Source organism: Cricetulus griseus, chromosome X, assembly GCF_003668045.3.
Source record: "Cricetulus griseus strain 17A/GY chromosome X, alternate assembly CriGri-PICRH-1.0, whole genome shotgun sequence".
NCBI lineage: Eukaryota > Metazoa > Chordata > Mammalia > Rodentia > Cricetidae > Cricetulus > Cricetulus griseus.
In genome coordinates, this window is record NC_048604.1 from 90,334,968 (window position 1) to 90,479,146 (window position 144,179).

Consider the following 144,179-nt stretch of genomic DNA (forward strand, 5'->3'; position numbering starts at 1 on the left):
TGAGAATCTGGACTATTTCCACTTGCCCTCTCATTCACCCATGTCTATGGGCTTCATTTCCCTTTCCTAGGGAAATTTATCCCTCATACCTGATCCACTACTCTGTAGCTAACCTCTTTGCTTCTATGTATTGTAACCTTCATAATGAAGACTTAACAGCTAAAATCCACATTAGCAAATAAGCTAATTCATATAATGTTTGTCTGTCAGTATCTGAGTTACCTCATGTTGATTATTTTCTAGTTACATCCATTTACTTAAAATTTCATTTTTAACAGTTTCATGATAAATCATTGTGTAAATGTTCCACATTTTCTTTATTTATTCTTCCATTGACAAATATCTAGGTTGTTTACAATTAATGAATATAAGCAGAAATAAAACAGGCAGCTTTGACTTTACTAGTTTTCCACACTACCACTTAAATGGCCTTAACTTTATCCATCTCTCCTCATATTCTCACCCTTGTCACCCTCTACCCACTACCTCCACAGTCAAAGCTTCCTAAATTATCTACAGGGACACAAAACTGGCAATCTCTTGTCACAAAATGAAGCTTCCAGTACCTGGAGTAGGGAACATCTAATTGAGTTGTTGGCTAAAGTTGAACCATAGGAATCCCCAAACAACTCAGGCTTTTTCCAAGGCTACATGGACTTCCCATAAACTGACAGCAAGGTCCTATAGCTAAAAAACAACATTTACACAACTCATTCAAGATGGAGACTTAAAGCTGGTGCCAATCTGGAGCCTTCTTCCCTATAAGATTGTGTTATTGTTACGGGGAGGTACTCTACACACTATTAAAGGAGCAATGCAAACACCAATCCATTTGTTCTACAATGGTGGCCTGCCTGCAAGATATGTGTATACAGTGATCTCACAAATCCAGTGGGATTAATCATCCATTTTCTGTGTGGTGGTTTGAATTATAATGGCCCCCATGGGATCATAGAATTGAATTCTTAGGCATCAGAGAGTGACATTATTTAAAAGAATCAGAAGTGTGGCCTTGTTGAAGGAAGTGTGTCACTGGGGAGAGATTTAAGGTTTTAAGAGCCCATGATAAGCCCCGAATCTCTCTCTGCTTCTGCCTGTGAATCAGGGTGTAGCTCTTAGCTACTTCTCCACCAACATACCTGCCTGAATGCATTCTGGCATGTCCCTACCATGATGATAATGGACTAAGCATCTGAAACTGTAAGCAAGTCCACAATTAAATGCTTTCTTTTGTAAGTATTGCCTTTGACATGGTGTCTCTTCACAGCAATAGAATAATAGCTAAGACAATCTGATTTGATTTAAGACTCACCCCATGAGATGGAACCCATACCTGGCACTTCTTGGACAAAGAAAAACCTGAAATTATATATCCCAGAGAACTAGGGTAAAACCCAAACCTACCATTCTACTAAAGTAACAGCAATAAAATGACTCCTAATGATGCTTTGCTATACTCATAGATCAGTGCCTTGCTCAACCATCATCAGAGAATCTTTTTCCTGCAACAGATGGGAAAAGGCAGAAACCCATAGACAGACAATATGCAGAGAGTGAGAGAGATTAGAACACTCATCCCTTAATTGGATGCCTCCATCAAATCTATCACTTCAGGACTCAGAGAACCTCATAGACAAGGAGGCAGAAAGAGTGTAAGAGCATTAGGGGATGGAGGGCACCAAGGAAACAAGGCCTTCCCATCTAAACACAAAAGGACAAACATACATATGAACTCAGAGAGAATGAGTGTGTACAGGGCTTGCATGAGTCTGCACCAGGTGGGGTCCTAGAGATGAAAGGACAGATGGACAGGTGACCCACATCACTAACACGGAAATTATTTTCTAGTGGTAACCACTTGCAAAGGACAATCTAGTTTTCTCCAAGGAGGTCTCCCTGGGGTAACAAGCTAGTCTTAAGATAGCCATTTGAGGCTATCTTTGAAGCCCAAACCAGCCTTGAATTCATGATCCTCCTATTTCAGTCTTTTGACTGCTGACATTACATATGTGTGCTAATATGCCTGATTATATTTTTTCTTCTATATTTTTGGTATTCAGGATGGAAGCTAAGCCCTCATGTATATTAGATAAGTTTCATATCAATAAGCTATACACCAAACCCATTTTTTTTTTGAGATATAGTTGCACTAATTCCCAAGGCTAACCTTGAATTTAATAATCTCTTTTCTCTGATTCCTGAATGCTGAGATTGTTTTTATACATATTGTCACAGTTAACCGATATTCTGTCTTCTGACCTACAGAGTAAGGTCCAGGTAAGTCGGAATCACAAAACAAGAACTTGTAAAAAAATATCACAAATAAGTTTAGTTCACAATAGGAGAGTTTGGGAAGTTAAATATGTAAGTGTCAGCATTTGGTGAAAACCTTATTTCTGTATCACAGGTTTGGGAGTACAGACACAGCTTTGGGTAACTATTTCAGCGTTCTGTGGACCTCATTTAATTTTGTAGGTACTTTAATCTACATGGTTTCAGAGAAGAAAAGAATTTCAGCATTGGCCAATACAAAGTAGAGTTGGGGATTTATTTGTGTATTTGTTTGTTTGTTTGTTTATGGTTCTTCAAGACAGCGTTTCTCTGTGTAGCTTTGGAGCCTTTCCTGAAACTAGCTCTTGTAGACTAGGCTGGTCTCAAACTCACAGAGATCACCTGCTTCTGCTTCCCAAGTGCTGGGATTAAAGGCATGTGCTACCACCACGTGGTGGGGATTTATAATTTTAATTTTTTAATTTAAAAGTAATCTTTTCTCATTTTACATACCAATCCCAGTTCCCAGTCCTTCCTCTCCTCCTGCTACCTCCTCCTTCCCCTCACTTTACCTCCCCATTCACTCCTCAGAGAGGGTAAGGCTTTCCATGGGGAGTCAACAAATTCTGGGTCCTTACTTTGATGTAAGGACCCTATATCTAGGCTGCACAAGGTATTCCTCCAAAGAGAGGGGGCTCTAAAAAGCCAGTTCAAGCACTAGGGATAAATCCTGGTCCCACTACTAGTGGCCCCATAGACTGCCCAAGCCACACTACTGTCACCCACATTCAGAGGGCCCAATTTGGTCCTATGCAGTTTCCCCTGCTGTAAGTCCAGAATCTGAGCTCCTACTACCTCAGGTCAGCTGTTTCTGTGGGTGTCAAGTTGGGGATTTATTAAAGATACTTTGAATATTGGTTTTAACTATAGGGTTTAAGAGAAAGATAGGGACTTCAAAAGCATAAAATTTTAAAAATAAGACGTACATATATTGATAAGGATTCTTCAAGCAAGGAGAGTCATTAATTGTTTTAGAACTAGCCATTTATACCATGTTAATGGCTCTGAAGCTGCCTCTCAAAACATTGTGGTTTGTTTTGTTTGTTTCCTTTTCTGTCTCATTTGATAAGTGAGATAGAAAAAATGGCTTTGAAGATGCTTTGTATGGAATTACATTTTGATAAGGCAAATTTGGGAGCCACTAGGGCTGCAAAAGGAGTTTGAATACATGTTTTGTTTTGTTTTCCCACTATAATTAGAGTTTCTGGTGAGATTCCTGTAAAATTGCAAGTTTATACCTGGGAAAAGATAAAGGTTTTAGTGATTGCTAATTATATTGAAATTTTGCTTGTTTGCTGATCATAAGACTTTAACTGTATAAGGGGCATGTTTTGCTTCTTTCTCATAACGACATATGCCATCTGTCATCCTATCCTGCCTCAATGGATGCAGAATGGATGACTTGTGGAGAGCCGGCCCAAAAGTGCCATATTAGATCTCTCTTCATACATCTTATAAAACCATTGAGCTATTCTTGCCAGTTACATGCTTATGAGATCATCTGATTCCAATCATTCCCAATGCCACCTTCCAAGTACCATCAATATAGAAATTCCAGGATTAATTTCCTGTAGGGAGCCGGTTCCTGCATTATCCATTACAATAATGGTGCCTAAAGACACCAAGATGTAAATTACTTCAACAGGCGCTGGGTAATCTCCATTCCTTTGATCTCTGCCTATCCCGTGGCTCATTTGGCCTGAGGAGCTGAAGCCATTCATAGGGTAACACGTCCCAGGCGGCTGCCAGCCTTTATTAGTGGATGGGATTCTTGGCTCGGGGTCTCCGCTCTGGTAAGCTTATGCTCTCCTCTCTCAAGACGCATTAAAGCTTTTCTGCAGAAGGATCCGAGTGTCCTGCGTGTATTTCTTGCTGGCGAGAAAATACAGCACGCGCGGGACATATGGTGCCGAAACCCGGGAACATGTGAACATCTCTGGCACCGCGGAGACCCCTCTAACGGGGCGGATTCAGAACTGCAGGGTGGTAAATTCGGAGAGGTATGTTTTTTCTGGACTTTGGCTTGGGAATGTTGCTATTTTGGGAGGTTAATATAGAGGCTTCTGTGCTTTTACTAGGAGCTATTTTGACTTTTCTCACTGTTGTAGCAATCTTAAAGAAGTCCAGAATTACATATCAGAAACCGAATGTGATGAGAGATGGGGCGCGCCTAACAATAAAATATAAGGAAAAAGGACCTCCCGGGATGTCTACTGACAAGGGAGTGAATAATTTGTTAAGAGAAACAACAACAAATAAGAAAAAAAGGACCTCCTGGGATGTCTACTGACAAGGGAGTGAATAATTTGTTAGATGATTCTGTAAGTTTAAAGCTTTAAATCTTGATAGCTCTGATGACTCTAAAAGCTCAAGAGATAAAGTTTTAGAGGAAACAGCTCAGCTAGATGACTCAAAACCTAGCCTCTGCCCTACAACGAAACTAGAGGCCTTGGAGCTGAGCAGCTCAGACTTTGAGATTTTAGACTCTAGCAAGGAAGCAGAGCTAGAGGAGGAGACAGCATGATACCACCCCAATAGATATCGGCTGCCAAAAGTAAAAGCAAATATGAGGCCATCGCCTGTTAATTCAGCGGGTGTACTTCTATCAGCACCCCCACTATTTGGTACCAACTCCTTTTTACCATCAGAGGAGCGGAGAAAATTACAGATGGCTTTCCCAGTCTTTGATAGGGGAAAAGGCCATGCCTGCTATTCAACACTTCTTAAAGGCCTGGAATGCCTGGGGCTTTAAAGCCTCATAAACATTGACGCTCGGGCCAAGCGTCTCACCTCAAAACCTAAAAGGCCAAAAGAAAATGGTAAAATGGAAAGATATCTTAACTGATCTTTGGAGAGGCCCGGATCCTATTCTCATAAGATCCAGGGGGGCGATATGTGTTTTTCCACAGGATGAAGAAAATCCTCTGTGGATCCCAGAAAGACTCACCCGAAGAGCCCCTTCGGACCTTCAAAAGTCAGAACTCCATCCTCTCCCCGGGAGTTAAGAGCCGCTATTGTTATCCAGATTAACTCCTGTCCTTGGCGGAGAGATTGTATCGCTAAAGGGGTGGGGGTGGGATTGTTTGATGCAGCCATTTGCGGATTGCTGTTACTTCTGGCCGGTCTATGAGAAAGGGGTGGGGGTGGAATTGTTTGATGCAGCCGTTTGCGGATTGGTGTTACTCCTCTGGCTGGTCTGTAAGCTCCAGGGCTCAAACCAAGAGATCGCCCAAGCGCTTATATTTTGGCTAACTATGCTTAAGCAATAGGCCGCCGGCCAGACAGCTCTTGCACACCCGGAGCCTAGGCTCATTGCACAGGGTAGAGTGTCTGGTTTGAGCAGCCCCAATGAGGGATGCTGAGCAAAGGCATCGCACAGAGTTGCCTAATATACAGGCTTCTCTGAGAGGTACGTTGACCTGCATAAGGGTTACCTGCCCCGAGACTCCCTTTCCCAGAAAAATGGCAGAGGACAGGTCGAGAGTACTTCGGGTCAAGCTAACAGCCTGATGGCGACTCTCGTACACAGTCTTAATGTTTGATTTGGGAAGGTTCAACCTCTGCCTCTATCCCTCAACATATGGGTGACCTATTTGCTTGTAAAAATATAAAGCCTTTTCATTAATTAATAAAAAAGGGGGATATGTAGGGAGCCGGTTCCTGCATTATCCATTACAATAATGGTGCCTAAAGACACCAAGATGTAAATTACTTCAACAGGCGCTGGGTAATCTCCATTCCTTTGATCTCTGCCTATCCCGTGGCTCATTTGGCCTGAGGAGCTGAAGCCATTCATAGGGTAACACGTCCCAGGCGGCTGGCCAGCCTTTATAAGGGATGGTTTTCTTGGTTCAGTGTCTCCGCTCTGGTAAGCTTATGCATTAAAGCTTGTCTGCAGAAGGATCCGAGTGTCCTGCGTGTATTTCTTGCTGGCGAGAAAATACAGCACGCGCGGGACAATTTCCCAAAACTTGAATTCTGGAGGCCATACTCAAATTATAAATCATATATATATCTAGCATACCAAGGAGAAACTTACCTGTTTCTGTCAAAATAGTGCTACATGGTTATACAGCTAAGGGACAAAACAAGGCATACTTTCCCTTAGGGGACTGAAGATGTAGGAGCAGTAGCCTACCTGCATGGACATGTAGTAGTGTATCTGGTCACTTAGCTGAAAGTACTGTATTAGGAGCAGTGAGTAGATTTATAACCCAAATGGCAAGGCAGATGGGGTCTTGGTTATAGGGACTGTTCAGGACAACTAGAAATGTTGTATTTGTTTAGCTTCAATGTTTAGCATATACTGTCCTCAAACCAGCCTCTGCTTTAGCCTTCAAGGTGTTAACACTAATGAATGTGTCTCCATGTCCAGCTGAGGTGGACTTGGAAGGGAAGATTCTAAATGTGAAATCACTATTACCTTAACTACTGAATTTTGACAACAATTAAGTTGAGAGGCTAGCGAGTATAGGTCACTGTTAGAATACATGTTTGCTTACTCTTGGTATGAATTCCACCCATAATAAAACAAAATTACTACCTAGCAAGGTCCTCCTTTATCACCATGTCTCTTTGCTGCTAAACTGTTTATGTGCATGAGGACATGTTAGACAAGAGTCTGGAAAGTTATCCACCCATTTTCCATTTTGAGGTTTTCCTTCTAATTATGAATATTTGAAAACACAGATGCATTCTCAGCTGTGGGACTTCAGGTTAATGTAAACAGTCTTCTAGATACGTAGGTAGAAAGAAATATATGCTCATGTGTCCATGCACACAAAGAGACACACACAGTAGAAGAAAGGGGAGTTCAGTGGTAGAGCAAGAGCCTATCATGCACAAAGGTCTGAGGTACATGTTTAGCACTACAAGTAAATAAATGAAATCTAGGAATGGGTTTTTGTTTTGAGCATTAAAGAAGGAAAGCATGTCAATGACCTGTGCAGTAAAAGCTTGTGCTAGAAGTACCAGAGCATTACAGAACATGTGTGATGTGTGATCCTTCCAAAAGAACTGTGCCCATTAATGAGCAGAAGGCCTGACAGTCACCAAACATAATCAGTGGAACAGCTGGGCAAGAAGTTCACCCTAAATCAGAATGAGACCCCAAGAGGTAGCCTTGAGCTATTTCTGCAGACAGAAGGACACACATAGAAGTGGGGCAAAGGGTAGGGGGAGAGGGAGGGAAAAACTCAAATGTGGAAGATGGTTACCCTTGAAATTATCTGGAAACAAGGGAATACCCCTCAATTGGTTATTCAATACACAATGCTCAGCTGTGAAATCCTATACATGAAAGTAATATAAAGACTGTAAAGGTATATTCATGACTACATACACACACACACACACACACACACACACACACACACACACACACACTTTAAAAAAAGGAGGCCATAATTTTGAGAGGGCAAAGGAGTTATATGGGAGGGGATGGAGGGGGAAAGGGAAGGAGAGAAAGCATTAATTACATATAGTTTCAGAAAGCAAAACATGTTAAAATATAAAAGCATCTGGGGACAAATGCCATGTTCCGTGCAGTCAGATAGTATGAAATGTAGTATCCAGTGACAGGTCTGAAATATTGCTCCTGGTACCAGTTGTCTCATGTTCATGGAGAGAGGTTTTGCTGGTGTGAAGATGATGAAATCAAGTTGGCTGCAGTTTACTGCATCTTCACTGTAACTGCTGTTTACAGTGAACAGTAAACAGTATGTCATGCTTTGAGCTGAGAGCTTAACAGACCCTCAGTAAGCCAGCATTCTTCCTGCCAGCCATTGAGGCAGAGGCTGTTGCTGTTCTAGCCTGGAAAACTTGGACTGGATTTGGTGTCTTGCCTGAGCCTCCTTGCCTGCCTGCTCTGGGCTGACATCTGCTGGTTCCCTGTAGGGGAAGCTGTAGCCACGCCTTCTTAGGGGCTGGCTACAAGAGTACCTGAGGGCTTGTGAGGGCGTGGTCAGAGTGAGTAGGGGGACTGCGTTTTCGGTTTCGGTTTCTCTTTGCTGCTTGCTGTACAGACTACCACCGGCTGGCTGGTTCGCTCTGTAAGTAAGGCTTTTCCCTATTAAATACCCTTATATTTCTACCTGACTCCGTACTGGTAATTTCTTACTATAGTTCCCCTTGGGATCAGAGTCTAGAAGTTGGCGTTAGAGTTGCATTCTTATTCTGGTGTGCATACCTGACTTCAGTTTTCATTCAGATTTCATTCACCATGTACTCTCACAATATGTGGGAGTAGGTTCCAAGTTGGCTCAAACACTCCTTGGTCTAGGAACAGTGAATTGTATCAGTAACACTTTCCCAGAGCAGTTCTCAGACCTGTTTCCTAACCATCTTTTTCTAGTTCTTGGGATAGAACCTTGGGCCAAAATCATCCTAGGAAAATACTCTACAGCTAAGCTATGAATACATGCCCCTTGCAACTTAAAATAAAATAAATGGTGGTGTGTGTGTACTCATGTGATGCATGTCTGTGTGAGATTGTGTTTATATTTGAGTGCATTTGTTTGCCTCTCTCTGTGTGTGTAGAGGTTTTGGTTAGACTTCATGTGTACTTCTCTATTATTCACCATCTCAATTTCCAAGACTCTTGCTGAACCAAAGGCTTTCTGCTTTGGCTAGGCTACCTGGGCAGCAAGCTCAGTGCTCTGTCTGTTCCTCACTCCCCAAGTGCTGGTGTTACATTCTCATGTCATCATGCCTGGCTTTTCAGTGGGTGCTGAAAACCTAAACTGTTATGGTGAAAGCTTCTCCTCAGACGCTGGCATCCATATACCCAAAGAGTCTGGGATGTTATGGTGGAAGTTCTACCCATGACCCCTCCCCTAACCCTCTCCAAACCCTGCTGCATCTCAGAAAGCCAGCCAAATGATGACCCCCCCCCGAGATTCTCAAGACCTCTCCCACAGGGTATTTAAACTGCCCCCAGTAAACAGACTTGTGGTCTTCTGGTCTCTCTTTCTTGTATCCTCTCGGGGGTAGGGGTTGGAAGGCTGTCCAGGAGTGTTGTATCCATTAAACATGGGCTTTTCCTAATTTGGTTTGATTTGGTCTGCTTTAGATTGTTGTATTGGCAGAGAGGCTTATCGGGGTGGAGAAACTTTTCACAAACATAGATAGGTCCTTAAGGTGACAGAGCAAGCCCTTTCCTAGCTCCTCTTCCAATTATATTTATTTATATTCCAATTTTCAATAGGATTTTGTGATGGGGAATGTACTGTGCATGTTTATCTTATTGAATGTTAAATAAAATACTGTTTGGCCAATGAGACAGCAAATTAGATGGGACTAGGAGTCAAAGAGGATTCTGGGAAATGTAGTAGATAAGTGGTCATCCAGGCAGGAAGTGACATAGCAAGGAGATTCATATTTAAGAGGAGAAACAGGAAGGGTCTCTTTTCCCCTTGCTCCTCCAGCACCACAATGTGATCCACCTGCAAAGAGAGACACCAATAAGGCGTCCAATAAGATAAGTCTTATAAAATATATAGATTTATGATAATTAAGACTGAGCTAACAGATGAGGAATCCTAGTCATTGGCCAAGCAGCTTTGAACCCAATACAAGTTTCTGTGTATTCATTTGGGCCTATTTTGGGCATGCGGCTGGCATAAAGTGCACATGTGGCAGTGGGGCTCAGCGGCTTTTGGCGGAAAGATTTACTGTAACAATTTTTTTGTATAGTTGAGGCCATAACTCCATCTGAAGCCCAAGGACCTGGGAACTTCCAGTATTCTAAGAAACAAGCCGTATCTGTAGGCACCATGAAAGTGAACGTGAAAGGCCGGAACAGGAGGTCCAAAGACACAAAGAATGTCCCTGTGCCTTCCTCAGAGTGAGAAAAGAGAATGAAAACATTTTACAACCTACAAGCAGCTCACCTGAAGGGAGGGGCCACAGAGCTGAAGTTGGCCCAAGGGGCCCTAAGTAATAACATGACACGGGCCTTTACTCCCAGGCAGAGATAGTCTGAATTTCAGGCCAGCTGGGTTTACTTAGGGAGTTCCAGGAGAGCCAGGGCTACACAGAGAAACCTTATTTCAAAAAAAAAAAATGACAACAAACACCAAAGAACAAAACTAAACAAAAGGCTCATATGGCCTACCCCTTTCCAGGCTCCTCCTGGAACCAATCCTCACTTCTTCCCATTAGCAGTCTGTAACAGTTGTAGTAGTATGTGACAGTTGTGACATCTTGTGGGAGTGAGGATAAAACCAGAAACAAAGATCAGCTACTGGTAAAGGGACCTGTGCCTCTTTTTCTAATCAATCCAAGTTCATCTGACCTTTCTTCAGTGAAATGACTCTGGCCAGTGAAAGACCCCCAGATTGAGGAGCCTCTACACATCGGACAGTTTCCCCCCAGAACTCAATGTCCAGTCCAGTTGATGTAAAAACAAGAGGTAAGTTTATTGTGGGACATTTGCGCAAACGGGCCTCCCAGTCCGACAGACCAAGGAAGCCCCATTCCTCAAAGGCAGGTCTCTTTTATAGGAAGAAATTAGAAGGTTTTGGGGAGGGGAGAGGGTTGGGGTACATAACTGGAGTCACAAGTCCTTTGAAGGTCTCTTATCTTTGGGGCCAGATGGTCTCCTGCCTCACCAGTTGGGGCAACATCCCATGGAATGAACCGGTAATTGCAGTTATCTTTTTGGTTTCTAAGGGGCTCTCTTTTGTCAATTGTTGTTACCTTAACTGGTGGGATAGTCTGCTCTTATCTTCACGACCCCATGGGAGGGTGGCCCTTTGGAAGTTCTTGGTATTTAGTTAGGCTATCTTTCGGCCTTGTAAGGGAGTTATTGCGGCTGGCTAGAAAATTCCAGGGACTCGAGTCATTGTGGCCTTGGTTAGATTTTTAAGTCAGGCCACCCTGCTTTTAGTGTGGGAGTTTTTTTTTAAGCCTTCTTATTTTATTTCTTTGTTAATTTTTAAGTCCTTCAGCCAGCTCAAGTGTAGTAAGCGTGGCTCTGTCAGGCCTTTCACCTCTCCCCAATTCCTTCTGCCTCACTAAAAAACAGTTAGATTATATTCCTTAAGCTAGCCCCCAAACTCTATTCCCTTATTTGACCATTTCCTCCTCCTGAAACTGACGACCAAGGTCCAGCTATCAAAGTATTTAGCAATCAAAAGCCCAATTTGGCTCACCTAATTACCATGGCCAATTAAAATTAAACAACTAATTGACATGACAATTAAAATTAAATACCTCATCCTAACATGGGTTTTCCTATTTTACCTTTATAAACTGCCATTTTTCTATGTGCCATGTCTGTCTCTCCTCTATCTAGAGGCAGTTCTTTGTCCCTCCAGGACAAATACTCCTGCCCCCTTTCCCTTGTTTCTGTCCCCTTCTCCCTCATCCTTATTTCACATGTTTGTTTCCTATTTCTTGCTCCCTGACACTTTGGGGCAAATAAATAATCTTTGTGCTGAGAACTTGGCCTTGCTGGTCCTGAGCCAATATTTTTTTTCTTTCATTCAGGCCACCTTTACCCTCTCACCCAGCCCAGAGATCAACACTACTTTGAGAGATTGGCCAATGATTGCTCTGGCTACTTACTACAGAGAGAGTAGTGTTCCAGACCGATGTCTTCAGGACTGTGAATGGAGCCAGCCTTACAGTCCCAGGTCTGATTCTGAATGGAGGTGTGTGGACTAGGGAAGTTTAATTGCCCAACGATGCTAATGATGAGACCATATCATCTCAGGAGGGCTCCCAGCTGATGCTGAGCAGCCAAGGTTTATTGAGAAGTCCATTTAAATAGTCCTCCAAGAGCAGGGACAACATGAGGAGGCATCTATTATAATGTATATAGCTAACATCAAGTGATTCTATTACCTAATCAACTCTTGGTCACTTAGGCAGTCCTCAGCCCAGGCATCGGCCTACTCCAGGCTTAAGCCACAGAGATGCAAATTAGGAGGCATCTTACCCCGAGGCTATGGTAAACAATAGTAGCCCTACTGGCAATTAACAATACAATGGTGAGCCAGAGCTTTCAGGTGCTCCATGTTTACTGGAGCTAGAGGCTGGGCCCCAAAGTATTCCATAACAGAATTATTTGGTCCCCCACAGAGTAGTATTTTAGGGTTTCAGAGACACAAGGGTCCAAGAGGTGGGTCTCTAGGACTGCTCCAGAGGACCTCAATAAAACTAATTTGGCTGTGTCATTCTAGGTGTCAGACAGCCTTCAATAATGGCTGAGGTAATATCTGTAACAGAGTTAGTATGAATGAGGACCCCTATTGAAAATGTAACTTGGAAATAATTAAGGCTACTTTCCATTACTAGAGGGGGAAAAGTGCTAGGAAAAAAAGAAAGAAACAGAAAAATATCAGTTAAAAACAAAACAAAACAAAACTCTGAAGACCTTTTCATATGTCAGCAAGGATGATGACTACCTTGCCACCTTTGTCCATTGCAAAGGGTACATGCCATTGGTTTTTCAATATATTGAGAAATTTCTAATCATTCAACTCAAGATCAGAGTTCAGTCACCAACTTCTCTTCCATAACCAACTCATAAAGACCACTAAGATACAAAGGTTAGTAAAGTTCTCTTTGCTTTTAATGTTTTATTTTTTTAAATTTCATATAATATATTTTAGTTGTATTTTCCTTCCCCAATGTCTTCCTACATCATTCTTCACCTCCTGACTCATCCAGCTTCCTGGTCTTTCTCTCTCTTAAAAATGAATCAGTCCCACAAAGAAAACATAACATACCATGGAGTTCTAGTTTTCTTGGCCCACTGAAAGACCCTCGGATCGAGGAGTCTCCACAAATTGGACAGTCCCCCCAAAACACTCAATGTCCAGTCCAGCTGATGTAAAAACAAGAGGTAAGTTTATTGTGGGACATTTGCCCAAACAGGCCTCCCAGTCAGACAGACAAAGGAAGCCCTGTTCCTCAAAAGCAGGCTTCTTTTATAGGAGAAAACCATAGGCTTTTAGGGGTTTGGGTACGTGGTGACCGGAGTCACAGGACCTTTGGAGATCTCTTATCTTTGGGGCTGGATGGTCTCCTGACTCAGTGGGATAGTCTGGTCTTATCTTCATGACCCCAGGGCAGGGTGGCCCTCTGGGAATTCTTGGTATTTAGTTAGGTTGTCTTGTGGCCTTGTAAGGGAGTTATTGCTGCCAGCTAGGAAATTCCAGGGACTCGGGTCATTATGACCTTGGTTAGGTTTCTAAATCAGGTCTCCCCATTCTTAGGGTGAGAGGTTTTTTTTTTTTCTAAGTCTATTTATTTTTATTTCTTTGTTAATTCTTAAGTCCTTCACCACTACCACACCTACATCAAACATTGACCAAAAAAAGTGTTCCACGACCTTTCTCACAGGTTAGTTTGATAGAGGCAATTTTCGTATTTAGGTTCTATTTTATCACATGATTCTAGCTTATGTTGAATTGGCAAAAAACTAACCCAACATAATTGGGAAAAGCCCATAATGCCTCAAGCCTACACAAAAAACTTGAGGCAACAAAGTCATGCTGAAAGTATGAGAAATAGTCATACATCAGTAACAGCACACAAATTGTTTACCACACACACACACACACACACACACACACACACACACACACACACACACACACACGCAAGCTTGTTTCACATGTCAATCCCTTCTCCCTCTCCCTCCCCTAACCCCAATCCCTCCTACCCAACCACCAACCTACCCCCCACCCCATCCACTCTCCAATCCCCAGGCAGGGTAGGGCCCTCAATGAGGGCTCCGAAAAGTCCACCACATTATCCTGGGCTGGGCCTAGGCCCTTCCCCATGTGTCCAGGTCAAGAATGCACCCCTTCACGTGGGATGGTCTCTCAAAGTCCCTTCTTACACTAGAGAAAATACTAATCCACCACCAGGGGCCCCCTAAAGTACAGAGGCCTCCTCATTGACATCCATGTTCAGGAGTCTGGATTAGTCCTCTACTGGCCTCCCAGACAGCATATGGGGTAGATGTGCTCCCCCTTTTTCAGGCCAGGTGTTTTTGTGGGTTTCTCCAACCTGGTACCAACCCCTTCGATCTTCATTCCTCCCTCTCTTCAACTAAGTTCCAGAGTTCAGTTCAGTGTGTACCTGTGGATGTCTGTCTCTGCTTCCATCAGAGGGCTCTAGGATGGCATAAAAAGTAGTCATCAATCTCACTGTAGGAGATGGCCACTTAGGTTATCCTCTCCACCATTGCCTAGATTGTCAGTTCGTGTCATCGTTGTAGGTCCCTGGAAATCTCCCTAGTGACAGATCTCTCCTCAGACCTATAATGGCACCCTCTGATATGGTATCTCTCATCCTACTCTCTATTCTTCCCCAACTCAATATTTCTGTGCCACCATTTCCTCTCCTCCACTCTTCTTCTGCTGTCATTCTGGCAGCTCCCTCCCCCCTACCCTCATTTTCCCAATTAGCTCAGGAGTTCCTGCCCCTTCCCATTCCTGGGATCCATTCATTTATCCCTCAGAGTCCTTCATGTTTCCTAGTTTCTTTGGTGAAGAGGATTGTAGGCTGGTAATCCTTTGCTCTATGTCTAAAATTCATATATGAGTGAGTATATACCATGTTTGACTTTTTTTGACTGGGTTACCTCACTCAGGATGGTTTCTTCTAGTTCCATCCATTTGCCTACGAATTTCAAGATTCCATTGCTTTTTTCTACTGAGTAGTACTCCATTGTATAAATGTAACACTTCAGTTGAGGGGCATCTAGGTTGCTTCCAGGTTCTGACTATTACAAACAACGCTGCTATGAACATGGTTGAACATATGTCCTTGTTGTATGAATGTCCATTATTTGGGTATATACCCAAGAGAGGAATGGCTGGATCCTGAGGTAGACTGATTCCCATTTTTCTGAGCAACCGCCATACTGATTTCCAGAGTGGTCTTAAAAGTTCACACTGCCACCAGCAATGGTGGAGTGATCCTTTTTCTCCACATCCTCTCCAGCATAGATTGTCATTGGTATTATTGATTTTAACAATAATGACAGGTGTGAGGTGGTATCTCAGATTTGTTTTGAGTTGCATTTCTCTGATGGACAAGGATTTTGAGCACTTTCTTAAGTGTCTTTCAGCCATTTCAGATTCCTCTGTTGAGAATTATCAATTTAGTTCTGCACCCAACTTTTTAATTTCATTGTTTGGTGTTTTGGTGGCTAGCTTCTTGTCATCATTTTATATTTTTGAAATCAGCCCTCTGTCAGATGTGGGGTCAGTGAAGACCTTTTCCCATTCTGTGTCTGGTCATTTTGTCTTACTGTGTCCTTTGCCTTGCAGAAGCTTCTCAGTTTCAGGAGGTCCCATTTATTAATTGCATACCTCAGTGTCTGTGCTACTGGCCTAATGTTCAGGAAGCAGTCTCCTGTGCCAATTTGTTCAAGATTAACTCCCACTTTCTCTTCTAGAAGATTCAGTGTGGCTGAATTCATGGTGAAATCTTTCATCCATTTGTACTTAAGTTTTGTGCATGGTGACAGATATGGATCTATCTGCAGTCTTCTGCATGTCCAAATCCAATTGTGCCAGCACCATTTGTTGAAGATGCTATCTTTTTTCCATTGTATAGATTTAGCATCTTTGTCAAAAATAAGGTGTTCATAGGTGTGTGGGTTAATATCAGGGTTTTCAATTCCATTCCATTGGTCTATCTGTCTATTTTTTTGCCAATACCAAGCTGTTTTCAGAACTATGGCTCTATAATAGAGCTTGAAGTCAGGGATGGTGATGACTCCAGAAAATCCTTTATTGTAAAGAGCTGTTTTGGCTATCCTGGGATTTTTATTTTTCCATATAAAGTTGAGTATTGTTCTTTCAAGGTCTGTCAAGAACTGTGTTGGGATTTTGATATGGGTTGAGTTGAATCTAGATTACTTTTGGCAAGATTGCCATTTTTACTATGTTGATTCTACCTATCCAAGAGCATGAGAGCTCTTTCCATTTTCTGGAATCTTCCTTAATTTCTTTCTTTAAAGTCTAATAGTTCTTACTGTACAGGTCATTCACTTTTTTGGTTAGTGTTACCCCAAGATATTTTATGTTGCTTGTGAATATTATGAAGGGTAATGTTTCCCTGATTTCTTTCTCATTGGATTTATTGTCTGTATATAGTAGAGCTACTTATTTTTTTAGTTAATTTTGTATCCTGCTTCGTTGCTGAAGGTGTTTATCAGCTTTAGGAGTTCCCTGGTAGAGTTTTTCGGTCACTAATGTAGACTATCATATCATCTGCAAATAGTGAAAGTTTGACTTCTTCCTGTCCAATTTGTATCCCTTTGATCCCATTTTTTGTCTTATTGCTCTAGCTAGAACTTCAAGTACAATATTGAAGAGATATGGAGAGAATGGTCAGCCTTGTCTTATTCCTTATTTTCGAGGAATCACTTTGAGTTTCTCTCCTTTTAGTTTGATGTTTGTTATTGGTTTGGGATATATTGCATTCATCATGTTTAGATATGTTCCTGTTATTCCTGTTCTCTCCAAGATCTTTATCAGGAAGGTATGTTGGATTTTGTCAAAGGCCTTTTCAGCATCTAGTGAGATGATCATGTGGTTTTTCTTTTTTAGTTTGTTTATATGGTGGATTACATTGATGGATTTTTGTATGTTGAATCATCCTTGCATCCCTGGGAAGAAGCCTACTTGATCATGGTGGATGATTTTTCTTATGTGTTCTTGAATTTGATTCGCCAATATTTTGTTGAGTATTTTTGCATTGATAATTATGTGCGATATTGGTCTGTAGTTCTCTTTCTTAGTTGTATCTTTGTGTGGCTTGGTTATTAAACTGATTGTAGCCTCATAAAAAGAGTTTGGCAATGTCCCTTCTGATTCTGTTGTGTGGAACAGTTTGAGGAGTACCGGTATTATCTCTTGTTTGAATTTCTGATAGAATTCTGCAGTGAATCCATGTGGCCCTGGGCTTCTTTTGGTTGGAAGGCTTTTGATGACTGCTTCTATTTCATTAGATGTTATAGGTTTATGTAAACTGCTTATCTGTTCGTTTAATTTTGGTAAGTGATATCTATCCAGAAAACTGTCCATTTCCTTTAGATTTTCGAATTTTGTGGAGGATAGGTTTTCAAAGTATGACCTGAAGATTCTCTGGATTTTCTGTTGTTATATCCCCCTTTTCGTTTCTGATTTTGTTAATTAGCATCTCTCTCTCTCTCTCTCTCTCTGCCTTTTGGTTAGTTTGGATAGAGGTTTGTCTATCTTGTTGATCTTCTCAAAGAACCAACTCTTTGTTTCATTGATTCTTTGTAATGTTTTCCTAGTTTCTACTTAACTGATTTTAGCCATCAGTTTGATTATTTCCTGGTGTCTACTCCTCTGTGGTGAGTTGGCTTCTTTTTGTTCTAAAGCTTTCAGTTTTTCTGTGATTTCTCTAGTGTGGCTTTTCTCTAGTTTCTTCATGTGGGCATTTAGTGCTATGAACTTTCCTTTTGGCACTGTTTTCAGAGTGTCCCATAAGTTTGGGTATGTTTTGTCTACATTCTCATTAAATTCTAGGAAGTCTTTATTTTTTTTTTTTATTTCTTCCTCAACACAGGAATGGTGCAATTGAGTGTTATTCAATTTCTATGAATATTTAGGTTTTCTTCAATTTGTATTGCTGTCAAATTTTAGCTTTAGTGCATGTTGATCTGATAAGATACAGGTGGTTATTTCAATTCTTTTGTATCTGTTGAGGTTTGTTTTGTTGCCAACTAATAGACAAGGTTCCAATGTGGTACTAAGAAGAAGGTATATTCTTTTGTGTTTGGATGGAATGTTCTATAGATATCTTCTAAACCCAGTTGGGTCATAACTTCTGTCAGATCCTTTGTTTTTTGTTAAGTTTCTGTCTGGTGGTCCTGTCTAGTGGTGAAAGGGGGTCTTGAACACTCCTACTGAAAGTGTGTGTGGTTTTATGTGTGATTTGTGCTTTAGCAATGTTTCTTTTACACATGTGACTACCCTCCTATTTGGGGCATAGATTTTCAGGATTGAGACTTCATCTTGATGGACGTTTGCTGTAATTACTATGAAATGTACTTCTTCAACTCTTTTGATTGATTTTAGTTTGAAATCTATTTTATAGATATTGGGATTGCTACACCAGCTTGTTTCCATTTGATTGGAAAAATTTTTCCCAACCTTTTACTCTGACATAACACCTGTATTTGAAGTTGAGGTATGTTTCTTATAAACAGCAGACAGATGGATTCTGTCTTCATATCCATTTTGTTAGCCTATACCTTTTTATGGGTAAGTTAAGACCATTGACATTTAGGGATATTAATATCCATTGTTCGTTGGTTCTTCTTTGTTTTGGATTTATTGGTGGTGGTGTCATTGTGTGTGGATTTTGCCCTCCTGTCTCTTTTCATGTTGTGTTAAATTGGATTATCTATTGACTATGTTTTTGTGAGTGTAGTCATGTTCATTGGGTTGGAGTTTTCTTTCCAGAGCCTTCTGTAGTGCTGGATTTGTGGATATGTATTGTGTAAATCTGTTTTTGCCATGGAATATCTTATTTTCTCCATCTATAATGATTTAAAGTTTTGCTGGGTACAGTAGTCTGGGTTGTTATCCATGCTCCCTTAATGCTTGTAGGATCTCTATCCAAGACCTTCTGGTTTTCAGAGTTTCCATTGAGAGGTCGGGTGTGATTCTGATTGGTTTGCCTTTATATGTTACATGGCCTTTTTCCTTTTCTGCTCTTAATATTTTCTCTTTATTCTGTAGATTTGGTGTTTTGATTATTATGTGTCACGTAGGGGCTTCTTTTTGTTGTCTAGTCTGTTTGTTGTTCTGTAAGCTTCTTGTACTTTCATAGGCATATCTTTCTGTAGGTTGGGGAAGTTTTCTTCTATGATTTTGTTGAATATGTTTTCTGTACCTTTGACCAGTGTTTCTTCACCTTCTTCTACACCTATTATTCTTAGGTTTGGTATTTTCATGGTGTCCCTTATTTCCTGGATATTTTGTGTTAGGGATTTGTTGGACTTGAGATTTTCTTTGGTTGATGAATGTATATCCTCTAGCAAGTCTTCAATAACTGAGATTATCTCTCCCATCTCTTGAATTCTATTAGTTATACTCATATTTTTTTTACTGATCGTTTATCCAGCCTTTCTATTTCCAGCATCGCCTCATTCTGTGTTTTCTTTATTGTTTCTATGTCAGCTTTCATGCCTTCAACTGTATTGAGTGCTTCTTTCACTTGTTTGGTTGTTTTTTCTTGGGTTTCTTTAGATTCTTTAATGGATTTGTTTATTTCTTGAATTTTTTGGTTTGTCTTTTCCTCCATTTCATGCAATTTTTCCTTATTTTTTCTTCTATTTCTTTAAGGGATTTTCCTGTTTCCTCTTTAAAGGTCTCTATCATCTTCCCAAGATAATTTTTGAGGTCCATTTCTTCTTCATCTTTTGTGTCGATCTTTTCAGAGCTTGCTGGAGTGGAGTCCCTAGATTCTGGTGTTGTCATATTGGTCTTTCTGTTGTTGAATGAGATCTTATTCTGTCTTCTTCCCATATATTCCCCTGGACCAACATTTTTATAATCCACTTCTGTGATAATCATCAGAGAAGCTGGGTCATCTGACAGATTATGGCCTGAGTACATTAGGGTAAAAGTGATGTACTTAGAACCCAGAACTATCCTACTGAAGGGTAAGTGTAGGTTTCCAGTGTTATCTGGCCTAAAAGGTAAAGTTAGTGTAAAAAGACTTCCATGTCCATTTATGGCCAATAGATTAAGATGATTTTGTTCCATTTTCCTGGTCTTATGTGTAATACACTACTGAGGTCACTATCTGGGTCAATTGGTTCAGTCTCGACATCTAACTTAATCATCAGTCTTTGCAGTTTTCTGCAGCTATCTGGGCCAGGCTGAGTTAGGAATTTGTCCTCAGGATAACCTTATCCTCCAATGACACTGAGTCCACATTACTGGGCTTCATGATTGCCTCCTTAAGCTTCTGGAAGAACTTCATAGGTTACTGCTACTTTTGGTCAATTTAAGCCTCTAGAAATGGGGATTCATTCTTGCCTGATTTGGGGCTTCTGATAGGTAATAAAGGCTTTCCAGTTTGTGCTTCTAGATTGGTCTTATTTGTTACAAGAGTTCAATAAGGTTACTATTGTGGCAACAGTGTGGTTCACTACATCAGAATTACTGCCATTGGATTCATGGATATCATTATCCATGGTAATTGCCTTCTTTGTAATCTTCTGTTTCTCCACTGAAATTAGGATATGGTCCAAGTAAAGTCATGGAGGGTGTTTATTTGTCAGGAAGCCTCTAAAAATCGGCCTAGAATTTCAGTGCTGTCTCTCAGTTCCTGATTTTCAGTGATGTTCCTCAGTTCCTGAATATCTTTTCTTTCAGATAGATAGAAAATACTTAGGGAAAAGTTGTGGCATTATTTGCTTGTTCTAAACTCCTGCATAGGGTCTTCATGTGTACTTTCCTTTATTTTTATTTTTTACTTTTGATTCTTTGAGACAGTGTTTCTCTGTGTTTCTTTGGGTGTCCTAGAACTCACTCTGTAGATCAGACTGGCCTTGAAACCCCAGAGATTTCCCTGGCTCTGCCTCCAGAGTACTTGGATTAAAGGCATGCCACCATTGCCCAGCTACTCTATTTCTTTTTAAGGATTTTCTCTATCCTTTTCCTTTTCTTTCCTAAGCCTATGTATATTTTTTATAAACATTGTAAATCCTTTAGAAGTTTTTCTTCATCTGAATCAGTTTTTACTGTATATCTCTTTTTCTTACCATGAGGCTTTAATGTGCCAAACAGCATGTCTGGTGGAGATTTTGGTTCCTGGCTCCACTAAGTTATGCTTTCCAACTTTGTGGGGGTATGTTTACAACCATCTCTGGGAGCTGTACTCACTAACTCAACTCTGGTCTATGCCACCATCAAGCAGCTCTTAGCACATTGCCCATAAACCTTCTTTTGTCTGTATGAGTAAAAGTAAAATCTGCCATGCAGCATGCTGTGGGGCTTGGAGACTGCCTCTGTATACTGTGGCAAGAATCTTCCATGTTGTGCTCAAGCCCAAATGCCCCGTAGCATCTCTGCATCATGAGACTTTGAGACTAGGAAGCCTAGTGTGGCTCCATTTTTTTGTGTGTGTTTAGAAACTGTTTAAAGCTTTTTTTGGGTTTTAAATGGAAATAATTGCCAAATTTTTGGGCACCACTTGTAGACAGAAGTTTCTGTCCTGCCTGGTCCTGACGCTGTTTAGTCCCAGATAAACACACAGAAGTTTATGTTAACTGTAAACTGTTTGGTCGATGGCTCAGGTTTCTTATTGGTTAGCTCTCTCTTAATTATTAACCCATTTATATTAATCTGGGTATCTCCATGTGGTCTTGGCTTACCAGAGAATGTCCAGGCCTCTTCCATCCTTGGCAACTACATGGCATCCCCTCATGACTCAATCTCTGTCTTCCTCTTCCCAGAGTTCTCTACTCTGGTATCCTTGACTATCCTTCTTGCCTGGCTACATCCTACCTCTCCATTGGCAGAAACAGCTTTATTCATCAATCAATAAGAGAAATGTATATTCACAGCATGCAAAAGGCCATCCCCCAAAAAACTCTGAATATTACGGGTCTCAATTCCATGATAAAAACATAAAAACTAGAGGGATGATCTCCATGAGTCCAGGAACACCTCCCTTTTCCTTCTCCCTCCTTCACCCCAATGTCTGCTGAGTTGAGTGTACCCTCTGCTCCTGCCCAAATCCTGACCAACTCCCACCATCATCCCCGAATCTCTCTGGGCCTGTGCCTGGCATAAAGTGGACCTGCCCAGACAGGGTGGACCTCCATAAGCCTGGAAACACCTCACTCTCAGTTCCCACTGTGTCCAGACCTCTGCTGAGTGAGGAGAATACCAGGAGAGGAAAGACCACCCAAAGCTGCAGACATTGAAGTCTTGGCCCACACTCATGACCAGGTGAAAAGAGGAGCCAGAGAAACCACACCTGCACCCACTGGAAGGAAAGATGGGAAGAAGACAGAATAAGAACACACTCAAAAACAGAAAGACCAGTACAATACCACCAGAATCTAGGGACTCTAAACCAGCAAGATCTGAAAAGCACAAGAGAGAGGAAGAAGATGAGACAGACCTAAAAGTCTATTTTATGAAGATGTTTGAGATTCTTAAAGAGGAAACAAGAAAATCTCTTAAAGAAATAGAAGAAAAATCAAACAAAAATTCAAGATGTAAGTAATTCTCTTAAAGAACCTAAAGAAAGCCAAGAAAAAAAAAAAAACAAAAACAAATAAGTGAAGGAAGCACTCGAAACAATTCAAGGCAAGAAAGCTGAAATACAAACAATAAAGAAAACACAGAATGAGGGGATGCTGGAAATAGAAAGGCTGGATAAATTATCAGGAACTAAGGATGTGAGTATAACCAATAGAATACAAGAGATGGAAGAGAGAATCTCAGCTGTTGAAGACTTGCTAGAGGATATACAGTCATCAACCAAAGAAAATCTCAAATCCAACAAATCCCTAACACAAAATATCCAGGAAATATCAGATACTGTGAAAAGGCCAAACATAAAAATAATAGGTATAGAAGAAAGTGAAGAAATACAGGTCAAAGGTACAGAACACATATTCAACTCAATCATAGAAGAAAACTTCCCCAACCTACAGAAGGATATGCCTCTGAAAATACAAGAAGCTTAAAAAAAAGAAATTAAAGACTTCCTAGAATTTAATGAGAATGATGGCACAACATACCCACAGTTATGTGAAACTTATTTAAAATAATCCCTCAAAGGCATTCCCAGAGGCTGGGACACTTTGAACACAATGCTTAGAGAAAAGTTCACAGCACTAAGTGCCCACATGAAGAAACTGAAAAATAGTCACACTAGAGAATTGACAGAACAACTGAAAGCTTAAGAACAAAAAGAAGCCAACTCACCAGGGAGGAGTAGACACCAGGAAATAATCAAACATAGGGCTGAAATAAATAAATTAGAAACAAGGGAAACATTAGAAAGAATCAATGAAATAAAGAGTTGGTTCTTTGAGAAGATCAACAAGATAGACAAACCTCTATCCAAACTAACCAAAAGGCAGAGAAAGAGAGAGGATGCTAATTAACAAAATCAGAAAGAAAAAGTGGGTTATAACAATGGACACTGAGGAAATCCAGAGAATCTACAGGTAATACTTTGACAACCTGTACTCCACAAAATTGGAAAATCTAAAGGAAATGGATAATTTTCTAGATAGATATCACTTTGCAAAATTAAATCAAGAACAGATAAGCAGTTTAAATAGAATTAAACCCATAAAGAAATAGAAGCACTCATCAAAAGTCTCCCAACCAAAAAAGACCAGGGCCAGATGGCTTCAGTGCAGAATTCTACTAGAAATTCAAACAAGAGCTAATACCAGTACCCCTCAAATTGTTCCACACAATAGAAGCAGAAGGGGCATTGCCATACTCTTTTTAGGAGGCTACAATTACTTTGATACCCAAGTCACACAAACATACAACTAAAAAAGAGAACTACTGACCAATATCCCTCATGATCATAGATGCAAAAATACTCAACAAAATATTGGCGAATAGAATCCAAGAACACATCAAAAAATCATCCACCATGTTCAAGTAGGCTTCATCCCAGGGATTCAAAGATAGTTCAGTGTACAAAAATCCATCAATATAATACATCATATGAACAAACTGAAAAAGAAAAACTACGTGATGATCTCACTAGATACTGAAAAAGCCTTTGACAAAATCCAACATCCCTTCATGATAAAGAACTTGGAGAGAACAGTATTAACAGGAACATATCTAAACATGATAAAAGCAATATACAGCAAACCAACAGCCAACATCAAAGTCAGTGGATAGAAACTCAAGGTGATTCCTCTAAAATCAGGAACAAGACAAGGTTTCCATTCTCTCCATATCTCTTCAATATTATACTTGAAGTTCTAGCTAGAGCAATAGGACAACAAAAGGAGATCAAGGGGATACAAATTGGACAGGAAGAAGTCAAACTTTCACTATTTGCAGATGATATGATAGTCTACATAAGTGACCTGAAAAACTCTACCAGGAAACTCCTACAGCTGATAAACACCTTCAGCAAAGTAGCAGGATACAAAATTAACTCAAGAAAAATCAGTAGCCCTACTATATACAGAAGATAAAGGCAATGAGAAGGGAATGATGGAAACATCACCCTTCTCAATATTCACAAACAACATAAAATATCTTGGGGTAATGCTAAGCAAAAAAAAAGTGACAGACCTGTATAGCAAGAACTTTGAGTCTTTAAATAAAGAAATGAAAAAGACTCCAGACTTCAAGCTCTATTATAGTGTCATAGTCCTGAAAACAGCTTGATTTCGGCACAAAAATAGACAGATAGACCAATGGAATTGAATTGAAAACCCTGATATTAACACACATACCTAGGAACACCTGAATTTAGACAAAGAAGGTAAATATATACAATGGACAAAAGAAAGCATCTTCAACAAATTGTGCTGGCACAACTGGATTCAATCATGCAGATGATCGCAGGTAGATTCATATCTATCACCATGCAGAAAACTTAAGTCTAAATGGATCAAAGATCTCAACATAAATCCAGCCACACTGAACCTTCTAGAAGAGAAATTGGGAGATACCCTTGAACGAATTGGTAGAGCAGACCAATTCCTGAACATAACACCTGTAGCACAGACATTGAGATCTATCATTAATTAGTGGGACCTCCTGAAATTGAGAAGCTTCTGTAAGGCAAAGGACACAGTCATTAAGACAAAACAACACCCCACAGAATGAGAAAATATCTTCACCAACCCTCCATCTGACAAAGAGCTGATCTCCAAAATATCAAATGAACTCAAGAAGCTAGCCACCAAAACACCAATCAATGAAATTAAAACTTGGGGTGCAGAACTAAATAGAGAGTTCTCAACAGAGGAGTCCAAAGTGGCTGAAGACACTTATGAAAGTGCTCAAAATCCTTGGCCATCAGAGAAATGCAACTCAAAACAACTCTGAGATACCATCTTATACTGACAAGAATGGCTAAAATAAAAAACACCAATGACAGTCTATGCTGGAGAGGATGTGGAGAAAAAGAAACACTCTTCCATTGCTGGTGAAAGTGCAAACTTGTAAGACCGCTTTGGAAATCAGTGTGATGTTTGCTCAGGGAAATGGGAATCAGTCTACCTCAAGATCCAGTAATTCCTCTCTTGGGTATATACCCAAATAATGGACATTCATACAACAAGGACATATGTTCAACCATGTTCATAGATGCATTGTTTGTAATAGCCAGAACCTGGAAGCAGTCTTGATGTCCCTCCATTGAAGAATGGATAGAGAAAATGTAGTAGATTTACACAATGGAGTACTACTCAGCAGAAAAAACACAATGGAATCTTGAAATTCGCAGGGAAATGGATGGAACTAGAAGAAATCTTCTGAGTGAGGTGACCCAGTCACAAAAAGACAAACATGGTATGTACTCACTCATATATGAATTTTAGACATAGAGCAAAGGATTATCAGCCCACAATCCTCATCACCAAAGGAACTAGGAAACTAGGAAGGACTCTAAAAGAAAAATGCATGGGCCCTAGAAAATGGGAAGGGTCATGACCTCCTGAGCTAATTGGGAACTTGAGGGTAGGAGAGAGGGAGCTTGTAGAATGAATGGCAGAGAAGAGGAGGGGAGAGGAGGAAATGGATGAGCAGAAAGGTTGAGTCAGGGGAAGAATAGAGGAGAGCAGGATGAAAGATACCATAACAGAGGCAGTCATTATAGGACTGAGGAGAGATCTGGCACTAGGGAGATTTCCAGAGATCTACAAGGATGACACCAACTGACAATCTAAGCAATGGTGGAGAGGATACCCTAAATGCCCTTCCCCTATAATGAGCCTGATGACTACTTAATATGCCAACCTAGAGCCCTCATCCAGTGGCTGATGGAAGCAGAGGTAGACACCACATCTATATACTGAACTGAACTGGAACCCAGTTGCAGAGAGGGAGGAATGTAGATCAAAGGGGTTATGCCCAGACTGGTGAAACCCCCAGAAACAGCTGGCCTGAACAAGGGGGAGCACATGGATCCCAGACTGCTGTCTGGGAGGCCAGCAGGGGACTGATCCAGACCCCTGAACATGGCTGTCAATGAGGAGACCTCAGCACTCTATGGGGCCCCAGGTAGTGGATCAGTATTATTCCCTGGTGTAAGAAAGGACTTTGAGAGCACATACCATGTAAAGGGATGCTCTCATGGCCTGGACACATGGGAAGGGCCTAGGCCAGGCCCAGATGATGTGGTGGACTTTGGGTAGCCCATTTGAGGGCCCTACCCTCCCTGGGGCATGGAGTGGGGATGGGGTGGGAGGCTTGTTGGGGGTTGGGGGAAGGGAGGGAGAGGTAGAAGGGATTGACATGTGAAGGAAACTTTTCGTAATTTGAACTAATAAAAAATAAGACAAAAACTAGCAGATTGAATTAGAAAACATGATCTACTGTTTTGGTGTCACCAAAAATACACATAACTACAAAAGATTGCCAGTACCATAGGAGTGAAAGGATGATAAACTAAGAAATAAACAGGCATAGCTAAAATAACATGTGGAAAGATAAACTTTAACTTAAAAATTGTTAGGAACCATAAAGAATTTCATTTCACACCTCTTAATTGGACAATCCATTAAGAGAATATTAAAATGATGAACAGATTTGCACAATGGATTGAATAAAACAAAATCTACTAAATATAATATTATTGAATAGCCCCCAACATATTGATAGTAGGTAATTTCAATACCCCACTCTTGCCAGTAGATAGGTCATTCAAGCAAAAAAGTACATACAAGGAAACATTGAAGTTAAATGGCATGCAAATCAAATGGACCTAATAGATATGTATAGAACATTTCATCCATACATTAACGAGTTCACATTTTTCTAAGCAGCTCATAAACTTTCTCTCAAATTGATGATGTAGGGCATAAAGCAAACATCATCAAATATAGGGAAGCTGATATAACAGCCATTCCATCTGATCATATTGAAAAAAAAAGGATAGTCACCTACAACAACAGTAACTACAAATTGTACCTAAATACATGAAGATCAAACAGCATACTACTTACTGATGTACTCTCACTGCAGAAATCAGGAAGGACACACAAATTCATAGAAATAAATGACAATAAAGACACAACATGTCAAAAGCAATTGTATACAATGAAGGAAGTTTTAAGAGTAAAATTTATAGCTCTAAATTCACTATCAAAAAATTAAAGTTCTAAAATAAATTAATTTATGATATAGTATATTATCTTGTAAAAGCAAAGACAAACCAAACTACACACAAAGATGGACAGAAATGAACAAAATCATGTAGCAATGAATTATATAACACAAACAATCAAAACATACAGAAATTTAATGAACCAAGGACCATTTCTTTGAAAAAATAAAGTTGTCAAACATTTAGCAAAATTGTCCAAAAGAAGAGAGATTTCCCATATTAATAAAAGCAGAGATGAAAAAGGAGACAGTACAACAAATAAAAAATGAAATTTAGAATGTTACCAGGTCTTTATAAACCTATAATCTACTACTCTATCGCAGGAATTACCAACACGGAGCCAGGTAGAGTTACAAGGGATTTTAATAAGGAAAAAGCCTTACTTACAGAGCAACCTAGCCAGCAGGCAGGCAGCAGTTTATACAGCAAGCCCAAAGCGAAACCAAAAGTGAAAGTGACCTGCTACCTGACTGCCTCTCACTCTACATCACCCCAACCCCGTGAAGGGCGTGGTCAGGCACACCTTAGCCAGCCCCTAAGTAGGTGTGGCTACAGCTTCCCCTACAATTCCCCTTTTAGTCTAAAAGAGGATTAAAACTTAACAGTGTAAAGTATCCAAAATAAACAATCATAAAGGTGAAATATAAGAAGATACAACAATCTGTTTATGTCACATCTAACTATCTATTTTAACTAAACCCTAAAGTCATCTGAAACAGGTGTCCAAGCATGAACACCTCCTTTCAATCCCAATCATATACAATAGGAAGCTATCCCTAACTAGGTATATAAACTATCCTAAGTGACAACAATGGGGGAAAGGGGGCATAGCATTCTCCAAGTTACTTCCTGTTGAAATGCGACGACGATATCCTTGTGGGGTCCTGTAAGAAGAAAATGTTAGTATAGTAAAAGTCTTGAATGTATTGTATCCAGTCCATGTTAGATGGGATTTACTTGATTGATGATCTCTCTTGAAATCCTCAACTTGATTGAAGTCAGTACCTGAAGCTCTGGCCGGAGGGTCAGTTGAAATGGAACAAGTTGAATCCAGGGCAGTCGAGGAGGTGTAGCCCATTTTCTTTCCAGGGTGTCCAGGGATTGCTGTCTGGCAGGTCTTCATTGGCTGTGTGGGTCCCAAACATAAACAGTTAGCAGAGAAATGTTTGTTTATGTATGTACACATGCCGGAAAGGCAACCACGGGAGCATAACAATTATGAGAGGGCATAGACTTTGAAAGAAAGAGCCAAGAAAAGACAAAGACAATATCCAAATTCTTCTCTTATTCTGTACTACATCAATTGGCTTCTTGATAGAATACAGAAACTCTAAAGTTTAGTTAAATAACATGCTTGGATTTTAGAGGAGGAAAGCCAAATCCACCTCTAAAACCAGCATTGCTTTACTTGAATAGGGACTAGAAAAGAGAAATAGAATTCTCTGAGAGACAGCTGTAAAGTTTAACATATGGCACGTTCCTTTTATTTGATGGTTATAGGTATTTTTTCTTCTTAAGCATCTACCCATTAAGTGTCCTTTGCCTTCTGGAGATGAGTTTTCCTGTGAAGATAAAAGCAAAACACTTCCCTTCCCTTTGGGAGGTTTCTATTTAGTTTATGAGATATACCTTAGTAGAATACCTGTCATTTGTCCTCGTCGAGAGGTTTTTCCTTTTGAATGTGAATCTTGATCAACCTTGAAGGTATCCAAAGTTTTTCTTCTCCTGTGAAAACCAATGCAAAACCCCTACCCCAACATAACACATGTCCTGGTTTCCATACAGAGGTTAGTACATCTTTGATGTATACTGGCTGATTCAGTTCAGCAGTTACTTTCTGTAGTACAGTGTCTTTCTGCAGCTGTTTGTCCTTTCTCATTGGCAATAAGAAAGTTTAGTGTTAATAAAGCATTATGCAACCTATGTTTGGGGGATTTAGACTTCCATGCTTGTTTGTTGAGCATCTCCTTTAGTGTTCTATTAGATTTCTCAACCACTGCATGTCCTGTAGGATTGTGTGGTATACCAGTGACATGCTTTATGCTATAATATTTGAAAAACTGTTCCAATTTTGTAGAGACATATGCTAGAGCATTGTTGTTTTTTATTTGTGCAGGTATGCCCATAACTGCCATCACCTCTAGCAGGTGTGTAATAACAGAATCAGCTTTTTCAGAGTTAAGAGCAGTAGCCCATTGGAACCCTGAAAATGTGTCTATAGTATGATGCACATATTTCAAATTTCCAAATTCTGCAAAGTGAAAGACATCCATCTGCCAGTCCTCATTTCTCCAAATGCCCTTAGGATTACAATCTGATGGCAATGGAGTTTGATTATAAAAGGAACAAGTAGGACAGTTTCTCAGTATCTCCTTGCCTTGTTGCCAAGTGATGGAGAGTCCTTTTTCAAACCTTTGCTATTTACATGATGTTTCTTATGAAATTCTGAGGCTTCTAGCACACTTCCAATTAATCAATGATCAATCTCATCATTGCCTTGTGCTAGTGGGCCTGGCAGACCTGTATGGGATCTGATATGTGTAATGTATATAGGATTACTTCCGTTTCTGATTGTTTCCTGTAATTGTAAACACAATGAGGTTAATTCTGTATTATCAGGAACGAACTCTACAGTCTCAATATGTAACACTACTATCTCTGCATATTGAGAATCAGTAACTATATTAAGAGGTTTTGTAAAATCCATAAGTACCATGATAATTGCATATAATTCTGCCTTCTGTACAGATGTATATGGACTTTGAACTACTTTACTTACCTCACCTGCTTTATAACCTGCCTTACTAGATTTGTTGGCATCAGTGTAGAGGGTAAGACTCCAGAAATGGGAGTTTGTCTTACAATACGTGGAATAATCCAGACTGCATTTTTTATGAATTTAATTCTGTCAGTTTTGGGATAGTTGTTGCTAATCATTCCCAAAAAGTCAGTAAGAGCCATTTGCCAATATTCATTATCCTTCCACAAGGAGGAAATTTCTTCATTAGTTAAAGTTACCATAATTTCTGCTTGATCTTTTCCAGTCAGTTGACGAAGTCTTAATTTTCCCTTTAAAAACAAATCAGAAATATTTTCTATATATGTCTTTAACTTTTTATTCTGTTTATGTTGAAGAAATATCCACTCCAATATGGTGTCTTCCCTCTTCATCAGAATCCAAGAAGGGTATTCTCTGGATGGAAAGATAACCAGAATACAGTCTAAATTAAGGTTTATCCGATCTACATGTGCATTCACTATTCTGTTTTCTACCTATTGCAACTCTTTTTCTGCCTCAGTGGATAACATTTTTTGACTGTTTAGGCCCTTATCAATTTAAGGGCCATTTTTAAATGCTTTAAGTCTTGTCCTTCTACACCAATAATCATCTGTAGTTGAAAAATTCCTGTAATAATTATTGGAGAGAATTAAGAGTTTGATAACTATCCTTATTTGTACCTTTTGAGATCTGATTCTTTGTAAGTCTATCTTGTACCCTAAATAGTTAATAGAATCTCCTCTTTGTATCTTTTCTGGGGCAACCTGTAACCACCAAAGAGGCAGAACTTCCTTCACCATGTCAAACATATGTTCCAAAGTTTCCTTATTAGAATCTGATAAAAGAATATCATCCATGTAATGATAAACAAAGATTGTGAAAATTTTTATGAATTATTTCAAAAGGTTGCTGTACAAAGTGTTGACACAAAGTAGTACTATTTAGCATTCCTTGTGGCAAAACCCTCCACTGATAACTCCTAACTGGCTGTGAATTATTAAGAGTTGGTACAGTAAATGCAAATTTTTCTCTATCATTTTTCTGTAACCGTATTTTGAAAAAACAGTCTTTCAGATCAATGACTATGATCAGCCATCATTTAGGTATCAAGGAAGGCAAAGGCATTCCAGGTTGCAGAGAGCCCACTGGTTGAATTACCTTATTTATGGCTCTCAGGTCTGTCAGCATTCTCCACTTACCTGGATTCTTTTTGATAACAAATACAGGAGAATTCCAAGGGCTTGTGGACTTCTCTATGTGTGCAGCATCTAGTTGTTCCTGAACTAGTCTTTCTAAAGCCTCTAGCTTCTCAGATGTCATCGGCCATTGGCCTACCCAACAGGTTCATCTGTAAGCCACTTCAAATGGCAGGGCCTTTGGCTCCTCTGAAGATCCATCATTTGTACCTAGTTTCTGTACAGCATGGATGGTTGGTAACCATTTTCCATAGCGTCTTACCAGATCTTTTCTATTATTTAAAGATTGTACATAATTTGTATCTGACACTGGAGCAATATTAATCTGAGTATTCCATTGCTGTAAAAGATCACAACCCCAGAGATTTATAGCTATATCTGCCATGTATGGTTTCAGTCTCCCTTTCTGTCCTTCCGGTCCAATGCAGACCACCAAGTTAACACTCTGTCGAACTCTAAATAGAGTTCCAATTCCTAAAAATTGTACATTCGTCTCTCCAGGAGACCATTTCTGAGGCCAAGAATTTGGGGTACTAATAGTCACATCCACCTCAGTGTCTACTAAGGCAGTAATAACTTTATTATTTATTTTCACTTTCAACTGAGATCTTTTATCATTAATAGAAGTTTGCCAAAATATGCATTTCACATTTTGCCCATTCACATTTGATTCTTCATCACTATTCAAACTACCATCAAGAGAATTATCATTTTTTACAATAGGCAAAGAACTATCTATTCGTCCTGTGAGAGATTGTCCGGAATGACCGGACCTTTCTCGATGTGGGAGCCTTCTTGAGTTACCCCTCGGGGTTTCCCGGCCTTAAGGGGTTTCCTTCCATGTCCCTGGTTGATCTACATTCATTGGTCCATGGTCTGTCCTTACCACATCTTCTACACAATCCAGAAGGCAGTGGCCTTCCATATGAGGCATTGTTAGAATTCGTTTGTCTACACTTTCTCTTAGTATGTCCCATTTTACCACAGCTGAAACATCTAGGTTCCTGGTACCTTCGTGGTTTCCTGAGGAAGGCTCTTCCTACCCATGGTTCTGGTTCATGGTAGTAGTAACCTCTACCCTCTTGGTTCCTATGTTGACCTCTTTAAGGTGCTTCTTCTTCCCAAGCCCTTGCATCCTCACCTCTAGAACTTTTAATCTCCTGTTGCCTTTTTAAACCATTCGAGATGGCTTCTCCTACCCAATCTCCATTATCTTGCACGTTATAGTCAATGTGGGATGAATGCAATACCCATTCTTCTAGCGGAGCTGATCTGATCTTTAAAGGCAAAAGTATTCTTTTGCATATTGGGTTTGCATTTTCATAAGCTATTGCATATATAATTGATTGTCTTATTTCTGGATCTGTTAACTGTAATTCTACTGCCCTAGTTAACCTTTGTAAGAAGTCCTGGAACTGTTCTGTAGGTCCCTGTTTTATTCTGGTATAAGTTTCTAGGCATTCTCTTTGCTCACGAACCTTACCCCAGGCATTTAATGCTGCATTCCTGCATAAGGACAGTATATGGTCATCATATTCAGTCTGAGCCTGTGGGATAGCAAAAATACCCTCACCAAGAATCTTATCTAGGAGGGCTTCAAAACCTTCCTTTATGCCTTGACACTCAAGGAGCTTCTCCCATTCCCTGACCAATGCCTTTCACTGGATTTGGCATGAATTCTCAAGTACAGCTGCTACCAATCATTCCCAATCTGTGGGTGTCACCCTGTTAAAGGTTGCCCTTGAATGTAGTAGCTGTTTTATGTATGACTATAGAGACCATATGAGACAACTGATTCTTTAATATTCTTAAGATCCTTCAGCTGTATAGTTTGCCATTCATAAGCCATCCATCCATGAGGGTGTTTCTTAGAAGCTGGCTTTTCTACCATGGTAGCTGGGTACACTAATGGTGTACGAGTAACAACCTTAGAGGAATAGTCATGATACCTGGGTGGAGTAGGTGCCCCAGATTGGAGTGATTCTGCCTCTGAGGCATCCCAATGATCTTTAAGCCTAGTAATGATATCTTTTTGAAAACTTTTTGAAAAATTTCAATCTCCTTAATCATAAAAGATTCCAAGCATGTTAGTGAATCTGTAAATTGGTCTAACTGCTCCTCTACACGTTTTTCTAGATCTTTAGTACAGTCATCCTTAGGCAGCATATGGATGGTATGGAAACTGCCTTCTAGGTATTGGAGTCTAGATTTGAGGTCATGATTTGCTTATTTTGAGTCCTCAGCAATAGACCTATGGACCTATGTAATCTGTCAACCCTGTACTGTAAATTATCTTCCCAACATTCGAATCTTGACTCAAATTTGTGATGTGCTGCTGTAGATGCGTCAATAATTGATTGAATGTTATTGTCCAATTCTTCAACCCTATCCTGGGTATTTTGCACCTTTGCATCTAGTTTCTGGTTAACAGTGCCTATCTCAGTTTCCAGCTGCCTACAGTTATTCTTTAGTTCATCACGGGTCTCTGACATCCTAGCCTCTAATGCCTTAGACATGAAGGATCTCTCTGTGTTTATCTTATCATAAATATGCTGCATCTCATCTTATGTAACAGACAGCTCTTTCTTTAGCATATAGGACACAGAGCCAAGCTTATTATCCAATTTCTGTTCCACTTCTTGCACAATTGTGGTCTGACCTAATTTGTTCTCCAAAACCTCATTGTGTAAAGCTGTTTTTTTCTGTAAGTATGTGGTGAGGTTATCCTTGTGTCTGTTCCTGAGTCCTCTGGCTAGTAATATTATTTGTACCAGCAAGCTAACTGCCGTTATGGCATATAGGCTGGTAATTGGCAGAGTAGAGTCCTCCTCAAACATTGAATTCACATAATAAGCCAAAATATTACCAATTTTAGCAAATGATAAATATTCCACCATTATTTTACCTGATTTCTACTTCAGATGCAGTAACTATCTTTGACCAGCAGGTGGTGTAGGCGTTCAGCTACTCGGTGCTGCATTTGGCAGTGGTTGGTCAGGCAAGATGATGACAGCAAATGAGGTCACAACAGCAGCTGTGCTTATCTTAGACAGTATATGGCCTTGTGGCTGCAACCACTAAAAGAGATGCAGCTTTATGCTGTAGCGGCCAGGGGAAGCTGCTGCTGAAAGCTGAGGCTTACTCAGTTCTAGGGCAGGAGGCCTCAGGGTGCAGGTAGGCGGCAGTCCGAGCCAGTCCTGTGCACGAAGCTATAAACTGTCTCCCAGCAGGGCAGACAGTTAAGAGAGGCTCAGCAGCAGTGGGAATGGGCTTGTGTGGGGTAGCATGTCAGCTGCGAGCGGGGAGCACCTGTGGAGAGAGGGTGCTTTCCTGGCCTAGGCCTGCAGTCCTGGTGGGAACCACAGGCTGTCCCAAATGGGGCCAAGATCCCGTTCCTGACACCAGATAATGCGGAAAATTACCAATATAGAGCCAGGTAGAGATACAAGGGATTTTAATAGGGAAAAAGCCTTACTTACAGAGCAACCTAGCCAGCATCCAGGCAGCAGTCTGTACAGCAAGCTGAAAGGGAAACTGAAAGTGACTCACCACCTGACCACCTCTCACTCTACATCACCCTGACCATGCCCTCGAAAGCGAGTCAGGCATACCTTTAGCCAGCTCCTAAGCAGGCATGGCTACCACTTCCCCCACACTACTCTGTAAAATTTACAACAAATTAATACATTTACAGATGCATGTGATATAGCATATTGGAATTGGGACCAAATCAATAATCCAAAACTATCTAAAATTAGTAGTGAAATTGAAGCAGTAATAAGAAGTCTCTCAATTGAACAAAGGCTAGGACCAGGTGTATTCACTGTAGCATCCAACAGAACTTCAAGGAAGAAAAAATACCAACTCTGCTTAGTTCACCCCACAAACTAGGAAAAGATGAAATGCTTCCAAATCATTGTGTGAAGCAAATATTTTTGTGGATACCAAAATCAGGTAAGGACACCACACATACACACACACACACACACACACACACACACACACACACACACACACAATTTGTAGAACTATTTCCTTCATGAATGAAGATGCAAAAATCCTCGAAGTTGCACATGCAAACTAAATTCATTATCACAGCAGAAAGATGATTCCTCATGACTAAGTTATCTTCATTCCACTGATGCAGGACTGGTTAAACATACATAAATACATATAATTCCTAATGTAAACAAAATAACATGCTGAAAACATATTATCATCACAATAGAGGCAGAAAACATCTTTGACAAACCACAGCATCCCTTCATGATTAAATTTATAGGGAGTTAGCTAGAATATGAATAGGTTATGCCAATAAAATAAAGGTTGACAATGACAAAGCTATACCAAAATTATACTAAATAGAGACACACTCAAGGAATTTTCAGTAATACCAGAAGTAACACAAGGATGTCCACTCCCTTGAACTCTTTGTTATATTCATGTGACCCTTAGCAAGAGCAACATCAGAAGAGAAATAAATAAAAATGATATAAGTGGGAAAATAAGTGGGAAAATATCATCCCTTTTTACAGATGATATAAAACAATACATAAGAGATGCTAAAGACTCCACCCAAATCTTCTTACTCCTGATAAATACTGTCAGTAAGAGTGCAGGATGAAAAACAACATAGAGTAATCAGTAGCCTTCCAATTTAACAATGACAGGCCGATTAGAAAAGAAATTGGGAAAACAAGTCCATGTCTCAGTTTCTCAGCCATATACAAGTTAAATATATAGGAATAAACCCAACCAGGTAATGAAAGAATTCTGCTATGAAAGTTTTCAGAAAGTGAAGGAAGAAATTGAGGAAGACATTAGAAGATAGAGATATTTATAAGCATTAATAGGATGAATTATCATTATGAAATTATAATCCAACTGAAACATTTTACAGACTCAAATCTATTCCTCTCAAAATTCCAGTGCAATTCTTCATAGACACAGAAAACACTATAAAGTGGACATAGAAGCACAAGGAAACAGACAGTCAAAGTAACCTAGAACAAAAGAAAATACACAATAGAGGTCACAATATCTGTTTTCAAATTATACTACAGCATCATTGTTAGACAAAATCATGGTACTGAAATGAAAACAGACACAAAGATGAATGGAATAGAACTGTAATCACAGATACCAGTTTATGTACTTACAGTTACCTGATTTTTGACATGTAGGACAGAAATAAAATTGGAAAAAAGACATTAACTCCAAGAAATGGTACTATGCAAAGCAGATTTCTGTATGTAGATCAGGCAGGCTTCCACCCAGGGAAGAAAGGATGATTCAACATATGAAAATCCAACAATGTAATCCACTGTATAAACAAACTGAGAAAGAAAAATCACACGATCATCTCACTAGATGCTGAAAAAGCCTTTGACAAAAACCAACACCCATTCAAGATAAAGGTCTTAGAGAGATCAGGGATAAAAGGAACATACCTAAACATAATAAAATCCATATACAGCAAACCAACAGCCAACATCAAAATAAATGGAGAGAAACTCAACATGAATCCTCTAAAATCAGGAACAAGAAAAGGCTATTCATTCTCTCCATATGTCTTCAATATTGTACTTGAAGTTTTAGCTAGAACAATAAGACAACAAAAGGAGTTCAAGGGGACACAAATTGGAAAAGAAGTCAAACTTTCACTATTTGCAGATGATATGACAGTTTACATAAGTGACCCAAAAAACTCTACCAGGGAACTCCTTCAGCTGACAAACACCTTCAGCAAAGTGGCAGGATACAGATTAACTAAAACAAAACAAAACAAACAAAATCCATAAGCCCTAATACATACAGATGATAAATGGGTTGAGAAATCAGAGAAAGGTCACCCTTTACAATTGCCCCAAACACCATAAAATGCCTTGGGGGTAATGCTAACCAAACAAGTGAAAGACCTGTATAGCAAGAACTTTGAGCCTTTAAAGAAAGTAATTAAGAAGATACCAGAAAATGGAAAGATCTCCCATGCTCTTGGATAGGTAGGATTAACATAGTAAAAATGGCCACCCTACCAAAAGCAATCTACAGATTCAATGCAATCCCCATCAAAATCCCTGAACAATTCTTCACAGACCTTGAAAGCACAATACTCAAATTTATATGGAAAAGTAAAAAACCCAGTATAGCCAAAACAACCCTGTACAACAAAGGAAATTCTGGAGGCATCACCATCCATGACTTCAAGTTCTATTATAGAGCTATAGTCCAGAAAACAGGTTAGTATTGGCACCAATATAGACAGGTAGACCAATGGAATCAAATTGAAAATCCTGATATTATCCCACACATCTACAAACACCTGATTTTGTGCAAAGAACATAAAATTATACAATTGAATAAACAAAGCATCTTCAAAAAATGTTGGTGGCATAACTGGATGGTGGCATGTAGAAGACTGCAGATAGATCCATGTCTATCACCATACACAAAACTTAAGTCCAAATGGATCAAAGACCTCAACATAAATCCAGCCACACTGAAACTCTTAGAAGAGAAGGTAGGTGGTACCCTCCATTGAATTGGTACAGGAGACCACTTCCTGAGCCTAACATCAGTATCACAGACACTGAGATTGAAATTAATAAATGGCACCCCCTGAAACTGGGAAGCTTCTGTAAGGCAAGGGACACAGTCAACAAGAAAAAATGGCACCACACAGAATGGAAAATTTATTCACCAAACCCACATCTGACAGAGGGCTGATTTCCAAAATACACAAAAAAACACAAGAAGCAAGTCTCCAAAACACCAAACAATCCATTTAAAAAGTGGGGTACAGAAGTAAATAGACAATTCTCAATAGAGGAATCTAAAATGGCTGAAAGGCACATAAGAAAGTGTTCAACATCCTTAGCTATCAGGGAAATGCAAATCAAAACAACTATGAGATACCATCTTACTCCTTTCAGAATGGCTAAAACCAAAAACACCAATGACAGTTTATGCTGGAGCAGGTGTGAAAAATGGGAACACTCCTCCACTGTTGATGGGAGGGCAAAGTCATGCAGCCACTTTGTAAATCAGTATAGTGGTTTCTCTCCAAAATGGGAATCATTCTACTACAAGATCCAGAAATTCCCCTCTTAGGCATATACCCAAAAGAAGCACATTCACACAACAAGAACATCTGTTCAACCATGTTCATAGCAACATTATTTGTAATAACCAGAACCTGGAAGCAACCTGGGTGCCCCTCAACTGAAGAATGGATGGAGAAGATGTGGTACATTTACATAATGGAATACTACTCATCAGTAAAAAAAATTCAATCTTGAAATTTGCAGGCAAATGGATAGAAATAGAAGAAACCATCCTGAGTAAGGTAACCCAGTAACAAAAAGGCAAAAATGGTATGGACTCACTCATATATGGATTTTAGAACTAGAGCAAATGATCACCAGCCTGCAATCTACACTGCCAGAGAAGTTAGGAAACAAGGAAGATTCTAAGAGACACATACAGAGAAGGGGAAAGGGACAATCTCCTGAGCTAATTGGGAGCTTGTGGGGATGGGACAGGGAGTTAGAAGAAAGAGACGGGGATAAGAGGATGGGTGAGGAGGACATGAGGGAACAGGAAGATTGAGCCAGGGGAAGAATATAGGAGAGCAAGAAATGAGATACCATAATAGAGGGAGACATTATAGGTTTAAAGAGAAATCTGGCACTAGGTAAATGTCCAGAGATCTACAAGGTTGACCCCAACTAACAATCTAAGCAATAGTCGAGAGGCTACCTTAAATGTTCTTCCCCAATAATGAGATTGATGACTACCTTATATACCATCCTAGAGCCTTCATCCAGTGGATGATGGAATCAGAAGCAGAAACCCACAGCTAAACACTGAGTTGAGTTCTGGAATCCAGTTGTATAGAGGGAGGAATGTTGAGCAAAGGGGTCAAACCAGGCTGGAGAAACAGATAGAAACTGGTGCCCTGAACAAGGGAGAGTTTATGGACCCCAGACTGATAGCTGAGAAATCAGCATAGGACTGTCCCAAACCCCCTGAATGAGGATGTCAATTTGGAGGTCTGGGAAATCCATGGGGACTTTGGTAGAGGATCAGTACTCATCTCTAGTACAGGAGTTGATTTTGAAAGCCAAATCCACATAGAGGGATACTCTCTCAGCCTAGACACATGGGGGAGGGCCTAGGCCCTGTTCCAAATAATATGACAGACTTTGAAGATCCCCCATGGAAGTCCTCACCCTCCCTTGGGAGCAAAAAGGGCATGGGATTGGAGGTTGGGGGGGCAGGGGAGGAGGGGAGGGAGAGGGAACTGGGATTGACATGTAAAACAAGCTTGTTTCTAATTTAATTTTAAACATAAAAAAAGAAAATGAAACTAGATTTCAATTTCTCACCCTGAACCAAACTCAATTACAAATCGATCAAGGACCTTAGCAAAACACTTTTAATAACATTAATCTATAAAGGAGAAGGTAGGAGTGTGTTATTACTCTTCTGTTGCTATGATAACACCCAATGATCAAAAGTAACTTATGGAGAAAACTAGTTTCTCTGGGTTTGTGGATTCAGAGTTGCATGTATTCCATCAGAGTGTTGAGGCATAGTATCAGGCAAAAGGCATTGAAGCAGGCAGATGCCAAGGACTCCTGCTCTTATTTTCCAAACTCAAAGGACAAAGCAGACAGAACATATAGAAAGGTCTTATAGTTTCTATTCTCAAAACCTGATTCCCAATGTGTTACTTGAGCCTTTTTCAAAGCTGCATCACTTAAACTTCCCTACTATCTTGGTACCAAGTGCTAAAATACCAAAGACTATGAGAGACATTTCTCATTCTGATTCAATACCCATGACATTCATGGTCATATTATGTAAAATGAATATATTCAGACTTAAGACCACAAAGTTTGTTATAGCCTCAGCACTTTAAAATTCCTATATCTCTTCTGTAATTCTAGGTAATATGTCAATTATAAGGCTCTGTATAATTTTTAAAAAAGGGAATTGTAAACTTTCAATAAGCAGTGCTATATAATATAAATTACCACTACAAAATCGAAGAATTTGGGCATAGTGAGGACATACTAGACCAGAGCAAGCCTGAAAAAACAGCAGGTCAAAAGCCAAATCTTCTAGTTCTGTGTCTAGTACCAAAAGGCTGAAAAGCCTCAGTCTCTCTGGAATTAATGCCTAAAACATGTATTTTCACATAGACTGCTTCTCCAGACATACCATGAAATGTTCAGGCATTATGCTGGCCTGCCCCTGATACTTTGCAGAATCCACTCAGGCAGTACCCTGGTCAGCCCAGGGTTCCATGGGAACTAAGTCTGCATGCAGGTGTAGAGGACCCCTTTAAAAGACCCTGCCCACTTATGCTCTCTTCTCTCTCTTCTCTTATGCTCTTTCTGTACCTCTCTCCTTTCTCTCTTTCTTACTCTGCCCTACTCTGTTCTGCGATTTCTCACTCTCCTATTGTAATAAACTCTATGATTAATATACTCTTTATGCTCTCCATGGTTCATGTTACTTTAATTTAAGCAGAAATCTAACATACCATAGTACATGCATCACCAACATCTTGGAATCTCCAGTGCAATCCAGACTTCACTCCCACAACTTAATGCAATGGCCTCTCTGGGCCTTCATGGACAGCATCCACTGCCATACATTGTCTGTCATCATCCACTCTTTAAATATGTAGAGGAATAACATACAACTGCTTTTTTCTTACATCCTTTTGATCTCTAAAGCCAGAACCACATGCATGACACTACCAAGTTCTGCTGCCAGCTTAAGGTTGTATCCTGGCCCCTTGAGTCACATTAACAGAAGAGCTTTTATTCCATTGTTTTCTCTTTTCTTTGTTTTTAATTATATTGCTGTTTGTTTGGTTGGGATTTTTTTTTGAGACAGGGTTTCTCTGTATAACACTGGCTGTCCTAGAACTCAGTCAATAGTCAAGGATGGCCTTGAATTCACAAATCTGCCTACCTCAACCTCCCTAGTTCTGGAATTAATGGTGAGCACCCTCACTGCCTAGCTACTCAGTTGCTTTCTAAATATACCTGCACTGACATACTTGATTTAACAAGGTCACACATCCCAAACCTCAACAAACCAATTGGGGATGAATTATTTAAGTACAGGAGACAATAGAGGGACTTCTTATTTACTTGACATTAGCAAGGAATCTTATTTTGTAAAAACAAAATAAATACTTAATGGAAATCATCTCCTTTTGGACTCCAATTTAACTGCTCTTAGGATGGAACTCCAGGCATTTTTTGAAGTGACACTAGCTCACTCAAGCATGTGGTTCTGGCAGGCCTTACCCTTCTCCCCTATTCCCTCTGCCTTGCTAAATTTGTTTGACTACATTCTTAAAGCGAGCTCCTACCCCCAAGGTCTATTACCTTATTTGGCCACTTCTTCCTCCTGAGGCTGATTATCAAGGTCAAACTATCAAAGTACTTAAGTCCAGCAATCAAAAGCCCCCTTGGCTCACCTAATTAAGACACCCAATTAAATTAAACATCTCATCCTAACACAGGGTTTCCCCTTTACCTTTATAAAGCATCATGTGCCTTTGTACCACATCTGTCTCCTCTCTATCTAGAGGCAGTCCTTTGTCCCTCTGGACAAATACCCCTGCCACTTCCCCTTGTCCCCTTCCTCTTCTCCTTCATCATCTACCTCCTAGACCATTCTAACACAGACCTCCTCTTCCTCTCCTCTTAAGAGTGACAGCTGCTTCCATTTTCTAGTATCTTCTTTAATTTCTTTCTTTAGAGAATCAAAATTCTTGTGGTACAGGTCTTTCACTATTTTGGTTAGCATTACCCCAAGGTATTTTATGTTGCTTCCTGAATATTATACCAGTAGCACAGACACTAAGATCAACAATTGATAAATGGAACCTCCTGAAACTGAGAAGCTTCTGTATGGCAAAGGACACAGTCAGCAAGACAAAAGGGAAGGCCACAGACTGGGAAAAGTTATTCCCCAACCCAACATCTGACAGAGGGCTGATCTCCAAAATATACAAAGAACTCAAGAAGCTAGTCTCCAAAACACCAAACAATCCAATTAAAAAGTGGGGTACAGAACTAAATAGACAATTCTCAATAGAGGAATCTAAAATGACTGAAAGACACATAAGAAACTGTTCAATATCCTTCAGCCATCAGGGAAATTCAAATCAAAACAACTCTGAGATACCATCTTACTCCTGTCAGAATGGATAAAATCAAAAACACCAGTGATAGTTTATGCTGGAGAGGATGTGGAGAAAGGGGAACACTCCTCCATTGCTGGTGGGAGTGCCAACAAGTATAGCCACTTTGGTAATCAATATGGGGACTCCTCAGGAAAATAAGAATCAGTCTACCACCTACCACAAGATCCAGCAATTCCACTCTTAGGCATATATGCAAAAGAAGTACATTCATACAACAAGGACATCTGTTCAACAATGTTCATAGCAGGACTATTTGTAATAGCCAAAACCTGGAAGCAACCTAGATGCCCCTCAACCAAATAATGGATAGAGAAAATGTGGTACATTTACACAATGGAGTAGTACTCAGCGGAAAAAAAAAAAAAAACAATGGAAATTTGAAATTTGCAGGAAAATGGATGGAACTAGAAGAATCCATTCTGAGTGAGTTAATCCAGTCACAAAAGACAAAGATGTGGATTATAGACATAGAGTAAAGGATTACCAGCTTACAATTCACACTGCCAGAGAAGCTAGTAAACAAGGAGGACCCTAATAGAGACATACATGGTCCACTGGAGAAGGGGAAAGGGACAAGATCTCCTGAGAAAATTGGAAGCACGGGAGGAGGGGGGGAGGTAGCTAGGAGATTGAGAAGGGGAGAAGTGGAGTGGTGAGGAGGACATGAGAGAGCAGAAAAGTTGAGTTGGAGGAAGAATAGAAGAAAACAAGAAAGGAGGTACCATAATAGAGGGAGACATTTTAGGTTTACAGAGAAATCAGGCACAAGGGAAATGTCTGGAGATCTACAAAGATGACACCAGCTAACAATCTACCCAACAGTGGAGAGACTACCTTAAATGCCCTCCCCTGATAATGAGATTGATGACTGTCTTATATGCCATCATTTAGCCTTCATCCAGCAGCTGGTGGAAGTAGAAGCAGACTCCCACAACTAATCATTGAACTGAACAGGAATCTAATTGCAGAGAAGATGAGTGCTGAGCAAAGTGGTCTAGTCCAGACTGGTGAAACCCACAGAAACAGCTACCCTGAACAAAGGGGAGCTCTTGGTCCCCAAACTGATAGCTGGGAAACGTGGGTTTCAGTGAGGAGACCTTGGAAATCTAGAGGACCTCTGGTAGTAAATCAGTGATTATCCCTAGCATAGGTGTGGACTTTGGGAGCCCATTCCACTTAGAAGAATACTCCCTGAGCCAAGACACATGGAGGTGGGCCTTGGCCCTATCCCAAAAGATATGATACTCTGATGACCCCCTATGGAAGGCCTCACCCTCCCTGGGGAACAGAAAGGATATGTGATCGGTAGGGTTTTAGTTGGGGAGGTGGTAGGTGAGGAGGGGCGGTAGTGGGAACTGGGATTGACATGTAAAACAATCTTGTTTCTAATTCAAATAAAAAATATTGGGGAAAAAATAGTGACAGCTGCAAGGTCATTTGCTGCTGTTCTTAGTCTGAGTCAGAAAGAAGCCACTTTAACATTTCTTCCCTGGTTAATAATCTTGCTCTGAAAACAGGTGTTTGTGTGTTGTTTGTGCCTAATCAGAGGTCTGAAAGGGAGACTCCATGCTGCAAGAGTCCCCATCCTTTTTCTTTTTTAAAAATATTTAAATTACAAACAAGCTTGTTTTACATGTCAATACCAGTTCCCTCTCCCTCACCTACTCCCCTGCCCCCACCAACTTCCTATCCCATCCTCTTTCTGCTCCCCAGGGAGGGTGAGGCCTTCCATAGGGATCTTCAATGTCTGCCATATCATTTGCAATAGGACCTAGACCCTCCCCCATGTGTCTAGGCTGAGACAGTATCCCTCTTTGTGGCATGAGCTACCAAAGTCCATTTGTGTACTAGGAATAAATACTGATCCACTACTAGATGCCCAATAGATCAACCAGACCTCCAAACTGACATCCATGTTCATGGGGTCTGGGACAGTCCTATGCTTGTTTCCCAGCTATCAGTCTGGGGTCCATGAGCAACCCCTTGTTCAGGTCAGTTGTTTCTGTGGGTCTGTCCAGTCTGGTCTTGACCCCTTTGTTCATCACTCCTCCCTCTCTACAATTGGATTCCAGGAGTTCAGCTCTGTGTTTAGCTGTAGGTGTCTGCTGCTTCCATCTGCTACTGGATGAAGGCTCTAGGATGGCATATAAAGTAGTCATTGATCTCATTATCAGCTCATTAAAGTAGTCATTGATCTCATTAGAGGCTCATTTAATGTAGCCTCTCCCCTATTGCTTAGATTGTTAGTTGAGGCTTAACCTTGTAGATCTCTGGACATTGCTCTCAGTTGCCCACCTTAAGTAGATGGTCTAGCCTATTGCTGAAGACTCCACACATTTTGGTTTCAGGACACATAGCAATGAATCTTGAATTGCCTAGGAAATTCTCATCTTGCTGGCTGCTTTCATATTCTTGGAGATGGTGAAAGATTCAGGCATTATGCTGACCTGCCCTGGTTACCTGGAAGAATGCACTCAGGCAGTACTCTGGTCATCCCAGGCTTTCATGAGTACAAATCTGCATGCAGGTGTAAAGGACCCTTTTAAAAGACAGACCCCCTCCCACTTATGCTCTCTTATTCTTACTGCCTCACTCTCTTACCTTCTTTGTCTCTCTCACTGTTCTTCGCTTACCCTCTTTGTCTCTTCTTGTCTCTTCCCCTCTCACTCTCCCCTCCCCCACTTTAAAAACTCTATGATTAATGTACTCTCTATGGTTCATGTTCCATCATGCTGGTGGTGGTTCCATAGTACACTTTCTTTCTAACTCAAATAAAAGAACAACAGGTGGTATGTGGGCTACTGGGAAAGAAAGGATACCAAAGGATTTACCTATAGCTGGATGTGCACACAACAAAACCAAACCACAAGGTAAGATGTGCTCCTAACAATAATGGTAAGACCATTGTTTATGTGGCTAAATAATCATTTGGTTGGATTTGAGGTGGAATTAAAGCCTGATATTGCAAACATGGTCAAAACCATGTCTATGGAAAACATTAGATTCTTTTTGGTTTGGTTTCTTGTTTTCATCTCTGTATCTACTTATAGGGATTCCTTGGTCAATGTGTCTGGTCACCATCAGTCAAAATCCTTTGTGGCCTATCTAAATATACACATTTCCTGTTCTTTTCTCGTACAGATCTTGGTTGTTGAGCACTAATAAAACTGTGTCTAGCAACTTAGTGTGAGGGGTCAGAGGTAACATCTTTCATTCTTAAAGATTTTTATAGATGGGATTGGCTGACTAATGAAATAACTAACAGGTTTTTAACTTAAAAGTGCTTTCACTTTATGATTAAGTGATTTGGATTACTCAAATATCCCGAAAGTCTCAATTAGCCTGTCGAAAAGTCAGGCAGTGTTTTCGTCCCTTTCTGAAGTGACTGGTTTGATCTTGCAATAAGTAACAGATTTCTTAATGAAAGCTTTTATTCTTGCAATAAAGCTTTCTAGTATTGTCTATTGCCTCTGGTTTCTTATTGGAATGTATAATGCAAATCTGTGCACAACTGATCTGGGAGAACCTGGATCCTGGGCTAATCAGCTTGAAGACATGACTACATAACTTGTCTGCATGCTTCTAACTTTCTTCCCTGATTCTTTCTTTTGCTTCAGCAGCATGCCATGTAATTAAGTCAAAATTTCGGTATTTCTACATAAATTCATATGTTAAAGATAAGGCCTGGAAGTTACTGGTAAATAAGGATTGGATTTCAGACAAAATTATTGGCTTCTCCATGTGTTGGTGGAGGTCCCCATGAGACCAGGTACTTCCTGTAAGGGGTATTCTGTAGTCATGAGGCATGATGGTTGTTAGTAGACTCCACTCCTAATTTGCACTATAGGACTATGTCCTCTAGACACTGTTGATTGGGGTATATGAGAGAATATGGAGTGCAGGGGTAGTTCTGCACAATGGGAGAATATACTTCATCTGAGTTCTGTTGCTTGCTGCTTCTGGTTCGAAAGGCCTGGTTTGTACAGATAGGGAATATCAAGATATCACAGTGTTGCCCTCTTTCCACGAAGGCCTAAGCACATTGCACTTTAGATTACTTCCCTTTTTCCTGTAAAGCAGACCCAACTCTAGAATGATAGTATAGTTTAAGCTTTCAGTCTCTGGCCAAACTTGCCATCAATCAGCTTGTATTGAGTCCAGAATGTATTACAGTATAATATGAGACTCTCTTCCTTTAGGTTCAGTGGATCAAGTTTATTCTGACACTTTAGCATATATTGCATATATTGCTGTCCAGAGAAACTGAAAGTACATTCCTCATGATGAGTGAGAGACAAGCATTAGAGCCCCTGGAGTGGATAAGAGCATACCTTTTGCATTCATCAAGCCCTCAAAATACTAGATTGTTAAGTCTTCTCCTTCCCCCAAAATATCCATGTGGGCTTCTGGATGGAGGCACCAAAGGAATAGAAATGCTGGTTTGTATTTAAATTCTCTGGGAATTACTCTTTTCTCTGTTAGAATGTGAAACAACAGGGTATGAGCTTTCTCTCCATCTTTCAGGATTAAGTATTAAGGTGTTGGAAGCAAGGCCACACCACTTCATCTACTTCACCTGTAGGATTCAATAGCAGAAAGGGAAAATTGGACATGAGCTCCCATCCCTAATTAAGAATACATTTCCAAATGACAAGCACTAGCAAAGGAAAAGTTACTTTTTTCAAGGGAATCTCATTGTGTATAGAAACCACACAGTGGGCTAGGCCCCTTGCCCAGCAGTAGATGACCAACACAAATAAATTCAGTGGTGTTTTGGAGATAATTTTTTGTCTCATGTTTCCTTGTTTGGACATTTTTTATGTTACAGGATTTTTTGCTTGTCTATTGTGTTTTTAATGGACTGTGTGCATGCATGTTTCTGTTTGTATATGTGTTTTCACTATTTTTTTATTTGTTGTTTCATTCTTGGTTCCTTTGTTTTGTTTTTCTTTGTTTTCTCAATAGTGAAAGAAGATCTGGAGTTGCAAGGGTAAGGAAATGAGAAGGATCTTGGAGGAAATGAGTAGGGAAATCAGTGATTAGAATATATTGTATGAGAAAATTTGCTTAAAGTTAAAAATATAAACTGATCTCTGAAAAAAGTGAAGGAAAAAGTCTCTCTCAATGACCTGTAAAATTAAACAAAAGTGAAGAAAAAGCAGGAAGGTTTGAGAATAGTGTGGTAGAAAAGGAGAAGGAAGAGAATGAGAAGAAAATGAAGAAGCAGAAAAATGAGGAAGAGGAAACAAAGAAGCAAGAGAATAAGAAAGCAAAGAAGAAGGAGGAGAATGAGGAGAGGAAGGTTGAAAAGAAGAAGAAAGTAGAAAAATATAAAGAACAGAAAGTCTGATCTATAATGCTTTTAGTTTCACACAAGAGACAAGAGATAGCTTGCTTGTATGAATTTTAGGGTAAAAGCACCAGCCAAAGAAACCTGGCCCTGAAACCAGAGCCAATGAAAGAAACACAGTTTGCCCCTAAAACTAGAGCCAAAAGGCTAAAAAGGGCCATTGAAAGCAACACACTTTGGCCTTGAAACCATAGACAAATCTGCCCCTGCATCTTCAGGAGCTGTAAGACCACGGAGGTTATTTATTAATTGTGTAAATGCTTCCCTATCACTTATCTTGGGTCTTGTGGACTCATTTAAATCCCACCTTCAAAGATGCAGTCTCTGCCCTTCTGATGTTCTCACCACAACCCAAGAAAGTGAGCCACCACCTCCTCTTTCTTATAAGGGGTCAGATCTGCACACCTGAAGCCATGCCCCTAGAATTTAGCTACCACTGCAAGTTCACTGATAAAGCAATATACTACTACATTAAGGGGCAGCATTCCAAGTGGGCAGGCAATTGGAGTGGTGGGAACAGAAAGGGCATTTACCTTACAAGTTCTCTCTCCTCCTTCACCACTGAACCCTTAGGACAGTGGCACAACTCTGGAAAAATTATCTTCATTGTGAGGAAAATATAAACAAGCATTGCCCTAGTGCCTGTGCTGGAACCCTATCTGGGTCCCTGAGTCTGGGAGACGTGACTGGTTTCTAAGACAGAGGAAGGGAGAGAGAGAGAGGGAGGGAGACAGGGAGCGAGGGAGAAAGGAAAGAAGGGAAGGAGGAAGGAAGAGAGGGAGGAAGAATGAAGGAGGGTGAGGGGGAGAGAAGAAAGAAAGGCAAAGAGAAAAGAAAAGTAATCAATCACGAAATCTCTTTTGTACCAGAATAGACAGGCTGCTAGATGAAAACTCAGAACTTGCAAAAAATAATTTTACCACATATACAGTCATGATGATAACAACACATTTTAAAGCATTGATATTGTATAAGACTTTATTAAATTTGTATCTTTCATCTACAATTCTCATTTTTTTCAAATCCAGAAAAGGCCTCCAGTGTATCAAATGGCAAATGGTTTCTGTAATGCTCATTGTAAGAGAAAATTTACAGAGTTTGGGGGCTTAAGAAAAAGTTTTACTAATTAATTTTCAAAGTTCAGGTACAGAAAGAGAGATAATAAATTTATGGTGACACCGGTTCAGAAAACATCAACTATGATCCTTTCATTACCATCTGACTTGACCACATTATTTAGGAAGACTGATTCTTGGTCCCTAATCTTGGAATTAAGGCCACTAATGATATTTCTAATTGTCCAAATGAAGTGCATCTTCACAGAAAGGACTTGAAACAAAATTCCCCTTGTTAGATGAGCTTTATCAGAAGAGATTGTAATGACCATAGGCAGTCACGTTGAAGCAATCAAGTGAATGAGTATTAGAAGAGATAACACAGTATGATGGGGCCCTGAAGGGAGGGATTTTAATTAATGGGTAAAGGGACATTTCTGACTGATGTTTTCATAACAAACTGGTAAGTGTAAGCATTACAACTTGGATGGAAGGATGACCTGGCAGGTGAAAGACAGGGCATACCTCAAAGTCACACTATACAACAAACCTCACACAAGAATCACTCATGAAATCTCTTTATCAGAATAGACAGGAAAACTGGCTGCTAGATGCTAACTTGGAACTTGCAAAAAAAAATCTCTGCTTGGCAAGAAACAGGAGGGAACTGAACAGGATACGGGGCTTATATAGAGTTTCTTGGGAAGGGAGTGGATCTTTCCAGGGTGGAGATTGGAGAAATTTCATGTTCAGAGATTGGGCTTTTTACTCTGTAGGGTAGGGGCTGGGTCCAGCAGGTAGGGCATTTAGTGTCCTGTGGGTGGAACCTGGCATTTGAAGGAACCAGGGAGGGGGACTGGTCACTTGTGAGGCTTGAGGGTCTTACAGTAAGGTCCACACTGTGTGATGTAGACTGGCCTAGTCTCTACTTTAAGAGGCACAAGACAGGAAGACACTGGGCCTGCACTTCAATGGTGTCTTGGTGTTGGGAAGCACACTCTGGGGAGGACTGTCCTTGCTTTCAGGGCCTCAATGTTCTGCCAAGTCATAGCTGATGTCAGTCAGTTCACTATCCTAAAGGACAAACTCCAGAGGGTTATGGCCAGAAAAGGAAAATGGTATCTAGAGGGTCTAACTATATAACAGCTTCTTTCTCTATAATTATTCTCTTTCTATTAATTTTAATTTTTTGGTGCTGGGACTAAACCTAGGGATTAAACATTCCTTACATTAAATATGTAAAGAAACCCCTGTAGCACTGAGTCCTTTACTTTGCTCCTTAAAATACATATATGAACAATAGGTGCATTGTATATATGAATATGTAAATATGTGAGTGTGTGTCTGTGTGTATGTCTGTACATACAGTGTCATAGTTAGCTCAGCAAATTTCACTTCACCAAAATGGCTTAAACTTCAATTGTGAGGTCACACTGGTTGCAACTTGATGACACTACATTACTTCAGAACTGTGGAGCAGGACTACACAGTTTCTTGGGGCTGACTATGAATCCAGTCAGAGTCCCAAACGACATGGAAGAGGAGTAGTGAAAGTAGTAGTGCATCCTTAGGGCTGCTGGTCCAACTACCAGCCTGTTGTGAATCATTGATGCTCACTAGTTCACTTGAAGGACATAATTCAAGAGCCTTCAAGGAGGCTCTATCCTTCTTTCTTGTATAGCCTATGTAATGGGGTTGAAGATACACATGACAATGTGCAGCTGACCTTTGAAAGTGTGTACTTTCATGATAAAATGCACATTCATAGTATTGTGAAACCATCATTAACCATCTTCCTAAATGGAAATGGTACCCTCATTGAATTTCTGCTCCTGTTTCGCCCTGTTGTGGCCCAAGAAACTACCAGTGTGCTTTCTACCTCTGCAGAGTTACCTACCTCAGGGACATTGTAACGCAATAACATGGTGTATTATCTTTTGTGACTACAATATTTCAAGTACTATGATATCCTCAAGTTTTATCCATGTACTGTCTATGTGTCTTAGGGCTATACATAGAAGTAGTCTTCTATCATCTGTAGAATTAACCCTTAATTTGCCATGGTGTTGTTATTTGGAAATACCCTGTTTCTGAAAAAGTGCCATATGTTATATCTTTGGAACCTTAGCTGGAGGTACTATTTTGGGAGTTTCTGGACAGTTAAAGAGATCATATGTAACTGGAGGAAACTGAAATTGGCATCTGTGGTTTTGAAGATTGTGTCATCCCCTGTTCCTTGTCTACTTCCTGCCCATTAGGAGGTGAGTAACCTCTGACTCCTGAACTCACCACAGAGATGTTCTGCCTCGGCACACACTTGAACCAATAGACACAAGGCCCATTCACAAAATCCATGCCCCATTAAATTGTTTTCAGTCTATTTTACCCACAAATTAAGAATTCAAGTCACCAAAGATGCTTGTATTTCTAATGGTTAAACATTAATGCTTTTTCAAGAATATTGTTATATAAAGGAAGTAACATCCTCAAAATTAAAAAAAAAAACATACTTTGAACTTCACCCTTTCTTAGAATATAGTGGTATGCAATGTGATCAATATCTCTATTATGATGCTGGCATGACTCTTGTTTCTGTGCATCTCTTTGTCTTAAGGTACCATTGCCATTGGTCTCATTCATTCTCTCTTTCTCTATCTCACTTTTTATGTCTAAGCAGGGGAAATTACCATGTGAATATTAAAGAAATGTTTCCCAGAAGCCCTTCCGTTTACAGATCCCCCTGATGGATAGATCTAAGTGCTAGTCCCCTTGATTATCTATAGATATTCAGAAGCATAGAAAAGCAAAGAGCTGGGCAGATAATTTAGTGGTTAAGAAAGCACATTGTTCTTGTAGAGGGTTCAAGCTCATTTCCCAACAACCATGTAAGGTATCTCACAAGTAATATACTAGTTATGTCTCTGCTCTCCATCAGCACCTGCTCTCAAATGCACAACCCACACCATACACTTAAGTAAATATAAAAAGGAAATAATGACCAAACAGAGAAAATGGTTTGTGTGTGCTTTCATATTGTTATCATGATAGTTACAAAATGCTTGTTGTTATCTAATGTTTCTGCCAGAAAATAGATCTTGCCTCTTCAGGTTGAACTTGTATCTGCATATATATATTTATATAGGTCTATGTGCCTATGCCCTTGTCTGTACTCTGAATAATTGGAGCAGAACACAGCTGCTTTCTCACTCCTGCGGCTTCCCCCTACAGGTGATACTCTACTTTGAAGTTAGGCATCCTCTGGAAACTTCAAAGCATTTAACATAGACCTCATCCCAGAAGGAATCTTCCCACAGTCCTTCAAAGTCACCTGGAAATTCTCCCAAATTTCTATAATGCTTCAGTGCTGTGAGCAGCCCTCCTGGTTCACTCATCCCTTCCCCTGCTCCTCTAAGATGCTTACCCATCTTTCTCACATGAGTGTGCATGTGGCGCTTGACACTTTGAAGTCTTTAGGGAACTTTTGTCAGGACAACTGGACCTGGAATGTAAAGCTAGCTTGTTGAATTAGCTGATATCAGTTGAGGACAAAATTACTTCTCTGAAGGGAGATTTCCCCCTAAGGACAAGGTTTACATTATATTACTTGGCCCATCTAATGGATCTCAAATGAAGCCCAAGAATTTAATTAAGGAGTTTGTTGTTTTCCAAAGCACTGTTCTCATGAATAACTCATAGCAGCAGGTTGGAAACAAGCATAGGCAGGATGAACATCATTTCAAGTTCAGTCTGGGCTACACAGTGAGTTTGCAGCCAACCTGGTCCAGAGAGAGGGCTTGTCTCATAATGAACAAAGAAACAAGCAACAACAGAATGTATTCCTCCCTAGAGCACACTAGGAATTCAAGGTCACAATGGGGACATTTGATAAACCCAGTCTCAGATTTTGTTTAAGGCTAGGGATATAGTTGGTTGGTAAAGAGCTTGCCAGCATTTCTGGATGCCCACCTTAGGCCTACCTTTCAGTGGTGCTGACATAGTTTCTCATATTAGCTCCCAAGGCACTGTCTTCTGTCTCTAGAAACTGATACTTAGGAGTCATTAATATAGGATATTATGGGGCAAACAAAGGGTTATTAAAAGGTGAGGCCAGTCTGAATCTAAACTGGTTTTACTTTGAAAAATTAAGATGGAGATGCTTTCAGATTTCTTCCAGGAGATATATGTTACTAATTTTGTAGATGAGTTTGCTTCAAGGGAATTAATACCATTGGGTCCCTTCCTACTATCTATATCATAAAATTTCTTTCTAGGTCTCCAAGGACACATGCATGAAGAAGGGTACTTGACAGTAAAGCCCATGAACTCGCTACTGTGGGTAGGTATTTAGGTTACTAGTAGGGCATTTTCTTAGCATGTACCTGTGCCTGAGTTCCATCCATAGCACTTTAAACAATGACAAAAACCCTCACACAAGTTATTCTTGGTGCCACCTGCCCATAATCCCAGCACTTGGAGAACAAAAGCAGGTGAATTGACTCAATGGAGAGATCAGCAGAGACTACACAATGATTGCAAGGGGAGCCTCACATATATAGTGAGACTATATTCCCATCCCACCCCTGAAAAAAATTAACACCCAAAACACTGGTGGACTTTTACCATAAAGCAAAAAAGCAAGAGGAAAAAAATCACTATTCTTGCTAGCATTCGGTTGCATCTTGCTTTGCATTCTTCAATTTTTTCATTATTGAAGTAAATAAACAAAAAAATAACTATCAGAATGGGGTATCTACTTACTCTTGGCTCTGTATTAAGGTGACCTTCTGTTGGGTGTTTTTTCAGGTCCTCCAATATCTGTTTTTACAGCTGTCAAATGTTTCAGTAAAAGGATCACATTCAGGTTAGCGTATTCTAAGTATAGAATGCATGTATGGACCAGAAGCAGGTAATCCTTTATAATTTGAAACTGTTTAGTTTATTGATGCTGATATATTGTTTTCTGAGGCAGTGTGTTACAATAAATCTTTTTGCCAAAAGCCGCCTAAGCCCCACCACCACGTGTGAGCTTTACGCCAGCCACCCGCCCGAGTTAGGCCCAAATGAATACACAGAGAGACTTGTAATAGTTACAATGCTACTTGGCCAATGACTAGGATTCTCATCAGTTAGCTCAGTCTCAATTATCATACATCTACATATTTTATAAGACTTATCTTATTGGATGCCTTATTGGCATCCCTCCTAGCTGGTGGATCACATCATGCCGCTGGAGCAGGAGCCGAGGGGAAAAGAGAGAGACACTTCCTTTTTCCTCTTCTTAAATATGAGTCTCCTTGCTATGTCACTTCCTCTCTGGAATGCCACTTCTTTACTACATTTCCCAGAATCCCCTTTGACTCCTAGTCCAGCCTAACCTGTTGTCTCATTGGCCAAGCAAGTACTTTATTTATAAACATACACAGAAGTATTTCCCCCATCATCTCCTCTTTTCTGTCTAAATAAAAGAAGGGTAACTTATCTTTTATAATAATTGAAGAAAACTATAACCATAACTATCTGTCTTTAACTCTATCAAAGACCACAGAAGGATAATATATAAACTCTAGAATTGACAGGAAACACAGAAGTATTTCCCCCATCAGCAGTGTTATTTAGACTTGCTACATAGACTATGTTGCCTCTGAATGTTTCCATCCTACCTCTGTGTCCTGGCCATTGGGATTATAGATATGAGCAAACACACCATAGTTTGAAAATATTTTTTATTATTTTCTTATTGTAAAGATCACGCTTGTGACAGACATACCTAAAATGTATAAATCTAGGCAGTACTTAAAGACCATAAGCTGTAGTTGTTATGTAGGTTCGGAATAAATATTTCAACTAATATGCTCAAAGACCTAGATTCCATACACATAACAAAAAAATGAAGCATAACAACATGAAGTTAAATACTCATAATCCAATTTGCTCATATAATAAGTATTGAAAGAAGCTATCCCCACAGGACTGTCTCCTGCACTTTTCTCATTTTTCAAAAAGCCAAAATTATTTTAACATATTTGGTAATACTCAGGTGAGTCAATTATAAGTCAAGAAATAAACTGATGAAGTATATAGTATATGTTTTAGGATATATTACTATTTTAAATCATATACATATGTCTTTTCCTGTGTGTGGTTGTGTGTATGCATATATGCGCAACATGTGTGCAGATACCCATGGAGGCCAGAGTTGCTTGGAACTTCATTTTCAGACAGTTGTGAACTACCTAATGTGGGTCTTGGGACCTGGACTCAGAGTCTTTGGAATAACAGTAGCTCTCTTGAATGCCAAGCCATCCCTTCAGCTCCTGATGGATATTTTTAAGGGTGGCAGCAGTATGAGTGCTTACAGCATGATAGTTTATTTAGCTCTATTCTTGTATTATATGTTCTTCCTTTTATGGAATAAGTTATAATTTCTTCATCCCTGTTAAAACTATAACCTAGCAATTTAGTTCACATCCCTGATAGCATTATATGAGATATTTTGTTCTATGCTGTTTATATTCAATAAATTGTGTCTTTCATTTGGTTATATATCATGACAATTACAATGACTGTCAATATTGTAGTTATTGTAGTAATTATTGTAAATATTATATATTGAAAGACTAACAATTGGACACAGTCCCTCATGCCTGGGATTCTAACTCGTAGGATACTAAGTCAGGAGGATTTTGAATACTAGGCCATGCTGGAACACATTAGAGTCTGAAGGACAACTTAGTAAAATTTGGTATTTAAAAAAGATGGACTGACACAGTAGAACATGACATAACTCTAACTACTCAGGAAGCCAAATAAGGAGGATGTCAAATACGAGGCCAGCCTGAGTGCCACAGTGATTTAAAGACCTTCCCAGACAAATTGATGAGACTCTGTCTCTGAAAATGTTAAGAAGGCAATGTAAGAGAAGTCATAAAGAAGTTTCCACCTTTATATCTTGTGGTTAAGAGTGTAAATTTTGAAAGCACTTTGTAACCCAATTCAACTAGTTTGGATATACCCAAGAGAAACGTGACTATAAATCGACAACAACTTTAATGTATGCCTTTTCACTCCTAAAACATTACTCATCTTAGGTAAAGCTTGGAGATAGTCCTGATGTCAAAACTGAGCAATGAGCAAGCAAACTGTAGTGGTCCATACTCTGGAACACTAGTTAGCATGAAAGAGGAAAAACTTCTCACACATACTACACTATGAGGACCTTAACAACATTATTTTAGTAATAGGATGTAGCTGCTCATGCCTTTAATCCTGACACTTTTCAGGGAGAGTCATGAGGATTGTCGGAAATTAAAAGCCAGTAATAAGAACTTAGTTCAAGACACCATCATACCCTGTCTTAAAAAACAATCAAACAAACAAATGACAACAACTAAAGATCAAAGTAAGAATCAAGTGTTCAGTCCAGATTATCTTCCATTGTAAATATGACCCACTTGTAAGTTTTTTTGGTATATAGCTCCATGGAATAGAATTATCATAAATTATTTATCAAATTGTCATACATGAAGTAGTTCGCAATTTTGTCATATGGCAAATGGTGCCTTGATGATCATCTTTGTGACTAAATATTGGGGCTATATTGATTGTGTGTCTGGAACAATAGTCAGAAGTGGAAGCAGTAGCAGGGCATGTACATTGTGAGGATGTCAGTAAATGTTGCATCAAGGCACTTATAGTTTGCTCAGTCAACATTCCCAGCAGAAGATCACCAGAACAAAGTCCAACCTTCTCAAACATCCTATCCTTCTTGAGCTGCTCCTTCAAAGAACACTGTCATGGGTCTAAGGAGCCTGATGTAGACCTCTAACATTTCCCTAGTGTTTTCTGAGACCATGCTCTTCCTCAACAAAATTGTCAGTCACCATGTTCCAGACTTGACTTTGTTCACAGTAGAATAGATCCTTTGCACATCTCCATGAGCACCCTCCAGTGGTAACTGTAGTTCTGAGTCCATGCTTTCCTTTTAGGACAATCTGTGTATGAATACGGAAAGTCTGCATTTACCACCATGGCACAGCTCCAGTAACCACATATTGTGTCACTGGTACACACACTATGATGCATTCCTTCCTTTGTACTAGTGCTGTCTGTCAATATTCTTGGGCTGGTTGGGATATCTTAAGCATTTTAGTATTTAGGAACATGTACAAGAGCTAACTAAAGAATGTCACCTACAATCCATTAGTTCTTTCAAAGATGATTGATACTGGCTGTGCTATACTGCCCTGTGTAAATTACGATGCAGCCATATAAGAAGGTGATGATTCTCACCATCTTTTTTTAAATTAATTGATTAATGTATTTATTTTATATCCCCACCAAACTTTTCCTCCCTGTCCTCCTAGAAGTTTGTCCTCCCCACCTCCTCTCTGCCTTCCCTCAATTCACTTTTTCCTCCTTTTCTGTTCAGAAAAGGGCAGGCCTCCCATGGATGTTGACAAAACTTAGCATATCAAGTTGTGGTAAGACTAAGCACCTCGCCTTGTATTAAGGCGAGACAATCCAGTACAAGAAATAGGGTCGCAAAGGCCAGTAAAAGAATCAGAGACAGCCCCTGTTCCTACTCTTAGAAATCCCGTAAGAGGACCAAGTGACACAACTGTAACAGAATCAGAGGGCCTAGGTCAGTCCCATGCAGGCTCCCTGGTTGTCTGTTCAGTCTCTGTGAGACCCTATGAGCCTAAGTTAGTAGATTCTAAGGGTTTTCTTATGATGTCCTTGACCCTTCTGGCTCTTATCATCCTCCCTCCCTCTCTCCAGAAGGATTTCCTGAACTTGGTTGGCCTAATGTTAGACTGCAGGTCTCTCCACCTGTTTCTACAAGTAGCTGGGTGGAGCCTCTTCATTGAAAATTGGTCTAGGCACCAATCTATGTATATAGCAAAATATTGTTATGTTGACATTTTTCCCTACAGTCATCTTTGGTTCTATCATAGGTCTCTGGTCCAGCCAGTCTCTTTGTCATGGTGCTCCAGGCCATATCAAGAGTAGGCTCATTCTTGTGGCATGGGTCTTAAGCTGGACCAGTCATTGGTTGGTCACTCCTACAATCTCTATGCTACCCTTACCCCTGTACATCCCATAGGTAGGACAGATTGTAGGTAGCAGGTTATGTGGCTGGGTTGGTGTTTCAATCCTTCCACTGTATGTTTTGCCTGGCCACAAGAGATGACCAGTTCAGGCTATATATCCACTATTGCTAGAAGTCTTATCTGAGGTCATCCTTGTAGATCCCTGAGAGTTTCCCTTATACATACTTGACATGTAAATGCCCCCTCTTCCAGTTGGCTACTTTAGTAATCTCCTTCCTACCACACCACCACCTGATCACTCATGTTCCTATTCCCACCCACTCCAGTCCACCCACAAAATCTCTTCAATTTCACCTATCCAAGGAAATGCGATTCTCCCTCTTGGGCCCTCCTTGTTACCTAACCTCTCTGGGTCTGTGGATTGTAGCATGGTTATATTTCACTTTATAGCCAATATCCACGAATGTGTGAGTACATACTATGTTTATCTTTCTGGATGTGGGTTACCTCACTCAGGATGTATTTTTTTTCTGTCTCCATCCAATTGTCTTCAGTTTTCATGTTGTCATTGTTTTAAACAGCTGGCTAATACTGCATTGTATAAATTTTCTTCAGTTGAGGGACATCTAAGTTTTTTCCAAATTATGGCTATTATGAATAAAACTGCTATGAAGATTGCTGAGCAAGTGTCCTTGCGGTATGATTGAGCATCCTTTGGCTATATGCCCAAGAGTGATATAGCTGGGTCTTGAGGTAGACTGATTCCCAATTTTATGAGCAACCGCCATAAATAATTCCTGTCCCTTGTTTTTTTCTTGGCTTTTTTGGCATTTTTAAGGGATTTGCTGATTTGCCCCAATTTTTTGGTTGTCTTTTTCTCTATTCCTTTAAGGGAGTTTTCCATTTTCTTTTTAAGGACCTCTATTATCATCATAAAGTTGATTTTAAAATCATTTTCTTGTGCTTCTACGATGGTGGAATGTTCAGGGTTTGCTGTAGTGGATGGCTCAGCCTTGGTGGTGACATACTGCCCTGGATGTTGATGTTTGTATTCTTTTTTATTTTGTTCTTTTTTATTTTAATTAGAAAGAAAATTATTTTACATGTCAATCTCAGGTCCCTTTCCCTCCCCTCTGCCACCCCAACTAGAACCCTACCTATCCAATACCCTTTCTGCCCCCAAGGGAGGGTGAGGCCTTCCATGGGGGTCTTCAAAGTCTGTCTTATTCTTTGGGATAGGGCCTAGGCCAACCCCCTTGCGTCTAGGCTCAGCAAGTATCCCTACATGTGGGATGGGATCCCAAAGTCCATTCCTATGCTAAGGATGAGTACTGATCCACTACAAGGGGCTCCATAGATTTCCAAGGTCTCCTCACTGACACCCATATTCTGGGGGGTCTGGATCAGTCCCATGCTGGTTTCCCAGCTATCAGTCTGGGACCCAGATCTCTCACTTGTTCAGGTCAGCTATTTCTGTGGGTTTCACCAGCCTGGTGAGGACCCCTTTGTTCATCAGTCCTCCTTCTCTGCAACTGGTTTCCCATTCAGTTCAAGGCTTAGGTGTGGGTGAATGCTTGTGATTCCACCAGGTGTTGGATGAAGGCAAAGTTTGTCATATGAATTAGTTATCAATCTCATTATCAGGAGAGGGCAATTAAGGTAGCCTATCCTCTGTTGCTTAGATTGTTAGTTGGTGTCATCTTATAGCGCTCAAGACATCTCCCTAGTGTCTGATTACTCTTTAAAACTATAATGTCTCCCTCTAACATATTATTTCTTATCTTGCTCTCTTCTGTTCTTCCCTCAACTCAATCTCCATGACCCATCATGTCTTCCTCACTAGTCCTCTTCTCCCCTTCTCATTCTCCTAGTTCCCTCTACCCCAATGCTCCCAATTTTCTCAGGAGATCTTGTCCCTTTCCCCTTCTCCAGGGTCTCTTTTAGGGTCCTCCTTGTTTACTAGCTTCTGTGACACTCTGGATTGTAGGCTGGTAATCCATTATTCAATGTCTAAAATCCACATATGAGTGAGTACATATCAAGTTTGTCTTTTTGTGACTGTGTTACCTCGCTCAGAATGGTTTCTCCTAGTTCCATCCATTTGCCTGCAAATTCCAAGATTCCATTGTTATTTTTTCCACTGAGTAGTACTCCATTGTGCAAATGTACCACATTTTCTCTATCCAGTCTTCAGTTCACGGCCATCTAGATTGTGTCCAGGTTCTGGCTATTACAAATAATGCTGTGATGAATATCGTTGAACAGATGTCCTTGTTGTATGAATGTGCTTCTTTTGGGTATATGCCTAAGAAGTGAATTGCTGGAACTTGTGGTACACTAATTCCCATTTTCCTGAGAAATTGCCATACAGATTTCCAAAGTGGCTACTGTAGTTGGCACTCCCACCAGCAGTGGAGGAGTGTTCTCCTTTCTCCACATCTTTTCCAGCATAAACTGCCATTGGTATTTTTGACTTTAGTCATTCTGACAGGTGTGAGGTGGCATCTCAGAGTTGTTTTGATTTGCATTTCCCTGATGGCTAAGTGTGTTGAACACTTTGTTATGTCTTTCAGCCATTTTAGATTCCTCTATTGAGAATTATCTATTTAGTTCTGTACCCCACTTTTTAATTGGATTATTTGGTGTTTTGGAGACTAGATTCTTGATTTTTTTGTAAATTTTGGAGATCAGCCCTCTGTTGGATGTGGGGGTTGGTGAATGTCTTTTCCCAATCCATGGGCTGTCATTTTGTCTTGCTGACTGTGTCCTTTGCCTTACAGAAGCTTCTCAGTTTCAGGAGGTCCCATTTATTAATTGTAGATCTCAGTGTCTGTGCTACTGGTGCTATGTTCAGGAAGCTCTCTCCTGTACCAATTTATTTAAGGGTGTTTCCAACATTCTCTTCTAATAAGTTCAGTGTAGCTGGGTTTATGTTGACGTCTTTGATCCATTTGGACTTAAGTTTTGTGCATGGCAAGAGACATGGCTCTATCTGCAGTCTTCTACATGCCAGCTTCCAGTTATGCCAGGACCATTTGTTGCAGATGCTTTCTTCATTCCATTGTATAGTTTTAGCTTCTTTGTCAAAAATCAGGTGTTCATAGTTGTGTGTGTAAATATCAGGTTTTTCAACTCAATTCCATTGGTCTACTGGTCTATTTTTGTGCCAATATCAAGCTGTTTTCAGGTCTATTGCTTTATAATAGAGCTTAAAATCAGTGATGTTGATGACTCTGGAAGTTCTTTTATTGTACAGGGTTATTTTGGTATCCTGGGTCTTTTGTTTTTCCATATAAAGTTGAAAATTGTTTTTCAACTTCTGTGAAGAATTGTGCTGGGATTCTGATGGGGATTGCATTGAATCTGTATATTGCTTTTGGCAAGATTGCCATTTTTACTATGTGGATTCTACCTGTCCAAGAACATGGGGGATACTTCCATTTTCTGGTATCTCCTTTTATTTTGTTTTTTAAAGATTCAAAATTCTTATGGTACAGATCTTTCACTTTTTTGGTTAGCATTACCCCACGGTATTTTATGTTGTTTGCAGCCATTGTAAAGGGTGTGTTTCTCTGATTTCTTTCTGGGCAAATTTATCACCCATATATAACTGATTTTTTGAGTTAATCTTGTATCATGCAACTTTGCTGAAGGTGTTTGTCAGCTGTAGGAGTTCTCTGGTAGAGTTTTGCAGGTCATTAATGTAGACTGTCATATCGTCTGCAAATAGTCAGTGTTTGACTTCTTCCTTTCCAATTTGTATTCCCTTGATCTCCTTTTGTTGTCTTATTGCTCTAGCTAGAAATTCAAGGACAATATTGAAGAGGTATGGAGAGAGTGGACAGCCTTTTCTTGTTCCTGATTTTAGAGAAATAGCTTTGAGTTTCTCTCCATTCAGTTTGGTGTTGGCTATTGGCTTATTATGTATGTTTTTTATTATGTTCAGGTATGTTCCTGTTATTCCTGATCTCTCCAGGACCTTTATCATGAAGGGGTTTTAGATTTTGTCAAAGGCTTTTTCAGCATCTAGTGAGATGATCATGTGGTTTTTCTTCTTCAGTTGGTTTATATGGTGGATTACATTGATTGATTTTAGAATGTTGAACCAACCCTGCATCCTGGTGATGAAGCCTACTTGATCTTGGTGGGTGAATTTTCTGATATGTTCTTGGATTTGGTTTGCTAGTGTTTTATTGAGTATTTTTGCATCAATGTTGATGACAGATATTGGTCTGTAGTTCTCTTTCTTAGTTGTGTCTTTGTGTGGCTTGGGTACCAATGTAATTGTAGCCTCATAAAAAGAATTTAGCAACGAACCTTCTGCTTCTATTGTGTGGAACAATTTGAGCAGTACTGGTCTTAGCTCTTCTTTGAATTTCTGGTAGAATTCTGCACTGAAGCCACCTTGCCATGGGCTTTTTTCTTTCTTTTTTTTTGGTTGGGAGACTATTGATAACTGCTTCTTTTTCCTTAGAGGTTATAAGTCAGTTTGAGTTTCTTATCTGTTCTTGATTCAATTTTGGTGATATCTGTCCAGAAAATTGTCCATTTCCCAATTTTGTGGATTACAGGTTTTCAAATTATGACCTGAAGATTCTCTGGATTTCCTCAGTGTCCAATGTTATGTCCCCCTTTTCATTTCTGATTTTGTTAATTTGCATGTTCTCTTTCTGCTTTTTGGTTATTTTGGATAAAGGTTTGTCTATCATGTTGATTTTCTCTAAGAACCAACTCTTTGTTACATTGATTCTTTGAATTGTTTTCTTTGTTTTGACTTTATTGATTTCTGCCCTCAGTTTGATTTTTTCCTGGCATCTACTCCTCCGGGATGAATTTGCTTCCATTTGTTCTAGAGTTTTCAGCTGTGATATCAACTCTCTAGTGTGACTATTCTCTAGTTTCTTCATGTGAGCACTTAGAGTTATGATCTTTCCTCTTAGTACTGCTTTCAAAGTGTGCCATAAGTTTGGGTATGTTGTGTCTTCATTATCATTGAATTCTAGGAAGCCTTTAATATCTTTCTTGACCCAGGAATGGTGCAATTCTGTGTTGTTGAATTTCCATGAGTTGCTAAGTTTTCTGAAGTTTTTGTTGTTTTTGAATTCTAACTTTAAGGCATAGTGGTTTGATAAGACAGACAGGTTATTCCAATTTTTGTACCTGTTGAATTTTGCTATGATGCTGAGTATGTGGTCGATTTTAGAGAAGGTTCCATGTGACACTGAAAAGAAGGTATATTCTTTTGTGTTTGGATGGACAGTTCTATAGATGTCTGTTAATCCCAATTGGGTCATTACTTCTGTTAGTTCCTTTTTCTCTTTGTTAAGTTTCTGTCTGGTGGTCCCATCCAGTGGTGAGAGTGGGGTGTTGAAGTCTCCCACTATAACTCTGTGAAGTCTTATTTGTGATTTGAGTTTTAATAATTTTTTTAGGAATGTTGGTGCCTTTGTATTTGGGGCATAGATGTTCAGAATTGAGACTTCTTCCTGATGGACTTTTCCTGTGATGGATATGAAATGACTTTTTCGGTTTTTTTTTTTTATTGATTTTAGTTTGAAGTCTAATTTGTTAGATACTAGGATAGTTAATCCAGCTCAGTTCTTGGGTCCATTTGATTGAAATATCTTATCACATCCCTTTACTCTGAGGTAATATCTGTCTTTGATTTTGAGGTGTGTTTCTTGTATACAGCAAAAGGAGGGATTCTGTCTTCATATCCACTCTGTTAGACTGTGTCTTTTTATAGGCGAGTTAAGACTATTAATATTGAGGGAAATTAAGGACCATTGAATGCTTATTCTTGTTTTTTTTTTGATTTGTTGTTGGTAGTGGTATTGTATGTCGATTTACCGTGCTTTTTCTTTTGGGTTTTCGTAAAGTGTGATTATCTATTGTCTATATTTTTGTAACTGTAGTTAGTTTCCCTAGGTTGGAGTTTTCCTTCTAGTACTTTCTGTAGGGCTGGATTAGTGGTTACATATTGTTTATATTTGGTTTTGTCATGGAATATCTTGTTTTCTCCATTTAATTTGTTTGAAAACTTTGCAGGGTATAGTAGTCTGGTCTGACATCCGTGTTCTCTTAGAGTTGGTAGAAAATCTATCCAGGTCCTTCTGGCTTTTAGAATTTCCATGTTGAAGTCTGGTGTAATTCTAATAGGTTTGCCTTTATATGTTATTTGGCCATTTTCCTTTGCTGCACTTAATATTATTTCTTTATTCTGTATGTTTAGTGTTTTAATTACTATGTGACAAGGGGACTTTCTTTTGTGGTCCAGTCTATTTGGTGTTCTGTAGGCTTCTTGTACTTTCATTAGCATGCCTTTCTTTAAGTTAGGAAAGTTTTCTTCTAAGATTTTGTTGAATATGTTTTCTGTACCTTTGAGTTGGGTTTCTTCACCTTCTTCTATACCTATTATCCTTCAGTTTGGTCTTTTCACAGTGTCCCATATTTCCTGGATATTTTGTGTTAAGGATTTGTTGGACTTAAGATTTTCTTTGCTTGATGAATTTATTTCCTCTAGTTCATCTTCAGCATCTCAGATTCTTTCTTCCATCTCTTGTATTTTGTTGTTTATGCTTGCATCTGTGGTTTCTGATTGTTTACTCAGTTTTTCCATTTCCAGCATTCCCTCAGTTTGTGTTTTCTTTTTGTCTCTAGTTCAGTTTTCACATCCTGAACTGTTTCCTTCAGTTTTTAAATTGTATTTCCTTGTCTTTCTTTGATTTCTTGCACCTTTTAGTTTGTGTTTTCTTCCATTTCTCTGAAGGATTTTCTCATTTCTTCTCTTAGGGTCTCTATCATCTTCATGAAGTTGTTTTTAAGGTTGCTCTCTTAGGCTTCATCTGTGTTGGGATGTTCAGGTCTTGCTGGTGTAGTGTCACTAGACTCTGGTGGTGTCATATTGGTTTTGCTGTTGTTGGTTGTGTTCTTATAATGTCATCTTCCCATCTTTTCTTCCAGTGGGTGCAGGTGGTGTCTCTTCCTTTCCTGGTGTGTATGGGTCCAAGGTTCTCTTCTGGTGGGTGCAATTGGCTCCATTACTCTGAAGGGTCTCAAGGTGGATTCGGGCAGGTCTGAGGCACTTGGTCTCCAGGTGTTTGAGAGCAGGACTGGCGCAGAGATGTCGGTAGACTCTGGGTTGCTTGGTCCTCTGGGGCTGAGTTGACCTGCCTGCAGTCTCCTGGGCAGGAATTCCCAGAGTGGGCAGGCAGATTTTGGGCCCAGTCAGGGGCCAAGCAGCTCACCTCTGCACTCTTCACTCTGCACTACTTGGGGGTGGGAATAGTCCAGCAATCTCAGCAGAGTCTGGGTAGCTTGGTCCTCAGGGGTTGAGTTGGCGTGCCTCCATACCTCAGGGCAGGTGTTCCCAGAGTGTAATGTTTGTATTCTTATATTTACATTTCGGCATCTGAATTTGGAGTGATTATAGGAAGTCTAGGTGCCAATTTCTGGACTTTTCTTTATTGGATGGGTGTTTTCTTCCTCAGTTTCTGTTTCCTCTCTGCTCTTCTGAATACTATTGCCTGTGGTTAAGTAGAGAGTCTCCATCCTCATTGGGGGTTGGACTTCTGATGGTCTGGATGGCCCCTTGTCCAGCGGGGGATCACTCCCCAAGTTTGGGGCTGGAGTTCTGGCTATGTATGTGCATGGCCTTCTGACTAGGCTGAGAGCCATTAGGTTCAGATGCTGACCTGGATTCTGGTAGGGTAGAAGGCTTCTGTCTGATTTTCAGGGAGTTGACCGGCTCTCTCTGGGGTTTGGGCTGCCATCTGGCCTCTGGGGATCAGGATTGTTGCTTAGCCCCTGAGTTGTGGCCATGGATATGTTGTGAGAAGAGGAGGGACTGTTGTAGTTATTCTGAGACTGCAAGCAGGATAAGGGGCAGTATTACTTGGTTTTCAGGATGCTGTCCTGGCATGTGGGGGAAGAGAAGGCTTCCAGCATAAACCCAACCACCACTCCTCTCCTTGTTACTATGTCCCATCTTACACCTCTGGTGGGAGACTGCTATTTCCCCAGAGGCCAGGCCAGCATTCTGATCACCAGGTAATACTGCCCCTACCCTACCAGTGCTAGTTCAGCATAAAGCCTCATCACCATATCCTGGCTCAACATCTTTTAATTTGCATTTTCTTCCAGATACTCAGAAAATTGGAGGTTACACAGCAACGTCAATTGTAGCTACTTTTGTGATTTTGTTAGGTAGCATGATTTTTATTTGTATAGTAATCTTTGGATATCTAAGTACAGTTTGTGATTTGAAATTTAACTTATATCTTGAATGCCTCCACAAAGGAAATATTCCTGTGGCTTCTGTACAGTGTTATTGCTAAGGACTAAAAACCGACCAAAGTGGACTGTGACAGAAAATGGCTAAGTGACTCCTTTGTGCAACTTAAGTTTTATTTGGGACATCAATTCATTGACTGGGGTATGGGTTTTCATTTAAAAAATAGTCTTTCCCCTTTGCTAATTGGTTTTATGAGATTAGATTTTCAGTTTCTGATGTTCCAAAGACTATTGCTACCATGTGACTATTTCATGAATTTAAATATCAGTGTCCATAAAACAAGTTTTGAGGGAGCACACTTCTGCCCAGCATTCACTCCTGCGCCGGGGCCCTTCACCCTGCCAGGAATGAGTAGAATGGAAGATAACTACCTGGTTTGTACTAGAATGAATTTGACAACATTCTTTTTCCACTATGTCATTATGATAGTTTGAATAAAAATGGCTCCCATTGACTCATGTGTTTGAATGTTTGGCTTATAGGAATTGGCACTATTAGGAGGTGTTGACTTGTTGGCGGAAGTGTGCCACTGTGAGAGTGAGCTGCTTTGTGGTCTTATATGCTCAAATTATACCCAGTGTGGCAGTCTCCTACTACCTGTGGATAAAGATGTAGAACTATTAGCTCCTTCTCCAGCACTATGTCTGCCTGCATGCTTCTTATGATGATAGCAGACTAAACCTCTGAAACTGTACATCAGCCCCAACTAAAGCCAGACACAGGAATCCTAAGAGAGTCATGAACACCTTTTTCAAACCTAACTTTGATTTTTCATTCATCCCTGTGTTGTTGAAATTGTCTAATATGCATGAAGATGGTATATGCACATAAAGAAGCATCCAGATTCCCCAGATGCCCCTCCCTCAGATTTTCATTCTTTCTCTTCTTCTTCTTCTTCTTCTTCTTCTTCTTCTTCTTCTTCTTCTTCTTCTTCTTCTTCTTCTTCTTCTTCTTCTTCTTCTTCCTTTCTGGGTTAATTAGAAACAGATTAGAGACCTAATGTGCTTCTGATTGTTAGGTTCTGGAAGGAAGCATTTATCACCATGTCACCGGCTCTTTGGAATAATAAAACTGAGATCCTTCATATCAAAATGTCTCCTAATGTTCCATAATAGTGTGATTGCTCAAATCAGGCCCAAATTTGCCTACACTTTATCATTTCCTGATGGTGCTCTCCATGTCAGAACTGCAGTTTTTTTCCTTTTTCTTTTTATTTATTATTCTCTCATATATTGCCCAACCAAACATGTCATAGCAATGTGCAACAAGAATAGGCATAAATCCTTATATCAAGGCTGGACTAGGCAACCTAGTATAAAGAAAAAGGTCCCAAGAGTAGAAAAAAGTGTCATCGATATTCTCCACTCCCACTGTTAGGAGTCCTACAAGAACACTGGGCTATACAATCATAACACATATGATTGTTAATTACCCTCTCTGAGTCTGTTATTATAGTATATTTATTCTTTATTTACCATCTAATATCCACTTATAAGTGAGCACATACCTTTTATGTCTTTCTGGGCCCAGGTTGCCTCATGCAGGATGATGTTTTTCTAGTTCCATCCATTTGCTTGCAAATTTCCTGATGCCATTTTATTAACAGTTGAGTAATACTCCATGTTGTAAATGTATCACATTTTATTTTTCCATTCTTTGGTTGAGGGATGTTTAGGTTGTTTCCAGTTTATGGCTATTATGAATAAAGCTGCAATGAATATAATTGAGCAAGTGCCATTTGGTAGTCTGGAGTGGTTTTTGGATAGATTCTTAAAAGAGTGTTGTACTTTGGTATTGAGGTAGATCTATTTCCAATCTGCTTCTAATTCTTCGAGGAATGGCCATATTGATTTCCAAAGTGACTGTATAAGTTTGCACTCCCACCAGCACTGGAGGAATGCTCCACTTGTTCCACATCTTCACTAACATGAGCTGTCACTTGTCTTTTTCATCTTATCCATTCTGACATGTATAAGATAGAATATCAAAGCAGTTTTGATTTGTATTTCCCTGAAGGATAAGAATATTGAGTGTTTCTTTGTTTCTTGAACATTTGAGATTCTTCTATTGAAAATTCTGTTTAGACCTTGTTTTAGGGTTTCTATTGATGTGAAGAGACACCATGGCCATGGCAACTCTTATAAATAAAAACATTTAACAGGAATGTCTCACTTACAGTTTCAGAGGTTCAGTCCATTGTCATCATGGTAGAGAGCATGGTGGCATGCAGGCAGATATGGTGCTCGAGAAGTATGTAAGAATCCTACATCATTCAGGCAACAGGAAGTTGACTGAGTTAACAGAGTTCTGTTCAGAAAGTCTTTTTGTGCCATTGAATGATTGAAAACATCTTGACAGGGCTTGGAGACAGCTCAGTTGGCAGACTGCTTGTTTGGCATACACAATGTGCTAGGATCATGTGAGTACCCACAGAACACACTCCCCCTCTTGGGTTAGCTGGACCAGACAGATGCCCCTGTAATGTAGGCTACCACAGAATCAACTCCTAGGACTGCATAAATGGGGCTCAGAAGTACATGTATATAACCCCACAGGAGATAGAATCAAGAGGATTTAAGTTCAAGGGCATCGTTGACTATCAAGTGAGTTTGAGGATAGCATGGGTTCCACAAGACTCTGCTAGAATAACTTTAAAATATACACAATAAAAGGCACAGAAATGCCTGGCAGTAAAGTGGGTTTAGAGATTTAAGTGCTGACTTTTGCATTTATGGAGCAATTAACATGGCTCCTGGCCAAGGATGGCACACAAATTTGTGAAGAATTCTACATTTGAAAAATAATAACAAAGGACTGAGGAGATGGTGTAGTGGGTAAGAGTGCTTGCTATACAAGAATAATGGCCTGAGTCTGGGTCCTTATCACCCCTATAAATGCTGGCTATTCCTGTAACTTCAACACTGGGTCAAGAGAAGCAGGATTTCTAGGGATGGATGCCAGGCAGTCTCAATGGAAAAACAGTGAGCTACATGGAGAGATCCTGTCTGAGGGGACAAAGTAGAGCAGGACACCCAATGTCATTTTCTGGCTTCCTTGTGTGCATATACATGTATAGATGTGTATAGCAGACACTTATGAATACACACACACACACACAACTATGATCACAAATCTCATGGTTCTTAGAGAAAGTAGAATTCCCTGTACTTTACCCACTGAATCTATGCATATATGTCCAATGCCTCCTGAGTTTTCTCTTCCACTTTGCCTTTGTGGGTGGGAGTCCTGAATAAATTCCTCTGGCTAAGACTATACTTACCCTCACTTACATATTAGTTGGGGTTGTCACAGAACTTATGGAATGAATCTCTCTCTCTCTCTCTCTGTCTCTCTGTCTCTCTTTCTCTCTCCATAAATGTTTGTATATATGCATATATGTCTATATATGTATGTATATGTATATGTATATATGAGAATTTATTGGAATGGCTGACAGGCTACAGTCCAACAATGGTTAGTTACAAATGGAAAGTCCAAGAATCTAGTAGCTGCTAATTCCCTTGAGACTTGGTGTCTCAGCTGGTCTGTATATGCTGGAATCCCAAAGAAGTAGGTTCCAATGCCAGTGAAGCAATGCTTGAATTGACAAGTTGAAGGCAAGCAGGTGAAGAATGAACAAACCTATTCTTTTTTTTTCCCTTCTCATTATATAGGCTTCCAGCAGAAGTTGTTGCCCAGATGATGTTGTGTGTTCTTGCCTCCAAGTCTGGATTAAAGGTGTGTGACTTCCATCCTCAAGATTCAGATCCAGATCAAAGGCATGTTGTCTTCTGACCTCAAGATCTGGATCACAACTGTGTCCTCCATTTCTGGATTATAGTTTATTACGGATATAGTCAACTTGACAACCAAGAATAGCCATCACAGACATGTACCCATTTTTAAAAATTGTTTTGTTTGTTGAAGTCTAGTTTGAGTTTTTTTATATATTTTGGATATTAGTCCTCTATCAGGTGTAGAGTTTGTGAAAATCTTTTCCCATCCTGTAGGCTGCCATCTTGTCCTATTGATGGTGCCTTTGCCTCATAGAGTCCTTTTGGTTTCAAGAGGTCCCATTTATTAATTGCCAATTTTAGAGCATGTGCTATAGATGTTGCAGAACTGTAGTTTTCATTCCCTGCTGGCTATGTTGCCTGTGTCATTGCACTGTGACCCACTATGAGTTGTTCCCTTGACACATAGCTGAGTGTGCCAATGTCCAGACCTGACTGTCCCATTATCACCAGTCATAAAAGTGTGATTGGAGTTACTAAAGAACTTGACACTAGATGAGTGCTATACAATCTCATGTCACTTTCTCCCATTTGGAGACTAAGACATTTATCCACCCTTTTCATGAGGAATAAATCATTTTGGGTACAGGGCTAGTCAATCAAAGTTGTTTTTCTAATTCTCAAAACATATATTACTAGAAATTTATGTATGAAAGTTTTTAGTTTGATTAGTATAAAGTAAAGTTTTGATATGCACCCTAGAATGCCCTAGAATTTGTGCTCTTCTTGCATCAGCCTGAATACTGAGATTGTAGATCTGCACCTTCACCTCTGCCATAAATATTTCTGTACGTAGAATACTTTATTAATGAGGGTAGTAAAATGGTAATCCCTGTCCATTCCAAATTGATCCTGTTGCTGTGATAAAGGTCATAATTAAAATCACTTTAAGGAGGCAAGAATTTGTTTGGTTTACACATCCCTATCACAGTCCACTGTGATGAGAAGTCAGGACAGTTACTCAAGTAGGAACCTGCTGGATGGAAATGAAGCAGAGACCCTATTTCCAACGGCTTCCTCTGCCTATTGTCTTATAACTCCAGGACCTAGGCATGGCACCTCCCACAATGAGCTGAGGCCTCCCACATCACTCACTAATCAGGAAAATGACCTATAGTTTTGCAAACAGGCAAATGGAATGGAGATTCTCAGTTGAGGTTGACTCTCTAATGTGATTCTAGCTTGTATGATGATCATACAAATTAATCAGCACAAGACCTCACTAAGCATTTATTTTTAATTTTCTTATTTTGTTTGAGACAGGGTCTTCATAAGCTCAAGAAACTTAGGAGGGATAAAGCTAATTGATGGTACATGCAGGATTAAAATTTTATTGCTATTAATATTTTTCTTAAAAAATGGATACTAGTAGGTGCTTATTTTACCAGCCATTCTAATCCAGACATAAGGGATAAGTTGATGTTATTTATAACTTAACTTTTAAATTAGCCCTTTTCAGTTCCTACAAACAGGTAAAAAATAAAGAGGGTGCAAAAGGCCTGGGGGAAATGATTAAAAATAAAAATGAAATGTATTTGCCTACACAGATAAGCACCTACTACCTCAGAAAAACCTAAGGAGTTTCCAAAAGGACATGCATTTCAAATTTGTGGGAATCCAGAGCAATAGAAAGGGATACCCTCAGTTGGTTTCAAAGAAATAGTACCTTGGCCACTCTGTAAATAGCAGTCTCTACAAAGAATGATGTCCCACTCTCCAAAGCAAGAACTGATCTTCAGCTTCAAAGATAGATGCACAATGTTCCCTGACAATAGCACCACTCAAATGACATGAGAAATACACAGGTGCCAGTGTTACTTCTGGAGTGGCAGATAAGAGTACTAATTTTTATTTTATTGAAAGTTTGTTTGCTGCTTTAATTGATAACCAAACAGTCTTTTACAATAAATATGTGTGGTAATCAGTGTTAATGGAAATTCTTCAAGCCAAATGAGTTCTTATTGTCAATCTCTGCCTTGGCATTTGCTCAATATGTGACAGAAAGACAAGGAATGATTTTGGGAGTACTCACTTAAAAGGCCTGGCCACACAGTAGCCAAATGCTTAGAAACTGCAAAAGATTAAAATAATCCACTGAGAGAACAGAAAATATTTTGCTTTTCTTCTGCATTGTGTTTGAAAGATAAAACTTCCTAGTAATCACAGCATGCATAGTAACATTTTAAATATTGTTAATGAGATTATGATATAACTACAACATTTCTACTTTCCTGTTCCTCACTCCAAATCCTCCTCTATATCCCTCCCCACTCTTCTTCAAATTCATGATCTCTTTTTGCACTATTAATTATTCATATATATAATATATATATATATATATATATATATATATATATATATCCTAATCTATATAACTTCTTTGAAATGTTTTTTTTTCATATTAAAAGTTTTATTGAGGAGGCCAGAAAATAAAGTAAAGACAGAGACACAGAGAGAAGACAGAAGAAAAAGGAGACAAGAAAAGTCCTGTCTTCCTTAGGGGAACAGCGGGAAAGGAGAGGGGACAAAGAAGCCATAAGTGGGCTGCAGACTATGCAACCATGGAACCCTGGGCTGAGCAGGGTACTACCTGAGTGCATTCTGCCAGATGACAGTGGCAGGCCAGCATAATGTCTAAATCCTTACAATGAGCAGGGACATAGTGAGCTTGCAGAGTACTTGCTTAGCACATGCAAAGCCCTAGGTTTAATCCCCATCACCTCATAAACTGGAGATGCTAATATATGCCTGTAATTCCAGAAATTTGGGAGATGGATGTAGGAGAATAAAAAACTCAAGGCTATCTTCACCTACATTTTTCTCAGAGGCAAGACTGGAGAAACAACATTTGGAGCCATGCAATTTCCAGTTTGAAAAAAGCACTTATTTACTTCCTAAACATTCATTTCCTTATTCAACACTAAAGGAGCTCTTATCACAAGTTTTATTAAAAAGAACAGGGCTACAAAATGAAATGCTTCTATAATGAAAATAGAAACACTGCTTCAAGACACAGCTCTCAGAGCTGGAAAGAAGGCTGAGCTATAAAGGGTACATTTTTCTCTTGAAGAAGACCTGGGATTGCTTCCCAGCACCCACATGATGACTCACAGCCATCTATAACTCCAATTCTTAGGAGATCTGATGCTATCTTCTGAACTAAGCTGAAACAAGGTGTTCCATATGGTGCATATACATACATTAAGGCCAAACACTCATGAACATCACATTAAATAAATTGAATCTACAGTGAATCAGTGAATAAAGTCATTGTGGCTTGTCATAACTTTAGTCATGTCACACTTTAATGATTTTAATTTCCCAAGGCATGTCACTTGGCCAAATGAAAACCATTCCAAACCCCCATAAAAATACCCCTATGTATGTAAGGCCCCTTCCATTTCCTAGCTGAATGCATTTCCAAGTGACTTTGCACATCTGAGTGCCTGTGTTCTCTTTGTAATTGGAGATGAACTGTAGTTAAAGGAGTGAATGGGTCAGTGTTCTTGGAACCACAGCCTGATAAAGACAGTAAGTCTAATATGTAGGGACAGTTGTTTCCCTTTTTTGACAGGCATGCAGTCTAGGACACAATGACTACTGGGAACTCACATAGTATTGCAAATGTAGGGGGAAAATTCATGTGTCAGTGTTATTTTTTCTATTCTTACTGATATCCAATAGTCATGATCAAAATATAGGTCAATATATTATAGAACATATAAAAACAAATACAATGGTTATTTATCTCAATAAAATGTTAGATACTTATGAATGTTTTGGAAGGACATGATGGCACATCCCTAAAATCCTAGGCCTCTTCAGTGGATCATGGTGCAACACAATCTCAAGATGACTTGGATATATGGTGAGATTGTTTCAGAAATCATAAACAATATAAAGAAAATACTATCTCGTTACTTATCTAACCGCATAAGATATCACATTCTTTTTATCTCATCCTTTTCCTAAAAGTATAGACAGGATTAGACTAGTAACATATTTATAAGGATTTACTTAAAATTACTTCATGTATATTTTTGTGTTGCCTGCGTGTATGTCTACATATCAATTGCTTTCTACTGTCCACCAAGGTCAATGGAGGGTACTGGATCCCCTTTAAATGGAGAGGTAGTTGTACAATGTCATATGAGTGCTAAAAATTGAACCCAGGTACTGAGGGAGAGAAACAAGTCTTATTAACAACCAAGATACCCTCTAGCCTGAAGATATTTTACAGAAGTGTTAATCCAAAGATATTTTTGTATATGTCCTGGTGTGAATGCATATATGAGAGGAGAGAATTAGATACCCTGGGGCAGAATATACAGGTACTTGTATATCCACTTTTTCTGCATTTGGGGACTTGGGCATTATCTTCCTTTCCACATTGGATAAAGCATTTTTTGCTGGATAATTCAGTTAAAGTTTTGTAATTTTGTTAATGCTCATGACAGAAATTAATAAGAATTTATGTCTATAACTTTTGGTTTAATTAGTTTAAGGGAAAGTTCCATTATCCAGGTTGGCCTAGAATTTGTACTCCTTTTGACTCAGCCTGATTACTGCAATGGTAGGCCTGTACCATCACTCCTGCAATAAACTTTTGTATCTTATATATCTGGAAATAACAGACTATTCAATGACTGTGAGTTACAATGTAAGCACTGGGGATTGAACCCAAATACTGAGGAAAAGCATCTAGTAACTTATCCTCTAAGATATCTCACCAGCTAGCTACAAGATGTTTGTCATTTATTTGCATGTATGTGTGTCAATGTGTATTCATGCCGTACATGTGTGCATGCCTGCAGAGATCAGAAGAAAGCATAGAGTGTTCCAGATCAGGAGTTGCAGGTAGTTGTGAACCATGTAACATGGTTATCTGGAACCACAATTACATATTCTAGAAGATATACAAGTGCTCTAAAACTTGGAGCCATCTCAGCATCCCCATAGTGACACATGTATAACATCTGCTTTTTATTAAGCAATATGGAAAGCTTTCTGCAATTACATTTCAATGTAGCACACCAGTTGCTCTAAAATGATATGTACTATAAACTATATCGATGTACTGATTGTAAATTGTAAATATGTTTCAGAAAGCTTTCCTTTACTTTGCAGCTATACTCTTAAAGTTCCATTTTCCTGGATTAGTGTACACATCTGTGAGGAATTAACCAGGCTCTTTCCTAGATAATTGATGCCACCTCTGTTAACATTTGCATCTATCCTATCTATAAATGGCAATGACTGTTCTAGACTATCATCACCTTCAGAAACAGAGGATAGAAACTATTTCTCAAAGAGAGAGGAAAGGGAAATTGATGGCATAAAGGTCTGAATCAATGGACAGAGAGTTCTAGTAATAAACATATACCACACTGAAAATCCTGAAAAGATTGTACATGGCAAGAGAAAGCAAAGGAAATTCCACAGTCTCCACACCACAATTAATAGTGTCAAGACACTAAAACATTAATGACAGAAAACAACTAGGTGAGATTATTGAGGCTTGGAATTTGATGACACAAAAGACTCTTAGAATTAGAAGTAGCCAATAATAGGTCAAGAACTCATAGCTCACTGTGAAGGCAACAAGGGCCCTCAAAGGACAAGTGAGAGGAGTTGATTCCTTGCCAGCTTTTCTGGCCTATGAATCTGGTTACCCTGTCAGATCATTTGACAGCAGCATCTCTGGTTAGTAGAGTTTCTATCCATCTTTATTGTGTACTCTGAATAATGAGGTCAGAATCTCATTTATAACAAAATTCACTACTGACCATATTCAGTGTATAGTTCCATGTCAGAACATTCACTGTTGTGTTGTGGAAGCATCATGATTTCCCATCTTCTCCAACTAAAATTCTGTCCTATTGAATGTCATTCCCTATTCTTCCTTCTGTGGTCCACAGCAACAACCATTCTGGTTTGGGACTTGAAGTGGAGCCCCAGGTACTTGCTTAGTAAGATCCTAGGGTATTTGAGATAACTTTATTGACTTATTACACTTAGCATAATCGTCACTAGAATCATCTGTTTTGCTGCATATGTGACAATTTCTATATTTCCCAAGAATATTATTATGAGTAATATTCTATAATCAGTATAGTCAGACTGCCATTTATCATAGTTTTAAAATTTGGATATGAATTGCCTCCACAAAATACTCATGTGTTAAATCATTGAATTCTAACTGGTTGGTACTTTTTAGGAGGTTCTGGAAACTTAAGGAGGTTGTATGTAACTGGAGGAATTAGATAGTTGGAGGTGAGACTTTGAATATTTCATCCCTTGTCATTTCTCTGTCTTTGATTTCTGTTCATTATGAGGTGAATTGCTTCTGTGACCTGCTCCTACTACATTCTGGTTTTTCACACCTGTATAATTAAAGTTGCCTAGGTCTATAGACCGAAATATCTGAAACTATGAAACAAACAAACTAATTCAGACTTCTCTTCGGTGGTTCTTTCTGAAATTTGCTCACAGCTGGCAGCCAACCAACGAAGTTGCTTCAAGCTATGGTTGTTCATCTTCATCACATTGTTTAAAAAAAAAACACAGTACTTGGTGAAAGGGTTTATATGCTTAGTAGAAGCCATACTTGAAGTTTTCATTTTTATGTAACCTACAGCTCCCAGCCTGTTCTACCAGTGTGCTTTGGAAGACATGCTTGTGATATCCAAATCTCTTGTCATAAAAGGGCATTATTCTTCATGCTACTATCTTCTGAGCAGTCCTTCTGGTTCTTCTAGTCTCTCTCTCTCTCTCTCTCTCTCTCTCTCTCTCTCTCTCTCACACACACACACACACACACACACAGAGAGAGAGAGGGGGGGAGCATGGTGTGGGCAATTTTAAATCCCAAATGCTTACCCACACTGACAAACTTCCTCTGACAAAGACATACCTCCTAATCCTTCTCAATAAGTTCACTAACCAATTGGGGATTAATCATATAGCTATATGAGCCTATAGAGGTTATTATTATTAAAACCACCACATTCTACTATTTTGCTCTCATAGGCTTGTAACCATAGAATCCAATGTATTTGGATAAAATTTAAAAGTACTTACACTCTTTCCTTCCCAATATGGTTTAAAAGTTCAAAATCTAAACTTTATGAGACGCAAAGCAATTTCTTTTTTTCTCTCTCTCTTTTTATTATTATTAATTCAAGTTAGGGAACAGGCTTGTTTCACATGTAATTCCCCTCTCCCTCTCCCTCTCCCTCCCCTTACCCCCATTCCTTCTCCCCCACCTCCAACCTACCCCCCACCCCATCCACCCACCACTCCCCAGGCAGGGTAGGGCCCCCAACCGGGGCTCCACCAAGTCCACCAAATCTTCCTGTGCTGGGCCTGGGTCCCTCCCCATGTGTTCAGAGACAGAGTGCATCCCTTCAAGTGGGATGGGCTCTCAAAGTCCCCCACATATACCAGGGCAAAAAGCCAGTCCACATCCAGAGGCTCCCAGGAGTGCAGGGACCTCCCCATTGGCATCCATGATCAGGGGGCTGGATTAGTCCCGTACTGGCCTCCCAAAGAGCGTCTGGGGTCGATATGCTTTCCCTTTCTCCAACCTGGTACAGACCCCTTCGTTGCAAAGCAATTTCTTAATTATAACACCCTATAAAATAAAAACACACATTCCATAGTCCAACAAAGAATAGCACAGAATATACATTAACACTCTAAAATGGAGGCAAGGTGCATAATGAGGAAACATACTGAACCAAAGGAAGACTGAAACCCAACAGGAAAAAACTTCTAATTCTGCATCTCCATGTCTGGCATCTTAGTACCCTTCAGATTTCCAACTTCTTTCATCTTTGTCATATGCAACACACTTGTCTCTCTTGGGCTGGTTTCACATCCTCTTAGAAGGTCTCTTTGGTGGGTATCCCTTAACTCTTGCATCTCTATCATATCAGGATCTCCAACAAAATCTAGGCCTGTCTTTCACAGCTTCACACAATGTCCTCTCCAGGCCTCAATGCAGAGACATCCATCCCAAACTCCTGGGCAGCTTTCTTTAACCATGGAGTAAGATTCTAAAACCCCTTCCCTATACTCTTCTAAACTATAAATTCAGAGCCATGTGGCCAAAGTTGCCGAATTCTTCTGCTTGCTGGGTCAGGAACCTGGGTCCCTCCTTGGTTTACACTTACATAAGCTTTCAGTTGTTGATGGTTAAATTTAAGCTTAACCTCCTTTAATTCCTTTCACAAGTTGGAAGCTTCATTGGGTGGGGTATTATCCTGAGGGAACTACTCCTTTTATTCAATTTAGCCTTACATTTAAGCTCTACTTAAGCTTGAGACTTGGCTCCAACATTCCATTTTTTGGTGCTCCTTTTCTCCTCAAACTACACATTTTGTATTTTAGTTGTCACTTTTTCATTGGAGAGCTGCATAAAAATGATCACTAATAAACACACAACAGTCAATAGTGGGCTGTCTTGAAATCTCTTTTGTTAACAATGTTAATCCAAAATTCTTTCATTTACCCCAGACATATTTTTTGGACAAGGACAAAAAACAGCTACATTCTTTGTCAAACTATCTCAAGAATGGTCTCTAGGCAAGAGGATAATATTCTTCCTCCTGAAACCATTTATGATGGGCTTACATTGCTCTCATATCTCTTTCAAGCTCCTGCTAGGATTGACCATTAAACTCTACAAAAATTTTCAACTGATTTTCTTGTGCAAAGTCCCAATGTCTTTTATATTATGCTAATAAGCAGATTGGATAATCCTGTCACTGCAATGCCCTACTCTTGATTCCAATTTCTGTCTTAGTTATCACTCTATTGCTATGAAGAAATAGAGTGACCAGGGCAGACACTGTTCATAGTATTACTAAGAAAGACCATATACACCCACTCAAAAATTTTGCAAGGACTGATTTGGATGACTTCTCTTGTTTAACTCTCCATTTACCTCAACCTGTATGTACCATTTACTTGGATCTAACCTAGTCTGTTCATAATGGGCTTTCATTTCAAACCAAGTCTCAAGCACCAGATGACATCTACTTTCCCATTTCTAACACTTGGAATCCTCCTTTTTATTTAGTTAGGGGAAATGTTCTGGTGGAAACTTCACCTCTGCCCATGGTATCCATATACCCAAAAAGTCTGGGATGATTAGGCAGAAGCCTTATCTCTCCCTCTCCCTCTGCCCCAGAACCTTCCCTTTTAGAGAGTCTGACAAACAGAGGTCCCTCCCCTCAGAAATCCCACCAAGAGTTGACCCCCTTCCCCAGAGATACTCAGAACCACTCCCACAGGGTATTTAAACAGCCCCCAGAAAACAGGCAAGTGTTTTTGGTCTGTCTTCTCCATCTCCTCTTTACAAGGGAGAGGGGGAGATCATCTGGGAGTGTTTTACCCATTAAAAGTGGGCTTTTTCTAATTGTGTTTCATTTGGTCTGATTTGGATTGCTGCATTTGTGGAGAGGCTTATCAGGGTGCAGACATTTTTCAGAAATGTCCTGAAAGAATTCTTTCTCATATGTGTATCCATCTTTTTATCTTTTGCTCACTAAAGACATATCTGTTTATATATGCCTACATTGACTAGTAAAGAGACAATGTTTAATAAGGACAAACCAGGGATCATGCAACAAGGGCAACATATGGAATTAACAAAAGATAATTAAAAGTTAGACCCATATTTCCTTGAAAATGCTGCTTCTTGATCAATGAAAGTGGAGCTGCTTTAACATCATTGTTTCTAGTGCTTACATTCTAATGATTCAGTGGATAGTAGACTTCAGGGACCTGAGTAGTCTTTGTCATACCTTGAAACACATCCTTAAACTTTCTTCTTCAGGGAATAAGATGAATGGGCATATATGTAGAGACTACCTAAAGGGAAATTAACTTAAGATTATATATAGCAAAAAAACTTAAGATTATATATAGGGATATAGATAAGTGAAAGTGTATTTCACTCACAAGAAAAATTAGATGAAGTCTACCTGGATCACACACACACACACACACACACACACACACTCCAAGTGTCATTACCATAAAATCCTTATAAAAGTTATGTATGATAGTCATGCATATAACCTCAGTTCTGGAAGTCTGAGATCAGTGTCAACTACATATGAATTTGGAGAAAAGTTTGTCTTACATTGTAAGATCCAGGCCAATATAACCCCCCCACAAAAAAAAACAAATGAAAAAAAAGAACAATGACAGAAACAATGTGGTAGACTTCTGTCTTAAAATAAACACAGACCAACTTAATTCCAACGGCTCAAATTTATCATATTTAATATCTGTCAAACATATTTTAAGATAGACTGAAGTAAATACAAATATGAATGAATAGATAAAACTTAACTGAGTGTCTAAATTTTTCTTTCTGTTTGTGACATGAAATACTGTTTTTTTCCCCTTGAGGTTTTTAAACATTTATTAGTATTTTTAATATTTTCTTTTCTTAATTTAAATTAGAAACAAGCCTGTTTTACACATCAGTAAAACAGTAACCGCTCCCTCCCCACTTCCCCTGCCAACTACTGACCCCCTATGCCATCTCCTTTCTGCTCCCCAGGGAGGGGAAAGCCTTCCATAGGAGATCTTAAAAGTCTGTCATATCATTTGGAGCAGGGCCTAGTCCACCCCACCCCCAGTGTGTCTAGGCTGAGAGAGTATCCCTCTATGTGAAATGGGCTTCCAAAGTCCATTCCTGTACTAAGGATGAATAGTACACTGATCCACTACCAGAGGCCCCACAGATTTCCAAGGCCTCCAAACTGACACCCACATTCATGAGGTCTGGATCAGTCCTATGCTGGTTTCCCAGCTATCAGTCTGGGGTCCATGAGCAATGCCTTGTTCAGGTCAGCTGTTTCTGTGGGTTTCTCCAGCCTGGCCTTCACCCCTTTGCTTGTCACTCTTGCCTCTCTGCAACTAGATATCAGAGTTAAGCTCAGTGTTTAGTTGTGGGTGTCTGCTTCTGCTTCCATCAGCTACTGGAAGAAGGCTCTAGGATAGCATATAAGGTAGTCATCAATCTCACTATCTGGGAAGGTCATTTAAGGTAGCCTTTCAACCACTGCTTAGATTGTTAGTTGGGGTTGTCCTTATAGATCTCTGGACATTTCTCTGGTGCCTGATTTCTCTTTAAACATATAGTGGCTCACTCTATTATGGTATCTTTTCTATTCTGCTCCTGACTCAATCTTCCAGCTCCCTCAAGTACCTTCCCCCCTACTCTTTTCCCTTCTCTTTCTCCTTACCCCCTGTCCCCTACCCCATGTTCCTAATTAGCTCAGGAGATCTTGTCCCTTTCCCCTTCTCCATGTGACCATATATATTTCTCTTAAGGTCTTCCTTGTTTCCTAGCTTCCCTGGCAGTGTGGACTGTAGACTGGTAATTCTTTTCACTATGTCTAAAATCCATATATGAGTGAGTACATACAATGTTTGACTTTTTGTGACTGGATTACCTCACTCAGGATAGTTTCTTCTAGTTGCATCCATTTGCCTGCCAATTTCAAGATTCCATTGCTTTTTTTTTTCTACTGAGTAGTACTCCATTGTATAAATATACCACGTTTTCTCCATCCATTCTTCAGTTGAGGGGCATCTAGGTTGCTTCCATGTTCTGGCTATTACAAATAATGCCGCTATGAACATGGCTGAACAGATGTCCTTGTTGTATGAATGTGTATCCTTTGGGTATATGCCTAAGAGTGAAATTGCTTTATCTTGTGGTAGACTGATTCCCATTTTCCTGAGGAACAGCCATACTGATTTCCGAAGTGGCTGTATGAGTTGGCACTCCCACCAGCTGTGGAGGAGTGATCCCCTTTCTCCACATCCTCTCCAGTATAAACTGTCCGTGGGCTGCCGTTTTGTCTTCTTGACTGTGTCCTTTGCCTTACATAAGCTTCTCAGTTTCAGGAGGTCCTATTTAGTAATTGTCGATCTTAGTATCAGTGATACTGGTATTATGTTCAGTAAGCAGTCTCCTGTACCAATTCTTTCAAGGGTATTTCCCACTTTCTCTTCTAAGAGTTTCAGTGTGGCTGGATTTATTTTGAAGTCTTTGATCCATTTGGACTTCAGTTTTGTGCATAGTGCTAGACATGGATCTATGTGCAGTCTTCTACACACCAGCGTCCAGGTATGCTACTACCATTTGTTGAAAATGACTTCTTTTTTCATTTTATAATTTTAGCTTCATTGTCAAAGATCAGATGTTGGTAGGTGTGTGGGTTCATAGTAGGGTTTTCATTTTGTTTCCATTGGTCTACATGTTTATTTTTGTGCCAATACCAAGCTGTTTTCAGGACTATAGCTCTATACTAAAGCTTGAATTCAGAGATGTTGATGTCTTTGGAAGTTCCTTTATTGTAGGGTTGTTTTGGCTATCATGGGTTTTTTTTTTGTTTTTCCATATAAAGATGAGTATTCTTTCAAAATTTGTGAAGGATTTTGTCAAAGGCTTTTTCAGCATCTAGTGAGATGATTATGTGATTTTTCTTTTTTAGTTTGTTTATATGGTGGATTACATTGATGGATTTTCATATGTAGAACTATCCCTGAATCCTTTGGGATGAATCCTACTTGATCACGGTGGATGATTTCTCTGATGTGTTCTTGGATTCGATTTGCCAGTATTTTACTGAGTGTTTTGGCATCAATGTTCATTAGGGATATTGGTCTGATATTTCTTAGTTGTGTATGCGTGGCTTGGGTACTAAGGTTATTGAAGTCTTGTAAAAAGAATTTGGCAATGACCCTTCTACCTATATTGTGTGGAACAATTTGAGGCATATTGGTATTAGCTCTTTGAATTTCTCGTAGTATTCTGCAGAGAAATCGTGTGCCCTTGGGCTCTTTTTGGTTGGGAGACTTTTGATATCTGCTTCTATTTCATTAGGGGTTATAGGTCTGTTTAATTTGCTCATATGTTCTTGATTTAATTTTGGCAAGTGATATCTATCCAGAAAATTGTCCATTTCCTTTATATTTTCAAATTTTGTTCCATACAGGATTTCAAAGTATTTCCTGATGGTTCTCATTGTCAGTTGATATGTTCCCCCTATTCATTTCTGATATTTTAAATTCACATGCTCTCTCTCTGCCTTTTGGGTAGTTTGGATAAAGGTTTTTTTGATTTTCTGGAAGAACCAACTCTACATAAAGTTGATTCTTTATGTTGTTTTTTTTTTTTTACTTTATTGGTTTTAGCCAAAAAATTTGATTATCTCCTGGCATCTACTCTTCAGGGGTCAGTTTGCTTCTGTCTGTTCTAGAGCTTTCAGGTTTGCTCTTAAGTCTCTAGTGTGACTATTCTCCAGTTTCTTTCTGTGGAACCTTAGTGCTATGAAATTTCCTCTTAGCACTGCTTTCAATGTTTTCCATTAGTTTGTGTACATTGTATCTTCATTCTCATTGTATTCTTGGAAGTCTTTAATTTCTTTTTTTAATTTCTTCATTGAGCCAGGAATGGTGCGATTGCACATTGTTCAATTTCCATAATATTGTAAGTTTTCTGCAATTGGGTTGTTGTTAAATTCTAACTTTATAGCATGGTGGTCTGATAAGATACACCCCTATTTTCTTTTGGTTGTTGGTAACATGGGATTATCTATAGCCTATGATTTTGTCATTGTAGTTAACTTCCTTGGGTTGGAGTTTTCCTTCCAGAACTTTATGTAGGGCTGGATTAGAGGATATGTATTGTTTAAATCTGGTTTTCTCATGGAATATCTTGCTTTCTCCATCTGTAGTGATTGAAGGCTTTTATTGTGGTCCACTCTATTTGGTGTTCTGTAACCTTCTTTACTTTGCACTAGCATGTCTTATTTTAGATTGGAAAAGTTTTCTTCTATATTTTTGTTGAATATGTTTTCTGCAACATTGAGTTGGGTTTCTTCACCTTCTTCTATACTTATTATTCTTAGCTTTTGTCTTTTCATGGTGTCCCATATTTCCTGGACAATTTGTGTTAGGGATTTGTTGGACTTAGGATTTTTCTTGGTTGATGAATATATTTCTCCTAGTGTATCCATTTCTTGCATTTTGTTGTTTATGCAATGTTATGTTTATTCAAATGTAGTTCCTGATCATTTACCCAACTTTTCTATGTCCAACATTCCCTCGGTTTTTGTATTCTTTTTGTTTATTTTTATTTAAATTAGTAACAAGCTAGCTTCACATGTTACTCCCAGTACCCACTCCATCCCCTTTTCCCCTGCCCCCCACCAACCCGCCAAGTCTCCACAAACCCCTCAGCTCTCCATGGGGGGAGGCCCTCCATGGGGGATCTCCAAAGTCTGTCATATCATCCCAGGAAGGGCCTAGCTCCCCCATCTGTCCAGGTTGAGAGAGCATCACTCCATGTGGAATGGGCACCCAAAGTCCATTCGTGCACCAGGAATAAATACTGATCTACTACTGGAGGCCCCATAGATTGTCGAAGCCTCCTCACTGACAACCACATTCAAGGGGTCCAGATTAGTCCCATGATGGCCTCTCAGTCATCAGTCTGGGGTCCATGAGCTCCCCCTTATTCAGGTCAGCTGTTTCTGTGGGTTTCTCCAGCCTAGACTTTACCCATTTGCTCATCACACTTCCCTCACTGCAACTGGGTTTCAGGAGTTTAGTTCACTGTTTAGCTCTGGGTGTCTGCTTCTGCTTCCATCAACGACTGTATGAAGGCTCTAGGATGGCACACAAGGTAGCAATCAATCTTATTGTAGTGGAAGGGCATTTAAGATAGCCTCTTCACTATTGCTTAGATTGCCAGTTGGTGTCATTCTTGTAAATCTCTGGAAATCTCTCTAGTGCCAGATCTCTCCTCAATCTTATAATGGCTTCCTCTATTGTGGTATCTCTAAGCCTGATCTCCTCTATACTTCCACTGACTCAAACTTTCTGCTCCCCCATGCCCTCCTATCTTCTCCTTTTCTCCTCCTTTCTTTCTGCCAGCTCTTTTTCCCCTCCCCCATGGTCCCATTCAATCAGAAGATCCTGTCCCATTCCCTTCCTCCCCAGTACCATGCATGCCTCTCTTAGAGTCCTCCCTGTTTCCCAGACTCTCTGGCAGTGGGATTGTAGGCTGGCAATCCCCTGCTCCATGTCCAAAATCTGTATATGGGTCAGTACATACCATGTTTTTCTTTTTGTAACTGGGTTACCTCACTCAGGATGGTTACTTCTAGTGCCATCCATTTGCCTTCGAATTTTGTCCCGCACGCTCTGTATTTCTCGCCAGCAAGAAATCATACACGGGACACTCGGATCCTTCTGCAGACAAGCTTTAATGCATCTTGAGAGTGAAAGAGCATAAGCTTCCCAGAGCGGAGACCCCGAGCCAAGAATCCCGTCCCCTAATAAAGGCTGGCAACCGCCGCCTCGGACGTGTCACCCCATGATTGGCTGCAGCTCATCCGGCCATATGACGCCACGGAATAGGCAGAGATCAAGGAATGGAAAATTACCCAGTGCCTGCGCAATAATCTTGTTTACATTCGGTGCCTGCCGGATGCAGGCGCCATCTCGTAATGGAGAATGCAGGGACGGCTCCCTACAGAATTTCATCATTCCATTGCTTTTTTCCCACTGAGTAGTACTCCATTGTGTAAATGTACCATATTTTCTCTATCCATTCTTCACTTGAGGGGCATCTAGGTTGCTTCCAGGTTCAGCCTATTACAAACAATGCTGCTATGAACATGGTTGAACATATGTCCTTATTGTATGGACATGCATTATTTGAGTATATGCATAAGAGTGGAATTGCTGGAACTTGAGTAGACTAATTCCCATTTTTCTGAGCAACCGCCATATTGATTTCTAAAGTGATCTTACAAGTTTGCACTCCCACCACAAATGGAGGAGTGTTCCTTTTTCTCCACATCCTCTCCAACATAGATTATCATTGGTGTTTATGATTTTAGCCATTCTGACAGGTGTGAGGTGGCATCTCAGAGTTGTTTTGAGTTGCATTTCTCTGATGGCCAAGGATTTTGAGCACTTTCTTAAGTGTCTTTCAGCCATTTCAGATTCCTCTGTTGAGAATTCTCTATTTAGTTCTGCACCCCACTTTTTAATTTCATTGTTTGGTGTTTTGGTGGCTAGCTTCTTGAGTTCTTTGTATATTTTGGAAATCAGCCCTCTGTCAGATGTGGGGTTGGTGAAGATCTTTTCCCATTCTGTGGGCTGTCATTTTGTCTTACTGTGTCCTTTGCCTTACAGAAGCTTCTCAATTTCAGGAGGTCCCATTTATAGATTGAAGATCTCAATGTCTGTGCTACTGGTGTAATCTTCAGGAAGAGGTCTCCTGTGCCAATTCGTTCAAGGTTATCTCCCAATTTTTCTTCTAGAAAATTTAGTGTGGCTGGATTTATGTTGAGATCTTTGATGCATTTGCACTTAAGTTTTGTGCATGGTGACAGATATGGATGTACCCTGACTGGGGAGTGGAGGGCAGATGGGATATAGGGTTGGTTGGGGGTAGGGGTGAGGGGGGAAGGGGAGGGAGAGCGAGGAGGGATTGACATGTGAAACAAGCTTGTTCCTAATTTGAACTAATAAAAAATTACAAAAAAAGTTTCTGTCTAGTAGTCCTGTCCAGTGATGAGAGTGGGGTGTTGAAGTCTCCCACTATTGTGTGTGCTTAATGTGTGATTTGAATTTTAGTAATGTTTCTTTTATGAATGTGGGTGCCTTTGTATTTGCGGCATAGATGTTCATAATTGAGACTTCATCCTGATGGATTTTTTTTCTGTGATGAATATGAAATGACCTTTTGTCATCTGTTTTGATGAATTTTAGTTTGAATCCTAATTTGTTAGATATTAGGATTGCTACACCTGCTTGCTTCCTACGTCCATTTGATTGGAAAATCTTTTCCCAACCCTTAACTCTGAGATAACATCTGTTTTTTGAAGAAGGTGAGGTATGTTTCTTGTATTCAGCACAAGGATGGATTCTGTCTTCATATCCATACTGTTTGCCTGTGTCTTTTGTAGGTGAGTTAAGACCATTTATATTGAGGGATATTACTGACCATTGCTTTTTGATTCATGTTTGTTTTGAATTTGTTTTTGGTGGTGGTATTATGTCCGAGGTTTTCCTTATTTCTGGCTTTAGGTAAAGTGACATTGTTCATTGCATTTTTTGTGAGTGTAGTTAACTTCCTTGGGTTAGAATTTTCCTTTCAGAACTTTCTGGAAGGAAATCTCATTTTGTCATGGAATATCTTGTTTTCTCCATCTATAGTCATTGAGAGTTTTGCTGGGTATAGTAGTCTGACCTGTAATCTGTGGTCTTTTCATGTTTGTAGAACATCTATCCAGGACCTTCTTGCTTTCAGAGTTTCCATGGAGAAGTCAGGTGTAATTCTGATATGTCTGCCTCTATATGTTCCTTGGACTTTCTTCCTTCACTGCTCTTAATATTATTTCTTTATTCTGTATGTTTTGTGTTTTGATTATTATGTGGCTAGGGAATTTTAGTGTTCAGTAAGCTTTTTGTAATTTCATAGGCGTGTCCTTCTTCAGGTTGGAAAGTTTTCTTCTCTGATTTTGTTGAATATGTTTTCTGCACCTTTGAGCTGGGCTTCTTCACTTTTTTTCTATCCTATTATTCTTAGTTTGGTCTTTTCATGGTGTCCCATATTTCCTGGATATTTTCAGTTAAGGATTTGTTTGATTTAAGATTTTCTTTGGTCGATGAATCTATTTCCTCTAGTTTATCTTCAGCACCTGAGATTCTATCTTCCATCTCTCATATTCTTTTGGTTATGCTTGCATCTGTAGTTCCTGATTGTTTACTCAGCTTTCTATTTCCAGCATTCCCTCAGTTTGTGTTTTTTTTAATTGTCTCTATTTCATTTTTCAGGTCTTGAATTGTTTGAATTGTTTCCTTCATCTGTTTGTTTATCTTGGCTTTCCTTGCCTTGCTTTTTAAAAGAGATTTGTTGATTTCTTACATTTTTGGTTTTGTTTCTTCCCTTTCTGTAAAGGATTTTCTCATATCCTCTTTGAGGTCTTCTATTATTTCATGAGGTTGTTTTTAAAGTCATTCTCTTTTCCTTCATCTGTGTTGATATGCTCAGGTCTTGCTGGTGTAGTGTACCTAAACTCTGTTGGTTTCATGTTGGTTTTTCTGCTGTTGAATGTATTTTTATAATGTTTTCTTCCCATTCCTTCTTCCACTGGGTACAGGTGGAGTTTCTTCCTCTCCTTATAGTTATGGGTCCAAGGTTCCCTTCCAGTGGGTGAAAGCAGGTCCAATAATCTGAAGGCTCTTCTCTTACTGTTTGTGGAGGCTGAACTAGTACCAGGATGTTGGCAGACCCTGGATGGGCTGTACTGCCAGGATGGGTTCCCCTCTGTGCAGGCCCCAAGCCTCAGGAAGCTCTGAGCAGGGCACCAGAAGGTGTGCTGGAAACAGGCCCCTGCTTATCTCCTCCTATGGGTATAGGTGAGAGTAGGATACAGTCAGTCTCTGTGTGGGCTGAACTGCTGGGATTGGTTCCCCAGTGCATAGTTCCCAGGACTCAGGAGGATCCAAGCAGGGCACCCAAAATACCATGCCATGATACTTTTTATCTGCTCTATGACATTTCCCAATATGTGTCAATGTTGAGAAACTGCTGGAAGGAATCTAATTAGAACTTCAAGTACAATTATGTTGAAGAGATATGGAGAGAGTAGACAGCCATGTCTTTTTCCTGATTTTAGAGGAATTGCATTGAGTTTCACTCCATTGAGTTTGATTTTGGCTGTTGGCTTACTGTATATTGTCCTTATTATATTTAGGTATGTTAGGTGTGTTCCTATTATTTCTGAGACTCCAAGACCTTTATCATGAAGAAGGGGTGTTGGATTTTGTCAAAGACTTTTTCAGCATGTAGTGAGAAGATTTTTATCTTTTAGTTTGCTTACATGGTTGATTACATTCATGGATTTTCATATGTTGAACCATCCCTGAATCTCTGGGATGAAGCCTACTTGATCATGGTGGATGACTTATCTGATGTGTTCTTGGATTCAATTTGCCAGTATTTTGTTGAGTATTTTTGCATCAATTTTCACAACGGAGATTGTTCTATAGTTCTCTTTCTTACTTACCTCTTTTTGAGGTTTAGGTATGGCGGTAATTGCAGCCTTGTAAAAAGAGTTTGGCAGTGACCCTTATGAGTCTATTATGTGGAACAATTTATGGAGTATTGGTAGTAGCTCTTCCTTCAATTTCTGGTAGAATTTTGGTTGGGAGACTTTTGGTTGGGAGAATTTTTTGGTTGGGAGAATTTTGATGACAGCTTCTATTTCATTAGGGGGTTATAGGTCTATTTAGTTTGCTTATATGTTCATGATTTAATTTTGGTAAGTGATACCTATCCAGAAAATTGTCCATTTCCCTAAAATTTTCCAGTTTTGTGGAGTACAGATTTTCAAAGTATGACCTGATGCTTTTCTGGATTTCCTCAGTGTCCCTTATTATGCTCCCCATTTTCATTTCTGATTTTGTTAATTTGGATATTCTTTCTATGTCTTTTGGTTAGTTTGGATAAAGGTTTGTCTATCTTGTTGATATTTTCAAATAACCAACTCTTTGTTTCATTGATTCTTTGTGTTGTTTTCTTTGTTTCTGCTTTATTGATTTCAGACCTCAATTTGATTATTTCCTGGCATCTATTCCTCCCTGGTGAGTTTGCTTCCTTTTGTTCTAGAGCTTTCTGGTGTGCTGTTAAGTATCTAGTGTGACTATTCTCCAGTTTCTACATGTGGGCACTTAGTGCTATGAATTTTCCTCTTAGCACTGCTTTCAAAGTGTCCCATAAGTTTGAGTATGTTGTGCCATATTTTTCATTGAATTCTAGGAAGTCTTTAATTTTTTTTTTATTTCTTCCTTGTCCCAGGGGTGATGCAATTGGGAATTGTTCAATTTGCATGAGTTTCTAGGCTTTCTGCAATTTGTGTTGTTGTTGAATTCTAACTTTAAACCATGGTGATCCTATAAGATACAGGAAGTTATTCCAATTTTTTTAATCTGGTGAGGCTTGCTTTGTTGCAGAATATGTGCTCAATTTTAGAGAAGGTTCCATGGGGTGCTAAGAAGAAGGTATATTCTTTTGTGTTTGGATGGAATGTTTTATAGATGTCTGTTAAACCCAATTGAACCATGACTTCTGTTAGTTCCCTTATTTTCCTGTTAAGTTTTTGTCTATTATTACTGTTCAGTTGCCAGAGTGGGGTATTGAATCTCAAACTATAAGTGTCAGGTGTTTTATGTGTGTTTTAAGTTTTAGCAATGTTCTTTTACAAATGTGGGTGCCTTGTATTTGGGGTATAGATGTTCAGAATTGAGACTTCATCTTTATGGATTTTTCGTGTGACCAATTTTAAATGACCTTCTTCATCTCTTTTCATTAATTTTAGTTTGAAGTCTAGTTTGCTAGATATTTGTAAGATAGTTACACCAGCTTGTTTCTTAGGACCATTTGATTGGAAAATATTTTCCCAACCCTTTACTCTGAGGTAACATCTGTCTTTGAATTTGAGTTGTGTTTCTTGTATGCAGTACAAGGTTGAATTTTGTCTTCATATCCATTCTGTTAGTTTGTATCTCTTATAGGCAAATTAAGAGCATTGATATTAAGAGATATTAATAATCATTGATTGTTTATTCCTGCGACTTTTGGATTTGGTGATGGTGGTGGTAGTATTGTGTGCATGTTTCCCCCTGTTGGGAGGGTTGGTAATGTGGGACTAATATATTGCCTATTTTTTTTGTGAGTGCACTTAACTTCCTTGGTTTGGAATTTTCTTTCCAGTACCTTCTGTCTTCCTGTATTTGTGAATATGTATTTTTAAATATAATTTTTTCATGGAATATCCATCTACAATGATTGCAAGATTTGCTGGGTATAGTAGTCTGGGCTGGCATCCTTGGTCTCCTAGTGATTATAAAACATCTATTAGGACTTTATGGCTTTCAGAGTTTCCATTGAGAAGTCAGGTATAATTCTGATAGGCCTGCCTTTATATGGCACTTTGCCTTTTCCCTTTGCAGCTCTTAGTATTCTTTTTTTTTTATTCTGCATGTTTGTGGTTTTGATTATTATGTGTTGAGGGGACTTTTTGTTTTGGTCCAGTCCATTTGGTGTTCTGTAAGCTTCTTATACTTTCATAGGCATGTGCTTCTTCAGTTTGGGAAAGTTGTCTTCCATGATTTTGCTGAATATGTTTTCTGCACTTTTGAGTTGGACTTCCTCGCCTTTCTTTATACCTATTATTCTTATGTTTTGTATTTTCCTGGATATTTTGTGTTAAAGATTTTTTGGAGTTAACATTTTCTTTTGTCACTGAATCCATGTTCTCTACTGTATTTTCAACACCTGAGATTTTCTCTTTCATCTCTTGTATTCTGTTGGTCATGCTTGCATCTGTAGTTCCTGATTGTTTACCCAGATTTTCTATTTCCAGGTTTCCTTCAGATTCTGTTTTTTATTGCCTCCATTTCAGTTTTCTTTTTTGGATTTTATTTTATTTTTTAATTTTTTATTATATTTAATTACTCATATTTACATATCCATCCCCCCATTCCCTCGCCCTCCCCTCCTCCCATGTTCCCCACCCAACCAACCCCAACCCACCCCCAGACTCCTCCCTAGGGATAGTGAGGCTCTCTACCAAGGACCTTCAAAGTCTGTCATATTTTTTAGAGGAGGGTCTAGACCCTCTTTGCTGTATCTGGGCTGTAATAGTATCCCTCCATAGGGAATGGGCTCCCAAAGTCCATGTGTGCTCTAGGGATAAAGACTGGCTTCACTGTTAGAGCAGTCATAGACTGTCTTGGGTTCCTAGCTGGTACCCACATTCAGAGGGTTTGGTTTGGTCCAATGCTGTTTCCCCAGCTTTATGACTAGGGTCTCCATTCTATCAGTAGATCAGGTTCACTGTTTCTGAAGTTGTCTCCATCCCCTTCTTGGCTCCTTTGCTCAATCCTCCTCCCTCTCCACAACTGGATTCCAGTAGTATCGTTCAGTGCTTAGATATGGGTGTCTGTTTCTGCTTCGAATAGCAACTGGATGAAGACTCTCCTTCCTCTACCTGCACCCGGGCTCCAATTTGGTCAGGGGTTCTTGTCCTCATCCCTTTCTTTGAGGGACTATGCAATCTTCTCTTGGGTTCCTCCTTATCTCCTAGCTCCTCTGGCAGTGTGGAATGTAGGCTAGTGATCCATTGCTCTATGTCTAAAAATATAAAATGAGTGAGTACATACCATGTTTATCTTTTTATGATTGGGTTACCTCACTGAGGATGGTTTCTTCTAGTTCCATCCATTTGCCTACGAATTTCAAGATTCCATTGTTTTTTCCACTCCATTGTGTAAATGTACCACATTTTCTCTATCCATTCCTCAGTTGAGGGGCATCTAGGTTGTTTCCAGGTTCTGGCTATTACAAATAATGCTGCTATGAACATAGTTAAACATATTTCCTTATTGCATGACTTTACATTCTTTGGGTATATGCCCAAGAGAGGGATTGCTGATCTTGAGGTAGACTGATTCCCATTTTCCTGAGAAACCGCCATACTGATTTCCAAAGTGGTTGTACAAGTTTGTACTCCCACCAGCAATGGAGGAGAGTTCCTCTTTCTCCACATCCTCTCCAGCATAGATTGTCATTGGTGTTATTCATTTTAGCCATTCTGACAGGAGTAAGATGGTATCTCACAGTGGTTTTGAGTTGCATTTCTCTCATGCCAAAGGATGTTGAACACTTTCTCAAGTGTCTTTCATCCATTTTGGATTCCTCTGTTGAGAATTCTCTATTTAGTTCTGTACTCCATCATTTAATTGCATTGTTTGGTGTTTTGGTGGTTATCTTCTTGAGTTTATTGTATATTTCTGTCAGATGTGGGGTTGATGAATATCTTTTCCCATTCTGTTGACTGCTGTTTTGTCTTACTGTGTTCTTTGCTTTACAGAGGCTTCTCAGTTTCAGGAGATCCCATTTATTAATTGTCGATCTCAATGCTTGAGCTACTGGTGTTATGTTCAGAAAGCTGTCTCCTGTACCAATTTGTTCAAGGGTGCTACCTACCTTCTCTTCTAGGAGGTTCAGTGTGGCTGGATTTATGTTGAGATCTTTGATCATTTGGACTTAAATTTAGTGCATGGCGATAGATATGGATCAATCTGCAGTCTTCTACATGTCTGAATCCAGTTATGCCAGCACCATTTGTTGAAGAAGCTTTCTTTTTTCCATTGTATAAATTTAGCTTCTTTGTCAAAAATCAAGTGTTCATAGGTGAGCGGGTAAGTATCAGGGTTTTCAATTCGATTCCATTGGTCAACCTGTCTATTTTTGTGCCAGTACCAAGCTGTTTTCAGAACTATGGCTCTATAATAGAGCTTGAAGTCAAGGATGGTGATGCCTCCAGATGTTTCTCTATTGTACATGGTTGTTTTGGTTATCCTGGGTATTTTGTTTTTCCATAAGAAGTTGAGTACTGGTCTTTCAAGGTCTGTGAAAAACTGTGTTGGGATTTTGATTGGAATTGCATTTAATCTGTAGATTGCTTTCAGCAAGATTGATATTTTTACTATGTTGATTCTTCCTATCCAAGAACATGGGAGATTCTTCCATTTTCTGGGATATTATTTAATTTCTTTCTTTAAAGACTTAAAGTTCTTACTATAAAGGTCTTTCTCATTTTTGGTTAGTGTTACCCAAATATATTTTATTGTGTTAGTTGCTATTGTAAAGAATGATGTTTCTATGATTTCTTTCTCAGCACATTTATCTTCTGTATATAATAGGGCTACTGAGTTTTTTGAGTTAATCTTGTATCCTGCCACTTTGCTGAAGGTGTTTATCAGCTATAAGAGTTAACAGGTAGAGTTTTTCGGGTCACTTATGTAAACTATCATATCTGCAAATAGTGAAAGTTTGACTGCTTCCTTTCCAATTTGTGTCCTTTGATCTCTTTTTGTTGTCTTATTGCTCTAGCTAGGACTTCAAGTACAATATTGAAGAGATATGGAGAGAATGGACAGCCTTGTCTTGTTCCTGATTTTAGAGGAATTGCATTGAGTATCTCTCCATTTAGTTTGATGTTGGCTGTTGGTTGGCTGTATATTTCTTTTATCTTGTTTGGTATGTTCCTGTTATTCCTGATCTCTCCAAGACCTTTATCATGAAGGGATGTTGTATTTTTTCAAAGACTTTTTCAGCATCTAATGAGATGATCATGTGGTTTTTCTTTTTCAGTTGGTTTATATGGTGAATTACATTGATTGATTTTTGTATGTCAAATCATCCCTGCATTCCTGGGATAAAGCCAACCTGATCATGGTGGATGATTTCACTGATGTGTTTTTTGATTCAATTCCCCAGTATTTTGTTGAATATTTTTGTGTCGATCTTCCTGAGGGATATTGGTTTGTAATTCTCTTTTTTCATTTTGTCTTTGAGTGGCTTGGGTACCAAGGTAACTGTAGCCTCATAAAAAGAGCTTGGCAATGTCCCTTCTGTTGCTATTGTGTGGAACAATTTGAGGAGTACTGGTATTAGCCCTCCTTTGAATTTCTGGTAGAATTCTGTAGTGAATCCATCTGGCCTTGGGTTTTTTTTTTTTTTTTTTTTGGTTGGTAGATTTTTGATGACTGCTTCTATTTCATTAGGGGTTATAGGTCTGTTTAAATTGCTTATCTCTTCTTGATTTAATTTTGATAAGTGGTATCTATCCAGAAAATTGTCCATTTCCTTTAGATTTTCTAATTTTGGGGAGTACGGGTTTTCAAAGTATGACCTGATGATTCTCTGGATTTCTCCAGTGGCTGTTGTTATACCCCCCTTTTCATTTCTTATTTTGTTAATTAGCATGCTCTCTCTATGCCTTTTGGTTAGTTTGGATAAAGGTTTGTCTACCTTGTTGACTTTCTCCAATAACCAACTCTTTTGTTTCATTGAATATTTGTATTGTTTCTCTAGTTTCTATTTTATTAATTTCAGCCCTCAGTTTGATTATTTCCTAGTATCTATTCCTCTGGGGGAGTGTTTGCTTCTTTTTGTTCTAGAGCTTACAATTGTGCCATTAATCCTCTAGTGTGATTATTCTCCATTTTCTTCATGTGGGCATTTAGTGCTAGGAACTTTCCTCTTAGCACTGCTTTCAAAGTGTTCCATAGTTTGGTGTATGTTGTGCCTTCATTCTTGTTGGATTCTAGGTAGTCTTTAATTTCTTTTTTTTTTCTTTATTCCTTGACCCAGGAATGGTGCAATTGCACATTATTTAATTTCTATGAGTTTGTAGGCTTTCTGCAATTTGTGTTGTTGTTGAATTCTAGCTTTAAAGCATGGTGGTCTGATAACGTACACAGGGTTTATTCAAGTTTTTTGTGTCTGTGAAGGTTTGCTAAGTTGCCATGTATGTGGACAATTTTAGAGAAGGTTCCATGTTGCACTGAGAAGAAGTATATTCTTTTGTGTTTGGATGGAATGGTCTATAGCTATTTATTAAAGCCATTTGGGTAATAACATCTGTTAGTTCTTTTGTTTCTCTTTTAAGTTTCTGTCTCGTGTGGTCCTATCTCGTGGTGAGAGTGGGGTGTTGATGCTGCTATAAGTGTGTGAGTTTTTTGTGTGATTTGTGCTTTAGTAATGTTTCTTTTACAAATGTGGGTGCCTGTGTATTTTGGGCATAGATGTTCAGGATTAAGCCATCATCTTGATGGACCTTTCCTGTGATGAGTATGAAATGCCCTTCTTCATCTCTTTTGATTGATTTTAGTTTGAAGTCTAATTTATTAGATATTAGGATTGCTACACCAGCTTGCTTCTTGTGTCCATTTGATTGGAAAATTATTTCCCAACCCTTTATTCTGAGGTACCATTTGTCTTTGAAGTTCAGATGTGTTTCTTGTATACAGCAGAAGGATGGATTCTGTCTTCATATCCATTCTGTTAGCCTGTATCTTTTTATAGGCAAGTTAAGACCATTGACATTGAGGGATATTAATGTCCATTGATTGTTGATTCTTGTTTGTTTTGGATTTATTGTTGGTGCTATTTTGTGTGGATTTCCCCACATTTTTTTGGTGTTTGGTAAAGTGGGATTATCTATTGCCTATGGTTTTTTGAACATAGTTATCTTCATTACATTGGAGTTTTCCTTCCATTAATTTCTGTAGGGCTGGATTTGTGGATATGTATTGCTTAAATCTGGTTTTGTCATGGAATATTTTGTTTTTTCCGTCTATAGTGATTCAAAGCTTTGCTGGGTACAGTAGTCTGTGCTGACATCCATGTTTCCTTAGAGTGTGTGGAACATCTATCCATGATCTTCTGGCTTTCAATTTTCCATTGAGATGTCGGGTGTAATTCAGATAGCTCTGCCTTTGTGTGTTATTTGGCCTTTTTCTTTTTCTTCTCTTAATATTTTTTTTTATTCTGTAAGTTTAGTGTTTTGATTATTATGTGGAGAGGGGACTTCTTTTTGTGGTCCAATCTATTTGGTGTTCTGTAAGCTCCTGTACTTTCATAGGCATATCCTTCTTTAGGTTGGGGAAGTTTTCTTCTATGATTTTGATGAATAAGTCTTCTATAACTTTGAGCTGAATTTCTTCACCTTCTTCTATATCTATTATTCTTAGGTTTGTTTTTTCATCGTGTCACATATTTCCTGGATATCTTGTGTTAGGGATTTGTTGGACTTGAGATTTTCTTTGTTTGATGACTATATATCCTCTTCCATCTCTTGTATTCTATTGGTTGTGCTTACATCAGTGATTCCTGATCGTCTAACCAGCTTTCCTAATTCCAGCATTCCCTCTTTCTGTCTTTTCTTTATTGTTTCTAATTCTGCCTTAACCTGTGAACTGTTTGAATTGTTTCCTTCACTTGTTTGGTTGTTTTTTCTTGTTTTTTTTTTTTTTTAGATTCTTTAAGGGATTTGTTCATTTCTTGAATTTTTTAGTTTGTCTTTTCCTCCATTTCATGTAATTTTTGCTTGTTTATTCTTCTATTTCTTTAAAGGATTTTCTTGTTTCCTCTTTAATGGTCTCTATCATCTTCTTAAGATCATTTTTAAGGTCCACCTCTTCTTCATCCTCTGCATTGGGCTTTTCAGTTCTTGCTGGTCTGGAGTCCTTAGATTCTGGTGGTGTCATATTGGTCTTTCTGTTTTTGAGTGTGTTCTTACTCTGTCGTCTTCCCATCCTTTCTTCCAGTGGGTGCATGTGGGGTCTCTCCCTCTCTCTCAGGTGTCAGGCCAAGTGCTCAGGCTCAGGTGGCAGCTGGAGGGCAGAAGGTGGTGGGTGGAAAAAGTTGAGGTGGACTCCTGTCCAAGGGGGGGGTCTCAGGCAGAAGTGAGCAGGGGTTGTTGGGGGAAGTTGGGGGCGGAGCAGTACCCAGACTCACCTGAGGCTCAGGCACTATCCATTTCAGTTTTCAAGTCTTGAAGTGTTTGAATTGTTTCCTTCACCTGTTTGTTTTTTTCTTGGCTTTCCTTGCTTTCTTTAAGAGATTTGTTGATGTCTTGAATTTTGGGGTTGTCTTTTTCCACATTATTTTGTATGTCTTTTCTTCATTTCTTTAAGGGGGCTCTTCATTTCTTCTTTAAGGCCTTTTATCATCTTTATAAATTTATTTTTAAGGTCATTATCTTCTACTTCATCTGTGTTGCATGTTCAGGTCTTGCTGGTGCCATATTATTCTTTATATTGTTGAATATGTTCTTTTACTGTCATCTACCCATCTCTTCCTCCAGTAGGTGCAGGTGGGACTTGTGATTCAGGGGATCTCTTTTCCTCCAATTGGTGTAGTTGGAGCCTGTGGTTTAGGTGGTTGATCTTCCTCTCCCAGTAGGTATGAGGTCAAGGCTCCAATGGTGTAATATGCAGTGATTGATGGTTTGAGGTCTGAGGAGGGTGGCTACAGCTCTCTGTGCTTTGTCTACTTGTAGGAGCAGGGTCAAGCCTCCAATGGTGGCTGATGCAGTGCTGGATGGTTTGGCACTGTCCTCAGGTCTCCCAGTGGGGACAGGTCCAAGGCTCCAAAGAGGCAGTTGCAACCCTGGTTGATTTGGACCTGTCCTCAGGTCTCTGGGGATTTGGTGGGAGGTATTGAGTGATGTTCCCTGGTTATAGGCCTCCAATGAGGGCATCAGGAGAAGAGCCAGCACTCACCTCTCCCAATGGGTTACAAGAAAGCCTCTGATGGCAGCAGGTACAACCCTGGTTGGTTTGGGGCTGCCCCCGGTTCTCTTGGGATTCAGTGAGAAGGATAGGGTGATGTGCTCTGGTCAGGAGAGGGCCTTGTACTCACCTTTCCCAGTGGCCAAGTAGGCCAAGGCCTACTCTCATATATTTTGCATTGGTATGAATTTTCATATATTGATACAAATGTAAGGGCATTTGTGTTATACAGTATGTTTCTACTCTTATTTAAGGTGTTGTACCTATACAGTTCATTTTAAATAGTTTTCTAAAGTTTTAGACTTTAAAAGCTGTTTAGGACCTTCAAAAATATGGGTTAGTAGGTAGTTATCTAAAACAATCAAACTTACAGTCATGTTGGGTATGTTTTCAAGGTCATACAAAGATATATTTTAGATTGGTTATCTTCAAACACTTCAAAGACCTATAGATATGGTACATAAATGTTTTTATAACATAAGACTTTTCTTGGCATTGAGACATATATTCCTGGAAGCACCAATTTATTTAAAAAATGATGAAGCTTTGTTTCTTTATGGCAAAAGTCAGCCATTTGTCTAAGAAACTGCACATGCCTGACTGCTGACAGTATGCTATCCAAACTAGTTAAGCAGGACATGAATAAAAGCTATTGCCAAATTTTTCCAAGACAGGGCAGGAAAGTCTTTCTGATTCACAGAGAAGTCTGTCTGATATTCTAGACCTATAGATTGAGGATGGAAGCCCTAACTTGCAGAGCAAACTTGGGTGACTCTCTAGGTAGCCAGCTATTTCTGTCATTTCTTTTAGTATTAGAAGTAGTTTGCTCTGTACTTCCAGTTTACTAAGGTAATATTATAAGCATCTGGGTTCTTTGATGGGGATAAAGACTAGATAGTCACAGTTATGGTTTTCCTTAGTTATGATAGAAGGTAAATTAAGTACAGAGCTCTGAACTCTTCAAGATAGAATAAATAATGGAGTATTTTCTCCAAATTGAAATGGGCTGGTGATGGGGGATGTCCTTTTTATATATGTTTCTCTTATTGGTTGATGAATAAAACACTGTTTGTTCAAGAGGAGACAGGAAGATAGGTGCAGTGAGGAGATGCCACGTAGAGACTTTGAAGACAGGAAATGCCAGGTGTTCTCTGGTAAGATAAGGCCATGTAGAAACACATAGTTATGGGTTAATAATTATGACAGAGCTAGCCAGTAAGAAGCCCTAGCCATCAGCCAACAGTTTTATAATTAATATAGCATCCGTGTGTTTATTTGGGGCTAACAGATGCAGGACCAGTTAGGACAAGAAACTCCAGCAACAGACTGGACATTGTAAATGTAATTCTTACCTGATAATTGTTTTTATTGTTTAAGGTTTTATTATGTTAGTGTTAAAAACCTTTCTTTTTTATTTAGACAAAAGAAGTAAATGTGTAATAATCTCTTTTTACACTGTGAAAATTTGTCACTCAGATTGGTTTAATAAAATCTTGAACATCTAATAACTAGATTTGGGGGGGCAGAGAGGATGCTGTGAAGAATAAAGGCAGAGATGTGGGGAGTTGCCATCCAGACAGAGAGGAAACAGCATGGGCAATATAGAGTAAAAGTATAACGCAACAAGACAAAAAGTGGATTTATAGAAATGTGTTAATTAATGTTGTAGGAGACGGTTAGTAACAAGCCCAAGCTATGGCTGAGCTTTAATAATTAGTAAGATAACTCTGTGTCATGATTTGGAAGCTGACAAGAAAGGACAGAAAAATCTGCCTACATGACATAAATGGATGTTGTAGAGAGCTGCGTGATGCCGTGCCCTAAAGATGGTGCAGGCTTCCGCTTTCTGCTAGCCCGACAAGCTTGCTCTCTGTGATAAACAATTCCTTTTATGGTTTGATCTGAGACTTGGCTTCGCTTCCATGTGTGTACCTGTGGGCACTTGCCACGTGGCTTGCTGGGGTTGGCTACCCAAGAGCCATTTAAGTTGAGGGCTGGCTTTCCCCAGGGTCATAAGATTGTTCAAGGTTCCTGATTAAACTGCTTAAGGAAGAGTCTCAGCATTGCGTCTTCCTTGCTGGTTGAGGCGGTCGCGACAAGTGGTGGCCCGTATGGGGAATTACTCCTCTGCAGAGACTCAGAACCTTCTGCAGCCAGGGCAGTGCACTGGTAAGTCCCAGGTAAGAGGGATAAAATTAAGGGCCCATGAAGAGGGCGGAGATCTACGGACCTCGACTAGAGTGGTGATAAAGTTCGGGGGAAAATTTTGAGTTGTGCTAAAATCGTACCCAATTTTTGTGGCTCTAAATGAGTTGCTTTGCTCGAAGGGCTTTAATCTAAAACGAAGCACCCTAGATAATTTTTTAGAGCAGGTAGACATAATAGCCACTGGTTTGCAAACACTGGACAGCTTACAGTCCCTTCATGGGAAAAATTGGGGAGGGACCTAGATTTTGCTTGGGAACAAGGGGCGCTGAAGCCTGGTGTCCATCCGGTCTGGAGATTAGTGAGAGGCTGCCTGGAGGATAAGAGATGCAATGGGGCAGTTGAACAGGGACAGGCTGCTCTTGACTCCCTTCAGGAGGAGCAGTCTGAGAGAGCTAACAGTGAGAAAGGAGGAGCAGATAAAAGGAAAATTTACCCAAGCCTTAAGGAATGGGAGGAGACAGAGTCCTCCAGTTCTGAGGTGAACACAGAGGATGAAGAGGAACTCCAAGCACTAATAGAGCAGCTAGAGAGAACCAAAGTAAAAAGGATAAAAGGGAAACGGGAGAACCCGGAGTTCAAAAGGTCCCTTGTGCTTGAAAATGAAAGGGAAACCCCTGCTGAAACCCTGTCCACACCGCCTCCTTACAGTGTGATGGAAGGAGATGGTGGAGGTGGTGGCGAAGTGGCCTCATGCTGCCCTCAGGTCTGGCGGGAAGTTCACTCAGAGTTGTGCCTTGCTTGCCCAGTATTCTTAGACTCACAGGGGCAGAGGTATCATGAGCCTTTAGACTTTAAAACTATCAAGGCCCTAGCAGAGCCAGTGAGGACTTATGGATTACTGCCTCCTTCACTGTGGCTCTGGTTGAGTCCCTTGCCAGGCTTTGTATAATGCCCACCAATTGGACCAACATAGTCCACACCTGTCTCAGCCCAGGACAGTACCTGGAATGGAAGGCATTCCTTAGTGAGTTTGCAGATGAGCAAGTGGCAGCAAACCGGGTTGCCAGGGGTCCAGCGGCAGCCTGGGACAAATATATGCTGCTCGGCCAAGGGTGTTTTGTTAATCAACAAACAGGATACCCAATTCAGTTGTATGATCAGATTAATCAGATTGCCATTAGAGCCTGGAAATCTATACCTAGTAAGGGTGAGGTCTCGGGCAACCTTACAAAAATAATACAAGGACCCATGGAGCCTTTCGCTGATTTTTTTGCTCACATGGTTGAGGCTGCTGGGAGGGTGTTTGGGAATTCTGATGCTGCCATGCCGTTGATAAAGCAGGTGGTATATGAACAGTGTACCAAAGAGTGTAAAACTGCCATCACCCCTTATAAAAACAAAGGGATAGAGACATGGATGAAGGTCTGCAGGGAACTCTGCGGACCACTGACTAACGCTGGCCTTGCAGCTGCTGTAGTTCAGCTGACCCGGAACAAAAGGGGAAATCCTGGTGCTTGCTTTAGATGTGGCAAGACAGGACATATGAAGAAACAATGCCCAGAAAGGGGAAATGGGGGAAATTCAGAAGGAGGCCTCGGCCATAGGCAACCTGGCATATGTCCTAAGTGTAAAAAGGGGAAGCACTGGGCCGATGAATGCCAATTAGTCAAAGATATCAACGGCCAGCCGCTTGATGCGGGTTTCAATGGTGCCAGGCCAAAAAACGGCCAACGGGACCCCTGTCCCCAGGGACCTCGAATATATGGGGCTATGGAGGATCAGAGCAGTGGGACCAAAACTCAGTGGCCGTCCCTTCGGCCACCAAGGGACCAAGGAGAGCCACTGTCTGTTTAGCAGGATTGGACCTCCGTTCCACCACCAGACTTGTATTAACTCCCCAGATGGGGGTCCAATTGATAGAGTCAGACTTTCAGGGACCCTTAGAACCAGGCACAGTTGGGCCCCTTCTAGGGAGATCTTCTACAGCTTTGAGAGGCCTTAGAGTCCACCCAGGGGTGATTGATCCAGATTATACTGGAGTGGTGAAGATCATGGTAGAGTCCCCTAGAGGCATTGCAGCCATCTTCCCTGGAGATAGGATAGCTCAGTTGATACTTTTGCCTAGCCTGCACGAGCGTTTTGCTGCACAAGACAAAGAAAGAGGGAAAAGCGGCTTTGGATCCACAGGAACAGATTTGACCTTTCTGTCCTTAGATTTGGGCCAAAGACCAGTTTTGGAACTTAATATAGATGGAAAAGCCATCCTAGGCCTATTAGATACAGGGGCAGATAGAAGCATTATTGCCAAGAAAGACTGGCCTACAGGCTGGCCTGTACAAGTCTCTTCTCAAACCCTACAAGGGCTAGGTTATGCAAAGGCTCCAGACATGAGTGCAAGACAGTTACAGTGGAAAGATGAGGAAGGTCATTCTGAGTTATGCAGCCTTATGTTTTGGAACTTCCTGTTTCCCTGTGGGGAAGAGATCTTCTAAAAGACATGGGTTTTAAGTTGAGCAATGAGTATTCCCCTACTTCTCAAAAGATTATGAAGAACATGGGATATCATCCCAATTATGGAATAGGGAAATATTTACAAGGAAGAAAGGATCCCGTTCAAATGCAACAAAGAAATCCTAGGCAGGGTTTGGGTTTTTCCTAGGGGCCGCTGAGAAAGGAATTCCCATTTACGTGGAAGACAGAGGAGCCAGTGTGGATTCCTCAGTGGCTGCTGTCCTCTGAAAAGCTGAGCGCAGCCAAAGACCTTGTGGCTGAACAACTGTCATTGGGACACATTAAGCCATCAGTGTCTCCATGGAACACCCCTATTTTTGTGATTAAGAAAAGGTCTGGAAAATGGCGCCTGCTACATGACCTAAGAGCCATTAACAATCAGATGCAAATTATGGGCCCAGTACAACGGGGATTGCCTTTACTGTTTGCTTTGCCGGCATCGTGGCATATTATTGTGATTGATATAAAAGATTGTTTTTTCTCTAGTCCCCTTTGTGGCAGAGATAGTGAAAGATTTGCCTTCACCATTCCATCTTATAATCATAAAGAGCCCGATCAGAGATTTGAATGGGTGGTGTTGCCTCAAGGAATGGCTAATAGCCCCACTATGTGTCAATTTTATGTTGGGGAGGCTATTGGACCATTGAGAAAGGAATTTCCTACTTTAAGATCTTCATTATATGGATGGCATATTATTGGCTGCTAAGGAAGAAAAAATGTTAGAGAAGGCCTATGTAAAATTAGTAAAGTTGCTTGAAAGAAAAAGGCTATTTATTGCGCCTGAAAATGTTCAGAAAGAAAAAATTGTAAACTATTTGGGAACAAAGATTAGTGAGAACCATATTATTCCATAAAAGGTAGAATTGAGGAAGGACAATTTGAAGACCCTAAATGATTTTCAAAAATTATTAGGAGATATAAATTGGATTAGGTGTTATTTGAAGCTACCGAATTATGAGTTGAAACCTTTGTATAATGTGTTGAATGGGGACTCGGCTCTAGATTCTCCTAGACAATTGACTTCCGAAGCAAGAAATGCCCTACAGAAGGTAGAGGAAAGATTACAAAGTGCCTTTCTACAGAGGTGTAAATAAGGACAAGCCATCACCATGTGTATTCTTCCTACATATTATCAAACTACAGGTTTGCTTTGGCAAGAGGGGCCGCTGCTATGGATATACCCTAAAATATCTCCTGCTAAATCCATTGAATATTATCCGACTACGGTGGCAAAATTGGCCTTAAACGGGATCCAGCAATGCTTACAATATTTTGACATAGCCCCCAATATGATTGTGGTGCCTTATTCCAGTCATCAAGTTAATATTCTTTGCGCTACAATTGATGATTGAGCCATCCTGCAGTGTGGATTTGATGGAGATATAGACAATTATTATCCTACACATCCATTATTGGGCTTTTTTTTAGGGAGCATCCTGTGATATTTCCAAGGATAGCCTCATCTCAACCAATTGTGGAAGCCCTGAATGTGTTTACTGATGGTTCTAAGACAGGTTGTGGAGCCTATATGATTAAGGGGCATAAGCCTGTGTTACATCAATTTCAACCTGGCTCCCCTCAGATTGTGGAATTAAAAATAGTATTAGACGTTTTTAAGGCCTGTCCTTTTTTTGCCTTTAATTTACTCTCAGATTCAGCTTATGTTGTTAATGCTGTTAAGACATTGGAAGTGGCTGAGACTATAAAGAGTGCCAGTCCAGTTTGCCTTTTATTTCAACAACTTCAAAATTTAATTTGGCAAAGGAAAGCTTGTTTCTTTGTGCAACATATAAGACCTGCCAGGACCATTAAGTGAAGGTAATGATAAGGTCGATCAGTGGATCAGAATGGAATGTATATTTTTGAGCTCCACCTTGGAAAAGGCAAGAGATTTTCATAGGACCTTTCATGTGAACGCTAGGGTACTACAACACAAATTTCATCTCTCTTGAGCTGATGCTCGGCAAGTGGTTCTAGATTGCCCTCAACGTGTAATTTATCAACATCCACCCAATACAGGAATGAATCCAAGAGGTCTACTCCCTTTGAAAGTGTGGCAAATGGATGTGACACATATAAATGAATTTGGAAGTCAAAAATATGTACATGTGTCTGTGGACACCTGTTCAGGCGTCATGCATGCCACGCCTCTAACAGGAGAAAAGGCATGCAATGTTGTCACTCATTACCTGGAAGCTTGGGCTGCTTGGGGTAAACCCCAACAGTTAAAAACTGATAATGGGCCAGCTTATATGGCTCAGACTTTTGCTTCATTCTGTCAGCGCATGGAGGTGCAACTTCTCCATGGATTGCCGTATAATCCTCAAGGCCAAGGCATTGTTGACCATGCCCATCGCACGTTAAAGGAATGTCTGCAAAAACAAAAAGGAGGAATAGGCCACAGCCGTACTCCTAAGGAGAGTCTATCTCTCGCCCTATTTACTATTAATTTTTTAAATTTGGATGCTCAAGGCCGTTCTTCAGCTGATAGACATCAGGATCCACATGGCCCTGCTAAAGGGATGGTTAAATGGAAGGATATTCTGACAGGCCTCTGGCGAGGGCCTGATCCCATGCTGACATGGGCACGAGGTTCTGTTTGTGTTTTTCCACAGGACCAACAGGATCCTGTGGGTACCAGAATGATTGACCAGGAAAATCCAACAAGAGGAACAACATGAGTGTCAACGTGGTGATGTTTCTGCTCCTTCCCATGATGAGTCAACTGGGGATGGCGGAGCAGAGATGGGGTGTCCTGTGCGATAGTCTTGCCGGCAAGAACCACACAGGACATTCGGATCCTTCTGCAGTAAAGCTTTAATGCGTCTTGAGAGGAGAGCATAAGCTTACCAGAGCGGAGACCCCGAGCCAAGAATCCCATCCCCTTATAAAGGCTCACAAACTCTGAGCGATGTGTGTACAGCTGGGATAGGTGCATGACTCGTCACCCTATGTGACGCCATGGAATAGGCGGGGCTAGGCAGTGGAAAAACACTGGGCATATGTATACCAATGTTGTTTACTTGATCCGGCAGCAGATGTCAGCGCCATCTTGTAATGGCGAATGTGAGTGCGGCTCCTCACATCTCCCCCTATATAATTATATAGAAACACAGAGGCTATAGGCCAGCCAAATGTAGAGTGGAGATAGAGGTCAACTCCCCAAAACTGGATGCAGACCTTGTCTTGAGCAGGACTCCAGACTCTGTGTCCAGAGCAGGCCCAGACCCGTCCTTATGTCTTTTTCTGGGGGAAGGGCATTATGACATATAACCTTCATGTAAGATGACATGTCTCCCAGAAGAGCCACAAGAAAAGCCGCAGACCCTTTTTGTGCAGTGCTTAGCCTTATAACTCTTTTGACCTGCCAAACCTTGCTCACTCTATTCCGTGCAATGAGGTCAAGCCTCCAGAGGTGTAGGAGCTGAGCAGTCGGCGACCTATTGCCTCAACATGCTTAGTCAAATGTCAGGGGAGATTCCATTCTCTAGGGCAGCAAGTGCCTGTGCAACCACTACCTTACCTTTTTTGTTTGGGTTTTGAGTCTACACACAGTCCCAAGCATAAACACCACACCACTGTAGAGAATTGTGCCAAAAAGTCCCACCCCCACCCAATCCTTAAAATAGGAGACAGCTGAAGCGATCCATGATGACAATCCCTCCATCAAGGACAGGTCAAGGTGCAAGGAGTTAATCTGGATAATAGCATCTCTCAACTCCCGGGGAGAGGGTGGAGTTCCGACTTTCGAAGGTCCGAAGGGGCTCTTCGGGTGAGTCTTTTCGGGATCCACAGGGGATTCTCTTCATCCTGTGGAAAAACATATATAGCTCCCCTGGATCTTATGAGAATAGGATCCGGGCCTCTCCAAAGACCAGTTAAGATATCTTTCCATTTTACCATTTCCTTTGGCCTTTTAGGTTCTGAGGTGTGACGCTTGGCCGAAGTATGGCCCTGAGTGTCAATGTTTAGAAAATTAAAGGTAAAGAGTGCCATGGATATTGCAACTCTTGGCACCGAGGGTAAGGATGCTCCCATTCCCTCCTTTTGTTTGGTTTTCCCCTGTCAAAGACTGGGAAAGCCATCTGTAGTTTCCTCCGCTCCTCTAATGGTAAAAAGGAGTTGGTACCAAATAATGGGGGTGCTGATGGAAGTACACCCACTGGATTAACAGGCAGTGGCCTCATATTTGCTTTCACTTTTGGCAGCCGATATCTATCAGGGTGGTATCTGTCCTGCTCTAGCTCTGTTTCCTCGCTAGAGTCTAAAATCTCAGAGTCTGAGCTGCTCAGCTCCAAGGCCTCTAGTTTCATTGTAGGACAGAGGCTAGATTTTGAGTCTTTATTTCTCTTAAATTTACCAGGGTGTGACCGGTTATTCCCTATTTTCTCTACCCCTTTTTTTGTATCCTGGGGAGGGCCTTTTTCCTTAGACATGTCCTTTCTTTTTTGAGCTCCTAATTTCTCATCTCGTTCGGTTTCTGATATATTATCCTGTACCTCTTTAAGTGTTTTTTGACTCTCTGCTACCATGGGACGGCAAGCCTTAATCTCTAGACAGTTTTTAATTAGGTCTTTCTGTTTTGAAGAGCCCATTTTGCTGGAGGCTACCTGGGGTAAGCTTGGTCGCGAACTGGAACACCAGCCACGGTGGGCACAATATAAGACCAATGTAATAAAGACTAGAATTAAGGCTTTTACTGATCCATCCCATAGTGGTGACAAATTAAAAGCAAAGTCAAAAAAGAAGGTGTCAGAATAAAGCATACCTCTCTGAACTTACCACCCTGCAGTTCTGAATCCGCCCCGTCCGAGGGGTCTCCGCGGTGCCGACGATGTTAACAAGTTCCCGGGTTTCGGCACCAGATGTCCTGCTCGATAGTCTTGCCGGCAAGAACCACACAGGACATTCGGATCCTTCTGCAGTAAAGCTTTAATGCATCTTGAGAGGAGAGCATAAGCTTACCAGAGTGGAGACCCCGAGCCAAGAATCCCATCCCCTTATAAAGGCTCACAAACTCTGAGCGATGTGTGTACAGCTGGGATAGGTGCATGACTCATCACCCTATATGACGCCATGGAATAGGCGGGGCTAGGCAGTGAAAAAACACTGGGCATATGTATACCAACGTTGTTTACTTGATCCGGCAGCAGATGTCAGCGCCATCTTGTAATGGCGAATGTGAGTGCGGCTCCTCACAATGGGGGATACTGTCAGTGTTCCCAAGACCTATGCCAGTGATGTATAATGCAGGGGTCTTCCCATGCCTTTTTACCACCAATCGCAGTTTAGACCTGCCCTTTTTACCCCAAGATGAGCAGATTAGCCCTATTGAGAGCGCACACCATCTTTACTTGCAAGGCAGTCTATGTTTCTCCATGAAGACTGATAGTAGCACGGAGTGCATTCTCCTAAAGTATCAATCCGTTGGAGGGGGAGCAGGCTGGGGAGTGAAATCGGGAATGAACGCATCTTGGATTAAAGGGTGGTGGCCTGCCCGAGAGGGAAATAATTACCCACCAAACCAACCTATGTGGGCTCCCTTTTGCTCAGGGGGCCCTCAGGTCCAGGGAGGGTTCCCATGGTCGGGCTGCCAGAGCTGGGAGGCAATTTGGGCAAAAGAAGGTTATTTCTCCTTCTCTCCTGATATAAGTACAAATAGCTCCCAGGAACTCTTTAAGGAGTCCTCCCCTAAATGGCATCGATTAGACGCCTTCAATACATGGCTGCTGTGTGGGACCAATGGGAGTTGTACAGATCTGTCTCCCTTGGCAATGATTTGGGGTGGGGCACAGGGAACTTCTACTTTCTCCTACACAGGTGGCTATAGCGGCTACGACCATGGTAGCCCTCCCCCCACACCTTCCTCCTCCGAAGTAGGAGACATGACTAAGACTTCCCCCTTCCAGTGGGAGAACATTCATAATACCACATTTTCACCTACCCCAGCATGCTTATGGCCACCATTTGTATGGCTAGTGAGCAATGGCAGCGCAAATTCTAGTTGGCTAAATTGCACCCAGACCACGTGCTTTTATGCCCTGTGATGGAATGCCATAGCCTTCCCTTTGGCTATGGTTACTCGCATGGCCTGGTACGTGCCTGTGCCTGTAGAAGCTCCCAGCAGCTTGACGTTGTTTAGAGTAACGAGATTTGGGCATTACAGCAGCCATAGTGACGGTCATCACCATCACTGCTGTGAGTGCTACTGTTTCTGCTGTGGCCTTGTCAGGCACTGTACAGACTGCAAATGCTCTAAATAACCTTTCTGCCAATGTTGCCAATGCCCTAGATATCCAAGCTTCGCTCCGTTCACAGATCAAAGGAGGTCTAATGATTGTCAATCAACGTATAGATTTGGTGCAAGAACAGGTTGATACTCAGTGGCAGTTGGCCCAACTGGGATGTGAATGGAGAATAGCTGGGTTGTGTGTCACATCGGTACAATATCAAAACTTTACTCATGCAGTGAATCTGTCTAAAAGATTGTCTCAGTTTCTATGACAGAATTGGTCACCCGAGTTTGAAGACACCATGAGAGAAATCAGGATGGCTATCGTGCATGTGAATTCCACCCGAATAGACCTATCCCTTGCGAGCGGCCTGACTTCCTGGTTGAACTCCGCCATGGATCATTTAAAGGAATGGGTGGGCTTGGGGGCTTTGGCAGGTCTCATGGTGCTGGCCTCCCTTGTTTGCCTGTGGTGCCTTTGCCAAATCAGGAAAACACAAAAACGGGATGCGGTCATGATTACTCAAGCCTTCGTGGCTATCGAAGCAGACAGTTCCCCCAAGCCTGGCTTTCTCTCCTACAGAGATAGAGGCATTTTTCATTGGATGCGAGGGGAAGCACTGCACTCAGGGTCACTCTGTTCGACCCTGAGGAGAGCAAGTCTGATTGCATGTGGGTTGTGCCCAAAAATCCCTGCCTCTGTAAAAAAAGGGTACTGGACTGGTCTGGGGATCACTGGGAAGCATATTCCTGGTCGAGACTCAGTACATTGTCCCCTCTCTCCAATTACAGAGATCAGACCTCTACTATGGCCAGTCACATTTTTAAGCAAAAACAAAAGGGGGAACTGTAGAGAGCTGCGTGATGCCGTGCCCTAAAGATGGCGCAGGCTTCTGCTTTCTGCTAGCCTAACAAGCTTGCTCTCTGTGATAAACAACTCCTTTTATGGTTTGATCTGAGACTTGGCTTCACTTCCGTGTGTGTACCTGTGGGCACTCGCCACGTGGCTTGCTGGGGTTGGCTACCCAAGAGCCATTTAAGTTGAGGGCTGGCTTTCCCCGGGGTCATAAGATTGTTCAAGGTTCCTGATTAAACTGCTTAAGGAAGAGTCTCAGCGTTCCTTGCTGGTCGAGGTGGTTGCTACAGGATGTAAAGGCAAAAATCACATGGTTGTTTCAGTAGATGCAGAAAATTCCTGTGACAAAATCCAACCTACCTTCATGCTAAAAGGTTTAGAGAACATAGGGCTATTGGGAACATACCTCAACATAATTAAAAGCTGTTATGAAACAGCCACAGTCAACTTGACTTAAATGGATCAAAAATTAAGGCAATCACATTGAAGTCAGGAACAAGCGGGGATGACCACTATCCTTGCTCCATTTAAACATTGTGTTCAATGTACTAGCTAGAAGAATAATGCAAAAGAAGAAAATTAAAGATATAAAGAGAAAATAAGCCAAACATTCCTTATTATCAGATGATGAGATACCATAGAAGAGAGATCTCAAAACTTCTATCAGAAAATGTATAGAAATAATAAACAAATTCAGCAACATCACAAGATATACACTCAACTTTAAAAATTAATATTTTTCTATCCACTGACAATAAGCACTCAGATAAAGAATTCATGAACACAGTTGCATTTACAATATCCTCAAAAATTTGGAATGACTGTCTAGGTAGTAGATGTCTTTGTCAATTCTAGAGCTTATATATTATCCTTCTGTGGTCTTTGATAGAGTTGAAGACAGATAGTTATGGTTATAGTTTTCTTCAGTTATTATAAAAGATAAGTTATCTTTTTATTTAGACAGAAAAGAGGAGATGATGGGGAATGTACTGTGTATGTTTATCTTATTGATTGTTAAATAAAGTTCTGCTTGGCCAATGGCAACAAGTTAGGCAGGACTAGGAGTCAAAGAGGATTCTGGGAAATGTAGTAGATAAGTGGTGATCCAGGAAGGAAGTGACATAGCAAGGAGACTTATATCTAAGCGAGGAAACAGGAAGTGTCCCTTTTTCCCCTTGCTCCTCCAGCAGCACAATGTGATCCACTGGCAAGGAGGGATGCAAATAAGGTGTCCGATAAGATAAGTCTTATAAAATATATAGATGTATGATAATTAAGACTGAGCTAATAGATGAGAATCCTAGTCATTGGCCAAGCAGCTTTGAACCTAAAATAAAAATTAGCAAGGAATGAAACATGACTCAAGTAAGTGAGTAATCTATACAATGAAATCAATAAATCTCTGTAGAAGGAGATAGAGACACATAAAAATGGAAAAACAACCCATGTCATGTATCAGTAGAATTAAAATTGTAACAGTGACCATTTTACAAAAAGCTATTTACAAATTCAATGGAAACCCAATCAAAATTCCCATCTGATTTTTCACAGAAACTGAAGATCTGTCATAAATGTCATGTAATTCTACAGAAGATTCCAGATAGCCAAAGCAATGCTGAATACAATTAACAATGATTGATAAAATTTACAATAATTGAGCGATTACCATTCTTGATCTTAACATATAAAACAGAACTGCAGAAATAAAAACCATGTGGTACTGGCCCAAAAGCAGACTTAAACACCAGTAAAAGGCAATTGACAGAACCATGAGTACAAATAAGTTCAGCCACTTAAAATGGAGTAAAGAAAGCATTTCCAACAAATGGTGATGGCAAAACTGGATGAGGTCAATTTTCAGGAGAATGAAATTAGTCCTATATCATACACAAAATTAACTCCAAATTTATCAGAGACCTAAACCCTAAATTGCTTGAAGAAAACATAACCAGTAACCTAGATGACAGAGGTGTAGTAAATAACTTTCTGAAAAGGATTCTAATTGCCCAAGAACTAAGGTCAACAACTGACAAGTGGTATTTTATGAAACTAAAATGTTTCTGGATAGTTAAAGAAATAATAAATAAGATGATGAGGAAGCCCACAGAATGGTAGAAAATCTTTGCCAGCAACACATCAGAGAAGGGGTTAATATCGAAAGGATTCTAATACAAAGAGCCAAAAAAAGAGAACCTAGTAAAAAGGGGCCTGTTCTAAAAAAATACTCAAAAGAAGCAAAAGTATTTAAGTGTCTCAAAATGTTTGTTATTCCTAGAAATTATGGAAGCGTAAATCAAAACAACTTCAAGTTTTCATCTTATGCTTGTCAGAATACCAAAGATCAACACAGCATCTGATGGTAAATGCTGAAATAGATGTGTGGAAAAAAGACCCTTATTTTTCCTACTGTTAGAACTGAAAACTGGTTCAGACACTATGTAAATCAGTGTGAAGAAATCTCAAAACCCCATAAATAAATCTAGCTTTGACCCAGATCTACTAATCCTTGGCATATACCCAAAGGATTTGACGTCCTACTCCACCGATGCTTGCTCTGCCATTATCATTGGTACTCTATCTACAACAGCTGGGAAATAGAAACAACTTATAGGTCCTTCAGTTACCAAATGAGTATTTCAAGCATGGACAATATACAGTATGGAGTACTCCAGCTGTTAATAAAACTGAAATTATGAACTCAACAGATACATGAATAGAACTAGAAAAAATCATCTCAAGGGAAATAAATTAGATTGAGAAAGAAAAGTGTCATGTTTTCTCATCTGAGGTTCTAAACTCCAAATAGTCATATGTGAGTACCGAATAAATGCAGAAATCAGGAAAGCAAGAATGGACCATTGCTGGTGTATGGGTTTGGGAAGCAATAGAGAAGCAACTAGCAGGGAAAAGGGAAAAGGGAGATTCTTTACTGAGAGATGATGGAGGTAAATACAAAAGAGAGAGGAATGAGGGTTAACTAACTATGAGGAAGTCTGAAAGAAGCATTAGGAATTATGTAACTTATTATGTATCTAAAAGGGAAGAATAACTCATGTAACTTTGTGTAGAAATACACATGTATAGGTAAAATGAAATTTTCTCATCTTTGCCTACAATATAAGAATCAATGCCACATACAAATTTGGCAAATTTAGTACATTTAGGCTCTTTTGAATTGTTCGTCAGAGATGTCCAAGATTCCTAAAATATTTAGCCTAAGTTTTTTGTCTTTGGCTGCCCCCCCCAACCCAGTGCCGGAAGGTAAACCTTTAGGTGAAAACACCACACACTTCTGAAGCAGTGCCCAGAGGTCATTGAGCTGGAATTGATCTGAATACCTCCTCCTGATTAGCTTTCCTAGTAGCAGAACGTGTCATGAAAGCTTCCAAAGTAAGGAAGCAATCAACAGTCCTATGTGGCTATGATTCTAGTGGACCACAATAATGTCTAGTGTGGCAAAATATCCCTATGGGTACAATGCCATGCATACCTTGGTAGTAACTAACAGCTCTTTAATTGGACTTAAGACCCACTAAATGAGTGAAAACATGCCTGATACTTGAAACCTAGCCAACTACTCATAGCTACTGAAGTCATGTATCTACAGCTACCACTTTACTAAACTAGCATAAACTCTAACTATATTCTAAATATTTTTCCTTATATCCATCCTCCATAAAGGAAAGTTTTCTTTGTCATATGTGGAGATTGCTACAGAAAATCATAACGAACCAAAGAAGTAACAGTGTGGAGCCCAGACCCAGTGGATATATCTAAAAGCACCCCTGCATCGAAAGCTCAGGAAACACTTCAGGGGGCAGGGAGATTATAAGAGCCAGAGAATCTAGAAGCTTGTTTTGAGACTGTGTTTCCTAGTATTATCAGAAGATACACACATACTCAGCAATATGAGTGCCAAAATATGTGCTGAATAAAACACAAACACAGTAGACATGTCAAGATGGATTGGGAAAGCTCATAAGGTTTCAATCATGTAGAAAGGGAAAAGCAATGCAATTATATTATAATCTCAAAATTAAAAGAATATTAATTAGGATTAGGCAGGTATTTGAATTGATAAAGTATTAGGGCTGGAATTCAGATTGTCAGCATTCAGGCTACTGCAGATAGATGTAGAGAACTGGCTGAACTTCATCACTCAGATTACAAGAGACAAGGAATCCCCAGAGAAAGTTGGTTGGTAAATTAGCCGATTTTTTAAATATCTGGATTCAAGAAAGAGACCCTTAATCAGTATAGAAGGTAGAGGGAGATCAAGAAAGACTCTGTTTCTCTGGCATTATCATCATTGCAACAGGCTCCCTCAAACACCCCCCCCCACACACACCCCTATACAAAAACAGTTATCACACACATACTTACAGAAAATGGAACCAAGCATGAGGCAGGAAGTGAAACCTGTAATCTTAGCACTAAATTTGAATAAGAATGATCACAAATTATTTGTAAACCTTTGGTGATCATCCAGATCCTATCTCAAAAATCAGTAAGGAAATAAATAATTAATTAAATGAAAAGAATAATAAATAAATAAATAAAATGAAAAGAAAGACAAAATCATTGACACTTATATTTATAACTCAGCATTAAATGTTTAGATAAGATAGAATGCCCTGGGTTTTATCCCTACAAATTACACACATAAAATGATAAAAAAGAAAAAAGAAATAAAATTAGTCCTGCACTTGTGAGAAGGCTCAGCTGTTAAGGGCACTTGTTTCTCTTATACAGGAATTGTGTTTAATTTATGACACCCACATAGAGGCTTATAACTGCCTATAACTTCAGTTCAAAAGGATATGAGGTGCTGTTTTCATTACAAATTACTTCTTTTACTTGTGTGATCATATTACAATTTCATCATTTTCCTTTTTAATCCTCCTATATACATCTCCTTACATACATACAAGTACCCTTATCCAGAGCATACAGTTTTTTAGGAATATATATGCATGTACAATTAATAAATAGACCATAAATTTGACTCCTATTTTGTGATGGTCTTAGGGTAAAGAATGATCCTATAGATCAGCAAGCTTACTCAGTGGGTCAAAGCTTTGGACTTCTGGGAAAGACAGGAAACTGAAGTCAGAATGAAAGAAAAATTGCAAGCCCCAAGTAAGTTGACTTGGTAGAGGAAGCATGAGGGCCAAAAAGAGAATGGGAAAACACCAGAACCAGAGAGAGAGAGGAGAGTAAAACCCAGAAACTAGAATGGTGACTGAATATTTGGGAACTGCAGAGAAATACAGAACAATATGAGGATGGGTACTCAGGACAGGAATAATATAACCAGGGTTTATAGTACTAGAAGAAAAGTGTTCCATCCCTGTACACACTGGAGGAATGGGAGGGGTCCCAGAGCTCCAGAAGTTCTGACAAAGACATGCTATTGGCTCATCAATCCTCCCTTTCTAGAATCCTTCTCCTTGATTAGTCCCACCCTATCTTCAGGTCCTGTCCTTCCTTTCTGCAACTTCTAACAGTTCCAAAGTCAGGTGAGTATGGTGACAATTCTAGAAACAAGAATTAGTCTCTCATACAGCCGGGCATTATTGTTTCCCTGACTGTAGCACATTCATTTTTCCCTCATTCAGTACTCACTTCACAGAGATGCACACTGTCTGTTTGAGGGGATTATGGAATTTTACTACTAATAGTGATTGGTGTTTCAATGGGTTGATCATAGAGAGATGGGCTCACAGTGTGGGTGGCTCTTTGTGTCTAATACAGAAGTAACTGATAAAACTGAACTGACTGAGTAGATCTTGAGTACCTGACAGCCCTTCAATAACAGTGTACAATGTGAGAAAGTAACATCTGTAACATACAAAGAATGAAAATAACTAAATATCATTGAAAATATGATTAAAATAAAATTAATGACCACTTTGCCCTTATTAGAGAAAGAGAACATGCAAGAAAGTCAAAAGAAAAATGTGTGATTACTTTGTCACTGAGTGTCAGTGATGATGATGTTGTTCTTGCTATCTTTGTCCATTGCAAAATGTATTCCAGGTAGAAGACCCCAGGTTTGACAAGAAATTATAAAACCCTATCAATAATTGATTCAAGCTAAGAAGTGGGCCGCTAGATCTCTTCTATAACCAACTCATGAAGAACACTAAGATATAATATTAGCACAGATATCCTTTCTGTAATGTTTTTAATTTTAGGAATTTCATATAATGTATTTGATCATATTCTTATAACTCCCCAACTCCTCATACATCCTTGTCCACCTTCCTACTTATTAATATTCCTGCTTCTTCTCTCTCTCTCTCTCTCTCTCTCCCTCTCTTCTCCAACCAAACCAAAAACTCCCTAGCACCTTGACACTCAGTGGCTAGATTTACCACAATTAAGCAAGCTCCAGGTGCCCATCATATTTTGTGCCCATCATCTTCTTTGGAGGGGATCAGGGGTGCTACCAGGAGCTGGCATGTCTATCATGAAAAGCCTTTTTTTGTTTTTTTGAGACAGGGTTTCTCTGTGTAGCTTTGAGCCTATCCTGGCACTTGCTCTGGAGACCAGGCTGGCCTCGACATGAAAAGCCTTTTTATAAAGCATTTTAAATGCCATATTCAGAAGATATCTGAAGACTTTGAGGACCACCTATCATTTAAGTACACCTGATTTAGTTACTTGCTTTAGGCTAAACTTTGAAACATACAAAAAGCTAAATAAAGTTTATTCCTATAATTAATTACATTAGTACTTAGTACTTAGTTGCAAACACATTAAATAATTTGATCATTTATAAGGTGAATATTAACTTGCATCCCCTTTCTGCTCTCCAGGGAGGGTGAGGCCTTCCATGGGGATCTTCAAATTCTGTCACATCATTTGGAGCAGGGCCTAGTCTCTTCCCCTTATGTGTAGGCTGAAAGAGTATCCCTAAATGTGGAATGGGCTCCCAAAGTCCAATTGTACACTAGAGAAAAATACTGATCCACTACCAGAGGCCCCATAGACTGCCCATTCCTCCTACCTGACACCCACATTCAGGGAGTCTGGGTTGGCCCTATGCTGGTGTCTCAGCCATCAGGTTGGGGTCCATGAGCTCCTCCTTGTTCAGGTCAGCTGTTTATGTGTGTCTCTCCAGCTTGGTCTTGACCCCTTTGCTCATCGATTCTCCCTCTCTGCAACTGGATTCCAGGAGTTCATCTCAATGCTTAACTGAGGGTCTCTGCTTCTGCTTCCATCAGATACTGGATGAAGGCTCCAGGATTGCATTATAGGGGAAGGGCATTTAAGGTAGCCTCTCCACTATTGCTTAGATTCATAGTTGGGGTCATACTTATAGATGTCTGGACATTTCCCTAGTACCAGTTTTCACTTTAGATCTGTAATGGCTCCCTCTACTATGGTATCTCCTTTCTTGCTCTTATGTATCCCCCTCCCCCACCCGACTCAATCATCCTGCTCCCTCATGTCCTCCTCACCACTCCTTTACAGTTGCCACAAACAACATAAAATATAGTGAGGTGTAGTAAGAACTTTGAGTATTTAATGAATGAAATTAAAGAAGATACCAGAAAATGGAAAGATCTCCCATGTTTTTGGATAGGTAAGATCAACATAGTAAAAATGGCAATCTTGCCAAAAGCAATCTAAAGATTCAGTGCAATCCCCATCAAAATACAAGCACAATTCTTCACAGATATTGAAAGAACAATAATCAGCAGTATATGGAAAAACCAAAGACCCAGGACAGCCAAGACAACACTATACAATAAAGGAAATTCCAGAAGCATCACCATCCTTGACTTCAAGCTCTATTTATAGCTATAGTATTGAAAACAACTTGGTATTGGCACAAAAATGGACAGGTAGACCAATTGAATTGATGATCCAGATATTAACCTACTCAGCTGCAAACACCTGATTTTTTTTTACAAAGAAGCTAAAAATATACAAGGGAAAAAATAAATCATCTTCAACAAATGATGCTGGCATAGCTGGATGCTGGCATGTAGAAGACTGCAGATAGATTCATATGTATCACCATGCACAAAACTTAGGTGAAAATAGATCAAAGACTTCAACATAAATCTAGCCACACTGAACCTCTTAGAAGAGAAAGTGGGAAGTACCCTTGAAGGAATTTGTATAGGAGACTGCTTCCTGAACATAACAACAGTAGCACAAACAATAAGATTGACAATCAATAAATAGGACCTCCTAAAATTAAGACTCTTCTGTAAGGCATAGGACACAGTCACAAAATGTCAGTCCACAGGATGGGAAAAGATCTTCACCAACCTCATATCTGACACAGGGCTGATTTGAAAAATATACAGTGAACTCAAGAAGCTAGTCACCAAAACACCAAAGAATCCAATTTAAAAATGGGGTACAGAAATAAATAGAGAATTCTCAATCAAAGAATCTAAAATTGTTGAAAGAAACTTAAGAAGGTGGTCAACATCCTTAGCCATCAAGGAAATACAAATCAAAACAACTCTGAGATACAATCTTGCACATGTCAGAATGACTGAAATCAAAAACACCAATGACAGTTTATGCTGGGGAATATGGAGAAAGGGGACAACTCCTAAATTGCTGGTGGGAGTGCAAACTTGTAAAGCCACTTCAGAAAAGAAAACAATGGAAATTTGAAATTTGCAGGCAAATGGATGGAACTAGAAGAAACCATCCTGAATGAGGTAACCCAGTAAGAAAAAGACAAACATCGTATGTACACAGTCATGTATGTACATAAGACATAGAGCAAAGGATTAGCAGCCTAAAATCCACACCTCCAGAGAAGCAAGGAAACAAGGAGGACTCTAATAGAGACATACATCGTGCCTGGAGAAGAGGAAAGGGACAAGATCACCTGAGCAAATTGGGAGCGGGAGGGGGGGAGAGTGAGTTAGGAGAAGGAGAAGGGAAGAAGGGGAGCAGGAGTAGGATATGAGGTTACAGGAAGTTTGAGTCAAGGGCAGAATAGAGGAGAGCAAGCAAACAGACAAATCAATAGAGGGAGCCATTATATGATTAAAGAGAAATCTGGCACTAGAGAAATATCCAGAGATCTACAAGAATGTCCTCAACTAAGAATCTAAGCAATAGTGGAGAGACTACATTAAATGACTTTCCCCTAAAATGAGATTGATGACTACCTTTTATGCCATCCTAGAACCTTCATCCAGTAGCTGATGGAAGAAGCAAGCACCCACAGCTAATACAGTGTTAATTTCAGGGTTTTCAACACTATTCCATTGGTCTACTTGCATATTTTTGTGCCAATACCAAGCTGTTTTCAGGACTATAGCTCTGTAATAGAGCTTAAAGTTAGGGATGGTGATACCTCCAGAAGTTCCTCTATTGTACAGGGTTGTTTTGGCTATCCTGGGTCTTTTGTTTCTCCATATAAAGTTTAGAATTGTTCTTTCAAGGTCAGTGAAGAAATGTGTTGGGATTTTGAGGCAGATTGCATTGAATCTATAGATTGCTTTCGGCAAGATTGCCATTTTTTTCTATGTTGATCCTGCCTATCCAAGAGCATGGGTGATCTTTCCATTTTCAGGTCTCTTCTTTAATTTCTTTCTTTAGAGATACAAATTTCTTACGGTACAGGTCTTTCACTTTTTTGGTTAGTGTTACTCCAAGGCATTTTATGTTGTTTGTGGCAATTGTAAAGAGTGATGCTTCTCTGATTTCTTTCCCTACCAATGCTTCCTCCGTATATAGAAGGGCTCCAGATTTTTTTGAGTTAATCTTGTATTCTGCCATTTTGCTGAAGTTGTTTATCAGCTGTAGGAGTTGCCTGGTTGAGTTTTTTTGGGTCACGTATGTAGACTATCATATCATCTGCAAATAGTGAGAGTTTGACTTCTTCCTTTCCAATTTGTATTCCCTTGATCTCCTTTTGTTGTCTTATTGCTCTAGCTAGAACATCAAGGACAATATTGAAGAAGTATGGAGAGAATGGACAGCCTTGTCTTGTACTTGATTTTAGAGGAATTGCATTGAGTTTCTCTCCATTTAATTTGATGTTGGCTGTTAGCTTTCTGTATATTGCTTTTATTATGTTGAGGTATGTTCCTGTTATCCCTGATTTCTCCAGGACCTTTATCATTAAGGGATGTTGGATTTTGTCAATGGCTTTTTCAGCATCTAGTGAGATGATCATGTGATTTTTCCTCAGTCTGTTTATATGGTGGATAACATTGATGGATTTTACTATGTTGAACCATCCTTTGTCCCTAGATTGAAGCCTACTTGATCGGGATGGATAATTTCTCTGATGTGTTCTTGGATTCGATTTGCTAGAATTTTATTGAGAATTTTTGCATCAATGCTCATGAGGGATATTGGTCTGTAGTTCTCTTTCTTAGCTGTGTCTTTGTGTGTCTTGGGTATCAAGGTTATTGTGGCCTCATAAAAAGAGTTTGGTACTGACCCTTCTGCTTCTATTGTGTGAAATACTTTGAGGAGAATTGTTATTAGCTGTACTTTGAATTTCTGGTAGAATTCTGCACTGAAGCCATCTGGCCCTGGGCTTTTTTTTGGTTGGGAGATTTCTAATGACTGCTTCAATTTCATTAGAGCTTATAGGTCTACTTAAGTTGCTTATCTGTTCTTGATTTAATTTTGGGAAGTGAAATCTGTCCATAAAATTCTCCATTTCCTTTAGATTTTCAAATTTTGAGGAATATAGGTTTTCAAAGTATGACCTGATGACTCTCTGGATTTCCTCTGTGTCTCTTGTTATGACCCCCCTTTTCATTCCTGATTTAACTAATTTGCATGATCACTCTTTGTTGTTTGGCAAGTTTGGATAAAGATTTGTCTATCTTGTTGATATTCTCAAAGAACCAACTTTTTGTTATATTGATTCTTTGTATTATTCTACTCATTTCCATTTTATTGATTTCAGCCCTCAATTTGATTATTTCCTGGCATCTGCTCCTCAGGGGTGTATTGCCTTCTTTGTTTTCTACAGCTTTCAGTTGTGCTGTTAATTCTCTTGTGTGATTATTCTCCTGTTTCTTCATCTGGGCATTTAACACTATGAACTTTCCTCTTAGCCGTGCTTTCTGAGTATCCCATAGGTTTGGATATGTTGTGTCCTCATTCTCATTGAATTCTAGGAAACCTTTAATTTCTTTTTTTATTTCCTCCTGGACCCATCAATTGTGCAATTGGGTGTTACTTAATTTCCATGAATTTGTAGGTTTTTTGTAGTTCGTGTTGTTTTGAATTCTAATTTTAAAGCATGGTGGTCTGATAAGACACAGGGGGTTATTTCAATTTTTTTGTACTTGTTGAGGTTTGCTATGTTGCCAAGTATGTGGTCGATTTTAGAGAAGGTTCCATGTGGTGCTGAGAAGAAGGTAAAATGTTTTATATTTGGGTGGAATGTTCTATAGATATCTGTTAAGTCCAATTGGGCCATAACTTCTATTAGTTCTTTTGTTTCTTTGTTAAGTTTCTTTCTGGTGTTCCTGTCCAGGTGTGAGAGTGGGGTGTTGAAATCTCCCATTATAAGTGTGTGCGGTTTTATGTGTGATTTGAATTTTAGTAAAGTTTCTTTTATAAACATGGATGCCTTTGTATTTGGGGCATAAATGTTCAGAATTGAGACTTCATCCTGATGGAATTCTCCTTTGATGAGTGGGAAATGACCTTCTTCATCTCTTTTGACTGATTTTAGTTTAAAGTCCAATTTATTGAATATTAGGATTTCCACCCCCGCTTCTTTCTTGGGTCCATTTGTTTGGAAGACCTTTCCCCAACCTTTAATTCTTAGGTACCGTCTGTCTTTGAGATTGAGGTGAGTTTCTTGTATGCAACAGAAGGAAAGATTCTGTCTTCTCATCCATTCTGCTAATCTGTTTCTTTTTATAGGGGAGTTAAGACCATTAATGTTAATGGATATTGATGACCATTGATTATTTTTCATTCTTGTTTGTTTTTGATTTGGTGATAGTGGAGATATTATGTGTGGGATTCTGTCTCTTTTACCTTTTGGCTGTTGGTAAGTTGGGATTATCTATTGCCTATTTTTTTCTGGTTGTAGTTAACTTCCCTGGGTTGCAGTTTACCTTCCAGTACTTTCTGTAGGGCTGGATTGGTGGATATGAATTGTTTGAATCTGGTTTTATCATGGAATATCTTGTTTTCTCCATCTATAATGATTGAAAACTTTGCTGGGTATAGTAGTCTGGGCTGGCATCCATGGTCTGTTTGTGTAAGTAGAATATCGATCTAGGGCCTTCTGGCTTTCAGAGTTTCCAAGGAAAAGTCAGGTGTGATTTTTATAGGTTTGCCTTTATAGGTTACTTTATCTTTTTCCTTTGCTGTTCTTAATATTTTCTCTTTGTTGTGTATGCTTGGTGTTTTGATTATTATATGGTGAGGTGACCTTTTTTTGGTTCAGTCTATTTGGTTCTGTAGGCTTCTTGTATTTTCTTTTGTATGTCTTTCTTTAAGTTGGGAAAGTTTTCTTCTATGATTTTGTTGAATATGTTTTCTGCACCTTTGAGTTGGATTTCTTCACCTTCTTCTATACCTACTATTCTTAGGTTTGGTCTTTTCACGGTATCCCATATTTCCTGAATATTTTGTTTTAGGGATTTGTTGGACTTAATATTTTCTTTGGTTGATGAATCTATTTCCGCTAGTGTGTCTTCAACTCCTGATAGTCTCTCTTCCATCTCTTGTATTCTGTTGGTTATGCTTACATCTGTAGTTTCTGATCATTTACCCAGCTTTTCTATTTACAGCATTCTCTCAGATTATGCTTTCTTTATTGTCTCTATTTCAATTTTTGGGTCTTGAACTCTGTCTTGTATTTTTTGGTTTGTTTTGTCTTCAATTTCTTTAAGGGATTTTCTCATGTCTTTTTTGAGGTCCTCTATCATTTTCTTGAAGATGTTTGTAAGGTCATTCTCTTCTGTTTCATCTGCATCGTGATGTTGAGGCCTTACTGGTGTATGATACCTAGTCTCAGGTGGTGTCATATTGGGTTTTCTGTTGTTGGATGTGCTTTTACCTTGTCGTCTTCTCATCCTTTCTTCTGGTGGGTGTAGCAAGTATTTCTTGTTCTCCTGGTGGGTGTGGGACCATGGTTCCCTTCTGGTAGATGCAAACAGATCTAATACTCTGATATCAGTCCTTTTCTCGTGGATGGGGGTGTCACTGTTACCCGGGTGTCGGCAGTGTTCAGGCGTGCCGGGTCCGGCTGGGCAGGCAGTTGGAGGCAGAACTGTCACTGGGCCTTAGGGGTGTCTGATGCCGCTGCCGAACTCCATATGGCAAGCGGGTCACTTGCGTCAGATGACTCTGAGCACGACGAGCAGGAACCAGAAACAGCCCCTGGCCTACCTGGGCTGGTGGATTGAGGCCGGGCTGCCTCTGGGTGTTCGGTGTTCGGAACCCACTGCCACCGACCTGGGTCCAACACACAGGTCGCTTGTGTCAAATGACTCTGAGCAGTGATGACAAACCGGAGCTGGAAACAGTTCCTGGCCTATCTGGGCCTGCGGATGGAGGCCGAGCTGCCTCTGGGTGTTCAGTGTTCGGAACCCACCAATGTCACCAAACTGGGTCTGGCAAGCAGGTCGCTTGTGTCAGATATTACTTGAATTTCTTTGTTTCTTTTTTTCTTCTATTTCTTTAAGAGATATTCGTGTTTCCTCTTTAAGGGACTCTATCATCTTCATAAAGTAGTTTTTAAAGCCAGGCTCTTCTGCCCCTGCCTTGTGCTTTTCAGATCTTGCTGGTGTGGAGTCCCTAGATTCTGGTGGTGTCATATTGGTCTTTCTGTTGTTATGTGTATTCTTGTTCTGTTTTTCCCAATGTCTTCTTCCAGTGGGTATGGGTGGGGTGTCTCTATCTCCTCTTGTCACCTATTGGTGTATGTGGGCCAAGATTTCAGAGTCTGCACCTCTGGATAGTTTTTCCTCTCCTGATATTCTCCTCATCAGAGGTCAGGGTGGAGCAGGAACCAAGAGTGAGGTGTTTCCAGACTCAGGGAGATCCTCTCTGTCTGAGTTGGTCTACTCTATGCCAAGGCAGGCCCAGAAAGGTCGAAGGAAGGGGTGATGGCATGAGTCTGGAGGGAGCTGAGGGGACTCTTACCTCAGCAGAGGTCAGGCTTAATAATAAGTATTTCATCCAATATATCCTGATTTTTCTTTTCCTCCTTCTTTGCATCTCAGTTACTCCTCTGTTTCCCCTCCTATCAGGATGAGCCAGCTTTCTTTCTCTCAGCAAAAAAACTGATAGGCCTCAAAGGGATAGTAACAAAATGACATAAAAGTATTGAAATCACAGTAGGATAAGTGAAATAGACAATCAAGAAATGACACAAGAAACAGATATTGATGTATGCCCCCACTTGCTTGCATACTCATGAATCCCATAAAACCACATAACTAGAAGTAATTATATATATATGCAAGAGACATGTAAGGTAAAATAAATGAATAAAAAATAAAACACAAAGAGTCCTGGGGGAAGACCACACCATCCAGCCTCTACTGTCATTGGAGCCTTAGCAGTGCACCTACCAGTAGAGGTGAATGCAAGGCATTCTTCTACCCACATCATCCCTCATTGGAAACCCTTGAACAGTGCAAGTAGATCCTTTCTGCTCTTCAAATCTACAGAATCCTGGTGACAGTCCAAACCATCCAATGTCTGTCACCATTAAATCTTTAGTACAACACCCACCTGGAGAAAACCTTGCCCAGCACCTTCCTGGAGAGCTGCTGCCATCTGAGCCTTGGCCCTGTACCCACAGTGAGAGGCCCCACCTGCACACACTGGAAGATGTGATGTAAAGATACCAGTATAAGAACACATTCAAAAACATAAAGAGTAATATGACACCACCGGAGTCTAAGCCTTTTATACCAACAAGATCTAAACATCCCTACAGAGATGAAGCAGAAGAAAATAACCTTAACACGAACTTTCTGAAGATGATACAATATATTAAAGAGGAAATGAGGAAATCTCTTAAAGAAATGAAAGAAAGGAAAAAGAAAATCAAAGAAATAGAGGGAAAAAACAAACCAAATGAAAAAAACCTCAAAAAGAAAGCCAAGAAAAAATAATCAGACAGGTGAAGGAAACAATTCAAACAGTTCAAGACTTGAAAACTGAAATAGATGCAATATAGAAAACCCAAACTGAGGGAATGTTGGAAATAGAAAATCTGGGTAAACAATCAGGAACTACAGACACAAGCCTAACTAACAGAATGCAAGAGATGGAAGAGAGAATCTCAGGTGTTGAAGACACAGTAAAGGATAAAGATTCATTGACAAAATACAATGTTAACTCCAACAAATCCTTAACACAAAATATCCAGGAAATATGGGACACAGTGAAAATACCAAATCTAAGAATAATAGCTATAGAAGAAGTCAAAGAAGCCCAGCTCAAAGGCACAGAAAACATATTCATCAAAATCACAGAGGAAAACTTTCCCAACCTAAAGAAGGACATGCCTATGTAAATGTAAGAAGTTTACACAACACCAAATAGACTGGAACAAAACAAAAAGCCCCCTTGATATATAATAATCAAAAAACAAACATAAAAAATAAAGAAAGAATATTAAGAGTTACAAAGGAAAAAGGCCAAATAACATATAAAGGCAAATGTATCAGGATTACACCTGACTTCTCAATGGAAAGTCTGAAACCCAGAAGGTCCTGGATAGATGTTCTACAAACACTAAGAGACAAAGAATGCCATCCCAGAATACTATACTCAGCAAAACTTTCAATAACTATAAATGGAGCAAATAAGATATTCCATGACAAAACCAGATTTAAACAATACATATCCACAAATCCAGCCTTACAGAAAGTAGTGGAAGGAAAACTCCAACCCAAGGAAGCAAGCTACATTCACAAAAACATAGGCAATAGATAATCCCACATAACCAAAAGCCAGAAAAGGGGGGAACACACACAAAATACCACCACCAAGAACAAATCCAAAACTAAGAAGAATCAAAAATTAATGTTCATTAATATTGCTTAATATCAATGGTCTTAGTTCAACTACAAAAAGGCACAGGCTAACAGACTGAATAAGAAGATAGAATCCATCCTTCTTCTGCATACATTAAACACATCTCAACTTTAAAGACAGACATTACCTCAGAGTAAAGGGTTGGGTAAAGATTTTCAAATCAAATGGAACTAAGAAACAAGCTGGCATAACATCACTAATATCTAACAAACTCGACTTCAAAATGAAAAAAATCAAAAGATATGAAGAAGATAATTTCATATTGGTCACAGGAAAAATCCATAAAGATGAAGTTTCAATTCTGAACATATATTCCCCAAATAAAAATGCACATTCATGAAAGAAACATTACTAAAACTCAAATTACACTTAAAACCCCAAACACTTATAGTGGGAGACTTCAACACCCCACTCTCACCACTAGGTGGGACTACCAGACAAAATCTTAACAAAGAAATAAAGGAACCTACAGAAGTTATGACTCATTTGGGTTTAACAGAAGTCAATAGAACATTCCATCCAAACAGGAAAGAATATACATTCTTTTCAGCACCACATGGAACATTCTCTAAAATTGATTAGATACTCAGCCGCAATGCAAACCTCAAAAGATACAAACAATTGGAACAAGCCCCCGATCTTATGTGATCATCATGGTTTAAAGTAGGAATTTAACAACAACCCAAATTGCAGAAAGCCTACAAACTCATGTGATATTGAACAATGCTCAATTGCATCATCACCCCTGGCTCAATGAAGAAATAAAAAAGAAATTAAAGACTTCCTAGAATTCAATGAATTTGATGGCACAACATACCCAAACATATGGGACACTTTGAAAGCAATGCTAACAGAAGAGTTCATGGCACTAAGTGCCTACATGAAGAAACTGGAGAATTGTCACACTAAAGAATTAACAACACAACTGAAAGCCCTAAAAATAAAGAAGAAAACTAATCCAGGAGGAGTACATGCCAAGAAAAATCAAATTAAGGGCTGAAATCAATAAAGTAGAAACTAAGAAATCAATACAAAGAATCAATGAAACAAAGAGTTGGTTATTTCAGAAAATCAACAAGATAGATAAACCTATATCCAAACTAACCAAAATCAGAGATAATATGAAAATTAACAAAATCAGAAATGAAAATGGAAACACAACTATGGGCATGGAAAAAATCCAGAGAAACACCAGGTCATACTTTCCAACCTGTACTCAACAAAATTCAAAAATTTAATGAAAATGGATAATTTTATGGATAGGTGTCAATTACCAAAATTAAATCAAGAACAGAAAAGAAATTTAAGCAGACCTATAACCCCTAATGTAATGGAGCAGTCATCAAAAGTCTCCCAACAACAACAAAAAAGCCCAGTGACATAAGGTTTCAGTGCAGATACCAGAAATTCAAAGAGCATATAATTCCAATACTCTTCAAAGTGTTTCACACAATAGGAGCAGAAGGGTCATTACCAAACTCATTTTATGAGGATACAATTACCATGGTACCCAAAATACAAACGCACAACAAAGAGAGAGAGAACTATAGAACAATCTCCTGCATGAATGTTGATGCAAAAATACTCAATGAAATACTGGGAGATCAAATACAAGAACACATCAGAAAAGTTGTACATCATGATCAAGTAGGCTTTATCCTTGAGATGGTTCAGCACTGAAAAAGCTGTCAACTTAATCCACCATTTAAACAAACTGATACAAAAAAAAAAACCCCACATGATCATCTCACTAGATGCTGAAAAATCCTTCAACAAAATCCAACACCCTTTCATGATAAAGGTCTTGGAGAGATCAGGAATAAAAGGAACATATCTAAACATAATAAAGACAATACACAGAAGCAAACAGCCATATAAAACTAAATGGAGAGAAACTCAATGCAACTCCTCTAAAATTAGGAGCAGGAAAAGGCTGTCCACTCCCTCATGTCTTCAATGTTGTACTTGAAGTTCTAACTAGACCAATAAGACAACAAAAGGAGATCAAGCAGATACAAATTGGAAAGGAAGAATTCAAAACTTTCACTATTTGCAGATGATATGATAGTTTACATAAATGACCCAAAAATTCTATGATGGAAATGTTACATCTGATAAACACCTGTAATAATATGACAGGATGCAAGATTAACTAAATAAAAATTAGTAGCCCTTCTACGTATACATGATAAAGGACCTGAGAAAGAAATCAGAGAAACATCATCCTTCACAATAGCCACAAACCACATAACTTGGGGCAACTCTTGCCAAACAAGTGAAAGACCTGTATGACAAGAAGATTGAGTCTGTAAGGAAAGAAATTAAAGAAAATATCAGAAAATGGAAAGATCTCCTATGCTCTTGGATAAGTAGGATCAATACAGTAAAAATGGCAATCCTATCAAAAGTAATCTACAGATTCAATGGAATTCCCATCAAAATCCCAGCACAATTCTTCACAGACCTTGAAAGCCCAATACTCAACTTCATAAACAAAAACAAAACACCTATAGTACTTAATCCTGTACAATAAAGGTTCATCTGGGGGTATCACCAATGCTAACTTCAAGCTCTACTATAGAGGTATAGTATTGAAAACAGCGTGATATTGGCACAAAAACACACAAGTGGAACAACTGAATCAAATTGAAGACCCTGATATGAATCCCATACCTATGATCACCAAATTTTTGGCAAAGAAGCAAAAATTATACAATTGAAAAAAGAATGTTCGCATTCTGCTGACCGACCCAGGAACTAGGTGAGTGAGTATCTGCCTGCTCCCGACTCCCGACCAAAATATCATACACCCCAATCACCCCCCACCCCACCCCTTACTTGTGCCTTCGAGCTTGGGTTAGACACGCCCAGGCAGGGAGGAGGCTCCTGCGCCCCCAATCTGCTAGCAACCCACTCTTCCATTCTGCCGACCGACCCAGGAACTAGGTGAGTGAGTCTCTGCCCGCTCCTGACTCCCGAACAAAACATCATACACCCCCGATCACCCTCACCCCCCCACCCCTGCCTGCGCCTGTGGGCTTAGGTCAGACATGCCCAGGCAGGGAGGAGCTCCTGCACCCTGAATCTGCTAGCACTCCACTCTTCCATTCTGCCGACCGACCCAGGAACTAGGTGAGTAAGTCTCTGACCGCTCCCGACTCTGGACTAAAACATCATACACACCGACCATCCCCCCACCCCTGCCTGTGCCTGCGGGCTTGGGTTAGACATGCCCAGGCAGGGAGGAGCACCCTGCTCCCCGAATCTGCTAGCACCCCACTCTTCCATTCCGCCGACCAATCCAGGAACTAGGAACTAATGAGGAGACTACCAGGAGCATCAAGACCATCCAGAGTTGTGGACATTGAATTCCTGGCCCCCACACACCACTGGGTCATAAGAGGAGATAGAGAGACCCCACCTGCACCCACTAAAAGAAGATATGGGGAGAAGACAGAATAAGATTTCACTCAACAACAGAAAGACCAATATGACACCACCAGAATCTAGGGACTCCACTCCAGCAAGATCTGAAAAGCCCAACACAGTGCATGAAGATGAGATGGACCTCAAAAATTATCTCAGCAAGATAATAGAGACCTTTAAAGAGGAAACAAGAAAATTCCTTAAAGAAATAGAAGAAAAAGCAAACAAAAAATTAAATGAATTGGAGGAAAAGACAAACCAAAAAATTCAAGAAATAAATAAATCTCTTAAAGAATCTAAAGAAAGCCAAGAAAAAACATCCAAACAAGTGAAGGAAGCTCTTGAAACAGTTCAAAGCATGAAAGCTGAAATAGACACAATAAAGAAAACACAGAATGAGACCATGCTGGAAATGGAAAGGCTGGATAAACGATCAGGAACTAAAGATGTAAGTATATCCAATAGAATTCAAGAGATGGAAGAGAGAATTTCAGCTACTGAAGACTCGCTAGAGGATATACATTCATCAACCAAAGAAAACCTCAAGTCCAAAAAATCCCTAACACAAAATATCCAGGAAATATGGGACACCGTAAAAAGGCCAAACCTAAGAATAATAGGTGAAGAAGAAGGTGAAGAAACACTGCTCAAAGGTACAGAAAACATATTCAACAAAATCATTGAAGAAAACATCCCCAACCTACAGAAGGATATGCCTATGAAAGTACAAGAAGCTTACAGGACACCAAACAGACTGGACCACAAAAAGAAGTCCCCCCGACACATAATAATCAAAACACCAAATCTACAGAATAAAGAGAAAATATTAAGAGCAGCAAAGGAAAAAGCCAAGTAACATATAAAGGCAAACCAATCAGAATCAAACTTGACTTCTAAATGGAAACTCTGAAAGCCAGAAGGTCTTGGATAGATACCCTACAAGCACTAAGGGAGCATGGATGTCAACCCAGACTACTGTACCTAGCAAAACTTTCAATCACTATAGATGGAGAAAACAAGATATTCCACGACAAAAAACAGATTTAAACATATCCAATATGTTTAATACATATCCACAAATCCAGCACTACAGAGGGCTCTCGAAGGAAAACTCCAACCCAACGGACATAACTACACCCACAATAACACTGGCAATAGATAATCTAATTTTACCAAACACAAAAAGAAACAGGAGGGCAAAATTCACACGCAATGATACCACCAACAATAAATCCAAAACAAAGAAGAACCAATGAACAATGGACATTAATATCCCTAAATGTCAATGGTCTTAACTTACCCATAAAAAGATATAGGCTAACAGAATGGATATGAAGACAGAATCCATCCTTCTGCTGTTTACAAGAAACACACCTCAACTTCAAAGACAGGCAATACCTCAGAGTAAAAGGATGAGAAAAAATTTTCCAATCAAATGGGCTCAAGAAACAAGCTGGGGTAGCAATCCTAATATCTAACCAATTAGACTTTAAACTGAAAGCAATCAAAAGAGATGAAGAAGGGCATTTCATACTCATCACAGGAAAAGTCCATCAAGATGAAGTCTCAATCCTGAATATCTATGCCTCTAATATGAAAGCACCCACATTTGTAAAAGAAACATTACTAAAGCTCAAACCACACATAAAATGACACACACATATAGTAGGAGACTTCAACACCCCCCTTACACCATTGGACAGAACCACTAGACAGAAACTTAACAAAGAAACAAAGGATCTGACAGAAGTTATGACACAACTGGGGTTAACAGATATCTATAGAGCATTCCATCCAAACTAAAAGAATATACCTTCTTCTCAGCGCCACATGGAACCTTCTCAAAAATTGACCACATAGTTGGCAGCAAAGCAAACCTCCAAGTTACAAAAGTATTGAAATAACCCCCTGTATCTTATCAGACCACCATGCATTAAAGCTAGAATTCAACAGCAATATGAATTGCAGAAAACCTACATTTGCGTGGAAAATGAATAACACCCAATTGCACCATTCCTGGGTTGAGGAAGAAATAAAAAAAGAAATTAAAGACTTCCTAGAATTTAATGAGAATGTAGACACAACATACCCGAACTTATGGGACACCCTGAAAGCAGTGCTAAGAGGGAAGTTCATAGCACTAAGTGCTCACATGAAGAAACTGGAGGAAAGTCACATTAGAGAATTGACAGAACAACTGAAAGCTTTAGAGCAAAAAGAAGCAAACACACCAAGGAGGAATAGACTCCAGGAAATAATCAACCTGAGAGCCGAAATCAACAAAGTAGAAACTAGGAAAACATTACAAAGAATCAATGAAACAAAGAGTTGGTTCTTTGAGAAGATCAATAAGATAGACAAACCTCTAGCCAAACTAACCAAAAGGCAGAGAGAGAGTATGCTAATTAACAAGATCAGAAATGAAAAGGGGGCTATAACAATGGACACTGAGGAAATCCAGAGAATCTTCAGGTCATACTTTGAAAACCTGTACTCCACAAAATTGGAAAATCTAAAGGAAATGGACAGCTTTCTGGATAAATATCACTTACCAAAATTAAATCAAGATCAGATAAACAGTTTAAGTAGACCTAGAACCCCTAATGAAATAGAAGCAGTCATGAAAAGCCACCCAACCAAAAAAATCGAAGGCCAGATGGCTTCACTGCAGAATTCTACCAGAAATTCAAAGAAGAGCTAATTCCAGTACTCCTCAAACTGTTCCGCACAATAGAGGCAGATGGGATATTGGCAAACTCTTTCTACGAGGCTACAATCACTTTGACACCCAAGCCACACAAAGATATGACTAATAAAGAGAACTACAGACCGATATCCCTCATGAACATAGTTGCTAAAATTCTCAATAAAATATTGGCAAATCAAATCCAAGAACACATCAGAGAAATCATTCACCATGATCAAGTAGGCTTCATCTCAGGGATGCAAGGATGGTTCAACATATGAAAATTCATCAATGTAATCCACCATATAAACAAACTTAAAAAGAAAAACCATATGGTCTTCTCACTAGACGCTGAAAAAGCCTTTGACAAAATCCAACATCCCTTCATGATAAAGATCTTGGAGATAACAGGAATAACAGGAACATATCTAAACATGATAAATGCAATATACACCAAACCAATAGCCAACATCAAAGTAAATGGAGAGAAACTCAAAGCATTTCCTCTAAAATCAGGAACAAGACAAGGCTGTCCACTCTCTCCATATCTCTTCAATATTGTACTTGAAGTTCTGGCTATAGCAATAAGATAAGAAAAGGGGATCAAAGGGATACAAATTGGAAAGGATGAAGTAAAACGTTCACTATTTGCAGACGACATGATAGTCTACATTAATGACCCGAAAAATTCTACCAGGGAACTCCTATGGCTGAGAAACACCTTCAGCAAGGTAGCAGGATACAAAAATTAACTAAAAAAATCAGTAGCCCTACTATATACAAATGATAAATCCAATGAGAAAGAAATCAGGGAAACATCACCTTTCACAATAACCACAAGCAACATAAAATATCTTGGGGTAACTCTAACTAAAAAAGTGAAAGACCTGTACAAGATGAACTTTGAGACTTTAAAGAAGTTAAAGAAGACACCAGAAAATGGAAAGATCTCCTATGCTCTTAGATAGGTAGAATCAACCTAGTAAAAATGGCAATCCTGCCAAAAGCAATCTACAGATTCAACGCAATCCCCATCAAAATCCCAACACAGATTTTCAGAGACATTGAAAGAACAATACTCAACTTTATATGGAAAAATAAAAGACCCAGGATAGCCAAAACAACTCTTTACAATAAAGGATCTTCTGGAGGCATCATCATCCCTCACTTCAAGCTCTACTATACAGCCATAGTTCTGAAAACAGCTTGGTATTGGCACAAAAATAGATTGATAGACCAATGGAATTGAATTGAAAAACCCTGATATTGACCCTCGCCCCTATGGATACCTTATTTTTGACAAAGGTGCTAAATTTATACAATGGAAAAAAGATAGCATCTTCAACAAATGGTGCTGTTACAATTGGATTCAGACATGCAGAAAATTGCAGATAGATCCATACCTATCACCATGCACAAAACTTAAGTGCAAATGGATCAAAGATCTCAGCGTAAATCCAGCCACACTGGATCTTCTAGAAGAGAAATTGGGAATTACCCTTGAACAAATTGGCACAGGAGACTGCTTCCTGAACATTATGCCAGTAGCACACACACTGAGGTCTGCAATTAATAAATGGGACCTCCTGAAACTGAGAAGCTTCTGCAAGGCAAAGTAAACAGTCAGTTGGACAAAATGACCACCCACAGTATGCGAAAAGATCTTCACCATTCCCACATCTGACAGAGGGCTGATTTCCAAAATATATAAGGAGCTCAAGAAGCTAGCCACCAAAACACCAAACAATGAAATTAAAAAGTAGGGTACAGAACTAAATAGGGAATTCTCAACAAAGGAATCTGAAATAGCTGAAAGACACTTAAGAAAGTGCTCAAAATCCTTGTTCATCAGAGAAATGCAACTCAAAACAACTCCAAGATACCACCTCATGCCTGTCAGAATGGCTAAAATCAAAAATACCAATGACAATATATGCTGGAGAGGATGTGGAGAAAAAGGAACACTCCTCCATTGCTGGTGGGAATGCAAACTTGTAAGACCACTCTGGAAATCAGTATGGCAGTTGCTCAGAAAAATGGGAATCAGTCTACCTCAAGATTCAGCCATTCCTCTCTTGGGAATATACCCAAATAATACATGTTCATACAAGAAGGATATATGTTCAACCTTGTTCATAGCAGCATTGTTTGTAATAGCCAGAACCTGGAAGCAACCTAGATGCCCTCAACTGAAGAATGGATTAAGAAAATGTGGTATATCTATACAATGGAGTACTACTCAGCAGAAAAAAGCAATGGAATCTTGAAATTCACAAGCAATTTGCTGGAGCTAGTGGAAACCATCTTGAGTGAGGTAACCCAGTCACAAAAAGACAAACATGGTATGTACTCACTGATATATGAATTTTAGACATACAGCAAAGGATTACCAGCCTATAATCCTCTTCACCAAAGAAACTATGAAACATGGAGGACTCTAAGGGATAAATGGTCCCCAGGAATGGAAGTGGCATGAACTCCAGAACTAATTGGGGGCATGAGGGTAGGGGGGAAGGAGCTGCTACAATAAGAGCAAGAGAAGAGGAGTAGAGGAGAGGACTGGAGGGGCAGAAACATTGAGTTGGGGGAAGAATAGAGCAAAGAGATCAGGATTTGAGATACCATATCAGAGGGAGTCACTATAGGTCTAAGAAGAGTTCTGGAACCAGGGAGATCTCCAGAGATCTATAAGGATGCCAAGATCTGACAATCCAGGCAATGGTGGAGAGGATAACCCAAAAAACCTTCCCCTAAAATGAGATTGATGACTTCTCTTTATGCCATCCTAGAGCCCTCACCCAGTGGCTGATGGAATCAGAGACAGACATCCACAGATATACACTGAGCCGAAATCGGGAATTTAGTTGAAGAGAGGGAGGAATGAAGAGCGAAGTGGTCTGTACCAAGTTGGAGAAACCCACAGGAAGAGTTGACCTGAACAAGGGAGAGCACATGGAGGCCAGTACAAGACTGATCCAGACCCCTGAACATGGATGTCAATAAGGAGGCCTCTGCACTCTAGGGAGCCTCTGGTAGTGGATTAGTATTTTTCCCTGGTGCAAGAAGGGACTTTGAGAGCCCATCCCACATGAAGGGTTATACTCTGGCCCTGGACACATGGGGAAGGGCCCAGGACCAGCACAGGAAGATTTTGTGGACTTTGCAGAGCCCCGTTGAGGGCCCTACCCTGCCTGGGGAGTGGTGTTTGGATGGGGTGGGGGGTGGGCTGGGGGTGGGGGAGGAAGGTTGGGGGTGAGGGGAGGGAGAGTGAGAAGGGACTTGAAATAAGCTTGTTCCCTAACTAGAACTAATAAAATAAAATAAAAGGAAACAAAATCATTATCTATTTATTTAGAAATGAATAGGGAAATTGGTGTCTAGCTGCCATGAACAATAATCACAATGTTCATGGTCAGACTAGATTAAGTCCTTTGTATGTGTCAATTTGCTTTTTTCCAATTATAACTTTCAACATAAAAATCACCATTGCTGCCCCACACATGAGGAAATATTCAGAAGGGCAAAGTAACCTGACCTTAATCAGCAGTCAGCACATGGCTGACTAATTGACTTGAATAAAGCATACAAATAAAGGACAAAACTATTTTTTCTTTAAAAAAAAAGAAAAAGAAAAAAGAATCTTCAACAAACGATCCTGGCATAACTGGTTGCTGGTTTGTAGAAGATTATAGATAGATCCATATCTATCACTGTGCACAGAACTTAAGACCAAATGGATCAGCGACCTCAATATAAATCCAGCCACACTGAACCTCTTAGAAGAGAAAGTGGCAAGTAGCCTTGAGCACATGGGCACAGGAGACCAATTCCTGAACACAACATCAGCAGCACAGATACTGAGAGCAGCAATTAATAAATGGGATCTCTTAAAACTGAGAAGCTTCTGTAAGTCAAAGCACAAGTCAACAAGACAAAATGGCAGCCCACAGAATGGGAAAAGATATTCACCAACCCCACATCTGACTGAGGGCTGATTTACAAAATATACAAAGAACTCAAGAAGCTCCTCTCCAAAACACCAAATAATCAGATTTTAAAATGGGGTACAGATCTAAATACAGAATTCTCAACAGAGAAATCTCAAGTGGCCCAAAACACTTAAGGAAATGCTGAACACTCTTAGCCATCAGGAAAATACAAATCAAAACAGCTCCGAGATACCATCTTGCTCCTGTCCGGATGGCTAAAAAACAAAACAAAACAAAACAAAAACAAAACAAAACACCAGTGACTGCTTATGCTGGAGAGAATGTAGAGAAAGGGGAACATTCCTCCATTGCTTTTAGGAAGGCAAACTTGACCAACCACTTTGGAAATCAGTATAGAGGTTTTGCAGGAAAATGGGATTTCATCTAACTCAACATCCATCAATTTTACACTTACCTGAAGGATATACAATCATACCAAATGGACATCTGTTCAACTATGTTCATAGCAGCATTATTTGTAATATCCACAACTTGGAAGCAACCTAGATACCCCTCAGCTGAAATATAGATAAACAAATTTGGTACTCATACACAGTAGAGTACTACTCAGTGGAAAAAAAGAAAACTTGAAATTCACAGGCAAATGGATAGAACTAGAAGGAGTCATCCTGAGTGAGGTAACCCAGACACAGAAAGACAAACATGGTATGTACTCACTCATAAGTGAATATTAGACATAATGCAAAGGATAACCATCCTACAGACCACAACCCCAGAGAATCTAGGAAACAAGGAGGACCCTAAGAGAGACAAACATGGACACCCCTGAGAAAGGGAAAGGGATAAGATCTCCTGAGGAAATTATGAGCAGGCAGGAAGAGGGGAGAGGGATAGAAGAGATGTGAGAGGAGAAGGTGAGACAGGAGGAGAACATGGGGAATCAGGAAGGTTGAGTTGGGGAAAAACCGAGAAGGAGAGCAAGGTGAGAAATACCTTGATAGAGAGAGCCACTATGGGCTTAATGAGAAACCTGGCACTAGGGAAATTCTCAGGAATCTACAATGATAATTGTTACACAGTACATTCCCCATCAGATGACCCCAACTAAGAATCTAAGCAATAGTGGAGAGGCTACATTAAATGCCCCTCCCCTATAATGGGATTCATGGCTACCTAAAAAGCATCATAGGGTCTTCATCTAGTAGCTAATGAAAGCAGAAGCAGAGATTCACAGCTAAGCACTGAGCCAAATTCACGGAATCCAGTTGTAGAAAGGGAGGAGTGATGAGCAAAAGGGTCAAGACCGTGCTGGGGAAACCCACAGAAACAGCTGACCTGAGCAAGTGGGAGCTCCCTGACTTCAAACTGACAGTATGGCATCCTGCATAAGACTGCATTTGGCCCCCTGAACATTGGTGTTAGTTGGGGGACTTGGACATTCTATGGGGCCTCTGACAACAGAACCAGTATTTATCCCTAGTGCATGAGCTGGCTTTTTGGAGCCCATTCCCTATGGAAGGATTCTCTGTCAACCTAGATATAGGAGGCAGAGAGTCTAGGTCCTGCCCCAAATGACACAATAGACTTTGATGATCTTCCATGGGAGGCCTCACTTTCTGAAAAGTGGATGGGGGTGTAGGATGAGGAGATGGTTGGTGGAGTGGAAGGATGGGATGGAGAGGGAACTGAGATTGGTATGTAAAATAAGATTGCTTTTAATTTAAATTGAAAATTAATTTTAAAAGAATTTGTTGTTGCTTCTACGAAACAAGTGTCACTCTACTATTCAAAGCAGGTGAAGACACAACAACATAAAATAAAACTACAGGCCAATATCCCTGATGAACATAGACTCAAAAAAAAAAAACAATGCAGCACTTAGAAACAAAATAGTTATACACATCAACACCATGGCCAATTTGGCTTTATCTCTGACAGGAAGAGATATTGAACAAACCACAAGATAGACTTAAACATAAAAATAACATGATAATATGAATAGATGCAAATAAGCCCTTTGACCAAACACCATACACATTCATGATAAAAGTCTTAGAGAATGTAGAACTAGAGGATATGTACATCAACATAACCAACAGTATATAGAAGAAATTATCACCAAATAAGAAAACCCCGGTAACAGTGACACCTCCATCCACGAGAAGAGGACAGACATGAGAGTATTGGTTCTGTTTGCATCTACAAGAAGAGAACCTTTGTCCCATACCCACCAGGAGAGCAAGAAACTCCTGCTACACACACCAGAAGAAAGGATGAGAAGAGGACAAGTTAAAAGCACATTCAACAACAGAAAACTCAATATGACACCACCTGAGACTAGGAACCATACACCAGCAAGACCTGAACATCACAATACAGATGAAACAGAAGAGAATGACCTTAAAAACATCTTTGAAAAATGATAGAGGAGCTCAAAGAGGACATGAGAAAATCCCATAAAGAAAGGGAAGAAAAAACAGACCAAAAAATACAAGATAACAAATCCCTCAAGGAAACAGTTCAAGACCAAAAAACTGAAATAGAGACAATAAAGAAAGCACAATCTGAGGGAATGCTGGAAATAGAAAAGCTGGGCAAATGATCAGGAACTACAGATGCAAGCATAACCAACAGAATACAAGAGATGAAACAGAATCTCAGAAGTTGAAGATACACTAGCGGGAATAGATTCATCAACCAAAGAAAATATTAAGTGCAACAAATTCCTAAAACAAAATATCCAGTAAATATGGGATACCATGAAAAGACCAAACCTAAGAATAATAGGTATAGAAGAAGGTGGAGAAATCCAACTCAAAGGCTCAGAAAACATATTCAACAAAATCATAGAAGAAAAATTTCCCAACCTAAAGAAAGACATGCCAATGAAAATAAAAGAAGCCTACAGAACACCAAATAGACTGAACTAAAAAAAAGTCTCCTCACCACATAATAATCAAAACACCAAACATACACAACAAAGAGAAAATATTAAGAGCAGCAAAGGAAAAAGTTCAAGTAACCTATAAAGGCAAATCTATCAGAATTATACCTAATTTTTCCATGGAAACTCTGAAAGCCAGAAGTTCCTGGATCGATATTCTACCTACACTAAGAAACCATGGATGCTAGCCCAGACTACTATACCCAGCAAATCTTTCAATCATTATAGATAGAGAAAACAAAATACTCAATGACAAAACCAGATTCAAACAATACATATCCACCAATCCAGCACTACAGAAAGTTCTGGAAGGAAAACTACAACCCAAGGAATTTAACTACAACCAGAAAAATATAGGCAATAGAAAGCCCCACTTTACCAACAGCCAAAAGGAAAAAGCGATAGAATCCCACACATAAACTCACCACCATCACGAAATCAAAAAACAAACAAGAATGAACAATCAATGGTCATTAATATCCATTAACATTAATGGTCTTAACTCCCCTATAAAAAGACACAGATTCGCAGAATAGATAAGAAGACAGAATCCTTCCTTCTGCTGCATACAAGAAACACACCTCAACTTCAAAGACAGACCGTACCTAAGAATTAAAGGTTGGGGAAAGACTTTCCAATTAAATGGACCCAAGACACAAGCAGGGATAACAATCCTAATATCCAACAAATTGTACTTTAAACTAAAATCAATCAAAAGAGATGAAGAAGGTCACTTACTACTCCAAACAGGAGAAATCCATCAGGATGAAGTCTCAATTCTGAATATTTATGCCCCAAATAAAAAGGCATCCATGCTTGTAAAAGAAACATTATTAAAACTCAAATTACACATAAATCCACACACACTTATAGTGGGAGACTTCTACACCCCACTCTCACACCTGGACAGGAACACCAGAGAGAAACTTAACAAAGAAACAAAAGAACTAATAGAAGTTATGGCACACTTAGACTTAACATATGTCTATAGGACATTCCATCCAAATACAAAACAATATACCATCTTCTCCGTGTCACATGGAACCTTCTCTAAAATCGACCATATACTCGACAACATAGCAAACCTCAACAGGTACAAAATATTGAAATAACCCCCTGTGTCTTATCAGACCACCATGCTTTTTTTGCAGATTTTTTTATTTGAATAGAAACAAGATTGTTTTACATGTCAATTCCAGTTCCCTCTCCCTCCCTTCCTCTCCTACCCTCTCCCCCAACTAAAACCCTATCACATATCTAGGAATTTCTTAACCATATATTAAAATCCAGGTAAATGCTAACATAATGCAAAAGTTTCTGCCCGAGTTCTAGGTTCTTTTCCTCTACTATACTTGCTGAAGTATCCTTGTTTTAAAAAGTCATCTTTCTTCCTTCAGTAGTTTGAAAAGAAATGGTTGGGTTTTTGTTTTATTTTGATTTGATTTTCAAGACAAGGTTTCTCTGAGAATGAGCACTGGCTGTCCTAGAAATCTCTTTGTAGACTGTTATGATAAATCTTTCCGCCAAAAGCCATCAGAGTTTTACTACCACGTGGGAGGTCTCCACCAGCCTCCTGAGTTCTGCCCGCTGCGTGGATGGACAAAATAATACACAGACGTTTATTAGGTACAAATGCCACTAGGCCAATGACTAGGATTCTCATCTGTTAGCTCAGTCTTAATTATCATAAATCTATATATTTTATAAGACTTATCTTATCGGACACCTTCCATTGGTGTCCCTCCTTGTCGGTGGATCACATTGTGCCACTGGAGGAAGAGTGGAGGGGAAAGGGGACACTTCCTGTTTCTCCTTGCTTAAATATGAGTCTCCTTGCTATGTCACTTCCTGCCTGGATCACCACTTCTCTACTACATTTCCCAGAATCCTATTTGATTCCTAGTCAATGAGTTTACTGCCTCATTGGCCAAACAGAACTTTATTCAATCATCGGTAAGATGAACATACACAGTACATTCCCCATCAGTAGACCAGGCTGGCCTTGAACTCAAAGAGATGCATCCACCTGTTTCTGCCTCCCTGAGTTCTGGGATTAAAAGTGTGTGCCACCACTCCCAGCTGAAATGGATGTTTTTAATGATGTATTTATTTTTTGTTTTCTTTTTGGGGAGTGCATGGCTTTCTTTTTTTTTTGGATTTTTGAGACAGGGTTTCTCTGTGGCTTTGGAGGCTGTCCTGGAACTAGCTCTTGTAGACCAGGCTGGCCTTGAACTCAGGTATCCGCCTGCCTCTGCATCCCGAGTGCTGGGATTAAAGGCGTGTGCCACCAACACCCGGCTGTGCATGGCTTTCTTAATGGCCTATAAAATCATTGGCTCACTAGCAACAGACAACTCTATATGATGTTCTTGACACAGTTTTCAATCTCTACCTGGATCTAAAATGAAGGTTTCAGTACTTGTTCCTTACAAACCAAACCATTCCAATGAACTGAAGTCAGTAGTCATTTGTCTAACAAACATCATCAATCCATACTTTGAATCTTGGGATAGTTTGTTATTTGTTACTAATGTGAGGCTGCCTGATCTGAGTTAAGTAATCCTCATGCTTCAACTTCCCAGGTAGCTTGACTATAGGTCACCTGGCTACCACAGGATTTTAAAACAAAAATGGATGCAACCTGTCATCTCATGCAGTGTTCTCCAGTCTACAAATGAATTTTTTTATCTCCTATTCATTTAAAAGTTTTATTACATTTATTTTAGTGTGTGTGTGTGTGTGTGTGTGTGTGTGTGTGTGTGTGTGTGTGTGTGTGTGCACATTCATGAGTGTGCCATGTACACTACCTTTGGAAGTTGGTCCTCTCCCTCTAACATGTGTGGGGTGGGGATGGAACTCATTGAGTTCAACTGCCTTGCTTTATCTGCTGGGTTGTCTTGCTGTCCCTGTTTCTTTAGTTGATTTTTAAAAATGAAATATAACTGTTTAGTAAATGAACAGCACAAGTATTTGGGAGGCTTGATGGTCTGCTTTCAAGAGCTCTATATTCCTTTCTTTCTACCCTGTCACAGAATGGTCTCAGTGCTGGCTGAACTATGAGAAAACAGAACCTTGTTATGGTTTATCCAGTCTAGCCTCTGTAGCCTGTGTTTCACAGGGGACTGAGTTAAGGAACATGGACACTGTCATAGGATTCAGCTGAGAGCTTTGGCAATCCCTAAACTCACAAATAGCTGGGCACAGTTTTTCATTACTCCATGTCCATGTGTGATATGTCCTTTTCATTTAGACAAGTAGCCAGCCTATCCTAAAATAGAGCAGCCCTGAGAAAGTCATTTTTGTCACTCTTGTGTTTCAGTTTCTTCTTCCAGTGAAGTGTTAGTTGCTTCTATTGATCTCATGGGATAGTTTAAGAAGAAATGAAGAGTCTCGGTGAAAATACTTTGCATTCTAAAAGAAAGTCACAGTGCCAATGAAGGTTCTAGAAATGGTTACTCATCATTTCAGGTGTTAACTTACCATATTGTTTCTCAAAACATGGAGATGTTGGGTGTTATCTTAGTTTTTTTAATGTTTAGATCAGGCCAATAATAGTCTTCTTGTAGAATTTCTGATCCTATAGTGTGTGTGTGTGTGTGTGTGTGTGTGTGTGTGTGTGTGTGTGTGTGTAAGACTTTTGTAACTTTTGACCAAAGAATACATTGTTCTTAAATCTTGGTGAGGGTTTAGACTTAAATACAACAACAGCAACAACTTGGTATTTATCTTGAATATTTACCCAAGTGAATTTTTGTATCCACTTAAAAACCTACACAAATGTTTATAGCAGCTTTTCATGTGACTCTTTGGCCCAAATGTACATATATGCACCATAAGCATGCCTGATGCCCACATAGAGCAATGAGAGTATTGGGTCTCCTAGAACTAGAGTTACAGACTACTGTGAGTGGCTCCATGGGTGCTGGGAACTGGACCAGGTCCTCTGCAAGAGCAGCAAGTGAGCTTCCATGTTTAGCCCTCTCTTCAGCTTCAGTTTATAGCAGCTCTATCTACAATAGTCAGTCGATGGTATGAGTCCTTAAGACTTTAAGACAGCCTTACTGTTATTCTACCTTCCCCTTTCCTTCTCTATCTCCCCCTCCACCATTAGAGTCCCCTTTCTGGTTTCCCTGAGTAGGTCACATGTACCCTGGTATTGCTCCCCTGCCCCAGCAATGGTCCTTTTTACTTTCCTGGTTTCTGCAGTTGCTCCAGGATGTGTTCTCAACTCTGGAGATTTGGAGCTAATAGGGAAAACACGTGACAGTTGTCTTTCTGATTTCTGGGTCTGGGTTACCTCACTCAATATGCTCTTATCTAGTTCCACGCAAATTTCATGGGTTTTTTGTTTGTTTGTTTGGAGATAGCAACTCATGCTGTACAGGCTGGGACACTATATCTGAAGATAATCTCAACTCCTGATTCCCTGGCCTGCACCTCCCAAGTGTTAAGATCACAGGTGTGTGTGTGTGTGTGTGTGTGTGTGTGTGTGTGTGTGTGTGTGTGTGTGTGTCCACACCTAGTTCTCTCTTACACTATTAAATCAGAATACCAACATTTTATTTCTGTTCCTCTGGTAATAAAAGGACTTTAAGACTCAAGTTATAACTTACTGCAATCCATGCACTTCAGGAATTTTGAGATGTGCTGTGCTCATTACCATTTTCAGGCATTTATTTCAATGTTTTACTTTCTTCTTTAATTAAAGCTAAAGGAAACAGAAATATCTTTAGCTTTACTGACCTAGAATAAAGTCAATTTAGTAAAAAACAAAGATTAAAGCT

At 39.8% G+C, this 144,179-nt stretch overlaps 2 long non-coding RNA genes across 3 annotated transcripts; one reads left to right on the forward strand and one right to left on the reverse strand.

Annotated features, from left to right (window-relative positions):
* The first annotated feature begins 13,043 nt into the window (after positions 1–13,043).
* Positions 13,044–70,519, forward strand: LOC118237891. 2 transcript variants are annotated; one of them, XR_004771457.1, is made up of 3 exons: positions 13,044–13,180; positions 53,557–53,621; positions 70,303–70,519. It is a non-coding gene; the product is annotated as an uncharacterized LOC118237891 (long non-coding RNA). The 2 variants fall into 2 exon arrangements; XR_004771456.1 differs by lacking the exon at positions 13,044–13,180 and adding an exon at positions 51,418–51,546.
* Positions 28,593–54,345, reverse strand: LOC107977237. Its single transcript, XR_003488341.2, has 4 exons — positions 54,044–54,345; positions 35,127–35,169; positions 34,553–34,956; positions 28,593–28,798 (listed from the first exon to the last, which is right to left on the reverse strand). It is a non-coding gene; the product is annotated as an uncharacterized LOC107977237 (long non-coding RNA).
* Positions 70,520–144,179: the final 73,660 nt, after the last annotated feature.